The sequence below is a fragment of the Drosophila serrata genome, unplaced genomic scaffold (assembly GCF_035046125.1).
Source record: "Drosophila serrata isolate PLE 108 unplaced genomic scaffold, ASM3504612v1 contig_241, whole genome shotgun sequence".
NCBI classification, from domain to species: domain Eukaryota; kingdom Metazoa; phylum Arthropoda; class Insecta; order Diptera; family Drosophilidae; genus Drosophila; species Drosophila serrata.
This window is the reverse complement of record NW_028257139.1, coordinates 1,960,457-2,083,192: the sequence shown is the minus strand read 5'-3', so window position 1 is coordinate 2,083,192 and position 122,736 is coordinate 1,960,457. Positions and strand designations below refer to the sequence as shown.

At 39.3% G+C, this 122,736-nt stretch overlaps 9 protein-coding genes, 3 long non-coding RNA genes, 2 other non-coding genes and 1 pseudogene across 16 annotated transcripts; 7 read left to right on the top strand and 8 right to left on the bottom strand.

Moving 5' to 3' along the window:
* Positions 1 to 10,493: 10,493 nt before the first annotated feature.
* TRNAV-CAC (transfer RNA valine (anticodon CAC)) lies at positions 10,494 to 10,566 on the bottom strand. The gene has a single exon. It is a non-coding gene; the product is annotated as a tRNA-Val (tRNA).
* Positions 10,567 to 11,510: 944 nt separating this feature from the next.
* TRNAV-CAC (transfer RNA valine (anticodon CAC)) lies at positions 11,511 to 11,583 on the bottom strand. The gene has a single exon. It is a non-coding gene; the product is annotated as a tRNA-Val (tRNA).
* Positions 11,584 to 22,101: 10,518 nt separating this feature from the next.
* Positions 22,102 to 23,898, bottom strand: LOC110188675 (uncharacterized). The gene is made up of 2 exons (XM_020958473.2): positions 23,869 to 23,898; positions 22,102 to 22,851 (listed from the first exon to the last, which is right to left on the bottom strand). The coding sequence occupies exons 1-2, from the start codon at positions 23,881 to 23,883 to the stop codon at positions 22,177 to 22,179; spliced, it is 690 nt and encodes a 229-aa protein (XP_020814132.2). The 5' UTR covers positions 23,884 to 23,898; the 3' UTR covers positions 22,102 to 22,176.
* Positions 23,899 to 29,024: 5,126 nt separating this feature from the next.
* On the top strand, positions 29,025 to 30,391 carry LOC110188481 (uncharacterized). Its single transcript, XM_020958211.2, has 2 exons — positions 29,025 to 29,173; positions 29,227 to 30,391. The coding sequence occupies exons 1-2, from the start codon at positions 29,171 to 29,173 to the stop codon at positions 30,364 to 30,366; spliced, it is 1,143 nt and encodes a 380-aa protein (XP_020813870.2). The 5' UTR covers positions 29,025 to 29,170; the 3' UTR covers positions 30,367 to 30,391.
* Positions 30,392 to 42,037: 11,646 nt separating this feature from the next.
* On the bottom strand, positions 42,038 to 44,502 carry wa-cup (walker cup). Its single transcript, XM_020958195.2, has 8 exons — positions 44,088 to 44,502; positions 43,858 to 44,027; positions 43,632 to 43,775; positions 43,365 to 43,574; positions 43,129 to 43,305; positions 42,638 to 42,921; positions 42,433 to 42,578; positions 42,038 to 42,377 (listed from the first exon to the last, which is right to left on the bottom strand). Exons 1-8 carry the CDS (start codon positions 44,377 to 44,379, stop codon positions 42,121 to 42,123), a joined length of 1,680 nt encoding a protein of 559 aa, XP_020813854.2. The 5' UTR covers positions 44,380 to 44,502; the 3' UTR covers positions 42,038 to 42,120.
* Positions 44,503 to 51,742: 7,240 nt separating this feature from the next.
* On the bottom strand, positions 51,743 to 56,175 carry Ir84a (Ionotropic receptor 84a). Its single transcript, XM_086831853.1, has 5 exons — positions 54,676 to 56,175; positions 54,435 to 54,618; positions 54,240 to 54,370; positions 53,855 to 54,025; positions 51,743 to 53,804 (listed from the first exon to the last, which is right to left on the bottom strand). Exons 1-5 carry the CDS (start codon positions 55,182 to 55,184, stop codon positions 52,865 to 52,867), a joined length of 1,935 nt encoding a protein of 644 aa, XP_086687979.1. The 5' UTR covers positions 55,185 to 56,175; the 3' UTR covers positions 51,743 to 52,864.
* A 41,345-nt stretch (positions 56,176 to 97,520) lies between these two features.
* MstProx (toll like receptor MstProx) lies at positions 97,521 to 99,150 on the top strand. Its single transcript, XM_020958182.2, is given in 2 exon segments — positions 97,521 to 98,873; positions 98,875 to 99,150. Coding segments are annotated over 2 exon segments (1,629 nt in total).
* Positions 99,151 to 101,365: 2,215 nt separating this feature from the next.
* On the bottom strand, positions 101,366 to 102,214 carry LOC147643882 (uncharacterized). 3 transcript variants are annotated; one of them, XR_015271408.1, is made up of 3 exons: positions 101,994 to 102,214; positions 101,816 to 101,927; positions 101,366 to 101,761 (listed from the first exon to the last, which is right to left on the bottom strand). It is a non-coding gene; the product is annotated as an uncharacterized LOC147643882 (long non-coding RNA). The 3 variants fall into 3 exon arrangements; XR_015271409.1 differs by having other exon boundaries at positions 101,366 to 101,707; positions 101,994 to 102,211; XR_015271410.1 differs by having other exon boundaries at positions 101,366 to 101,671; positions 101,994 to 102,203.
* A 1,266-nt stretch (positions 102,215 to 103,480) lies between these two features.
* On the top strand, positions 103,481 to 103,810 carry LOC110188447 (protein Diedel pseudogene; annotated as a pseudogene).
* A 511-nt stretch (positions 103,811 to 104,321) lies between these two features.
* Positions 104,322 to 104,874, top strand: LOC110188312 (uncharacterized). Its single transcript, XR_002319912.2, has 2 exons — positions 104,322 to 104,462; positions 104,542 to 104,874. It is a non-coding gene; the product is annotated as an uncharacterized LOC110188312 (long non-coding RNA).
* Positions 104,875 to 105,271: 397 nt separating this feature from the next.
* Positions 105,272 to 105,886, top strand: LOC147643881 (uncharacterized). Its single transcript, XR_015271478.1, has 2 exons — positions 105,272 to 105,397; positions 105,453 to 105,886. It is a non-coding gene; the product is annotated as an uncharacterized LOC147643881 (long non-coding RNA).
* A 2,117-nt stretch (positions 105,887 to 108,003) lies between these two features.
* On the top strand, positions 108,004 to 108,783 carry LOC110188579 (uncharacterized). Its single transcript, XM_020958343.2, has one exon. It carries the CDS (start codon positions 108,143 to 108,145, stop codon positions 108,737 to 108,739), a length of 597 nt encoding a protein of 198 aa, XP_020814002.1. The 5' UTR covers positions 108,004 to 108,142; the 3' UTR covers positions 108,740 to 108,783.
* A 7,920-nt stretch (positions 108,784 to 116,703) lies between these two features.
* On the top strand, positions 116,704 to 117,389 carry LOC110188631 (uncharacterized). Its single transcript, XM_020958406.2, has 2 exons — positions 116,704 to 116,999; positions 117,058 to 117,389. Exons 1-2 carry the CDS (start codon positions 116,817 to 116,819, stop codon positions 117,319 to 117,321), a joined length of 447 nt encoding a protein of 148 aa, XP_020814065.2. The 5' UTR covers positions 116,704 to 116,816; the 3' UTR covers positions 117,322 to 117,389.
* A 1,056-nt stretch (positions 117,390 to 118,445) lies between these two features.
* Positions 118,446 to 119,734, bottom strand: nxf4 (nuclear export factor 4). Its single transcript, XM_020958349.2, has one exon. It carries the CDS (start codon positions 119,590 to 119,592, stop codon positions 118,573 to 118,575), a length of 1,020 nt encoding a protein of 339 aa, XP_020814008.2. The 5' UTR covers positions 119,593 to 119,734; the 3' UTR covers positions 118,446 to 118,572.
* Positions 119,735 to 120,618: 884 nt separating this feature from the next.
* On the bottom strand, positions 120,619 to 121,824 carry LOC110188583 (uncharacterized). Its single transcript, XM_020958348.2, has 2 exons — positions 121,583 to 121,824; positions 120,619 to 121,460 (listed from the first exon to the last, which is right to left on the bottom strand). Exons 1-2 carry the CDS (start codon positions 121,689 to 121,691, stop codon positions 120,631 to 120,633), a joined length of 939 nt encoding a protein of 312 aa, XP_020814007.2. The 5' UTR covers positions 121,692 to 121,824; the 3' UTR covers positions 120,619 to 120,630.
* Positions 121,825 to 122,736: the final 912 nt, after the last annotated feature.

Below are 122,736 nucleotides of genomic sequence, written 5' to 3'. Positions count from 1 at the left end.
ACATAAGTCGTCAAAATATTAGTTACATGTACTTAATAATTAATTAATTAAAGTTTTGGGTATGACTAACCATTGGGAATTTGTTCTAAATGCTTAAAAACTATATATATATTGTTTAATATATTTATTGCAAGTAAAGTTGAGGCTTAAACTTGATGAAACATCTTAGGGAGAATCCTTAAATAACCTGCTTAATAATATTTTAAACTTCTTTCAAGTTTCTCTACTTTATTCACTATTATTTTGTCACTGAACACAAGGACATTTATAGTATATGTTTGACAGGAAGTCGAGTCCTTGATGTGCAACACCACCAACAAGTGGAAAATGGGCGCAGGAAGCAGACAAAATTTTCCAAGGGAAAACTGCATTTCTCTCTTGATTTCTGGAATGCCAAATACAGAGCCACACAGAGATCTGATCAGATATGACAACTTGACAAATTGGAAAATTTGTCAAAGAAGTTATCGCGATCTTGCAGGACTTGAAGGATTTTGCTTCCAGTGAGTTTATTGACCCCAGGCTCAAGTCGAAGCCCAGGCTCATATTTCACACATGTCGTATTATGCATGAATTTAAAAACAATAACTGGGAAACGCACACACAGGATCTGCTCCTTCCTCTCCAAAAAGGAGAAGTAATAAATCAAGACGGGCGGGGGGAAGGAAAAACCCTTTTCAACGATTTCTATGCAAAAGTGCTGGCGCACAGGCAAAAGTAATTCATCAAAAATAATATAACAAGACAGCAAATGAGAAGCAAAGAAAAAAACGAGCATAAGAAATATATGAAATGGTTAAAATTGCACAAGGAAGCAACAAATTGGTGCCTTTTTACATTGCAAAATATGTTTTTGTGCGTCTTTGCAATCATTTTCTGCGAACTTGTAAGCCATCTGGGAAAATCACGCTCCAAGGCATCCTTCGTATAGGAGTTTGTAGGATTCCGAAATTAATATATAAGTAAGTAATACCCTGTTTTTGTTTCAGTTTTGAGTATGTGGATTTAAGTACTTGAAGGTCTTTAAATCATAAGGCTAATTGTTGAAGAAATCATTAAAAAAATGCTTTTAGTTTGTAAGAGGTTTTGAAGTCAGGAGATTAATTGCTGAAATAATCAAATAAAAATGCTAAATGGATCTAAAAGGTTAACAAATCATGATCTTAATTGTTGAAATAGTCATAGAATAAATATTATAAGATCTTAGCTGTTTTATTTATAGTTAATATTAGACTCTATGCTCTGTTATATTTTCCACAGTTTCTTTTCCTTCAAATTTAAATTTCAAAAGTATTAGTATTTATAAAATTCCCAGCAAACTTTTGCTTTAAATTAAATGATGTTCAAGTGTGACTACATTTGGTTATACTCACATCCCTTTTGACTTAAACTTGTGTCACTCTTTTTTTAGTTTTTCCTTTCGGAATGTGGCAAAAAAAAAACAAGAAGAAAAACCCCTACTGTAAGCAAATTTTCATTTTTTGGTATCCTTTGGCAGCTGGGTCAGCACTCGATTCGCAGTTCCTGCTGACATTCTCCTTGTTTACACCCCGGTCAAAATGTGTCAACAACATTGCTCTGCAATTAGGAAGGTTTCTGCTTCTCTGCTTTTTTTAAAGGGGTTTAACTTTAAGCGAAAAATAAAAGCAATTAATAGAGCTACACATGTTGAACATTCATCTACATAGGAGGATACCTACAACTGTTTTAGTTCGCTTTTTTTTGCTGCTGTATGTGTTTTATTAAGTTTTTAATTAATGTATGAGCAGTTTAAACTTGTAAAAGTCCTGTCATGATAAACTAAAACAATATTTCTCACTTGGGGGTTCCCCCCAACCGAGGACAGCTTCCATGTCCAACATTTTTTGGGGTCCTGCGGGGAGCCCCGGTAGTCGAATTTTCCCAAAAGGAAAGCATTTCAGAATAAATGAAGTTACGGCCAAAGGATGCTCGTATGTGTGTGTAAAGGGTTATCCCAAGTGTGTGTGTGCCATTAAAATATTTGCATCTCATTATTTTAGTTTTTTGTGGGCATATATACATACTACTTCGGCTTGAGCCACTTTAAAGCGTTTACTATTTTCTGTACATATTCCAAATATAATTCAAGATACTCTTTTCTTTTTTTTTTTGTGCAGATATTATGGTAATTGACCTTTGCCAATTTCTTACGCATGTGTTCCTAGCCTTTACACTGTCTTTTTTTGGGGGCTTTGGCTTTGGCTTTGGCTCCTTTTTGTGGCCAAAAAAATATAGAACTTTTGTTTCGTTTCATTTTTGTGTGCTCTGGCTCCTCTAGTATCTTATCAGGCAAATTGAATTTGTGGTCAGAACCCAATGAGTGTGCTAAACCATTTGGCAAACAGACATCAAGCAAACTCACACACTCCCGAATCTCTATGAATGCACTGGAAATAAATGAGTAACTAAATGTAATATCATTATAAATAGTAAGAAATATCATCAAAAATAAGGTTAAAATATTGCTATTAAAGCAATTTCTTTTATAAACTTAAGTGCAGATATGACCTTTAACATAAATAAATACTAAATATGTAATTTTATGTATAATATCACTGTTTTCTAAGGCAAATATTTATATTTAAGGAATTTTCGTTAATAAATTTAAAGTGCTGACATTCTCCTTTTTAGAAATAAATCCTAAATATATAATTTTATGTTAAATATCACTATTATCAAGCATAATGTTTATATATAAAGGAAGTTTCTTTTATAAATTTAAAGTGAATCATGCTTAGTTACATAAATATATTCTAAATATAGCATTTTATGTAAAATATAACGGATTTCTTAAGGATATATTTATTTTTAAAGGAAGTTTCTTTTGTAAATGTAAAGTGCAGACATTTTCTTTACATGTTTCTGTACATTTTCATTGCATATTTCCTAAATATATAATTTTATGTGAATTGTCACTTCTTTCTCAAGCAAATATTCATATTTAAAGGAAGTTTCTTTACTTAAATTTAAAGTGCAGACATTTTTCTAAATTTATAATTTTATACAGAATATCACTTCCTTTTTAAGCAAATATTCATATTTAAAGAAAGTTTTTATTATGAATTTTAAAATCAGAAATTTTCCTTTGCATAAATATATCATTATTATATAATTTTATAAAGAATATCACTTTTATTATATAACTTATTTCCCTCTGTATTCTGCTGTCTGTCGTTTTTCAAAAAGTCCTGCAATCTGCTTCGTTGGAGCTTGCCATATGTGTGTGTGTGTGTCTAATCCTTTATGCATTTGGTATCCCAGACGTAGACTGACCCCATTTGCAAAATTCTCAACGCCATCTATCAACACATACGCACACACACAGAGAGACAGGACACACACGCAGGACGACACAATGCACAGGACATTCACACGACATGGTCAAAAACTTTGCACAATTAAAGTTTAAGTGTTGCACAAACTTGTGTCATGCTTGTAGAGCCTTGAGGGGGGGAAGTGGTGTGAAAGTCGCAACGATGGATGCATAAATTTCATTTTGTTATTATAGACTTTTGCCAACGAATCCCAAAGATGTTCTGTAAGGGAGAGAAACTATATATATGGGATATCTTGGAACTCTCTATTTGTGGTATTTAATTGTACTTGGGAACAGGTAATGTTTCAGAAAATTGGGATATATCGGTATGAGATACTAAAAAAATGTAAAATTGTTTATATTTTTAAGAGCTGGATATATCATTTTAGTCAAAAGTTTGCAAATCGGTAAAAAAAAAGTCATTTCCCAACCCATAAATAAATATTTTATAAATATTTTTGATCAGCAACAAAACCCGCTTCGATCTAGCAAAGTTTGTCTTTTTATCTTTAATTAAGTTTTAAATCTGAGTATCTGAATGAAACTTTGCAGTAAGTTTTCTATATATTCTTCATAAAAACGATCAGAAATTAATAGAAAAAGTTATTTGGAAATGGTCATCTCCTCTATCGGCAAAACATCGCCGCCTTCCATTCTCGCAAAGCGACCTCTCCCGGTGATCGTTGGAATTCAGTTCCGTAAACTAAAGTTGTAAGAGTTAAAATGCATCGATCATTTCAATATTGATATTTAAAAACATTGCTATTACGCAATATATAGCCATTTTCATTCTAAAAACAAATAAGAAAACAATTTAAATATACCTTATATCCTTTCTTTTAATCTATCTGTTCATATTAAAAGTAAGACCACCAACGCCATCTACCTGTTGTTCTTATTGGTATTCAGTGGTGCCAACGATATATCGATACTCAACATATTAAGTCGATAGGCTAGCCAAATATACAAACATCGTTATATCGAATACTAATATCGATGCATTCACAGCTCTACCTCCTCGCCAGCGGCCATTAAGATGGACGGGGAAAACTTACAGAAAAATTAAAATATCTCCAAACAGGAGATTGCTGCGGCTGTAAAAAGTGAACCACAATGGAAAGCTAACGCGGGACAACCTGTGGCAGGTGCCAGAAGTGCGCGTAAACAGCGATCCTCCCCCACAGTGAAAAGTGCAAGTGAAGTGGTGGCAGCCTGGCCGCCGTCGTGTGTGTGTTCTTTTTTGTGCCAGCCAAGATCAGTGAGTTGTTGGCTAGTTATTTTTGTTGTTTTTTTGTATGTGCAAGTGCAATAAATGTAAAGGAAATGTGTGTATTAAATGTGTGCAATAACTTTGAACATGTAGATGTGGGTGTATTGTTTTCCAATCCGCAGCTGAGATCTCCAGCAATAACAAATCTATATGGGTGAGTGAGACAACAATATTTTCAGTTTTCTTTTATCCTTGACTTTCACTGCATTCGGGCGCGCGAATTTTTTTCTTCTCTGGGTTTGCGCGCTCGTTGAAAAGTGGAACCTGAGAGAGAGCGAGAAAGAGGGAGAGAGAGTGACTTTTAAGAGCGACGATCCACTCTCTCTTGTGGTTCTTAATATTGGCATTTGAAGAGTTGGAAAAGCTCGTTTGTTTACCTTTTTTCTCTCTTTGCTATTTGTAAAATCATGAAACTCTTATAAAATCATATACTTTAATACTAATTGTACTATATATATATTTATTTGTTTACATATTTAAATAACAAATAGAATTTCTTATTGCAATAAGGTGAGAAAGAGGGACTAAGGCCTTCAGAAACTTTTTTTTTTTAATATATTATTAATATATTATGATATTATTATATTAAAATTTAACATAAATGTAGGTATTTAATACAAATTTAAATAATGTTTTGAATTTGATCAAAATCTATTTTTTATACCATATATTCAAATGTTTTATATATCTCCTGAAACTGTTTATTTACTTTCTAATAAATTGGATTAATTCTTAAAGATCCAATTGCAAACTGCAAGAGTAGACAAATTTTGGTGTGCCGAAGTTAGCTTCTTTTCTTGATTTATTTTTTGAGCATTGCAAATATTCTCAGTATATTTTTCGGTCTCGGTTTTTAGGACTTATACTCTATATATCACAGTGTACATATCTTAAACTAAATCTAAAGCTTTCAAAGGACTTTATTTCTCCCATCACTGAACCTGTCCAAAAGTGTTTGCTCTCGGTGAGGGTGTGATGTAGATTTGAGGGACTAGAAATAACACCTTTTGGAAAGTTGCAAATGCAGTAACAAAGTGTAATTAAAAAGTTTGACTACGCTTGCAAAAATAATGGAATCGATTATGAGCCAGTTTTCCAGTTCCTGGCTACTCCGCTCCTTATTCCTGTGTCCTGTCTGGGCTGGGCTTTTTCCCTCCGTTTTTCCCCCACTTAATGGAATTAAAAAGGATATTTTTCGCCTTTCTGCTGCCAATTGCATTTCTGCAACGTTTCTCCACCCCAAAGTGCTCCGTGCTCCATTGTTTTCGTCTGTCAAATGCAGACACTTGGCTTTCGGTATTCATTGCTCGGGCAGGACTCGAGAGGACCGGGAAAAACTGTCGCAGAAACTGCCAATAAGGGCATTTTTATGCATCCATTTCATTCGCATTTCTCCAATCAGTTGAAAAAATTGCACAAGCTACTGAAAAAGCGAATGAAAACTTTGGGAAATGTTAATGCAATTACTTTTTCCTCCAAGAAAAAAAAGGAGTGCTTACTCATTAAATTCTGGTTTAACGACATTTCGGGTATAATTAGCTGAAAGTTCGTTTAATTACCGAGGATCATCCGATATTACTTAACCACTTTATGCAGACGATTAATTTGAATGCAAAGCACAGCGGGCCATTCATCTGTCGCTGTTAATTAAGCCCAACAAATGCCACATTTTTTTTAATACTAAAAGGTGCTTCTCCCCTTTATTGATTTAAGGTTAAACATATATATACATATATATTTAAATTTGCATAAACTGTTATTAATAAGGCAGATTAAGCCGCCAATGAATATGTAGCAAGGGATAGAGTTAAATGAGAAAATTTGTGCAGTTCGTCGTACTTCTTATACGAGTGTGTACCTGATATGCACCTTTTGCTGATGTTTTTATTTCCCACGCATTTTGTATGCCTTTTAATGTATTTTTAATCCGATATAATTAATACCATCCTCCCCGATGGGTTTTGTGCCTGTCGCTTATTAATTATATTATTGCGTGAAAAAATATTAACAAGTACCGCAAAGTCATAAATAAATCTACGAGAACATTGAATGTAAAATAATCTCCCCAAGCTCATAAATAATATATAACGAGGCGCTTCTTAAAATAAGAATGAATATAAATGTCACAATGCAGCATTAAACTGACCACAAATGGCTTTAAGTCGCTGCCACGGATAAACAAATGATGTGTGAAAAATTAATGATTAAGTTGGATGCAGTAAGTAAATTTTAGCATTTTCTCTGGCATATTAACCGAGAGAGGTATTTAAGATCAACCTATAAACTCAATTAAAATGGTAACTGCACCCGGTTATATATGATTAATTAACGGGTAAAAAACACCAATATTTATTGTAAATGAAAAAGAAAAAGATAAGCTTAATGGTTACAAAAATAAAATGAGCAGAAATCTGGCACCGTGTTGTTCACACATGGCTTTGGCTTTCATCGTCAATTTAAAAACAATTTCCCCTGTTTGTTTCATAGTTTTGTGAGCGTTTTAAATGTGTGATTGTCTGTGGATGAGCGTTCAGCCTCAACCAGACCTCACACCCATCCCACCTGTCTGTCCGTCTTTCTGTTGGTGTGTGCTGAGTGTGTGTGTAGGCTGTTTGTTGTGGTCAGCTGTGCTGAAAAGCTGGAAAATGAATCCTGAGGTTTCCTCGGTCATTTGAATGTTGTTCTTGTTGCCAGAGAGAAGTTGCTCATACGACCTGGTAAAGTCCATCTCTCTTCGTGCGAGTTTTCTTTTTTCCACCACCCTGTGTTTTTCCTGCCTGCCCTAATCCAAAGCAAACACCTGCGTCATAAACTTTAAGCCCGACAAAGTTTTTGGGGCAACAACCGAATTGGATTCATTGGAGCGTACTTACGGTTTTGCTGTGTGCGAAAAACGAAAACTTTTCGATTTGTCAAATGGTATTTAGGGATATCCATGGTTAGGTCTTAGCAAAATGTCCAAAAGTTTAAAGAGTTTATAAGTAGAGCAAGCTGTGTAATTTGATATATTTCTAATTAAAATTAAACAAATAATTCTTAAATTAAGCCAGGAAATACTATATATTATTCCCATATCCCATTTATTTAGTTTACAGGCTTCTCGGTTTATTTTCCTAATAAAATCATCAGTAATTACCTTGGAAAACCTATATTTTTTTATGAATTTACACTAAAACCAAGTCATATTTTTAGCTTAGTCCCCAAATTCCCTGTAGACTCTTAAAAATAATGACCAAAAAGTTTAAAGAACTTGTATAAACACACTGCACCATAAACGAAATATTTGGCATCATCATCTTTATCAAGTCGTTATTAGAGTTATTAACATTAATTTATTAAATCCCCCGTACATGGCCTGACATGACAGTCACAATTCAAATAGATATATATTTCGCCTCGGATAAACCGAATTTAATGTTCATTTCAGGAGGGGAATCTCGGTTACTCCGGAAAATCTCTCCGAGAGCAGGACATTTCTGTTGACACTCATTTTCGGTGGGGATGTCTCCATCTTTGCAGCTTAGTGACGGACAAATTCCGAGTCTTTTGGTCACGCTCTCCCCTCGTTTGGCAACATTTAGCTGGTTATTGTTTTAACATTTTGCCCCCGTTCCCTCCCTCCGTCTTATCTTATCGTTATTAACGTTCATTTTATTGTCATGCTGCTCGGTACTTTGGTTCTTTCACTCTCTCTCTCTGACAGTGGCCCAGCTTCTGTCTGCTAGTTGTGCTTCGCAGTCGGTTGTATATTTTAAGAGTCCCTTTTTATTGTGTCATTATTGTCATTTACTCTTGGGTCTCCCCTCGCTGATCCCCCCAGCCGGCATTATTTTGATTATTTGTGAGTTTACCACTAAATGTCTCGCTTTCAGTACATTATGTTTGAGTTCTGCTTTGATTTTCTGATGCCTGATGATGGCAAGCAGCGAGAAAAATGTTCTTATAGAATTAAAAAACACTATTTTATACTATATTTAAATATTTCCATCAATGGAATAGATTCTAGGGTTGTAAGAGATATATACAAGTTCTTAGGAAAAAATCTGTTGAAAAGTTGTGTATCAGATAATTATTTATGAAATTTTCTTCTCCTAGTGTAGCTGTTTCTTATTGTCTAATATCTTTGGTTTATTAATGTGATTAACATTACAGTCTCTTTTGATTTGAGTCCTCAACAGTCCGTTTATATTCCTGATTTTCTTGTCATTCATAAAATCCACTTTATATTTTCCTTTTTCCTTTACATATTTATTGACCCATAAATTTGGTTACTGGCTCATTCAGCAGCTAAGGGATGAATAAAACAGACCGCTCATAAATTGATTACAATATCAATTGCTGAACTTTTGACTTTTAATTAAAGGCTGGCTGGTGTTGTGTAAGCTGAGAAAAAATAAAAATATATGTATGAACGCTCTTACTTCTGCATATATGGGCAGCAAGTTGTTTCAGTTACCAATTTGGCGTAAAAATTCATACAAACACGAAGGGGGCCTTGGGAAAATGCATACATTTGCGCTATAAAGAATGTTTTTGGGTGGCGTTGGGGAAAAACTCTGCGAATTAAAAAATGCCAAAAAAATGAACGGGGTGAAATTATAAATCAATTTAACGTTGCCAAACGAGAAGCCGGACAAAAGTCCACAGTTTCGTGCCGCATAGTAAGTAAATGTGCGGTGGCGGTGGCAAAGTTTTCCATTTTCACATTTTTCCCATTCCGCTCTTGCTGTTCTTTACAAGCAGCGCCAGCGAAAATTGTATAAATTGCCAACTCAAACGGAAACGCAATGACACCGGACGCCATTGACCAACGCCGTCGACCCTTGGCCCGTGATCCTGTTTCCCGAATCTCTGGCCGGGAATACGGGATACGGGATACGGGCTGGGCTCTTTTGGGATTCCGGGGACGCATGCGCACGGGGCACGTCATCCGGCTTTTCAACGCTGCCACGGATGTACGCGCTTTAATCTGTAAACCGCAAGCGACGGCATCAGATACAGATACACGTCCTGGTCCTCGTACCCAGGGACTTTTGAAGCTACTGGTAGATACACAGAGAGAAATATCATGAAATAGGGATCGAAAAACAATCTTATAAGCAGAATAGAGGTAGTTTTCAAGGGTTCACCCATAAATACTCGCTAAATAAAGGGGTTACTTGATACATTTTTCTAATATTTCTATTAAAACAAAAGTCTACCCTCTATGTTCTCAGTGCATTGCATTTTAAGTCAAGCAGTTGAACAACTGTTTGTAATTGCAGCATCCCTGGCATTGTGGTAATGGCTCTTTGGGGTTGACTTGGGGTTGCCTGTCCGGCGGAATCTCTCACAGTTGAATGCTGCAAAAAAGCCCTTGTTACCGGATGTTGTGCAATAAAAATGCAAAGTGCGCAAAAGTTTTCTGTTCAGTCCAATAGCAGCCAGCTGATACAGTAAATAAATGTGAATTACTGTTTTATTTTTGGGGTGCACCGCGGTGGCATTACACACACAAGTGCCAACAGGGGACGGAGGGGGAGATGCTCAGAGAGCGGTTAAGAAAGCGAAATTACGCGGTATTCAAGTGGGGGGAGGTGGAGAGGAATTCGGTGGATTATGCAATCGCAATTGCAGTGATAAGAGCAGGGATTTAAATGTATAAATCTTCAGTAATCCTGACTTACTTTAATTCGTTATGCCTAAAAGTATGCTTTTAATTTTATTGAATTAAGTGCACTGCTTGTCAATTGCAAATGAACTGCTTTAAATTTGGAATTATTATTGGTCTGATAAATGTATATTTATTTATTTTAATTTGTGTAAAGCTTATTAAGTAAATTAGAATTTTATTCAAAGTAAAAAAAAAATCTAATTTAAATAAATGTATAAAAAAATGGATATGCTTGTTCCCGCCCGGGTTCGAACCGGGGACCTTGTGCGTGTGAAGCACACGTGATAACCGCTACACTACGGAAACACTTGAAATAAGTTCGTCCAATGTTTCTGGCCATTAGGGAAACAGTTTAAGGAATTCGAAGGATTAATTTTTAAATATAAACAGTCCATATAGCCCTATTATTTTCCATAAAAATAAAAAACTATTTTCCTAATGGATTGATATCAAATAATATAACATAATATTGTATAGAACGGATATTATTAATAACATTAATAATATAATAGTACTCCTATATGATTAACAATTTGGAAATCACAAGTATGCCAAGTACTTAATATAAACAAAACAGTATAAAGCTTAATAAAATCGTAAAAAAGAATATATATTATATTTTATATTATAAAAATATAAAATCTATCTTAGGAGCAATTTAAAACAGTGAGTAAATATTGTAAAAATATATCACTGATGATATTGATCAATATTTATTTTCGGGAACTCTTCAATCGAATCTAACGGATTCCCAGACTTGTTGTCACTTCTAAAGCCACTTTTAAATCTATAGCCGAGCGCAAATCTTAATTTTTCTACATTAAACTTGCACAAATAATAAACATAGTCAATAAATGATTATTGTTATCTCACTCCCACAATATGATAATGATTAACCTGATTCAAAACAATAAACATAATAAATGAATAAATACAAGAGAATGAAAACAATAATGAAGACATGTGAAGCATACTAATGTGTTTATTTAAGAATAATTGTGCATAAAGTTCACTATTTAATCTAATGACACACTTGCAATGAGAATAATTAAAAAAGAAGGATACTGTCGAATAAAAGGTGTAATGTTCAAGAGAAAGATAATTTCTAGATCAATTTCTTCTTTATATTTATACTTTCGAATTTGTTTAATTATCTGCAATTGCCTGTTAATGGCGATTAATTCTTCTTTTATATATTTCTTCTTAAATCTTAATGAAATAAATTAAAAATTGCAAAATAATTGTAGACTTGTTCCCGCCCGGGTTCGAACCGGGGACCTTGTGCGTGTGAAGCACACGTGATAACCGCTACACTACGGAAACAGTTGAAAAACTGCAACCAAATGTGTCAGCTCGATAAGCGGCAAAGGTTTTAGAAAGTAATCACGACAAACACTCAGATTAAAGCAACTCTTTGTGCTGCTCACAGTTCAATCGATTTTGCCAAAGTTATTTTTAAACCAGTTTCGATTGCGTATGAATAGAAATAGTTTGTCTGGTGGGTGTATCTGCCATTTCTGGTTATTTGAATGCTTTTTTTCCCCTTATATACTTTTCTCCCCTTGCGTTTAATGAGTTCACAAAGACCCCGCTCAGTTACACTTAAATATGGCATTTAATGACAAGCTATAATTAGGAGGGAAGCAGTGAATCCCTCCACGCGTATCGCTCTCATTATGAAGCTTAAGAACTTAACGATATGTGAAAATCACAAATTAAATTACTTATTTAAATGTGATTATGCGCATTATTTATGGGTAAAGTGTTGCCACTGCTGTGAAGGGGGGGTGGTTGCACGATAAATGCAGTGCCACAAAAACGTGTGTTGCATTTTAAAGGGACAATGCTTTGGAGCCATTTTGGAATGGAGATGGGAATGGGATTGGATGCTGGGGCCCATTACGTATACGCAGCGTATGACATTGAGCTAACGCTCTCGCTTATCGCTTGCACGTCGCAGCTGCTCGGGCGCATGGAATGGAGCCACGTTTGGCATAATGAGAGCCACCACCACCACCAACCAGCACCACCGCCACCAACCAGCACCACCACCACCACCACTTTTCCTGCTCTGCTGCAGCACTCCTCCACATCTCCACATCTTTCCCCATCCTTGGCTATCGCTGTTTCCGCCGTCCATTTCATCGCCCACTTCAACCCAATAAGCCAATGCCCAAGCAGGGCATTAGTGATGCTAGAAGGACGAAAAGGATCTTCAAGGATAGAGATGAGAATGATACTACTTGTATTACCTAAGTTCTGATTCTTGTCTTACAATATATCTATATTGGATATCTTTTAAAGCAATACCTTGTAAGGAAGGTTTATATATATCCTCATTTTTTTATATTTCTAAGCAAGGGTTTATATATTCTTTTTAGTATAAAGACAAGTACCTTGCTAATGCTTTAAGGTACAGGTACATTTACAGCTGTTCCAGGTATATATATTTTATCCATCACTGTGTAAGCTTAGTAAGCTGAAATCCGATGTACGATGGCGCGCAAAACGTCAAACGGCAAATAGCACCTTGCACCTGAAATGCATTAAATAAACATCATTATCGCTAAGACTAGAACAAGGCACACCTTCATCTACACCCACCCTACACACACACACACACACACACACACATTCTACTCCTACGGTGAACAATGCAAAACACACACTAACACACGCTGCACAGAACGCTGAGCATATTTGGCAAACAAAAGCATTTTGCGGTTGAGTTGTGCAAACACAGAGGGAAAACGTACGCATTTTGGCTTTTCACTTGTCGGATTCGGCGGAATCTCTGAGCTCTTGAGCATCGAGAACTGCCTGAAAATTCGCATGAAACCCTGAAAACCAGTCAAAGAACTTGGAACATTTTCATTTGGTTTTCCAAGAGATTTATAATAGGAAAGAAAAGAGAGCTTAGAAATTACAGAACTTGAATGTTTGATTGTTTTAAGTATGGCTTAAAATAATTTCAACAATTATTTGTTATATTTTTTTTTAGCAAGTGTGAAATGCAGGTGGCAAGTGTATGCGGTATTATTTGATCATTTCTATTTTCTGGCATTATTTTCGCCACTCTTTGCCCCCTGTTACAGACATCCCCCTCAGACCCTGTTTGGGCCCGAAAAAAAAGAAAATATCCACATCATGGCCATTTATCATTTTCGCCCTATTGAAGTTTTAGTCTCGCGACGGCGGCCACATAAAGCAGCGACAGGCAGCGGGAGGCTGGATCCTAGAGTCGCGTTGGTGGGCGTGCCACAGCCCTAAGCATGAAGATGAAGATGCCCGGCCAAGCCGGCGCAGAAACGGCCAAGACACAAAACAGCAGGGTTGCCAAAGGCAACACAAAAAAAAAAAAGAAGCAGGAACCAAAATGACAAAAAAAAAGAAGGAATACCAAAATCGTCGCACAAAAAGAGACGTGCAAGTAGTTCAAAAACTTTGGCCTAAAAGCAAACCGAAGGCAAGAAATATATATAGATATATATATATAAGGAATGGGATCCTTTTTGGGGGAGGAGGCGAGGCCAACATTGGCTGGCATTTTGGGGCGAGCGTATGACATTATTTATGGTTTGTTATTTGTGCAAAAAGTATGCAAGAAAATATGCTGCGACTCTTTCATAATTTTCCTTTTTTTTCTGGTCCTCCTCCTCGGGGCGAAACAAAAGTTTTTCGGCGGCCGACAAAGCTTTAAGTGTGAAATTAAAGCTGTTGGGGGACAGGGATATAGATGGCAGGACTCAAGCCTCTGGCAGGCATTAATTAAAATCATAAACGCAAATCGACAGGCGGGAAAATTTTTCATAATTTACTTCTCGCACCCGAATCACACGATACAAAAATGTGCATAAATTATAGGGACTCATTAAATATTTTTCGCATTAAATAGGAGAGGAGCTGATGGCCGATAGTCGATGCCTCGCCTCGCCTCGGCTTAATGACCATAAATCGAAATTAATGACAATGCCGAACGGTGGACAGAATTGGGTGGAGTGCCGCTGGACAGGATCCTGCGGCAATCATATCGTTTTATGCTCGACCACAAATGAAAGCACCTGCTGCTCCTGCTCCTCTATCAAAGATTCGGGCCGTAAAGTGCTGCCCACGTTAATGACACCTGCGAGACAATTTCAATAACCGATATGTGCCATTTTGGGTTTTGTGGATCGTCTGCTATCCTTGGCCACTGACGGATGTCCTTTGGCGTTACAGAGCTATCAATTACGTACTCTATATAGCTAGACCAACGGTATTTCTTACGTATTTATCCTTGATTTTGTGGGGAAAAACAAAAACCAAGAAAATTATTTAGTTTTAGACAAATTTTGAGCCATTAAATGTGCATTAAATTAGAGAAACATGTAAATATTGAACAAAAACTAGGGAAAGTAAATCAGGATCTTAGAAAATTTCACCTTTATAATAGATAAACATTTCTTTCTTAAATAAAATAAATTATTATTGTGACTTAAACAATATCAACTGATTTCAGATATCATGAAGTGAAAGTTCAAGTTATCTCAATAATTTTATATACATTTTACATTTTAAATCTGCTTTAAATTAATGGATAATGGGAAATATTTTAGAAAAACTAAAGAAAATAAATCACCAGCTAAAGCAAATGCCACTTTTAATATAAGAAAACATTTCGTTCTTAAGTACAAAATATTATTATTGTGACTTAAACAATATCCTCTGATTTCGTGCACTCATCCTCTCAGTGGGAGTCCAAGTTATGTTTGTGCTTAATCAAATCTGGGCCAAAAAAAACCAAATCTAGGTCATCATACGCAATTACGTGTCAAGATGAGATAAGTAGCGACTTCAAGTGCTCCCATATACCATATACCTTTGGCTTTTGCTGACCCAAAAAAGTGAACTTAACAAAAAAAATATAATTTCCATTAAAGTGTCTGCTGGTGGGGTGCTAAATTTTATAGCCGCTTATTTAAAAGTGCCTGAAATTATGCTAATATGTACACACAATGTTCTGCAGTCGATGTTATCGGCACAAACCACATCGGCGGACGGAAAAAGAAGTTTTCCTCCCCCTCAGAAATGAGGTGTCAAAACAAAGAAAATTCTTTAATTTTTCCCTCCATTTCTGTGCTGACTCGGCTGAATTTTGGTCCTTCTTGAACGACGATTTCACAGACTGTGGAGGCTCTTCTGCAGCTGTTTACTTTGTTAATGGTCTTTTTCAGCTAAGCTCCTCCAGGACACAAGGACCTCTGCTCACTCCCTCCATTGATTTCTGCTCATTTTTTGACCTCCAAGCACGTGGCATTGAAAAGCTTTGGTGTTTTGATTTAAGACAGCTCTGAGGCAGTTATTCTTTTTCGCTTTTGTATTTCACAGTCTGCGGAAAATAATTTATACAAAAGGTCCTGCTGGATTCCATTTGGCCTTATTTCGCTGAGTGGTCAAGGTGCGGTGGAAGTTGCTTTTTGTTGATTCTGTTAAATACTTTTTATTTTACTTTGGAATTGTAGTTAAGGTTTGCTTTGAAGTTCCAGCGTACTTTAATGGTGCGCAGTCAAGGTAAATGCAATTGAAAACGTACTTTTCATTCAATTGAGAGTTATATGCTTTCAAGAATTTAATTATATTATGATTCAGAAATTTCTTTGATATTTTAAGGGTTTATCACTATACCTTAATATATTATTTTAGTGAAACTAAGCTTTGAGATCAAAGTCCTTTCAGATATATTAGATATTTTATTATTACTAAGAAAATAATGCAAATATTGAATATAAAAATATATTTACATATTATATTTTATACTTTATATTCAAAATATTTGACTTTTCACTTACTTAACTTCATTTTCCCTGGACTTTAATAATCCTGTTTACCAAATTGTCCCGGAAACCATTTAATTTAATTGGCTCTCTGCAAAAGTTACCAAGTTTTAAACGAAAACTGAATTGGAATCAAAAGTAAAGGTCCTGGCATCAAATAAATTTCCATTTCCCTTCGGAACTTAACCAGGCGCAAGCTCCGTAAAGAAATTAATTTCCCACCCCGTGATGAAAAGTGGGGAGCCTGGAGGAGTTTTGCGTTTGCAAATCTCTTTAGGAAAATGCCCTAAGGCATTCGTGTGTAATTTTTTGTCATTGATTTGGTCCCGGCAACAGTTTGTCAGGCACTCACATTTGACCCAGGCACCCCCAGCCGACCTTCACCTCCACCGCACAGATGTCGACCCTTGACACAAAACAAGCAAACAGACACGGCAAGAGAGGAAAACTCGGCCCCAGCTTCTTTGGAAATTTATTACGTTTTCAAGTATTTTTCCGGTTTTGTTGCCCGGAAATTGCCGAAACGTGTGGCCGGCGTGCAAAATCCTTGAAATGTGCTAAAATAAATTATTAATAATTTCTATGAGATCCTCGGCAGACGGCAGACTTTGGGAATTTACACGGTTTGTCGTCGAATAAATGAATTATTTATTTTAATGTCAGTTCTTCCTGCTTGCTACCCAGCTCCGCCCTCGGGTCAATTGCCATATTCGTATCTCTATCTGTATTTTCGGTCCAGACTCAACTCATTTCTTTGGCCAGAGGACGTGCTGTGTTGCCTTTTGCCATTTTCATTTTCCTGTTTTTCCAGTGATAATCTATTTTGTCATTCGCCCTCAATTTGTTTGTCGACTGTGGCCTAACAAATTGTAATCAAAGTTTATGATTGACGGATGTTCAGTATTCATTATTCAAGCTCAACTTCATCTGGGTAAAAAGTCTTCAAGGAATAAAAAATTACTTGGTATTTTACCCTTGGAACTGGAAATAAAAATGGCAATTTTTTGAGAGAAAATCTTTTCCAAGTTGAGGTTGGAAATAAGAAAATTAGTAGAACCTTTCGTAAACGAGTTTCAAGAAGTATTTAGATTTATAAAATGCATTACCCAAGCTTATAGTCGACATTTTTAAATGTTTTTTAATATTGTAAATAATAATCTGGGGGTTAAACTGTTCCATAAATACTCATAAACAAACCTGTAGCATTTTTTTATTTTTATTTTGTGTAAAAAAGCAGACTTCTAAATCGGAAAGCCAAACTGAAGGACTCCTTTTAGCAGCAATAAATAAAAATAAATGAAATAAGAAAAACCTTGAAAGAGAAAAATGTAATTCAATGGACTTGCGGATTTTACTTTTCAATTAATGCCAGGAAAATTATGATTCAAAGGAAATGCCGGGCCATCGACGGGATGTGAGTCAAGGTTTTGCATTTCCATTTCAATCAATTTAGCGGCAAACTGAAGCCGGAATGAAGAGGGAAAGTACGAACCCGGGGCTGAATCAGTGGCACACCGGCAACTTGAACTGTCTGCCATTCATCACAGATCAAATATGAAATGAAATTTAATGATATTATATCAATATTCTCGCATTGTCTGTTTGCTTATATCCTGTTGCTGTTGTCAACGTCAATGACATGCAATTATTTTCACATTAAAACTCATTTCCGTTACTGTAACTGAAGCGAAACATTAACGGTTGAATGGAGCATCTATGGTTCTGTATACTAACATCAGGTTTGGTTGTTCTAAAGAGAATTTAAAAGAGAAAGCTATGCCAAAGGATATTTCAAGTTGGGATAAACCAAGTCAAAAAGTTGGTATTAATAAAAAAGGATAAATAAATAAATAATAATAAATAATAAATTGTTCGTCATGTTTGTTTTAGGTTCTTTTAAATTTAATTGTTTTGAAGAGGTATAACATATATCTAGAAATTTTAAAGTTTAATAGTTTTGTCTGGAAAATGGTTGAAACGTCAGTTCTGGCCCTGTAAGCCGACTAATGGCCTACAATGTTGGCCATGGTGACTCGACCATCAATACTCCAATCGCTCAGTTGTTTGGCACTGACCATTCGCCACTCTTATGTAAATTCGAGATACAGAATCCTCTCAGCTTACTCCTTCGTCCTCATTCCTCTGTTGGCACAGCATAATTAAGGGGATATATGTGGGCGGTCGTCTGGATGATAGCCCCATCATCCGCCATATCATACCGACAGGCTGTGGCCCCAGCTACACGGTCATATTAAAATTATTATTGTAGGCAGTGGGCAAATGAGAAAAGTTGGCGCAAAAATTACATTTAAAGCCGGATGGACGACTTTTGCAAAGGGGGCGAAGAGCTTTAATATTTACTATCAATTTAAAATTCGTGCAAACATTTACATCAGTATTGTGGCGGGAAGTTATTGTCCTTTCGGCCATCCACTTAAGGTCATTAATTCATTCGGCGACAGCTGCGAAAAGTGAAAATCGTCTTTCTGGGCTATGGGGAAATGAAATTAACATACTGCGCAGCAAGTAGGAAAATTTAATTAAAGTGGCATAAAAAATGAGTGTTAAAAGCGAGCTTCTGTAAGGGGGGTAAGAGGGGTCGCATTTCCATCAAGTGATATATAATATAAATATATGTTGCCATTTCATTTCAATCTTATTGACCATCCACTTACCAGAATAATGAGCAAAATATAAAATAATAATGTATACAAAATATATCTTTTAAAGTTAAATAAAAAATGTACAACTTAGAGAGAAAATGTTGCATAATATTGAGGCAAATTTTCTTCTTTGTGTGCAAAAGATCATTAGACTCGGACAACATTTTCATTTAGTCTCACTCTTTTTTATTACTATTGTTTTGTATGGTTTATTGTTTTGTCTAATGTGGCATAGTCTAGACACTTTTAATATATCTAAAAACTCGTCCAGGGGTTTTCGGGTAGGCCACTTCAGGCTGCGTGTTAAAGTTGAAAATACTTTTACAACGCTCATACGCAGCGTTGGCCACATAAATCTTTCACCCTTATGCCATACCCCTTATGTGTGAGTGTGCCTGTGTGTGTTTGTCTGTGCACATTAAAAGTTTGCCTAAGAGCTTATGGCACCATTTGTTAAAAGCGATTTTTAATGCACACACAGTGGGGGGTGAGAAGGCTCCAATGCCATGGCCAACATCTAATGGCTTTCCACGCATCCTCAAACTCTAAACTTTTTTAATGAGAACGGAGTAAACCAATACTCTATGCAGAGAAATATAAACTTTACATTTTTTCATGGGATTCGTAAGGTAAATATAACAAGTAAATGATAACTTTAAACAAAACTAAGTTGTAAGAATAAATGCAAAGATATGGAAAAGATATACGATTTTAAACGAATTTAAAAGAGGCTTTTCCATGCTTTTAAACCCTTTAAACTAATATAAGAAAAAACCCCTAATTTGTTTTATTGATGATAATATTAATTATAAATAGATTACCAAATCGAAGCCAATTAGAGTACTAAAACTTCGCTGGAAATACAATTTGAATCGCCTTTTGAGCATCGCTTAGTGTCATTTAAATTGTTGCTTTGCCTGGCAGCTCATGGCTTTTCCTCAGGGAGGAGCTCAGGGGGTTTTAGTAATTAGTTGAAGCGCATTAAACCGCTATGATTTTGTCACGGTCTGACATTGAAGGGGCTTCGGCTTAAGCTTCAGTTACGGCAGCATCAGTAGCATTATTATGCGAATCGGCTTACAAGTTTCCATGGCAAATGGAAACGTTTTATCAATTTTACACCAAATTGAGTAGAAAATATGTTTGCTGCTCTCTTATGATTATGAATATATTTTAATTGGAAACGTTTGCATCAGAATGCAAACATATCTGAAATGAAATCAAAACCCTGCATATATTTACTTTTAAATAATGTATAAATTCTTCACGTAATGCTGGAAAATGTAAGGATTTATTGTTACATTTTATTTGATTAAAGTACTGTTTGATGCTGTTTTTAAATTATTTTAGTTACTTGCAAAAAACGATTCAAGGAATGTATATAATTTGTGTGTCATTTGTGAAAAAGTTTCTGTGGCCATTTGCTTATCGGCAATCATTCAACATGGAAATCGTTTTGGACAAACCGAAAAAAAGATTTATCAATGGGCGATTGTAAACAATGGAATGGCGCTTGGCATTCCTACCGAAGTATGCATAAAGCATTTATCTGCATCATTTATAATAGCTTATTAAATTTATGTTAATGCCATTAATCAATGGAAATGTTTGCTTCACTTGTGCCAGAGGCCAGATAGCCATTTAAATCAGCTGTTGCATCAAGATCGCCAACGGAGTTTGCCGGCTGTATTCCCGCCGGCCAATGGCAGCGCATTAATGTCAATCAGCCGTGTAATTAACGCGGCCAAAACGGCCAGAAGCCGGTAGTAACAACAATGCCCGGTGCCGAGTGACAAACGGGAGACATAAATATGGCTAATCGGTGGGGCAATGATATGATTAGATCGAACGGGGAATGCACTTAGAGCTTGGTTATGTGGAATATGTTTATATTAAACTATAGATTACTGTAGAGTTTGACATCTTAAATCAAGCTAAATCAGACGCAGAATTCTTGGAAATTACAAAAAAGTCCAATGTGAAACAGAGCTTGTGATGAAAACCATGTATTTCTTTCTTATTTTTATACATTTAGTATCGCAAAAACCTCAATTGCTTTCTAAAAAACATATATTTGTTTACAAAGAGATATTTATATAATATTCATCTTTCTCTTCTATTATTCTTCCAGTGTAAGTTCTCGGTTGCAATGCGAATGCTACGAATTTCTGACAGGCCGAATGTCAGCGACATCATCATGGCCAAGTAATTAGCATTTAGCAGGTTGAGCAAATGTCAGGCGATGGGTTTCGAGCCTGATTCTGGTTCTAGTTTGAAATTGGCATTGAAATTGGCTTTGAAATTGGTGTCCGATTCGGGCTCGGTCGGGATTTTGGGTGCCATAATATGTATATTAGCCGGGGGGCTAAAATCAGCTGACAGGGCCTTTCAGTGTCAGCTTCTGCTGTTTCAGTTTCAGTTTCAGTTTCGGTGGCGCCAAGCTATTTGCTCCGCGTCGGCAATTAATTAAATGCTGTTAATGAATCTGAATTCCGCGTTTTGCGGCGAACACGAAGAAAATGGGTTTTGGTGCAGGTGAAGGGAAAGGTGGTTTATGGGGGTTTGCTAACTAAATTTCGCGGATTTGTGTGGGTAGGGGAGTCACCTGGGGTAACATTTTCCTGTTTGTGAATTAACTGTCAACTTGATAAGTTTACCTTGTCGAAGGTATTCTGGGAATATCTAAGCCCTAAGATAATTCTACATAAATGATGGATAAAAAGATAAACTTTTTGATATTAATAATTAGATATTCAAATAGTTTACAGATAATCCATGGAAACAACAATAAGCTTAACAAGTCCTTTACAATGGAAACTAACTAAGATTCTATTAGTTTTAGTTAATTTTACTACAATTCTAAATGCTATCCAAGTGTAGTTGTTCAAAGCATAAACTCCCTTGATTATGATGCTATCATAATCACCGTTTTTGTATTACTTCAAAATTTAATAATATTAATTTAACAATTACATATGTAAATGCTTCCTTCCATAATGCGAATTAGGAGAACCGTTTCCATAATACCAAAATATGATTAGTTTCTTACGTTCCTTGTTAAGTTATTTTGTTGTTTATCATTACCATATAGGAATTAAATCAAGAAACATATCTTTAAAATTATTTTTGCATATACACCAATGGTCATAAAAATGCTGATTTAAAGCAGATGGCCTGTTCTGTCCGAAGATGATCTGAAATGTTTACGCCTCTTTGATCCAAAATGCTCACTTTTGTGCATTCATAAATTATTTAAGATCCATCAACTCTGTTTTCTATAAAACTTTGTGTATATTTTTTTTGCTGTGATGCTTTAACAGTCGCTTATACATATACATAATACCGAATATTTTCCACTCATTATCTCAGTGTTATTGTCTTATTTATTTTATGTTTTGACTTGGCATTTGAATGCTTATCTTATCTAATTAAATGGATTCCTATAGTCGGATGTGATGCGGAAAGGGTGTGATCGTGGGCAGAGGACCGCGTCTTGGACGTGGGGTGCTAGTGAGGAAGTAGTTGGAGAAACGGGACTGGAAGCCGCTTCCGAGGACGGAGGCCTGGGTGGGCAGTACCGCTGGTGGTGCAGGATGTACCGAGTATGCCGGTTGAATGACTTTGACCGCTGGCCGGGAAGCAGCAGGCGAAGGGACCCTTATCACAGGCTTGGGAACAGTAGGCTGACTGATCCTGATCACGGGTTTGGGAGTGGGTGCTGGAGTGACCTTGACTACGGAACTTGGTTCGGTCTTTACCACCTGCTGGGTCTGCTCTTCCGCTGGCTTAGCATCATCCTCAAAGGGTGGGAGCAGATCCAGTGATAACAGTTGAATATCCTGTTTAGCAGCACTCGGTTTCACCTTATCCTCCTTGGCCGCCTGTGTGGGTTTTGTGTAATAAGGTTTCTTGGTGGGCTTCGTGGCCAGCGTTGTTGTGGTCGTTGATCTTGTTGTCCTTAAGGTTGTGGTAGTTGTTGAAGTAGTGCTCGTGGTACTGGATACATCCTCCAGTGGTGGCAACAAGTCATTGAACGGCAAATCAATATTTCCTGGCTTTATTTCCGAGACATCAGCTCCACAGAGAGCTATCAGCAATGCAGATGCAATAAGAAGCTGCAAGATTAAAGAATTAGAATATTTTAAAATCAATTTTAAGATGGGTTTATTTTAAAACAAAAGCATAACATATTCGATGGGACCTACAATAAGTACAGATACATTTTTAGAATCTCGCAAAAGGTGACTCTTTTAAACTATAATTAAACAAAAAATTAAGCTATTTAATCTACTTTGTAAACATTTGTGTGAAATTGACTCTATTTGTCTTGGTAAATGCCTTAAGCAACAATATATTTCTAACTAATTTCGACTCGGTTTTTCAATGTTATGACCCTATTGTTCCAATTTGGCCACAGCCACTTCAAATGTGTTTCAACTCGAAAATTTGGTTTAGTTTTGGCTCTGGAAGTGTGGGCGCTTGAAAGTTATTCCCATTCGATTTGAATTGGCCTTCGCAATGGCGAAAACCTTGCATTGTTTGGCACATGCTGGAACTGGATTGTTTTATGGCCGCCTCATCTCACATATTTTGTTCTAACGGACATGTTCCTTTCGCTCGTGGGAAAGGTCATTAGACCTTCTTTGGCCCTGATTAACATAGCGACTATAATGAAACTAATCGAGCTTAAAATTTATGCAAATTCCTCGCCTGAATGGAAAGAAATTATCCATCATCTTATGGTCATGGTTCGCAGATTCACACCTTCGATAATAAAGCAATTTATTTCACCAAAAATAAATATATGTAAAGCAGCTCAAGTCACAATACCCGTCTGGTTTTTGCATCTTTTTTTTTGTTTCGATTGTTTAATCAAATATTTAATTGGCAATATATTAAACATTTTTGTTCATCATCTAACGAATGATTCTATTATGCTAATTTCCGCTCAGAACCAATTGCATAATGTAATTTATGCATCAAACTGGAACTAAACTAATGATGCTTACGCAAATTGCTAATTAGAACAAATTTGCTGCATTCCTAACGTTTCGATTTCAGGAAAGACCAGCTCCAAAGCACAATTTCCATATCGATATGGAGCAATCAAATAAAACTCCCGATACACTTACGTATCGCAGTGACATTTCGGCAAGGAATCCTTTTATATTCTATATATTTCGATGAGATAATAGTGATGTCCCGAACCGAACACTTTGAAATTTTCGAACGAACTAAAAGCGTCGCTGAGCATGCGCAGCATTTTTATAGTCAATCGATGAAAAGCCATAGCGAGAAGTTGACTAACTTACACGAACTTTTGCTGCATAGTGTAAAGTTTAATAACCGGATTAGGACGGTTGGTTTTATATTTCAGTTTATTTTGGTTTCGTTTCGGCCGAAAGATGAGCACGAGAGTGGATTTTGCTCTCTGGCCAATTAAAGTGGCTTCTTCGGCATTTATTTTGAGTCTCAGACGAATGCAGTGAACAGCTGATCACCTGTCGGTGAACTCTAGGGTTCATGGTCACATCTCTTGACTAAAAAGATCTCGTTTCTGATTACCGGGAGTTTGTCACACACACCTACAAGTAGTTAATTTTATTTTCGGTAAAAAAAATCGACTGTAATGCTTAGCATTTTGTCAGCGGTTTGCATAAATTTTGATAAAGGACAAACCTGATTTTTTGGCACTTCCTCATGCTCGTAGGAGGGTGTATGCCAGTGCCCGTGTTCGGAGATTGATTTTATTTCCATTTCTTAATTGATTTTAATGGCATTCGCACAGCGTCAAACCAACCAACCTGTTTGTGTCTATCCGGTGGAACGCCCTCATTTGCATATAAATCGTGGGGGGATTCTCAAATGGAGTGAAAGCAAATTAGTGCCAATTACAAGTGCTTGATAGCAGATAGCAGCAGCAGATCGGCATCTTCGTCATCGAGGCCCAGAATTTGATAGGGGCCCTTCGTTGTCTGTTGGCTTTATTACCTCAATTTCGTCTGATACATCTTCAATTTATGCAAATTATGTGAGCGTTGATTCCTCACGCCGAGACTTTATATTTTATTTTGGTGTTCGTGCGAAGGCTCATAAATTATGAGCCGCATTAGTAGTGGCAACCGGATTTCACGAGCTTTGTTTTGTTTCTTGGTTTAACTTGGTGCCACGAGATTAATTGCTCAGCAGCCCATTGTTAAGATTCGTGTGGTATTTCTTGATAAGCGCTGGCAAATAGTTTAGAGACTCTGCAGCTCTGTTTGTCCGAGGCATTTGGCCTAAGTGGATACATTTTAAAGAGATGTTGATGAGATGTCATTAAACTGCCGCAGTGCGCTCGAGCGAGCGTTATTAAGATCGCAGGGTATTTAAATAGCAATCAATCAGATTTAGGTTAATTAGCTTCATTATTTAACAAGACTGGCAATAATGTAACATAATCAATCAAGCATTTAAGGAGTTTCTGCCAAGCTTAAATGGTTCTTATATTACGATATACACTTATCTTAATCTTAAGTGTTCATTTATAATGTAATAAAATGTTGGAATTAAATTATGTTCCAAGAATTAGCTAATTGGTAGTTGGTAAAAACCTATTTTGTATGTTTTTTAAGCTTAAACTAGTTTGTTAAAAAATCTGTTTTCCATAGGAAATTCAGTTTCCAGAACCAAGTGTAATTCCACACATTTTCCCAATAAGCTTTAAGGCTACTGAGATATAACAAAAGAAATTGTTCTCCCGTTTACCTTAATTATTGTATTGGTATTTTATTGAAAATTCACGTGCCTCAAATTCATCAAAAGCGAATTATTTATACCTTTTCCCTCCATCGACATCGACTGGGATTGTTTAAGTGTTTTCACTTAACCGCTCCATGGCCATGGCATATCCCTTCCAAATTCCTTTATTTTGCGGCACTGTTATTGTTTCGATTGTGCTCCATGACCGACTCCATTTCCCGGCTCCCATTCCTCCAACTCGGTTATTTATTCGTATGTATTTATTTATATTTATGTGGGAGTGGGCCTGCGATAAGGGAAATGCCGATTCCCGAACATGGAACTTCGTTTGCAGGACCTGCGTATTCAATTGTCTTTGTACTGCCTCATATATATATATATGTATATATACATATATGTACATATAAATCGAAAAATTCTGTTGTTTTTTCTGAGAGGAACGACGCGTGTCAATGCGTGACATAAACAATGTTTATGGTCAAAGGGACGACAGCAAGTAATACAATTTTAAAGCGAAAATAACATATGTGTCAATATATTTGCTTATAAAATTGATTTAAGTATATAGTATTAAATTCTGTTATGCCCTCCGAAGTGTAATAAACAAATCACAAGGCAAATGATGGGCGGCCCAAATCCAGTCGAGCCTTATTTTGTGGCTGGCATAATTAATGAACCAGTAAAGTTCTGTGTGACTTTCGGTAACTTTCAGTTAGATAAAGTTACTCTGTCAACAGTGGCCGGAGGCTTAGAACTGTCAGTACTTACTTGAGGGAAAGCAAGTTCAAGTTCAGTTAAAGTAGGGATCTTTAAACGTACTTAAAGTTTGATGTACAAAAGAATGGATGCTTTCAAGATTAATTTAAATATAAAACAATAAAATATTTGCTTTAAAAAGAGCTTTATAGATGTAATTTTTACTTGCTTAAATCCGACGTATACTGGAGTTCGTTTCACCCAAGGAGCTGGTCTTGGAGCACCTTTTTAGCCGTAGTCTCTACCTGTTTTTGGGTAGAACATGTACTGGCACTCCTGGCCCTGCTCGAGGTCCTTTCGCTTGCCAATCTGTTTGCTCTTACCGTTGGCATTGTTTTGCCTTCGAGCCCTCTCGGGCCTTCTGGACCGGCTTTGAGTTTGAGCTGGAACTTGATCTGAAGCTGGGGAACTTGAACTGAACTGGACGCCTTCTGTCCCAATGCCGTTTCGCCGTTTACAACTTCCTGGTCAGGCTTCTGGCCTTGCCTTTTTGTTTGTTTCCCTTTTTTTCGCTCTCGCTTTCGCTCCCTGTGCAGTGCATCCATTAATAGTGCACAACAGGGTATGATGTATTTCCGAAAGGAATGTAACATTCATTTCTAGTTAAGGGTTTGGGGAGAAACGAACTAAAACCATAACAGATCATCAGCTATAGATTTAAGTCTTCATTATTCATTGTACTTATATTATCCTGGGTACCTTTTAATTCTAATCCCAGAATTCTTTCCTTATTTTTCATTTTTCTCCTGCTAAGGCCTGGCCTTTATGGTTATCGTCCTTTCCTGGTTCCCAGCTTGTTGTTCTTCTTGGCCGTCAGTTTGTTTTCGGTTGTTGCCAAGCGGAGAGGAGCGTCTGAGGCCCCTGTAATTAGCACAAAAATGAAGAGGGATCGGGGAGGGGACAGAGAACAGAGAACAGAGAACAGAGAACTAAGGAAGGCCTAAGAGGCAGGATGCACCCAAAATGTTTGCAACTTGAAGTTCCCGCTGTGAGAATTCCGCAGTTGCTGTTGCAGTTGCATGATTTGCGGGCCCAAAAGTCAAACTCAAGGCACTCGCACAGTGCGCGCACTCGAAAGTCATAAAGTGCAAAAATTGTTACACTCAGGCAGAAATGAATTATGAAAGTTGTTGCCAACCTCCTCAGATTCTTTGCCTTATTTTGCTTACCCCTCTCCACTAGCATTTCCACTTCCACATCCATTTCCACTTCCACTTCCCTGTCGGGCTCAGCGAAAGTTAAGTTTTTGGAGAAAGTTCTGTTTATTTAATTCAATTTGAATGGAGGAACTTAAAAATATTGCTTGCCTGGGGGTAAACCAGCGGGAAGTCGTTGTCTTCTATTTTCATTTACAATTGCGCTGGCCAGCTTTTATTTTTATTCGATTTTAGTTCAGGCCAGTACCAAACTCTTTCCAAGTTGTGGAATCAGTTTAAAGAGATGTAAGGCTTCAAAGAGAATAGTTTTAGTCTTTTGTATGGAAAACTTTCAAGCCTAAGTAGGTAAATAAAAGTAATTTAAATGAAAGGAAATACGATTATTTCAATGCTATTATTATTATAATATTAATTTAATTAATTTAAAAACATTTCAAATGACTTTAAACCCAATTTCCGTTTCGTAATTAAAAATTCTTGACACTAATATGAATTTTAATTGATTTGATCCATTTTTTTGTATTTAAATTTCATTTTAAGAAGCTACTTTCAATGCTGCTTAAAATAACTTGATTTCCTTATTTTCGCAAGTTTTTTGTTTTAACGTCTAGGGCTTGGCTAATTGCCCGGAGAGCTAATTAAAATCAGACAGAAATTTTTGGCATAATCGAGACCGCAGCAGAGTAGCAACAACAACAACAACAACAACAACAACAATATCAACAACGTCAACCGAAGTAAAATATATTACGCAGTGCGCCTAAAAGCCGACACCGAAAACTTTGCCCTCGCCTGTGCAAATACAAACACACGTGAGAACTTGACAACTTTTCAGTTGCGGGGTTGCAGGAACTTTAATTAGAAAGTTTTGTCACACATGCACACAACACCTGCGGTCAAAATATTAGAAGCAATAATAACTACATGAAATTGCCTGACTAAACATGTAGATTTTCAATAAGTTCACCAACAATCAGTATTCGTAATAATCTAAATTCAACACCAAGCTAAATTTTATTCTTCTTAGACTGCTACTTAAATGACTAAGTATTCTCTGCTTTTTTTATGAAGAAACCAACATAATTTAGATAATTTAGAAACAGATACACTATTTTATTAACCTCATTTGTTTGCCAGGATGGCCTCAATGATCTGTTGCCAAAATTCGTCCTATACGACCAACCGGAGACTGCGTCGGAATCTAAGTCGCTACTCCGACTCTGAAACATTGTGAATTTTGAAAGAGACTTTGCGGCCACAGAGACAATCTAAACTTTTCAAATCAATTTTAATTACCATAAATATGTTTGCACTTTTCGCTCAGTGCAGACGGCAATGGTTTCAACCTGTTCTCGTTCGTCTGTCAGTCAAAAGGTGAAGAGGGCATGTGCGACATTTCCTCAGTGATGCTCCTGGGAGCCGAAGTTCTGGAACTTTGTATATGTATCATTTTGTATTTGAGAGTGGGTTCTGGTGTGGAAATTGCCTACATGGATTCGGTTTATTATGCGTTGGCAATTTGTTTCCACTGTCATAGCAACATGCAGGCAATTGGGACACAAATATTCCAAAATTAGCTTAAGGGAATACAAAAAAATAAGGGAAATGCGGTACGTTGTTTAACGATTAAAGTATTTTCGTGTGAACAATAATATCAAAGTAGTCCATGACTTTTCTGTACCCTGCTGTCAGTATTCCATATGAATGCTCCAAAACATTTCATTCCCAGTTCGAAATCTCTAAAGTAAACAAGTAGCTTTACAAAAATTACAACCCCAAAATGGTAAGTTGGAAATTATTTTTCCAATAACATTTTTACATACTTTTTACTCTTAGACATCATCCAACCCTTTGTTGGGGATAAGTAATGAAAACAAACGTTGTATGTCCTACGGTAATCCAACCTTTAAGATATACTATGGAGTAATGCGAAAAGCTGCAATCATTGCTTTTATCCAGCAAAAAAGATTGTTGAAAACAAAGATGATGGCTGAAAATGGAAAGAATAAAGAGTTACTTTACTTGAACGATGTGATCGAAAAAGAAAATTCTCAATATAAGGAAGATTTTTCTGATACCAATAAGGATAGTGCAGAAATTAAGACTATAGAATCTACAGAAGACAATTCAACTTTGACCCTACTTCAGGAAAATGTTCAACAGAACCAGGAGAGTAAAGCATTATCTAATGAGGTTGAGCAGCATGTACAGAAATCTAATCTACTTAGGGCTATACATACCTACGAACCTCCGGTGCTTCCCCGTATGGCTATTGTCCTTCCAAGACCCCGCAAATTTCCAATCATTGCCTTTACCACGAACAAAACAGGCTTTGAAAAAAGGATTATTGCTGAAAAAGTAAAAAAATATGAGTTGGACAATACAAATTCTCAATGTGGAAAAGAAATTTCTGATAGCTCTATGGATATTGGAGAAATTAAGGATATAGAGTTAACAGAAGAGAACTCAACTTCAAAGGACTTGTCCCCAGATCAAGAACCCAATTTGCAAAGGGCCATACATATCGATGAACCTCAGGTGCTTCCCCGCATGGCTATTGTCCTTCCAAAACCCCATCGAGGTCGCACCGTGTGGATCAATCCAATTGGCAACCAGTTTCCATCTCGTCAATTTGTGGCCTCGCTTCATATGCGCATGACAGCTCCCCCAAAGGATGTGATTTGGGGCCCAGAGCTCAATAAACAAATTCGGGCTCAGATAAAAAAGATAATTATTATAATGAAGGCTCTTCAAGATTTTAAAGACCTTTATGGTCCCCGTTACCTAGAACCTAAACGCACTAAAAAGCCCAAGTACAAGGCCTTTGATATACTTCTAATTTTCCTACTTATAATGATCATAATAGCCTTTTCCTATTACATTTGGACTTTATCATTGCCTGAGGAGATCCTTCTGACGCTATCAGGAATGTTTACTGCAGTACTTTCTTATATATATTTCTTGGTCATGAAATAAATCGAATATAAATACTAGTTACAAACTAAATGTTTTTCTCAAATAAAGGGTGTCCCTGTAAATAATTATTCATCTGATTAATTACTAAAAGATTGCGTTCCATCAAATTACAAACCTAGTTAGGGAGTGTATGGAACACCCACTTTACCCCATTGCCATGTGTGAGTTTTCCAGAGTTTTCATCCGCTGCACCTGCTGCAAAATTTGACCCCGTCGTATCACGTAGCTTTTCCGATTCCCAATACTCCGATGAGTTTATAGTTCTCTTTTCGTTTTCATTATTTAAGCCAGCTCCGAAAGGAGCCCAATTCGAGGCCAACTGGCCGCACCAAATCCCATCGACAATGTTGCGAAATTTCATTAGGATGAGCGCTCTGGGTTCGGAGCCCACTTAGTGGAAGAGTGTAGAGAGGGGGAAAAAGGTGGAAAATTGGTAGGGAAAACTACAAGGAGACCTACCGACCGGTGGCTGGGCTCGCAATTAATAGGCAAAATGTGTTACAATATTTTTGATGGCTTCTGTGCGGTCGTTCGTCGGGCTGTTTTATGGCTTGGCTTATGACTCTCAACTTAGCCTGAGTCAACGACTCCCGGCTGGGCCAGTGAGAACGTGCTGAATTTTAATTAGCCGCGCTTTAATGGCCTGCTATAATTTACTTGGGCAGCGGATGGTGGGGGGGGGGGGGGAGAGTACAGGAAACAGGGTCCCAAATAGTTAGAACTTTACAATAAACTTGAGAAAATCATCTACCGCAAGTTCTAAGGGTAATGGTCGAGTGTTATTATCTTCAAACCTCAGAAGGCAATCACTCACTACGGTTTCCTTTGCATTTCCGATTCAAATACATTTTACTTTCGAAGGGTATTCCCATGAGAAATTGTCCGGAAAACCGCAGAGGGCAGTCGAAAAATCATGACCCATGTGAGTTTCTTATAAATGTCACAACATAATGTCTCTCTTTCTGAAAGGAAAAGGGAGAGTTGGAAAAACCCCAAGCTGTATTACACGCATGAATCATCAGAATTATCAATCATACTCGAGTGGCAAACACGGATTGGGTGGCTTGGGAGTTTTGCTGCGGAAAATCCCCTTCCAATACTTGGCTTCGAGACCCGATCCGGGACACAGAAGTCGTGTTCGCATTAAGTGCTCCTCCATAAGTGGAAATCAACAAATATAATCTAAATAAGTGCTTGTTAAACAAATTTTTTTTTTGTGTCTCTTGGAAACAAAAGGGGGAAAAACGAAAAGAAAACTGCTTCAATGTTGACACTGTATGAATTTGTCTTTGCTCGGCTGTCAACTATAATGGATTCTTGGGTGCTTGTGGAGCATCATATTGAAAGTGAGACCAAAACTCAGGGAAACATCAGGAACAAATTGAATCAGAAATGTTAATGTCCGTATCACGTGGAGCAATCAGCGCAACTGACGAGTAATCAGCGCGCTGGGAAGTGAAATCGAAACCTGAAAATAAAGTGCTGAAAACGCTGAAACGTGCCAGCTGAGCACTTAGGCTTTAAACTTAATGCCCAACCGTACAGGCGGCCATGATGATGAGTTGGCAAAATAAAACAGGAAATGACCGACGACAGACGGATGGACACGCAGCGGCATGAATGAACGAATGAGTGGACCGGACGCAGGCAAGTGGCAAAAACTTTCATTGCTTTTTATTCGCTTATTTAACACAAATTTTTCGGTTCTTTTGCAAAGCGTTTTACGTGTCGGTATTCCTCTGTTTCTGTCTGGTGTGTGTATGTGTGTGTTTAGGAGGGGCGTCGGGAGAATTTGTACAAAATTTGCATTGTCATTTTGGAACAATTAGCAGAGAAGCCGGCAAAGCAGCCGCACAGGCAGCCAATTCACGTCATCCGTGGCGTATGAGCAATGTCGATGATATTCATTCATACTGCACCGCAAAATATAATGAAGCTGCTGTTCATTCTCGCCCTCAGTTGATGGAGAAGGGGAGGGTTTTGGGGGTCATGTTCATTCATTAGCTAGATAAACCGCTTTAATTACTGCTTTGGGACATTAGAAAAATATTATAGCAAAAGTGGAACACTAAAATATAGCATACTTATTTGGGAAATTAAAGAAAACTTATGCAGTTGGAAATTATATAGAGTTCTTGCTAAGTTTAACACTTGACAAGAAAGGATTTCTATAAAATCTCTTTAAAATTTACTATATTAACATTAAGTGATGAATTTAATATAATTTAATGCAAGACCACATTATTAATTCAATAGAAATACTCAAGGTGCTTAAGGACAGGCCTCAAACCTTAATCGATTTATCAAAATTTGCTTTAACTTAATAATTAAACAGATTAATGCTTCGCTAATGGAAGGGTTTAAATGAGAAGGGATGACTCGCACGATGCCGTGATTTATCTACTCGGAATAATGGATATTTACGGTCATCAAATGAAATACTTTTGATGATTTTTTTTTTGTAGCCACTATCATAAATTATTTCATTGTGGGACCTCATTTTGTCTGACCGTCGGTCGCAAAAAATAATGCGGAAAGGAGAGGAAAATGGTGAAAAGCTTACTGCCGGGGTAAAGTGTTGGCCAAACGGTTGCAATTTATACCAGAAATTCGACAATTTATTTCGCCAAAATTGATTTTCCCGCCTCGTCGGGTCATAGGGGGCGGGGGGTCGAGGGTCAAAGGGGGGCCGCAGTTCAATCGCGAATTTGCGATGCCGCACACGTAAAGCGTTCTAACAATTCAATCAGTTAGCGTTGGCAAGAAAAATCGTTAGCTGCAGAAATTGATAATATTTGAATGCAGCACATTGGAAAAAATTCGAACGAAAATCGGTAAAAATTTCCACTGCAATGGGAATGGAATGGCCGGCGACGAGTCTGATGGTCAGACAGAAATATATATATATATATATCGGACATAGCTCTCCGCCTTTTCCGACAAATCAACCAAAATCGGAGCCATGAGAGGAGCGGGTGCGGTGCAGGGAAAAGTGCAATGGCACGACTTCGACACAAGTCGAGCTGAAAATTTTTGTTGAAAAAAACTCTGGCTCCTTTTTATCGGTTACCTGGTCGAGGAAAAGTTTTTCCCCAACGGTTGGCAAAGTTTTAAATTTGAATTTGAACATGAATTTCTCATGTAATCAACGCCGAAGCGAAAGAAAATGTAACAACTTGCCCACACGAGCACTTCATTAATGTGAAAATGGTAACGGCAACGGGAAATGGCAAACACGAATGCCGGGGAAATGTGAATGGGAAATGGAAAACGGGAGACGGAACGGGGAGAAGGCAAATGGCAGGTCTCTGCAGGTGGAATCTCTCCAAGGATTGTTAATAAGCGAAGGTGCACTGGACACTGGACGCTGGACTTTCGACTTTGTAGACTTCAGTCTCTGGACTTTTGGCACGTGTTGGCCGTGATTTGTGACGATGCTGCGGACGTTTTATGGTTCGTTAGGAAGGGCTACGTCCTGCTCCTGCAAAGATCAATATGCCACCAAGCGAACTTGGTGTTGTTGACTTAAAAAATACTAGCATATGGCACAGAGCGAAGGGTACGCTTAATTGGTCATGACATGAAAGGTAATCATAAAAATAGGACAACAAATAATATACTTTTGAATAATTTTTTGATTTATATGTACATATATTCCGATATACAACTCACATCCTTCTAGGACAGTTAGTCAGTCATCGTTTCAAGTGTTAAATGGAAGTAGGATTCATTTCAATCTCTAGGCCTTTTGCTAAAATACAGGACAAAAGGCGTCAATTGCCTGGGACACGGGAGAATCCCTTCAAACACACATCTCCAATTGCATCACAAGGCTCAAAAAACTATGCAATTGCAGGCATTTTTATTCAAATTAAACACACAAAACAATCCAAAAACAAAAACAGTTTTAAGCTTTTTCATCGCTTTGTGTCAGGCCATTTGAAAACGGAAACCTTTGTCATTATGTACCTACAGCAGAAATGTCAAAAGCAAAAGACAACAAAAAACGTAAAAAGAATGCCGAAAAGGATGGTTTGCAGGGCGGTGGTGTGAGGAGGGGGGGAAATGTTTTATATTTTTGCAACAAAACTCACTAATTTTCTTTTATGTGGAGACAGCAACAGAAACAGAAATACGAGAGAGAGAGAGCGTTGCAAAAAAAGGCAGGAAAAATGCTAAAAGCGAAAAGGCAAAAATACAGTGTATGGGTGTGTATGGGTGTGGGTGTGCTAGTGTTTGTGGGTGTGTATCTGTGTGTGTGTGTGTGTAGTCTAGTGGAAAAGAAAAAGATGGCTGCACTGACACAAAATCAGTGAAAACAGAGGCAGCGCAGCAAGAACGGCAAACGGGAAACACAAACAAATGTCACTCAACAATTTTTATGAGTCTGACAAAAGTGAATTATACGAATGGACCCAGGACACCGCCGCCTCTTTTTCTAACGCAATTTATCTATGTTAAGCGACAACGGCGACCGGAGTCGGACTTGGGCCAGGAGTCGGAGAACCGTACCCGTAACCCTACTCCCAGTCCCGGAACCGTATTTGCAACCGGAGTCCAGTGCCAGTGATGCCACCAAACAGAAAGGGTCAAGTCGGTAAAAGTTATAAAGGTAATTTGAAAATAGGTGAAACAAATAGAAGATGCATAGAATAGTTCTATTTTTAAATGCATATTCTTAGTCAAAAGACATTTTAAACAATTTATTAATAACATAATATAGAAACATAAAAACATTTATTGTTCAAAACAATAAAATGTTCTGAAGCTTTATTAATTTCATAATAAAATGGGAAATAAAACTTGGCATTAATTATTTAATACACTAAAAGTGGAGTTAAATGGGATTAATCTTTGTCGCAGAACCTTTTTTATGTATTTGTAATTTGTTAATTTGTAAAAAAATTTAATCAAGAATTTTTTATTTAACAAAAGAAAGTACTCCTTTTAAGTCTTTTTTAATGAACAATAAGCATGGGGTATAAATTAGCTATTATCTTAGGTGAAAAAAACATGATACCTATTAAATTCAGCTAAAATTGTAGTAGTTTTTGAGTAAAAACTATGAATTGGCATAGCTAAGTTCATCTAATAAATAAACATATTAAATATTTTACTATTTAAATGCCGTTTCTCCCAGTTAAACCCCAAAATTCAAAGTAATATATACAATTTTCCCATCATTAGCTTGAAAAACTCTAAAAAGACAGCCCTATCATAGAGAATCCTTTCGAAAAGTGTTGAATTTCTGGTGCATTTTCTCGGCTTGTTTGTTGGCATTTAATTGCGATCTTTTTTCTGTTTTTTTTTTTTTTTTGTTCGGAGGCATCTGGGCAAATGAATTACAATACACAACTCCTTGGCCACAGATCCGAAGGCCTTGGCTCATAATTCTCACTTGTTGTTGCCGCCAAGAAAGGGGTTAACTCGTCCTGACCCATTGCGTGTGTGTGTGTGGGGTTGGCTTTTTATTTATGTTTTTAATTTCCTTTTGTTTCGATTGTGTTTCAGTTGGCTTGTCATATTTCTCAACTCCTTTGGCTTTGGCCAATTTCTTGCCAAGCTTTGTCAATGTCGAAATTTTTGGGTATGTCATTTTTTGTTTTATGGTTTAGTTTCCTTAAAGGCAATCCATGTTGGAGATTTTATTTTATTTGCTTACCATTTCATATCAACTGTAGACTGTAAATATATGTTATTGATTACCCGCTCTTAATTGCATGGATTTTATTTTTTATGCCACACATAAGACCATTGAGGCGGATTAATTTGAGAAATTGAAACCAATTTGTGTGACTATATTGGTATTTGTTTACAGACATTAAGGCTGCTACTATAATATATTCGTGTGTTTTTTGCCTGCTTTGATGTGTGCTGGTCTCGACGGTTATTAAATATAAATAAGCTTTTATTCGTTAGGGCTTTCCTACAGCTAAATGGCTTTTATTTTGGCCTGACACATGAGCAACGATAAATGCAAAAAAATCCTTAAATTTCGTTGGCAAATTAAACTTGCTAACAATGTAAGCACTCACAGTGAAACTGCATTGAAATAGTTGACAATTGTAGATGCACTGAATTGGAATATATGCGAAACACTAGTTCAGTCATTACGTCAACATGCGTAACATAATTCCCATTGGAAAGTTACCATTTCCGTTTGTTTTTTTACAAACAACACATAAAATATTAATAAAAGCGAACCCTGACATATGGCAGCCACGTGCTTCCCATATATCTTGATGTACACAATTTTTTAGTATCCCTTAGACTTGGCGTACACTAATGTGCCACGGCCATATTCGGAGACTGGAAACCTTTTAAGAGGCTCCCATTAAACTTGTCTTGGCTATGAAACAAAATGGCGCTAAGGACACCAGCCCAAACGTACACAAACACATACGTATATATATATATATATTTATATATGTACATATATATATATATTCAGGAATCCCGGAGCCGTCGGGTTATTGCTAATCAACTCACGTTTTCGCTGCTCGTTTCAAAATGTATTTTGTGACGCCATTTTGAACTGAACTCGAGTCGAACGTCTGGCCTTGCCGCCTTATCACCCGGGGCTTATCAAATCCATCGCGATACCAATGTCCCAGTGTCCCAGTATCCTTCCAGTCGAAGGTGGTGGAGGACACTATTACATTTCCGCCTAATAGTTGCTCGCTGTCAGGCGCTGATTAAAACGAAGTTGGCTCAAGTACATCCGTCAGTTGTTCTCAGTCAAGTCACGCATTTGGATTCAGCTCTTTTCGGGGGTTCCCCCCTTTTTCCATTCCAGGGTTTTTTTTTATTTTATTTTTACATTTAGTTGTGAGCCTTTGTCTCTGCAGTGCATTCAATGCTATCTGTCAGCGGCATGCGAATCCATTTGATTTACTTTTTCCTCTTAAAGAAATCAAACTTGAGAATGTCGACCGTAGGTCGTCACTTGGATATTTTCTGGGTGTGGGGGGTGGAGACCGGAGTGAGCTTTATTACTGCTGCACTGCCTGCGAAGGTTTTACGCTTTTGTTTCACGTCACAAAGGAGCGCCGCAGGATATAGACAGAGCACAGTGGGACACACTGAAAGGACTTTGAATAATAATGCTTTAAAAAATAATATGAGTAATATTATGGGACTTATAAATATAAATTAAAAACATGATCTCTACATTACATTTCTGAATTATTATAGTCTAGTAATATTATTTTTACTTTGGACTTTTGAAACATTTCGTCTAAAAGATATGTGCATTTGATTTCAATTCTATTCAGAGATTATATTTCTCATTTGGCCTGAGTACTGGCTCTTGATTTTTTCTTTTGCCGTCTGAGACTGTCTCCAAAGAAAATTCCGAAATACGAATATGACATCTTTGCTGTCAGGCGACTTTATTATCTAGACTCTGGCGAGTCGAGGCAAAACGGATCTGAAGTGAACTGAACTGGGCTGTCAGTTGCAGGCGATTCCCTCCGCTGACTCTGCCACAATCGAAGGCCTGACTTTGCATATACACAGTACTATATATAGTATATATATTTGGCTTAATCCTTGGAGAGCTGTCCACCTTTTTCGTGTCGAAAGTATGTGCAGGAGGGGGGGGCCAACTGAAATGCCACAATTACGATTTAAGATTGCCCGGCACAAATAATTCCATTTGGTCACGTGTCATAAATACAGTTGGCAGTGGTTTTTCCAGCACGTTTTCCCGGCAACTTTCCTTGCACATATGCCATGCCATTTTCGGGGGCGGCGAATCTAATTTTCCGCAGATTTCACCATGGACTTTTGTGCCCAGACAATGACCTCGTCCTGACCGCAGATACTGCAGACCGAAGACCAGAGAGCGGAGTGCATCGGGCGGTTGGCTTACTTATCCTTGTCGCTCGGCTGGACACGGGATTGGCCCCATTGCTACCTCGCCCGAATCTAATTTGCATGTCCCTCCACCTCGGCTCAAGGACTCCCCGATGACTTGGCCAGAATCGAATGGCCTGTCGGTGCCGGGACTCGTTTTGTGCCAGCCTCCCTAACCCAAATGACGTCCCTGTCTTCGATGCATTAACCCACAAAGTGTAGATACAGATGCAGCTGCAGCTTTAGCCATAAAATTGGCCCAGCCAGGCGGATTTAAGTGCCCGTCGGTTGACAGATTGAGCCAGTTTCGGTCAAATCGAGAGGCTGTCGAAATTGGAGTCGATTGCCAGGGCGAGAGTTTCCACCGCAATCTTGTAAATTGGCCGCAGTGAGGTGCTTGGCAAGGTTTAAAGTTAAATATCCCAAAATACTTGATATCTTCTATGTAAATTTTTGGTTAATTGATTGCTTGCAATTTGCCAATCGAAAGAAGATACGTAAAACATTTAATCCACTTATTACATGCTAAATATTATTGCTTCATTTTAAACGTTTTCGTGGTGGCATTTATCATTGCCAGCAGATCCTCTCTCACGCTTTTAGCCAGCCATAAATCTTACCGACGGCATTGTCCTGCTGCTACTGCCTTTTGCTTTTGCGTTGCAGCCTTTGAAATGCCAGTTCAAGTTGCCCCATAAGTGGCTTAAATGTTGAATTTCAAATACAATGCGAAAGGGTTTAAGGGGGGATGAGGGCGGACAGGGGGAAAAAAAGGAGAAAACTAAAACAGGACACATGGCCATGCCGGATGAGGGCAGGACGAGCTGTTCGCATTGTGCCGAGTGCCAAGTTATGGGCCTGGCCTCCTCGCATCGCCATCGCCATCGCCGTGTGCCATGAATGTCCTTATAAATTGTCTGCAATGTTAAATGTTGCATGTGTCTACCCCCTAGACAGCCCTACTACCACACAGGAAAAAAATCATAGGATATATGAATTAAATCAAAGTTTTAACTTATCGATATTACAGCCTTACTATGTCTTCGAGATCTTGAAAGTTAAGATATGATTTTGTACTGTCTCTCAAGACTTATTTAAGTCTCTTCGATGACTGATTTGTTAGCTTTTACCGATTATAAAATCATATATTTAACATTTAAATTGTTAATATTTTTGTGGTAAAGTATTATGTACTAAAGTTATTTCAGTGCTTCTACCAATTTCTAGTTCTTGCTCGTGTGGGTTGGTTGCCTTTGACTTTGGCTGCAGTTTTGCCTGCAGCTCAGGAATTTATGGCCCTGCCTCTGGCACACCACTATGTGTGTGTGTGGGTGTGTGTGCTGGTGTGTTGTTGTGCCTGGCTGTAAGCTGGTGTGCCGGTGTGTGGGCCACTAATCAGCACACGTTTTAGTTCTGCCGTTGCAGGAAGTGGAAGTTGAAATTGTTAAAAGCAATAAAGCTAATAAGTGATGTGGCAAATGTGCGGCCTCGCTTTGGTTTCTCTGCCTTTTGCAAGTGAGACTGTGCCTAGGTGTGTGTGTGTGTGAGAAAAGCAGGGCATTTCCCAGTTCCCATTTTCTATTTTCCATTCCCATTTCCCACCCTCACTTCCCCTTCGTGAATGAGTGGAGCTGGCACTCGCCATTCTGTTCACGTGTCCATCGCTAGTTTTCGAGTCCGTTTCCACTGCCAGCACGGGAAATCAGCAATTAGTGGCAGACCCAACGCCCCAAGCACAAGGACCCGGTTAAGAGCGATTACCGGGGTGTAATAGTGGTCACAATAATAGGTCTTTTACACCATTAAAGATTTTATAGAATCAACAGGGCGTATACGTAATTTTATAACAATTTATTTATTTCTAGTAAGTTAAATAAGTTTTTTAATGCTTTTATTCAATTCTTAACCAATCATATTTTATAGAAAATTAATAGAAAAGCCTGCTATTACTTTGTCCTCCTTTGTGCATGTGTGTTTGGGTGGCTGTACGCTTCAGTATGTGTGTGTGTTCGTAGCGGGCACGCATTTCCGTCAGCGCCAACTACTTCCGGCCGCTCAGTGCACTTTGACTTGGCTCCTGCCAGGACACTTGGATACTTGGAAGTCAGGACCAGGAGCCAGACCAGAGGCAATGCCTGTGCCAGGACCAGAGCCAGACGCCTTCCCTCGATGTTTGCCCAGCTTTTGAGCCACCCCGCCCGCCCGTTCTGGGCTGTGTAATTTTATGACTAATTAGTCAGCTAGTACGTCAAGTTGGTAACTACATAAACAGCGAAACGACGACTCCGTTTAGCCAAAGTCTATGGCCGATCGTTGGGCGTGGCCATTTATTTGCCTTGCTGCGCTTTTAATTGCTTGCAAGCAATTTCTTTAGCCTTTTTATGGCATGTCTCGGCTGGCATTACAGCAACAGCAGGAGCAGCATCTCTACGGAAGCAACATCTAGGAGCATGGAGTTGCAACTCCAACACAGCCCCCGGTGTGTCTACAAAGTTGAGTTGCAGTTTTAGTTGGCTCTGGCTGTGTTTTGTTTTATTTTCCCTTGCTTTTCATTGTTGCCCGCTTTTTTGCATTCTTTGTTCTTGTTTGGCTTTGTGTAATTTTGCATCATAAAACACACAGAGGGAGAGAGAGAGCACAATGCACAGACCACGGAAGACATGAAGCCGTCTTTCAGCAGCCTCTTTGTGGTCGCTTAAAGATGACTTTAAATCGGGTAATGAAGCTCTGGGCACCAATATCCAACTTACTAGTTTTATAGTTAGGAACATCAAAGAGAGTGACTTGAACCTCATGTTGTAAAATAATATTTAGCAGCTAAGATGAGATATAAGTAAGAGTAATCCTCACTGGAAGTTATTAATCCAAGAAACAGGAAAGTACAAGTACGCAAGGCACTGTGAAATATTGTCAAATTAACAACTGACCAAAGGACGACAAATTATTTCCGCTTTCCAAATGAGGCACTTCCGTGGCAGGACCACACCCATAACTTCCCCAAAAGTCAGAGGAAAGTTGTGCCAGGACATTGGCGTGTTGAATTTAAAAATTCGCGCCACATACACGAAAAAACTTGAGTACGGGGCCAAAAAAGAAAAATAAAAAATTTAAATGACAAGCAACTAATGGGAATTGCCAACAATTTTGCAGGGGAAGAAGAGAAGGATGACGGCAGGTGGCGCAGAAGTTTGCCACCTCTGGCCAACCTTTGCATCGAAAATCAGCTAACAACACAACAAATGGCTTCATTTATTTGCGTCTTTTGTGCGATGTTGCACGGAACTTCCGGCTACCAGGTGGAAGGTGGAAAGACAAGGACGCGGAAAAGTAAAAGCAGCTAAAGAAATTCTACCAAGTGGCGGGGTAGAGGGCCAGATCCTTCCTTCCCAGCTTAGATCCCGGCTTCTTGCCCCCCTCCAAATCTGTAAGTGTGCAAAGTTTACACTGAAAAGGTTGCCGCCTCCGCGAGCAACAACGAGGAGCGTAAAGAAACATAAACTATTTATATATATATATAGAAGCAAGTTGCAGCTGCACTTTGCAGTGATTGAATGGCCAACACCGACAGCCGTTAATGTGCTTGGGGTTTTTCATTGAGATAAACTTTTTGGTTGGCCGGAAAGACCGCAGGAAAGTCGCACTTTAAAGTTTTCGCTTTCGGCAAACGGAACTTTAGCCACCAGAGAAACCAAGGGGATTCCTTGGACTCTGAAAAGCATAAATAAATAAGGAAATACAATTAGAAGATTTGGAATAATTGCAGCCCGCTTAAAATTAATTATATGCTGCTTCATAAACATAACTTTATGCTGAATTGGTTTTGATAAAATGTTTATTGTTTTCAAGAACACTTTTTCCATTGCATACCCTCGCAATTTGGTTGCGATCTGTATTCAGCTAAGCTATACTAGGTTTGTGTCTCTTCGAACTCCAGTCATTGTTTATTAACCTTTTTAGATCCATCTCCTCCAAATTGACTCTCATGCAAACGTCTATGAATAGGCACAGGTCCAGATTCTTCATTTTCTTGGCCAACTTAAAGGCTTCGGTTAGGGTATTTTTTTCGCGTTCGATCTTGCCCAGAATTGCATGTGATTTACAGATGATCATCAGACTCAGGAAGCTCCACACATCACTATTACACTTTGTAGCCTCTGTGGGGGAGTTTTTTAAGGGTTTCAATTGTATTTTTTCGGAACTTTAACTCACCCTCCAGAGCCCTGCGTGCCATGGAGCAGGCTGCATCGAACGAATGGTAATCGAGGTGCGCCTGAGCCAGTTCATGCAACAAATAAGCGCGTTCAAGGGGATACTCAGCGAATCGCATTCGATTCTCCATACGAGCTACTTGTTTCCTATAGCAAAAATGAAGTTTATTAAATATTAATATATTTTTCTACACTTTTTTACTCACATAAATTTCTCTGCTTTGGGATCTGCTGTATTGGTTCGCGGTAGATTAATCCTATTCGGTCGCTTCGTATCCTTATTATTCTTATTTGGCAACCCGAAAAGGGTTAAAAGACGTTGTCTTCCCTGCAGAACCGTCACATTGCTGGGAATTTTGTATTCATTAATGCGGGCTAAACCCAGGTAGTTATAGACCTCATTAGTGAATTCAAATCTCCATGGCATTATGCGGTGTGTTTTGGTAGTGACATAGTCACCCATGACTCCTTCAATGAACGATGTCAGTTTCTAAAAAGGAAATTTATTTTATAATCGATTCCAAAGAAGTCTCTCTATAAAGATTTATTACTTAAATCAATCTAAAATACATTGTCATAGTCGTATTATTGGGCATTTCTTTAAATTTCAGGACTTTATGAATTATATAATAACTTCAAGGGGTGTTTAACTTATTCTTTTTACATTTCTTAAAGTTGTAGAATAACAAAAACTTACATTAAGTTCACCAGCTCGTATGAGCAGTCGAATGGTGCGCAGGATCTTGTAAACATTTCTTCTCGTTTGGTTCTGTATTCGGTATAAATTATCATCCTTTTGCTTGTTGTAGAGTGTCTCACTAGTAAACTTTTGCTGATGTTGAGCGTACATAGGACACCGAGTGTGCAGCATTTTCTGGTAATAAAATAATAACAAGAATTATACACAAGCAACCGGATATTAGCAGCTCAAACCGTCAAAGTTCGCGCTGACTTGTAGTTGAATTCCAACAATTTCTTCAAATGCATGGATGATTCTTTGCAGTGTTTTGGATGCACATTGGAATCACTTCGTAGATTCCTCAGAAATTCCACATCCACCCAGGCTCTGTTCAGATATGTTGCGTTATAAATCTTGAAATACCGGTCGCGTCGGGCTTTCTCCAGTGGAGATAGGTATTTTTCCTAGGATTCAAAATTAAATGTGATATAGTTTTGGTATCTAACTCAATGTATAATAACCTCTTTCTCCATTACGCTGACCACATCGCAGGGATCCTTGAGATCCTTGGGCTGATTGGCCAGTTTATCCATCATGCTATTGACCAGCCGCTGAACTGGTATTGCAGTCTCGTCAGATAAAACGTCATGGAAGTTCTCATCTACCTGGAAATGAAGGATATAATTATATAGAAGGTTTTTAGTAAGTTAGTAATTTTTTAAGCCTTTTTGGACTCATTTAACTTACCACATTTAGACGATTGACAACGGGCACTGCATTAATTGAGCTAAAGCGCCTCAGATGGCCATGCAGATTTATTTTGGTGTCTTCCAAACGACTCGACTCGTAAAGGGCATCACTGACCTCCAAACTGGTGTGGAGACTGACAACCGGTGGCTGTTGCTTCATCAGCAGAGCTGTAAGTGGAAAGAAGACTTGGATGATCTCCGACGAGTCCTACCAACACCCGATCTCACTTTCTGCCTTGGTGCAATCCTTTACGGCCTCTGGAGCCAGACCCATTGTCCGCTTCAGTTGGCTTCGGCGCATCAAAGCCCTCGCATCGAAGGGATTAAGATCCAAGGAGTTGTCCACATAGCCGAGCGCGCTTGCGAACCTACGCTGGCGGGATAGATACAGACCCCAGTCGGAATGGATGCTGGCCTGGTGAACTGCAGACCAAGGATTTATCTCCCAAGGTCGCAGATGCGGCTTCACTGCCGGCCCTGGTGCCTGGAGGCTTTCGGATACGCTTAAACGATTGGACATGGCTTGTTTTTCTAAGATATCAGAGATCGCAATCAAACAACAAACAAAGTAGAAACAGTGGGTATAAAAAAACAGGTTGTGTTGTGTAACGAAGTTAGTTTTTTATTTTATAAGTGACGTTTAAGGTACAAACTTGAAACACATAAACCTAAGGATCGAGAGATTTTATTTCCGCTGAAACCTGTAATCTAAGAACTAAATGTTGTGCAAACAAAGACTACCTCAAAGATATTATTCATCGAGCAAATTCCTAGATTCTAAAAATTCCCAACTCTGGCTTATGGCTTTTGGTGCTCGGTGAAACATAATCAGCGTCTTACGAGATACATTACCACAAGCCGAGCCTCACAGCGAGCTGAGAAAAATGTTTTCCCAACTTTTAGCCCAACTTTGTGGCACTAGTGGGGTTTCCCCGGGATGGACGGTAGTAGCAAAGTTGCCCTAGCCAGGGCTCTTATCCAATTAAGTCATAACTCAATATGTGCTGAGAGATATGCACTTGGCCATTACTTAGGCAAAAGGCAAAAATTTGCTCTAATAACTTTTGAGTTTGCGCTTTCTTCCGTCTTCTTTTGCCGACGCTTGCCAGGAAGATAATTTTCACACCAGCGCCATGTAATTTGTCCTTCTGGGGCAAAGTTTGGTTTTTTTTTTTTGGCCAGCAATTTTTAGTTTATGCAGAGCAACAGCTTCCCATCTCCGCACCTTCAGTCTCTGAGCTGCTGCTCCATTTTTCCAGCTTCCCTTTTATGGCACCAGCGAGACGCTGCCACAACTCATTTGGCATTGACCAGGATTGGACGTTGCCGCAGTCCTCCGTGACTGTGTCTACGGGCAGGGCTACTGGGATGCATCCAGCAGAATCCAGTATCCAGTATCCAGTCTCCGAGTCCAGCCACCCGGCTGTGCTCCATCCACATCCGTAGCCCACATCCATCTGCCGTTGAGAGCGAGCGCGCATAAATTATTCATTTGTAATGTGCAGCATCTCTAGTCCTTAGTCCTGTACAGAGAGAAAAGTCTGGATAAACATTCTACATTTCCATTGATTTTTGAGAAGAACAATCTAGTCTCTTCATACCTAATTTAGAATTAATTAGAGGCAAAGAACTTTTCTTAAACTACTCTATTCAATACTTTGATTTTATTTACAAAATATGCTTATGATATCCAGTTCCTTAAAGTCTTTTCCCTCTGTGCAGTCTCAGTGCCAGGATCTGGAGTCTGAGAGTCTTGGGCCAAAGTTCTGTGTGCACTTTTGGCACAGGATATGACACTGACACTCAGCGCCGGCGCTCGTCCTGCGTCAACAACTTCCTTGGCTGCTGCTGGCGTTTACTTTGGTTTGTAATTTCCTACTGGAGCTAGGGCCGTGGGTAAAAGAAAAACAGCAAGAAATGGCATGAAAACCCCAAGAAGTGCACGGGAACATGACGATTGCAGCTGGACCTCCCTTCCTACCCAGCTCGTCCTTTTCTGGTTTACCGCTCTCCACCGGGGAAACTGCTCCTGCTGCTCCTGCAGCTTCTGCGGCAATTGCAAACTTTAAAGTTTGCTCTCCTTTTTGTGTGTTTGCGTCAAAAGTTTCATTTGTGAATTGAAAAATTATTTCTAGTTGCATACATGCAGAGTGTGTCATTTGCAGGAGGGTCGCCCAGGACCTCTGAACTCTGGCAGCGAGGCGAGCAGCAGCCAAGCTCATTGACAAAATAGAAAGTTGTTGACTCGGTTTCCTTTCCAGTTTTCCGAGCATAAGTTTTTTTTATTTTTTTTTTTAGCCGGCAACGCTTTTAATTACACGCACACATCCCGGGCCCGCTTAAATTTTAATACAAGGTCTGGTGGCCTGATCTCCTCCTCAAACCGTAAACAGTGGTGAAGCCCCACACGGAGTGACATTAATTAATTAAAAAACTTAATGGGGTGAGGTCTAAGGCTCTAGCTAAAGCTAAAAGAAATGAATAGGTGGCTCCGGCATGCAATGTGCTAACACCTGGCTTAAGTCGTGTCACCCTGGCAAAAGTTAATTGCCCCAGAAAAAAATCTAGAGTAACGTAATCTAATAATAAGGAATTATGCAAGTTTTTAAATAACATTATTCTGAATGCAATTACGGCTTTAAATTGAAGCTAACTGGGCACGTAGTTTAGCAACTTTAGGAAGCTAAAATTGTGCACACTTTTGGTTGAAATTAAGTAAATTAAGACGAGTATGGCACACAACGAGCAGGAAATGTATAATAAATATACGTAAAAATTCTTCTAACTCAAACTTATTTTAATAGAAATATGTAACATAATGCTTCTGTTAAAGGTACAGCTAATATATAATAATTAAGATTAATGTTTGTTCAGCTAATTAATCTTTACTTTATTTCTATAATATATTTTTCATCCTTGTATTTAATGTCTGGGATTTTATGTTTATTCAGGTTTGTTTTTATAAAAACAAAATAAGGTGTTCGTTCCAATATATATTTTCAACAAACATACTTCATACATACTTCATTTCAAGTTTACTGAAATATTTTTTGTTATTTTGCTCTAATATTTCTTTTATTAGCTACATGTTAATATTAACTAAGCTCCCTGCCCTTCTCAATCTTCGCTTTATTAAAGTAAACCGCTCAAAATTAGCACCGATTCTGAACATATTTTTAATTCAGGCAGTAGTTTGATTTGAAACGACTTTGTTGACTCCGCTTGACCACAAATTTGTCAACAGGCATGGCAACCGCACACACATACACCGAAATCATGGCCGAAAGCCGCAGACACGCACGTGCCACGCTAAACCGGAAACGGAAACACGCCATGTGAGTGCCAGCGAGAGCGAGTGTGTGTTTGTGTGGCGTTGTTTATTGACATTTGCACAGTCTTTGGCAATTATTTAGTTACAGCTTGTTTATTTGTGTCGACGTAAAACGGATGCAAAACTTTACTGCTTTTGAATGTTTTTAGGAAACAAAACAGCAAAAAAAAATCAGAAACTGTGGGCTACGAATTAGTTTGTGACCCCAAAGCATACAGCGTTCCAACGGATGCACAAGCGAATCAAATAGATAGAAACGGATGCTTGGTGACAGCTAATAAAATTCTTAAATTAGCTTAATTAAAATATATATATATGTTATAGTAATTATCTGTTGCGCACACCAGTGGTGTCATCTGATTGTGGGAAGCCCAATTAGGAGGGAAAGCTACTTATTTTTCACTCACTTTGGATGGACAAACATTAGCACTGACAAGTTTTAATAATATTATAAATTATTCCACAAAATATATGTATTATACACATAATAAAATATAAAATGTGCAGTGCTTAAAGTCCTTGTTCCATAATGAACACTTCAAATATTTAAACAATCTAATTGTACTTAATTTTTTCAAGTGGGCTGTCAAATCAGAGAATCTCTCTCTCTTAACTCATAACCATGGCAGTGCTCGCCTGCATGTGACAGGACACTGCCTAATTAAAATGGCAAATCGTCGGCCACAAACAAGGACTTTGGCAACACTCGTTGGATGTTGGCAACAAAAACAAAAGCAATAGAAGCAGGAGCAGCGGTACAAGCAAATTGAGATGCAAATTTATGCACCGTCTGGTTAAAAAAAAAAAAAGAAAACAACCGGAAAATGACCGAAAAACCCAAACCCTCTCATCGAACCCCAAAAACGAACCATTCAAATTATGCGAATCTGCACACTCAAACTCGTACCACATTTAGTGGCAGATACATTCGCACATCTGCGTTACTTTACACTGGCATCCATGATGAATTTGACTGCATTGCCTGCTGGCCAGTTTCGAAAATAAATTTAAATTTGATTAACGATTTCTGGGGCCAACTTTGGGCTGCGGACTTGTCGCCCCAGACGAAAATTGATTGGTGGTTGGCTTGATTCTCACCAAAAAACAACTTTTACGGTGGCAAAACTTTATGCGGTAATTAATTTTCATATGCTTTAGCGGGTCAATACTGCAGTTGGATAGCCATTCATTAAATTGGCAGTAATTTTGCATTCAAATGACCTTTAGAAAACCATCATTAAATTTGTCTTTCTTCTTGTTAAATACAGTAACAGTTTTTGCGGACTCCCATGTCCATGTGTGTCTCTGTAGTGCAATGTAATAGCACTGTGTGTGGTCTCTGACAGGATCCGCGAGAACATCCCACTCAAAGGGACTTGTATGCCCACTGGCCAAAGGACCATTGAAGTCCTGTCGGTCTGTCGGTCTGGCGGCGATGGCCGTGTACTCGTCGAGGGTCCTGCATGATGGCGCGCATCTCTCCTTCCTGTTTATGGCTGACCGACACTTGTCATACTCCGTGGCATGTAAAAATGGATGACCCTGGATGGCTCCACAGCGACTCGCAGTGGAGCATTGCATTTTTAAAGAGAGAAAGAGAGAGCTCGTCGCCAGGCGGTACATAAATTCGGCTGCAAAGTGTCATGTACCCGCACATAGATCAGTGTCCTGTGTCCCCTGTCCGGCATGTGGGTTCAAGATACCAATGCGGTGGACTAGGCTTCTGGCTTCTAAAAGAGTCATTTTGCGGTTTGGCAATTAAGTCAATGTTAACGATGCCGACACCGAGACTCCCACGCAGACACGAGCACAGATTCAGGTCCAGATAGACTCACAGATACAGATACAAAACAGTCGGACGAGACACATTCGTTTTCGGTGGCGCAAAAATACGTAGGCAGCAATAATTAATAAAATACACAATAAATTACTCATACGCCAGCGGCAGCCCGCAAGTAAAAAGAGAGAGGAAAAGCGAATCTATTTGTGTGTGAGTTTTTCTTTTTATTTTGCCAAAGGCTGGCAATGATGGAGCATGTGGGAGCCGCAGGACTTGCCAACAATTTATGTTGAATTTTCAACCTCTGGGTATTTGTTAGCATACCAGGTTATTCATGGCCAGACACTAACATGAGTAATCAAGCAGGGGAAAGTATGTGAAACCAGATTGCTATGTCTCAGCTAAGTTAAAAAAAAGGGAAAAATTTAATTAAAGAGGTGTATTTTGTAGTAATATGTTAGTTATTTCATCAATCATTTTGTGTATACACGAGGAAATTATAACGGCTTCACTTTACATATCAAGACTTTACCTACAAATGAAGCACTTTAATTTTCCTCAGTGCATTAAAGAGAGATGCTTGTGGAAAAAAACATTAAGGAAGCATCTCAGAAATCACAGGACAAAGTGAAGCCGGCGGAGACTGGAATAAAAACGGCACAGATTGCATGAGAGACGAGGAAATACGACAACAGAGAGCACGGGCAAAGGCAACAAGAACTATAATTTCCTAAAGGACTTAATTATTTTATAATAAGCACATGGCGCCGGGATGCTGCGGGAACGGAGAGGGGGGGCTTTAGCCCGACTAAAGTCGGCAAAGGACGAAAGGATGCCGCGCAAATGCAGCGCAAAAGTTGCAAAAGTTTTTCTCCACTCGACAATCGGTCAAAACCAGTGGAACGAGGTGAATCGCCAGAGGGGCAACGTAAAATCTCGACCATAAATAGTGAAAATATTACAAATTCTTGTTTTCTTTCTTCGAGCTACGCCAGAAACCCCCAAGCTTTGGTTTTATTTACTTTTTTTTGTTGTTTGTAATAATGAATTTATGGTTGGATGAATTTAAGCAATTAATATTGATTTGCAAGAGTTGTTGCGGTTCTTTGGCCAGCATTCGGTTACGGTTCTTAGCCAGGTTCAAGATGTGGCCAAGCAAGCGTAAATCGAAAGAATAAATATGTACTAAGAGGAGCTCTGGAGTAAACAGAAAACGCAGAAGGGAAAACCCCAAGGAATAGAGAGTTTCCCCTCAGGCATAATCTTCCATTTAAATACTTTCCTCGCCTTCCTATTAGCTGCACATTAATGTTGACTTTGTCTTATTTAATTAGCACTTGAGTCGAATCTCGATTAAAGCCTCATTTGCATAAACTTCAATCTCTCGCCGCTGAGGCGACGAAATTTCCATTTCAGGGCACTCTTGCCATAACATTAAGCCTGCATAAATTCGAATTACGCATACGCCTAGTGTGCCGGCGCCCTGGGCCTGCGGCAAACACGGACAAACATTTAAACACTTCAAAAACAATATAAATTCATTCAGAGCACGGCCAACCATATCCCCACTATAACCATAAGCAATAAAACACACAGACCACCACGCAGACATCGGATAGGCCAGGCCAACAACAATGCCGCCAACAATGCATAAATAAAGACCAATGCCAAACAATTGATACTTTGGACAAGGGAACAGAGAGAGAGCGAAATGCTACCATTGAACAATTTGTACGAATTTATATGTAACCAAAAGAGCAGCGCACAACTAAACATTGAAACAAACATGCCCAAATGTCCTGGGAGTTAGCCAGGATAGTCCCCTGGCCAGTGCAGACACCTAAAAAGAGGCAGGCAATTTGGCTCAAAAAAAGTCTCAATTAAATGAAAATAATTAGCTAGTTTCTTGTATTTAATTTAAATGAATTCACTTGTTAAATATACCAATGATTAAGTATTATTTAGATAGAGATTCTTTGAGCGTATATGAATTTAATTAATTATGTCGTATGCTCTAAATATTTATGTTAAATTAAGTTAGTTTTCGTTATGTTGTACAATTTTTTAAGAGATTATTAACACCAATTACTGTAACATAAATAGAAATAGTTGGAAATATATGTATATTTTTGATTATATAAACAAATTCAATGTATATTTCTCTCGTAAAGGACAAAACTTGTCAACACTACTCTGACATTATTCGCAGCTATATCTCCAGTTTCCTTTCCTGTTCCTTTTCCCCAGCCAAACCCCAACAAATTCATTTGAATTGCAAAACAAACACGAGAACAGACCGAACATTGACGACATTGGGGCTACTATATAGCAGTTGGTCGGGAGTCCGGCTAAAAGGAGCTTAATCATGTTGTAAATTTGCATAATTTGACGTGAGTGTGTGTGTGAGTGTAGACTCAGGAGGGACATCCAATGGCCCAGAGAATATAGCCAAATATATAATGCACCTTACTCGTAATGGCTCCAAATTCTTGCCGACACGCAAATAGTTATTTCATAATAAAAAATAGCCTAGAAATTACGTTATTTGTCTAGGCTTAAATTTGAATTTAATTTAGGTGGCTCTGGTGGGAATGGTAGACTTGTGTTTTCGCCTATTAAAGCTGAAATATTAAACTTTATTATAGATATAATTTACAAATAAAGTAAATAGTGAAATAATTTACATTTAAGTGTTTGCTGAGAGCAATTTGTGTTGTTAGGAAAGATAGATGAATTAAAATATTAATAAATACCAACGACCAATCAATATTTTAAGAGTTTTCTTATAAAATTTTTGTGGTTAAAATCACAAACATTTACCACAAAAACGTATCAATTTATTTCAATCAAAGTTTATTTATACCTTTTAATCGTCTTATTATTCGTATAAATATCAAAATTAAACTTAAATTTTGTGTCAGAAAATAATCCATAAATCATGACGCTTTCATACGCTTAAATGTGAATTTAATTGCGGTAATTAGCACTGCTCGTGGCAGCTTTGGCTCTCCCCGAATGTCACTTCTTATAAACAAGAGTTTTAAACGCAGTTGGATTTGCAACTTTTTCCGCACTCGTGCGGAATGCCATCGTGCCGTCTCATTGCACAATTCCATTCTAAACTGTCATATAAATGTGATTATATTGACCCCCTCGAGAGAACCCACCACACTTTGTGACAGCTTAATTGAAGGATATGCGTGACCACAGTCCGAGTTTAGAATAAACGTGGCCTTTTTCTATAGAGTTTTGTTCAGGACACGGATCACGCTCCAATTGCCTTAAATGTGATTACACAATTGGTTAGGTTATTAAGAGTAATTTCTTATTTAAAGAACAAAGAGGTAAATGATTATCTCAATGCAACTTCTTTGATATTTGTTCTCCTTTCATTCTTAACAACTTTGATTTTAAACTCCCCCAAAAACCCTTAAAGTTGTCACTACGCATCGCCTAAAAACGTTGACCAAAGTTCTTTCCTTTTGCTAACTGAATTGTTCTCCGCGAAACTAACAGCTTCTTGCCCCTTAAAAGCTTGTCAGTTAATAGAAAACAAGTGACACCGCCTCCAGCCAGCTTCATAATTAAGTCCAAATGAACAGGACACCCAATGCAGGCAGCTTGGTCTGACCCCGGCCAAAGAGGGTACGAGTCCAGGACCAGGGCAAGGACCAGGACTAGGACCCGGAGCAGAACCAGTTGAGTACATGCAAGTGTTTGCAGTTTAATGGAATTTTTAATTTCGGCCCCGCGACGATGCTTCTGAGCTGGGGAATAGCTGACATTATTACAAATTTTTTACTATTATTAAAAATGCAGAAAACATTAAAAGCGACACAAAATTTGTAGCCAAAAGTCGTGGCAGGGGCAGCTGAGCTGGGGCAGGATGATTACTTAAGTGGACATGGCTCGCAACCTCCTTCGGAGGTCCGGCATATAGTGCACAAGAAGTTCCAGCAGAAAGACCATGGCACTGGCCATTATGGCTAGAACCAGGGTGAAAAGTGCCGGGGCAAAGTGCTCCAGATCCACATCTGCCTTGGAAGCCTTATATAGGCTGCAGCCTGGCCGTCGCACTATCCACTTCTTGTCATTGTAACCCATAAGTCCGGTGGCCTGAAGATGGAGCAATGCATGGGCAATGTGCTCCCTCCATGGCGAACCCTTGGGCATCACTGATCCCGTGGTGTATTTCGGATTAAACTTAATCTCCTGAAGCTCACAGAACTCTCCCTCGTCCATGTGGAGGTCCATTAGCAGCCTGTATATGCGATCGATGGCGGTGTGAAAGGCAAATCGTCCTTGGATAATCCTATCAGCGCCCTGCTGAAGCGTCAGGATGTTGTGCTCGCAAATTCTCTCGGCAAAAACCGTTTTTACGAGCTGGTTACTAGTATTCGTGAATATAGCAAAGTTGTAGGAAATGTTCTCCATGCCAATGACCAAATTGCTATCGTACAGATCCTGCAGACTGAGTATACTCCTTGGACTCTCCGAGAGCAAAGAGCCCACAATAAAGGCTCCGTAAAACTGCATCAACATGAAGCTGAAAATTCCAGTAAAACTGATCAGTATTCTAGTGGAAAATAGTTTAAAAAGCTCAGTAGTAGGTCCCTGCTGAAGGTACGTCTCAAGCATGCTAAACCAGACAAAGGACAGGCGGCTTTCCACCTGGGACCTCTGCAGCCTCCTCTCCAGCCGCACATGTAGCAAGAGGAGTAGAGTACTGCCTGTGACCAGGGCAAGGACACACCACCACACCTGGTTGCTTAGGGGCTCGAAGAATATATTCCGGATGTGGCTGTGTCGCGGATGCCGGAAAATGAAGTGAAGGCTGTGGGTTGAAAATCAGTCAGCGACTCGATTCTAGTGGGATTAGCTTACTCCTGGGTGTGCAACACAGCCGAGTACTGGATGTACGGTTGCCTGTCCAGCACAAAGCGCATGGGGGACACGGCAAAGTCAGCGGTGCCACTCAACACCTCACCCATCACTCCGCTCCAGCTGCCATTCTCCTGCAGTTCGCCCCACTTGTCCGTGAAACTGATGGCCAGGCTGCACAGAGAAAAAAAATGGGTGACTTAAAATGTACTTCAAATAGATTCAGGTAAAAATGGGGGTTAAGGAACTACTCATTTTCTTGATGAATTTATCAAAAGTATTTTATTTTGAATTGTGTAAAGTGGATGGTTAATACGTTTAATACTTTTTTGTAAGTGCAAAAACAGCCTCATTAACGGCTACCTTGTTGCTTTTATCACAGACCCACCTGAGATTGTACATGCTCTCCACAAGCCTGAACAACTGATAGTTCTTACGCTGCATTGGGTCCCGTTCCTGTAGGTGAAATTCGTCAGCCAGGTAGGCCATGTCATCGAATCCAGGAGGCTTCTCTGTCAACTGGAACACATGAGGTGACTGTTGAGTGAAAGTTGAGAGTTCCCTTTTCATGTTTACTTACCACCGTGCTGCCGTGCAAGGTGATTTGTCCATAGTTTCGTCGACGAATCACCCAGGTTTTCTTATAATTATCCAAAAGCTGGTAGCCTTCTGAGACAGTCCATTGACCCTTTTTTTCAATTATCAGGGGGGTCGGTACTCGGGAGCTGATGCGGTAAACATCGTAAAGCAACCAGGAAGTGCTGACACTACAATATGCATTTTAATTTTTGAAAATATTCCGCAATATTGCATATACAACTCACTTATCCTGAGGCCGCAGGACCACCGTGATGTCCGCATCAATTCCCATGCTGTAGCCACTGAAGTGCTCCTCAATCAGCCGCTCGTCTGGCTGGGATTCGGTGTTGGAGCCAAGAAGAAACCACGCCAGCGAATTGTTAAAGAACCCTGCCTCAGAGGCAGCCCGAAGGACATGTTGCCTCACAAGGATGTGCCTGAAATTCAACACCAGGACCGCTGTGCGCGGCGACCCATAGAACATGAGGTCCTCGAAATTCTCTGAAATTCCTGGCCGGTAAAATTGCACGCGATAGTTGGACAACAATTTCTGGTGGCATTCAACTTGCCAGTCGCCATCGGCATCGCCGTTGCGGACGACCAGGACCTGGCTCAAGTGCTGCGAGCGCAAAAAGTCCTCGAAGGCGGCCAGCTCAAGGAAATTGGTATTTATGCTTTCAATTTGCGGCACGCATAAAAATGCTGTTAAAATTATAAAAAGCCAAGAAATAACTTTCACTTGCAACTTAATCATTTTATATGGCCACTTTCACACCGTCTCTCTCAGCGCTTCGGCTTGTGTTTGCTTTTGTGCTGAGCTCTTGGGGTTTTTATAGGGTTCCATTCCTACCATCACCCCACTGTGTGTGCATAATTTATACACATTTATCATATCGGTATATCCTGGACTCACGCAAATTGTTCGCTTGACAAGAAAATTATCGCCAGGATGCATAAATATGTGTGTTTACGTTGAATGAAGGGAATGTCACTATTGTGCAGCTGTGACTCCAATTAAATGTAAATTATTTTCAGGAAACGCACTGTATGCAGGAAACGAAAACTGAAAGGGTATTGTGTAGTATGAAATTGCATTAACCAACCAATTTATTGTCATTTAATTAAATCGTTCTTTTAACTATTTATATATGTACATAATATCGCTATGACGATATATGTCCGCAAACTGTTCACCGCATCGATCAAAAATTGTTTAACGTCTTCTCCTTCGACTTCTTTTGGTATACCTAGGATAAAGTAAGCTATCCTTTTGCCGGCATATACCAGGAAATCCAATAACTAGACGCAACATTAAGCAGGACAAAGCTGGTGGCATTAGCGTGACATTATCCAACTGCAGCCAAGAAGCTGCGAGAAACGGCAGGAACGTGTGTTAGTATCCACGAAAAACGGAGCCAAGGTCCTTGGCGTGTGTCCCCCCTGTGAGTGTGTGTGTGTGTGAGCGCCCCGGAAAATGTTGCGAAACTCGAAAGCAAATCCTGCAGCTTGCAACTTAATTTCATGGCACGCGGCATGCAACTCGCTGGCAACTTCATTCGGGCAATTTGCCCCACGACAGCTTGCCACGTGCCAGAGGAGGAGGAGGAGGAGGCTGGAGATGATGGGATGGTCGGGTCGAATCGGTGGCCAGATAGAGTCCTGCAAGGACTTTAAGACTGCACCGAAATTAAAAGGAATTACATTCAATTTGTTGACTCTTTTTTTTTGTTGCGGATGCGCAGCTTTCCCCCTTTTTGTTTTGTCTCATCTCCTTAGCTGACTTTCGCCGGTAATGACACAAAACATTTTGTGCAAGGCCACATGCAAATGAGCAGCAGAAAACTGAAACAGCAGCGACAGGAGCAAGGCCATTTAAATGTATTCATTGTGTGAGCAGGGGAAATTCGCTGGAATTTTATCGCAAGATTTTCCATCGAAAACGCGAGTTGCCTGCTAAAAGATTCTTGAGAACCAAGGCACATCACACATGTGGGAAAGCACCGAGAAAGGTGATAAAAATAAAAATGCGCATACGCCGTGTTGGCATTCAAAGAAAAGGTCGCTAACAACCATTTACAGACGTTTAAAAATCGGGTTTTTTTCAGTTTTAAACTAATATGTAGATTTTACATTTATTTCCACTTATTTTGATATATATTTTGCATTTAAAGATATTATTTTATCATATTTAAATGAAGTTTTAAGCTTTGCTGAAGCCTTAGCTTAATATTTCTTCTACTTAATTTATTGTTTATAATGCTTCTCTTTAAATTCTAAGCATGTACTCTGGGCTCTTTCACTAATTGCATGCCCGGACACAGCACAAAATAAGAAACGAAACATTTTAATTAATTTCGCTGCCAAAACAGAGGATATTATTATTATTATTATTATTAAATAAGATTCTCGTCAAAAAAATTACAATTTTTGTTCGCTCTCCGCTTTATTTTCTTGATAATTATTTTTACGTTTTTAACTGCGGGGGATTTTAATTGTAGGTAAGTACGCTGGCAACCGACAAAACTTGTCCATGGGCCAAAATAAAGGCAGGCAACGAAAAAGGAAACGGAAAATCCCTTGGAGCCATGGAACAAGTCTTGGAATAAATCCCTCGAAATGACGACAACAATATGCGACTTTTACTTTTCAGTCCAGGACTCGGTAAGAATATTGAATTTAATTTACTTTAATTATACGCATTCTTCAACTTTTATATTGTATATATATACTATGTAAATTTTGAAACTAGTTTTTGAACAGTAAGTTCCTTTGAAACAAGTCAATGTAGAAAATGCAGCTTCTCATTAGAGTTGTATTAAACTCACAAGTAGATATAATTATTTCATTAACTGTAATACTTTCAATGCCGACAATTCCTACTCCAATTATTGCTGGCTAAAACTTTGGTCCATTCCTAGTTTCCACTCTTAATGCTGGCGCAAACCTTTATTTGCCAAAGGCATTGGGGCGAAAATTCTCCGTACAGCTGGGACTGGGCCGCATAAAGTCAACTCATTATGAAATTACTGCTAAAAACTAAGCTCCCCGAATGGGAAAGAAAAGCGACGATGGAAATGACTGGCAAGTGGAGAAGAAAGCCGGCGAGGAAAACAAATTAAATTTAATCGATTTGTGAAAAGCTGCCAGACAACAACAAAGGCAAGAGGAGTGGCGACTCCAGATGGGTTGCATGGTAAATTAAGTGTGGGCGTGTCCATACTGCAGACTCCAGACTCCGGAGATGAAGCTCTTGGGCCACTTGTCGACTCTAAGCGCATTCTAAACAAATTAAAATTCAATTAAAAAGATGAAATGCCATTTCAAAGCTTAGAATGGGGCTGTCTGCCAACAGCCATTGCGATGCAAAAATTTCCTGCCTGAGTGAATTGGCCGAGTTTCTGTACTCTAACCCTTGGCCAAAAGAAAACTCGTCACATTCAATTCATTTAGCGGCAACACGTTATCGCAGTCGGCCATCATTACTGTCGCTCACAGCCATCCTCCATGGTAACACGGTGAAAAAAACAAGTTAAGTTCTGACACTAATGCTTTGAGTTGTGGTAATAGTCCAATCTAAACTAGGTTGTTTATTAAAACTTATAGTCTATCTTATACCAACTTCTTTCTTTTTTATCTGGTAAATACTTTTGTTTTCTGTGTATAATAATACCCGCTGCAGTTGAGGCTGGTGTGGAGGAGAATCATTAACGACTCGCCGCTCGTCACTCGAGTGGGACTTGAGCATCATTTCCAATTACTGGGCCCCCAATGCAGACGGCTTAGCGGCTGTCTTTTGGGCGATGGCAAAGAATTTCCGTTGATGATTTTTGGTTGTACCAGCATCTGTCCTCTGCCGGTCACGGTCATCCTTGTGGCAGCTCTCATTATGGCCAGTGCCGTGCCCTTTGGCGGTTTTAGCCGCCAACTTCCATTTGGCCGCCTGTCCTCTGTTGGCTGCATTAAAATCGGCGTCCTCTCCAGTTTGCGCCATTACAGATTCCCCTTGTCGGCTCGCCCTTTTGCAAAAGTCCTTTTTGTGGGGTCCTAGGATTCGGTTCGATTTGGCTTAATGGCCGGCAGCATGTTGTCACTGGTGGTGCCGTAATGAATTGGCTGTGCTCAAATCATTTGGCTTAAAAATCCCGCAATTATTCTGTGAATTTACATTTGATTTTCTTTAAAAAATATGAATTAAATCCAGCAAACATCGTCTTCTTTACGCACTGTATTCATCCATCGTTTCGGAGCCAATTCCTTTTCCAAATTGATTGGCAATCAAGAGGAGAAATACACCACTCAATGGTCCTCTCGAGGCATCGATCTGGAAATCATCTTTGCTCCAATTAAAGCCAGGTCTCCGGGTCACTTGACGCAATTAAAGGGCTTGACAATCGCCGCAAGTAAAGAAGTCCTGCCACGCCCTTCTTCATCCAAACCTGGCAATAAAAGGAGCTTAATTTAAAATTTAAACCCTTTTTGCTGGAGGCAGCGACCGCAACGTTTCCTGTCCCAGTCCCGAGTCCCCGGTCTCGGGTTCCCCAATCCCCGCATTGCTGGATTTCTGGGTGCAGTGATGAAAAAAATATATTTTTTTTGTGCCCTTCCGGCGGCGGACGTCGAGCGGAGAACGATCAAGGACCAAGCAGGACGACAGCAGGGCAAATAATTTTTACAAATTATACGCTCACATGCCAACTGCGAAAGGAAAGACAAACAGAAGACCGGCAGGCGAAAAAAGAATTATATAGAATGCGAGTTGGGGGTTGGGTTTGGGGGTAGAAATCGGACGATATCCTCTGAGGAAAGGCAATAACAAGTCGGTCCGATGATTGGGTCCGCTGCCGGCCTCCGACTCGATTGACTGCACCAATAATAACTTCAAACAATGGTTGGCCGTCCAAGTAGTTGGCCCATTCCTCTCCGATTTTCCACCATTTTTTTATCCGGCTCCACGGTCGACCATGTTTGTTTAATTTTTGCCACCGCCACTGCGTCTTGATTTGCTTTATTTTTATACACTCTTCAAAGGGTAATATGATTGTGTAAGGCGTCTTGCAGAGAAGTTAAGAGAAAGATATATCTAATGAGTTACTAAATTTACTTAAATATAGATAGAGAATACTCATTAATTTGGTTTTAACACAAAACTAACTAAATAATGTTTTTTGGGTAGTATAAGATGACTTTTTGGGGTTTTCTAAACTAGTTAATCAACCTACAACTTTATCTTAAAAGGGTAAAGAGTATTTAAATCTTCGATCCTTACGCGTGACTATTTATTCTCTTCCCGCTTTCATTCCTCCTTGCCTTGATGCCTCCGATGCCTCCATTGCAATTGTTCCAATCGTCCGCCAACTGCTCGTTTCCGCTTTTGTTTTTCGCTCGGGCTTTTCTTCTACTTGGGCAGCAAACAGGCTTCAAATTGAACGGAAGCTGGCCACGAGTTATGCCCCGCTAGTTGGCCCCATCGTACCAATACCCGGCAAGGCTCACTTCCTCCCACCACCCACCACCCAGCACCCAACGCTCATCTCCTGTCCAAGGCCGAGTCGGAGGCATTGTTCCATATCGTGACTCCTTCGGCTATCCCAGCATCTTTTGTTGTTTTCCCTGGCGGGGAGAAGGGGAGTGGTACGTGGGAGGTGGCTGAGCTCCGGTGCCGCCCTTTTGTCGCTGCGCTTCCGCTAACCTTTTTTTTCCTCGATTTTTTTTCTTTTCGTATTTTGCTCTCTTTTTTTCCGGCCCAATTTTCCTGCTGCGCTGCTCCTTTGGTTTGATTTGCGCCGATTTCTTTTCATCCGAGTGTGTCCTTTAAAGCCCGATCCGTGCTCTGCCTTTTCCATCAATTTGATTTTGTTAGTTTCCATTTCATTGAATTCTCACATATCCGCATCCGCATTCGCATCCAGCTAGTTGGCAAAATTGTGCCATTAGTTGTCGTTGTCCTTGCTTTCCCTTTTCTTGTTAATATTTTACACGCTAAATAAAAAAAGGAATTTTAAGAACCTAGATCATAGAACCTAGAGAACCTAGACAACCTAGAGAACTTAGAGAACCTAGAGAACTTAGAGAACTTAGAGAACTTAAAGAACTTAGAGAACTTAGAGAACCTAGAGAACTTGGAGAACTTAAAGAACCTAGAGAACTTAGAGAACTTAGAAAACCTAGAGAACCTAGAGAACTTAGAGAACCTAGAGAACGTAGAAAACCTTGAGAACCTAGAGATCTTAGAGAACCTAGAGAACTTAGAGAACTTAGAGAACCTAGAGAACCTAGAGAACCTAGAAAACCTAGAAAACCTAGAGAACCTAGAGGAGAACCTAGAGAACCTAGAGAACCTAGAGAACATTACCTAGAACCCACAACTTAGAACTTATAAAGCAAATAATAATGATCCTTAAACTCCCATTACATTCTCTTTCCAATTTTAAATAAAACAAACTCTCAAAGGATATTAACTTTATCCTTATTCTTTCAAGTTATTGTTTCTTCCCTTTTCCATTATATATTTTCCTCAGTGTATTCTATTCTAATCTATTGCTTTTGCGGCCTTTTTTGTTGCTGCATTGTCTGCCGCGTTGTCGTGTTATCCTGCTGCCAACAACAAAAGGGTTTCGGCCATAAAATAACCAATTTGCATAGTTTAGTTAGTTGGACGCTTCCGCCTGTGACACTTTTCCCAGCGACATAGCCGTTGGAGCCAGGGGGCGTGGCACGTAACCCTAAGGGAGGATCGGCCTATCCCCGGCATATCCTTTTTGCCGGGCCATAATTGATGACTGTTGGTAACGAACAACAACAGGAAGCGGCAAAGCACTGACGAATTTTAAATTGGCTCTTTTTTTTCTCGTGTATGGATAGATTCCGAATGGAAGTTAATGGAAAAGTTGGCGATAAAAATTGATTGCATATTTCTGTTCTAGAGTTTTTCGTCAGCATGAGTATTTGTATTTTAACCGGCTTAAATTAAGTACTTGATTAAGTTAACTAAAGGTTCAAAATCAATTTGGACTTAATTATATATTTATAGATGTATTAATATTTTCTGTCAATGTACAGTAAAGACTTTAAATAAATAAGCTAGCAGAAAGTGTTGTTTAATTTATAAAAAGAATTATGTAGAAATATAGTCAAATATTATTAAGTTTTGTTTTCAGTAGGAGAAATTAACCCAATAAAAGGAATTTCCTTTCAGTTTCGTTTTAAAGAGGCAAAAGTTACACCCAATAAATGGAATTTCCTTTCAATTTCCCTTTAAATAGGCAACACTGCTTCCAAAAAAAATACCTTTAAAGTGCTCTCTTATTCAAATCAATTTCATTTTAATGCACTTAATTTTATACAATTGTGAACTCGATTTAGTGAATGACGAAGTACAAAAAACTGACACTTAATCATAATTTTTTTTTTTTTACCAAAATGAATTTTGATGAGTTACCATATCAATAAATAATTAAATCATTTATTTATTTTCAGATTAATTGTAGTGTAGCCAGGCGGGTGAGCGAATTCCAATGTCCAACTATAGTTGAATGATGCAGCAGGAATGCCGCTGTTTTTCATTGCATTTTTTTTTCGTAAAGGGAACCTCCCGGGCAATTCTGGAATTCACTCGCAAAGGAAAACACTTGAAAACTGTTTGGGCGTGACCTGCGGCAGCTGCCAAAGCCGCCCCGCTTGCAGACCATTCAATTTCCCCGCCCCCCTGAGGTCACCGCCTGCCAACAATTTTCATAATCATTTAACGGTTTCGCGGCTGGAAAATGGGGGCATTTGCCGGGGGGCCGAGAGCTTCATGGCCACTCTCGATGGCCATTAAGTTTATCGAAGAACGCTTGAAGCGGGTGCACTTGAAATAGCCCGATAGCCCCAACCCCAACGCACACTGGCCAATAAAATCAATGGGAAATTGGCATTTAAAATTGGGAAATCTGTGCTTTTTATATATTTTTATATAACATTTCCTTTTGGAATTTTTGGTTAGAAATAAAATGAGCTAATCTGTGAATATAAGCTTGAATCAATTTAGGGTTTTGAGATCTTTAAGATTTTTCCAAGTGTACACCACTTCACCCGCACTGCCGCCACCTTTGCCCTTTTTTCCTTTTTTTGGGGGAAGCTCAAAAACCGCACACTCGACTCAACAAGGTGGCAACTTCCACCTGCTCCTGGCCTAATGCCGCTTGGAGACAGGGCTACTTGGCCACTTGGGATTCAGTCGACCAGGAAACGCGGAAATGGCACAGAGCACGGAGAACGAAGAACGTTGAACGGAGCACGGAGCACCATGGAGCATCATCTTACCGTCTTGGCCCGGCCAGAAGTTTGAAGAAGTTTAAGGCACTCGAGACACTTTGGCAACTTTCTGGCCGGGTGCAAAAGCAGGCGGCCCCGAGGGTTTATCAAACTAACGACCTTTGTTGATGAGTGGCCGCCGTTGCGACCCCCATTGATTTTTCCGATAGGACAGGTCGCTGACAGGCGACGGGAAAATGCATCTGCATAATTGGCAATGAGTTATGCGGAATCAATGGATCGCCCTGCGGTCTGACACATTAGACACTGAAGCTGTTCGGGCTGCTAAGCCGGGCAAATAAATGGAATGAAACTGCACTTAGCGTCAGTAGATTTGACAGCTTCGAAGGTCGCGGGAGCGGGTAAGCTGTTTAAAACGCTTAAAATGCTTTTCCCGCCGCGTTACACAACGAAATCAGCAGCTCCCGGTCTCCTGGTTTTTCTCGTGCTCTCGTGCTCTCAGCTTTCCCGTTCTCTCTTCAGCTCTCTCTTGCTTTTTATAACAAATTGGATTTGGGAAAAATCGCTCACCTTTCATTTCACCTGGATTAATGGCATCGAGGCGAGCGATGAGTTTTCGGCGCACAGAATTCCAGAGAGATGCGACGACGACTAAGTGTTGGGTTCGAGCTTGTTACACCTGCCAAAAATATAACAAATTGAAAGCTCACTTTAGTGTTTTAAAATATATCTTGTATTTGTATTGATTTAAGCAACATTTCTCGCAGTGTTGCGTTACCTTTTAAATTTTTTGTTAGCCAAATGGACTCTCTGGGATTTTGCACGCTGATTGGGCGAGCTGCCAGCTTGGACACCTGTAATACGATGAATAAATTAAGTGGTTAAGTTAAAGTAATTGAAAAGCGATTAAGTTGGAAACACTCATTCCGTGTTGATGGGTGCCACGCGAGATTGGATTTCACTGTCTGAGCTGCAGGTATTTTTAGAGCCCCCTCAAAGTCCAGAGACACAAACCGCACTAAGCTCTTGTCTATCTTTAGACAGCTGAGTGGAGACAGGCAGGCATTCAAAAGACGTTTATAATAGAACGCTTCCTTCCTCGAATTCAATAACATAATTGCTGCCATTTTCGTGGGCTGCATTATGGTCCATCATTTCCATCACATCTTCAGCACATATCTGATTACTCTCAGCACAATGGCCAATATTCTCGCTGAATATCTTCCGCATTTGGTATATCAGTGCAGTCCTTGCTAATGGTCTATATATATACATATATATAAACCAGACCCTCAGCTTCGTCATTGTTGTCGCCATTATTTGCATATTCTGAGCAAAGTTTACTCTTCTTCGTACAGACAAGCCCACTGCAAGTGAGTGTCTCGTCTAGAACAAGGATAAAGAAAAGGACAACTGGAAGAAAAAAGGAAACACACTGAAATCTTTAAAATGCAATGCATTAAAATATCTCCAGATAACCTTAAATATATTCTTTAAACCTTAACAATATTCGTTCCATCAAATGGTAATATAATAATAATAAATCTAACCATAACCATTATTTTCTCTCCGTGAAAAAAAATCACAGAAAAGAGAAAAAATGGGCTAACAAATTTGCGGCCTATTTTGGGGGGGGGGGCAGCACTTGCCACATCACACTCCCCTTTTCCCTATGAGTTTCCTTCGAGTTTTCATTTCAAAAGGAGGCAACAATAAACTTTGGTTAACTCTTTATACCTTCTTTCTTTCTTTTCGTTTTGGCCACCCCGAAGTGAAGTGAAATAGAAAAACGCATAAATAAGCAACACAGAAACCGAAATTTGCCAATAAAGCGAGAGAAAAAGTTTTATAACGAAATCGCTTGAGTTGCCATTTAATTTTTACATATTTCTGCTCAATTGTTGCATAATCAAGGCATTAAAAGAAACGCTTACACCAATTTGAGCCACCCTTCTTCAATCGGCTTCCTGCCCACTTTCCCCACGAATGCCTCCCCGAATTGGCAACATCAAAGTCTGGCATAAATATCAACCCTTTCGCCCCGGTTTTGTTTGTGTATTCAGTTTTGCGTTACAGGTGATTGCATTTGCCTTTTCCGTTTGTTTCCTCCGCACTGTTTGTTTAGGTAACAATATATTGGCCAAGAAAGAGGGGGAAAAGTTAGTGGTTTTCTTGGAAATCGTCGTGGTTGGGGGTAAGAAAAGTCAGTGCGGAGTTTTCAGCGGATTTCAATGACAAATATTTGTTGAAAATATGAAAATTTAATGGTTTACGTGATGAATTTTTATAGGAAATTCCGATCTGATTAAAGTCTAAATGGAATTAGTTGTTAGACAACAGAAATATAATATTGTGTTCTATTAAATCCTGAGCTATTACAAATAATTTATGAAATAATACTACAATTATATATTACAGTTTATAGATACTGCTTTCCCTAATATAATTTCATTGTTTAGCTATTATTAATGTACTTAAAATAATCAATCTCCCCTTTGTGTGAGTCCTTTACCTAAGCTCTTGCTGAGGTAGCTGCAATGTAAACCATACATCACCCTGGCTTACTCCATTTTCCGTGCAGATTGCTTGGACCAGAGAAGCAATCGAAATTAAACCCACAACGTAAAGTAAATAAATTTAACAAAATGGAATGCTGAAATTATTTCCCCAGGTCGTTCAGGCACTCACACACACTCACACACACACACACACACATGCTCACAGAACGATAAATTGCTAGTGCAATGTTAGCAATTGCTGTTAGCCATTACGTATCCGCCGTGTTGCACCAAAAAACAAGTAGTAGCAGAAGCAGCATCAGGAGCATCGGAAAAAGTACACTTGATTGATGAAAAACCTTTGCGAAATGTCAATCCAACATAATTGAGTCATGTGCTACCGCTGCCTCTCTCTCTCTCTCTCTTGGAAAATAAAACAGAAACTGAAACTGAAGTCCATTGGCAAAGGGAAAATTGTGAAAAGTGGCAGCTGCAAATAAAAAGTGGCAGACTGAAATGCGTATGCGGGATCGGGTGATGTGGCAGTAGCAATAGTATCAATGCACTCCGAGTGCTCACTGTACCTGGCCAAAAGCATCATTACCAGCTCCATACGTCGCGACCGCCGCAGCTTAAAGTCACTCAGGTGCGGTGGCCAAGGCGAAATGCACATTACCCATTACACATCGCACATGGCAGGACCAGCAACAAATAGTGCCATCAGTGATGCGCCAGTGACTCACGACCTTGTCTTCAGCTGAGTTCAGGATGCAACATAAACTCAAAGCATCCTTGTAGCCTTAACAATATAATATATTCCAATAAATGGAGAGTCGAAGCGAAACAGAACGAGTCAAAGTACTAAGATAAACTCTTGAATACTTTATTCCACATAGATCCAAGTACATTTTCCCTTCCTAAATCGTGCCTAGTCACGCTGTCAGATCCAACCTGTAATGGCAAGAAAATTAATGCCGGGAAGTAAATGCTGCTGACTACGGTCCCTCGATGGCGACCAGGACGATATAGTTGACGATGATGATGGCAGGGCGATGGAACCAATGAAGGAAATCCAGGTGAGCACAGCCCCATCGAAGCACCTGCAATAGACCGCAGAACAAGTGGCAGCCAAAGTCGTTTCGAGTAAGTGTGACAAAATATAAATCTTTCCCTTTCAGGGTGAGGTGTATATATATATAGATATATAAATATATATATATGTTAGAGTAACCCGAACACATAAGCTGCAGTTGGTCAGGCACGCTCGTTAAACTGGACAGCCCCAGTGCTGTTGCTGTTGCTGATGTTGCTGCTGGAGTTCCTAGTGCTGCTGCTCCTGTAGCCGAAGGACCAAACATCCTTTCCACCGCATCAGCTGCAGCTGTTTACGACCTACGCCAAGAGAGTTCAACCGGAGGGCTCTCATTTGTGGCTGATGGTGGGGATGTTTTTGGGGCATGGCACTTGTTACGATTCAACAAAAAATTCACCAGTTTTATGGGATACAAATGGTAGAAAAGAAATGTAGGTAGAGGGGAAATATTACTCCAGTTTTCGAAAACAAAGGCGCGGATATTATAAACATACTATCAAAAGAATCTTTATAAAGTTTTAATAAATTATGTTTAATTAAATAAAAGAATAATTCTTGGGAAAAATAAAAGTATAATAAGTTGTAGCATTTATTTTCTACTGTAAGACTTATATTTGGAACTCTACCTGTGACTATATTTTGCTGTTTTATCTTTGCTTTTTAATCTGCCTTTTCCATATTTTCTTCCTAAAAAGAATATATATTCCTATAAACCCCAATCAATAACATTCATAGAACGATTAAAATTTGATGCCAAAAAGTATAAATATATACAAAAATCAAATAACCACTATTTCTCCTTCCAAGTCAATAGAACTCGAAGCCCATCCCGACAGAGAAAATCCCATTATTCTCCAATGTTCTCGTTTTTTTCTCACCTTTATGCGCATGCTCCACTTCTCTCTCGTGAATGCCAAAACCGAACCACCTGAAGTAATTGGAGAAAATGTCGCTTTAGCTCTAAAAATTTTCAAGTCTCTCTAGATATTTGCCAGAGAAGTCGCCTCCCATGAAAGTAAAAACAAACCTGGCAAACAAAATCAGGCAAAAGGACTTTGATGCTGCGTAAAATTCACTGGCACACACATGTGCTGCTGACTTGGCTAAGACTCCACACATAGTGCATATAGAGTTGGCCCACAAATACTCGGCAGGCGACAGGCGGGCCGGGAAATGGAAAAACGCAGAGCAATCCCTCTAAGGATTTGGCCGCACTGTTTGCTCCGCGCACTCTCGAAAACTTAGGTGCACCTTAAGAGGGGATCCCCCGAACTTTGACAATCTAAGCAGTTTACTGTGTCAATATGTTACATTCGCTGCTCGTCCCGCAGCCGAACTCCGCATAACTTATGCATGCAAATTTCCCCAAAACCCCACACAGAACCCAAAAAAGGTGCAGGACAAAGGCAACATAGAATCGCAGCAAATGCGGTTATTGCAGCGATTATTTTAATGGCTCTTCTTGGGTTTGTTTGATGCCACAGAGAACTTAACGTACTTGCCGCCATTCATGAGATTCTCTTGTTTCTCGGGCGGATGCCAATGCAGATGTATTTAACACCTGCAAAGTTTCACCTCCCCCTGCCCCACCTCGAAAGTCATTCGCAGTGCCTCAGAGTCTACAAAAAGAGTCATTTGTTAGCCTGTTCCGGGAGTGCAAGTCGGCTTCATTGGGCATAACGATTTGAAATTCAAATTTTTAAGCTGCCGCAAAATCGAAAAGTTTGCCAAGTCCCCATCTAAGTGCTCGATGCGATGCGAAAGTTTTTGAGCTAAAGTTTCGATGGCAAAATACTTTACGCCATGCAATTGATATATTATCAGTGCTGAAGATGAAACAAGGCAAAAACAAAGATTGACATTGTTGCATTATTTGCTGCAGTTCAAAAGTGAATATATAAAAAAAATTGAGTAGGATTAAATTTATTAAAAATCTGTATGAAGTTTAAGCAAACAAATCAGCAACATTAATAATTTACTGCTTTTAGAAAGAGTTCTTCAAATAGGAAATAATTATACTTTTCCACAAAATTAAGCATTGCCGAACTTGGAAATCTTTGGGACATAATTCACACACAAACTTTGCCGCAATTGCTTTTCTTTTTATAATTTCCTTTCTTTTTATATATTTTTTAATATACACTAAATATGGCAACAATGTGGGAGGCGATAGGAGCACCTCCTGCTCCACCTCTGCCTGCGGTTCCACCTCACCCACAAGTCTGAGTCTGAGTTTTGCTTATATTTTATTTGTGGCTAAAAATTGCATTCATGAATAATTCAGTGAAGTGAAAAATTTGGGGTTTTCTTCGTTGCTCCCTTCTCCCAATGCTTTTCGAAAAATGAATGCTGCCAGCAAAAGAATTTGTTTTTTATTTCGTGTGCAGCCACTTCCGGTGGAAAGGAGCGACTTTCCACTACTCCTCCTTCCCGGCGCGTTTCGTAATGTGTGCGGGTTATCAACATTTTGGTTTAATATTTAATGTAAATGACAGACGGACCACACAATGAAGCCTTGGACTGGGACTCGGGTCCTGGGAAAACCTCATCTCCCCTTTAAAGTTACACTTAGTTTGCATAACATCCGAAATGGAGTTCCCAATACCTCGCCATGTAAATGAGTCGCCGCGAAAAGGAGACATTTTATGCAGATCGAAAGTCCCAGGGGGTACGGGTTCTCGGAATATTTCTACGTCGCGATTTATGTTTCTGTTTTTGGCTCCTGCTCCTCGACTGTGGCAAATAAACTACCAACTATTCTATAAATTAAAATTGTAAAAATATTTTTTTTTTTTTTTTTTTTTTTTTGGACGTTGATGCACTAAGTTCAGTACATTCAAGTGGCCCGTATGACACCAGGCACGTGCCTGTTAGGGTTAGGTGTTAGTAGGCGCGATGGAAAATATAGGACAGAATACGAGGAAAATTGAACTACCGGCGTGCTGCCAGATTGTTAGCTTGCATGCTTACTAAGTGTGTTAGTATTAAAGATTTTAATTTAGGAAGGGTATCTACGTTAGAGATTAGTGTGTACAAAATTCATTATAATTTGCACATAGCACTCTAAAAGGTTCATGCAGTTCAAAGGAGGTTTCTACAGTGGCGCAACACTAATGGGATATAGGATCTAGTAGTTCTACATGGTACATGGAAATTAAGCTGACTCAACAAGTCAGTTATTTTTCAACAAGTCAGCACTTTCCACATCACCATGTATAAGGTTAAAAATAAAGGTTATCCCTAGCATCGTTCTACGATTGGCTAAGGACGGCAAGTTTATTAATAGGAGTCTACTAGAGTAGGAAGGTAATCTTTGGTTTGCATCCCAATTTAAACCGCGTAGAGCGAAAAGTAAAAAGTTCTTTTGAACCGACTCAATGCGTTTACTATGGACGCCGTACTGAGGGCTCCAAACGCAGCATCCATATTCTAGGATAGGACGAACTAAGGAAGTATATAAGGATTTAGTAACATAGGGGTCATTGAATTCCTTCGACCACCGTTTAATAAATCCAAGCACACCCCTGGCTCTATTCACCATAGACGAAATATGATCAATAAAGTCAAGTTTAGGGTCCAAGCGGACGCCCAAATCGTCAACAGAATTAATTCTTTCCAAAGAGCAGCAGTTCAGCGTGTAAGTAGCAAGCTTAGGAACGACACGTGAGAATGTTCATTAGCTTGCATTTCGAGTCATTTAAGTTTAATAAGTTTACACGGCACCAAGTTTGAAAATTATTAAGATCTGTTTGTAAATCCGACTGGCAGGCAACGTCATTGTATTGCACGCAAAGCTTGACGTCATCCGCGTACATAAGTACTCTGGAGTTAGTCAAGACTTTGGGCAGGTCATTTATAAATAATGTAAACAATAAGGGTCCCAAATGGCTTCCTTGCGGGACGCCAGATGTAACCCTTAGAACATTGGATAAATTATTCTTAAAGAGGACCTTTTGCGTCCTGCCATTCAAATAACTTGAGATCCAATTAAGAAGATCACTTGGAAAACCCATTGAATCGAGTTTTCTAACGAGGAGAGAATGGTTAACAGAGTCAAAAGCTTTACTGAAATCAGTATAGATTACATCTGTCTGACAATTATTATGGAAGCCCTTTATAATATAGGAAGAGAGCTCCAAAAGATTTGTTGTTGTTGATCTTCGCTTAATAAAACCATGTTGACATGGAGAAATAACCGATCTACAAAGGTGCTGTAAATGAGGGGTGATAATATTTTCAAATAATTTTGGGATGGCCGACAACTTAGAGATTCCTCTATAATTGCTGGCATCCAATTTGCTACCTTTTTTGTGGAGAGGAATAATAAACGATTCCTTCCAAATAATGGGAAAGTGGGAGGTTTATAAGGACAAGGTAAACAATTTCAGAAGGGGATAGCACAGGGCGTCGGCGCAATACCTGAGCACACAGCCTGGAATTCCGTCGGGACCTGCACCTAATCTCATTAAATATACCACTGTACTTGTACTTGGAAAAAATAACAACAGAGATATGAACAGCGAGAGCGAGAGAGCGGGAGAGCGGGAGAGCGGGAGAGCGAATGAGATTAGATTAGATAAGAAGTGCAGCGGCACAGCTAAAGCGAGAGAGTGAGAGAGCGTGGGAGATAGATAGATAAAACGTTTAGCTGTTGCGACGGCGCAAACAAAAGCTAGACGAAGAAGGCACAAAAAGGAATGCAAAATATGCAAAAGCTAACACTAGCAGCACAACTAAATTGGAAAATAAAGCCAATTATGTACACAAAATAGTATAGCTGCATGCACACGCGAAGTGAACGGGAAGTTATAAACACAAATTAGAAAATTTAAGTTAACCCCGGTGGTTAGAATCAATCTTTAATACAAAACGAGAGCGCAAGAAAAAAACACGTCCGTTCACTTGGAAAGATGAAAGTTTAGTTTTTTCAAGCGAACTTTGTGACATTTTGCATTGCAATAACTATCTCAGGTCTGTGAAGTTTGTTATATATTTTTATTTATTTTAGAGAGTGCATAAATATTTGGGCAATCCATTAGTTTTACCGAAGGTAAAGGCTGTGCACTAAAAAATGTATATTTTTATATTGTTGGAAATCTATTTAGAATCAAGCTATCTAAGATATATGAAGAGAATTTTCTTCCTGGTTATCAATCTTCAAACCTATATTATTACCATTTATTAATCTTGATGATTGCCTAAAAATTGGTTTAATTTTAATGAAATTATCATATTTTAACAATTAATCTTAAACTTCGGGGACCGCATAAATATCAAATTTTATTGAAATATCCATCAAATCTTTATCATATTCTTCTATAACATGATTTGGTCTTGGAGTAAAATTAATTTCAACCCAAAACTATTGAGCTGTGATATCAAGCTCCAGCTACCTCACAAGCGTAGAGCATCTAAATAATTAATTGTATATGAAAGCAAATACCCATCTTCAATATATATGGAGCCTATGTAAATTTCATGAAATACAAAATCAATAAACTAAAGTGAACCATAATGAAATTATCAACTATTGGGGACATAGCCGCGTTGCCATTTACTCGCGGTTCAGCCCACACCCCTGGGCAGCCAGTAACCACCCATTTCGCCACCTACTTTGCCAGCCTGTCAACGGGGACTCCTTTCAGCCTGTAGGCTCAACATTGAGCATACTTTGTGCCTTAAAAATATGTAAAATATTTTAACCGAAAACCTTTTCAAAAGATTGCAGAGCGGGCGGGCGGCGGCGGTGTTGGTGTGCGCATACTTGGCGTATGCGTAATGATATTAAGCTTTCCAAACTCGCATGTATGTGTGTGTGAGAGAGAGTCAGAGTGAAAGCATTGATTTTATCCCGGGGAAAACTCGAAGAAAATCCACAAAGGAAGCCCTGAAAGTTTCCCGCTTGAAGGAGCAAGACGCTATTTAAGGTTAATTTATATGACGCCTATATAAAATGCAAGGACTAGACATCTAATAAGCTCAGGGGATAATATCACTTACCACCTTATTTTTAACCTTTTACAATAAAAAATACTTTTTTATTAAAATGTGAAGGTATATTCAATATTCCAATATCAATATTGCAAGTACAACCAATTATCCTGCTTTACTTTAATTAATTGCTTTAGTAGCTGTGGCAAATTATAATTTAATTCCCCTCCTGTTTAAATTTCTATCGCTATATGTTCCTGTTTTTGCCGTCACAGATTCTATGACCCTTTCCCCTTCCCTCAATCCGAATTTATGGCTTTAATCTTTGGGCTGCGAATTATATTCGCACTTTTTTCGCCCCTCTATTTATACGGAGTAGGCTTTATGGCTCAAGGACGTGGCGCTTCAAGGACTGAATTTGGATTTGTGTTTTCATTATGAGACCGAAGGAGGTCTGCTACCGAAAGTGGGCGGCAAACTAGGCTACATTCCTTTTAGCCGAAAACGGAATGGGTCAATACACACAGGCAGCAACCGAAACAGAATAAAAACACAGCAAATAAATCAAATTAAATGAAATGAAATAGTTGAGGATTTGGGGGGCGCTGACAATGGAATTCAGTTGCCAAGTTCTCTTAATTTTCCTTTCTTTCGTTTTTACTCAATGTTCTTCTATTGAAGAAAACGTGAGTATGAAATATGTCCTTGGGTTTTTGGTCACAATGTTCATTAATTTTCAGGAGGGCCTTTTGTTATATCATAGAACCATTATATTTAATTCTTACTGAGGGACCTTTTAGATATATTATTAATTTGAGAAAAATATTCTATTTACTAATATTATATTCCCATTGTAATCTCAAGGATCTTTGAATTTATTGTCAAAATTTGGTAGCTTATATTGAACATTTTAGCCAGAAAACTCGGTGTAGCTGGGGTGGCCTGAGATGTACAGGTGCTGTTCTGAATTTCAGGGTCGAGATACTTTCGTGTGTTCGAGATCCTGTCATATAGTCCTTGTTTGCATTATTTCCTTGTTCTTTCCGTTCTTCTTTCCTCTCCCTCTTGACGCCGAAAGACACCCTCCCTGGGATTTGGCAGTTTCTGTACGGCGCTCCAGCATTTTGCTGACGGGGTTTTTAAAATTTTTTTTTGTAAATTTATTTCAATATTACATATCTGTCGATATTGCATGGCATCCATCACCGTCGCTTAATAGACCTCATTAGGTCTAAATGTGATTGATATATTATAGTTTTTCAGAACAACACCTGTGCTAATGCAGCACAATCATGATGGTGTATTTAACACGATGTCGTGCAGCGTCCTTCACCGACAGTTAAGCCCTAAATTGTGTCATGAGGTTGCAGGGAATGCACCGCCAGACCAAACATGGCCACGTGGCCCACTTCGAGTGCAATTCTCCGGCAATCGCCCCGGCAATTCATATCCTGGTCCTACACAAACATAAAACACAAACCGAATGGCAATCGGGACTACCACACATATCCTGCCTGCCTGCCATCACAGTCGCATTTCCCCGCCGGGCAGAAGACACAGCGCAAAACACACACGAGAATATTAAGCAAAATGTCAATTTGGAGGGTACATTTTTTTTGTGGGCCTCAAGGACCTGTCAAAAAATGGGGGAAAATCAAATCAAATTGCACACTTAAGCTGCAATTGCAGCGACATCGAGAGAAATCACAGTCCGCTGCCAGGCCCTGTCCAATCGAAATGGAAATAGTTTTGGCTCTCGCCAGCCTAAGGACTCCGGTCCTAGGTGACCTCTTAGCCTGTTACCTTCCACGGTGCCGGAAAAGGTGACTCCGGCGAAGGCCGAGGCAAGACGAAAAAGGAAATGAAATCAAGCAAATTGAATGCGATGAGTTGGACGTGGGAATACGTGCCAACCGTTGTCATAACAGCCGTGACGATAAAAAACACTCGAGATCATCAGTAATTGCTGCCGACAAACTCGCATCAACCCAGAGTTCTCTCATTCCCTGTCCCATTTCCTCTCTAGCCGTGGAACATGCTCCTCCGCCGGCGAATCCTTGTACGAATCCAAATCCATAACAAGCCGCCAACAATGCGTGCCAAAGCCAAAGCGAAGATTTCAAGACATCATCCGACAGACATCCGCCTCCCGGGCACACAAGAAGAAATAATGTTTCTCCCAAAAAAATTGGTAATTAATAGGAAATGTTTTTACATTCAAAACACGATTACATTTACTTTATTTCGTACTTTAAATTGTGTATTTCCTGGAAACTAGAAATATATATTTTAAGTAGAAGAAAAGTCTGAGCCAAGGAGTCTCTTTAGCTTTCTTCTTTCTTTTTTTTTTTGCTGTGGACTCTTCAAGGCAAAGTTGCTGCGACATGTCACCGCGAGGCCTCCTGGACAAATGGTCTCCCATTCCCCGCTTCGATCCATTCCCACTCGCAGACCCATTCCCGGCGGACGCAGCAGCGGCTCTGCCCCCGACAATTGACATTTGGCCACCCAGAGCTGTCCCCGTCTATTTGTGTGGGTGGATTGGAAATGGTTGGGTGTTGAGTGTTGGATGTTGGGGTGTTGGGTGTGTAGAGGGGGGTGTGTTGGAGCCTGACTGGATGCTTTGGTGGTAGGTTGGTTGGCTTGTTGTCGCGTTTCGGCCGCTTCCGATGCCGTTGCCACCTGCTCTTGTCCATCGCCATTCATCAACATCAGCGCTGAAATTAGAAATGTTTTGCGTTTGGCTTCCGGCGGGTCTCGGCCGCAATTCCACGGTCGCCTCCGCTGCCTGGGGGACTCGGGACTCGGAGCTTTGGAGCAACCAGGCTGGGCATCATCGACGACGACATAGTTTCATGCCATTTTGGGCAGCTTTTGGCGATTGGACTGGCGCTAATGTCGCGTTGTTGCCGCTTTCTGATTTGTTTACCTTTTCAATTGAATTTGTGTCCCGAACGTCGTCCCATTTCAATTACACTTGACAGCAAAATGGAAACTTGCAAGGTAACGTGAGGGAAATGTGTTAGAGAAAGTTATTTTAAAATTAAAATAATATTTCCTTGTGAGCTAGGTGTTTTTATAATCATTAAAATTGCTTAGAACTATAATAAAAATCAATTTCAAATTCGAATTTTAAACTAAACCTCTATAGAATCACTTCTGAAGTAGCACTTTATGTCCATTTCCCACTCTGGTTGTCTGGTGTACACTGTGTATCCTGCGAGAGGTATTGCCACGACCTGAGAACGTGCGAAAAATTCAGCAATAGATAACAACAAGCCATTAGCTGGAGTGGGCACACTCCCCCTCGGGCTACCCCTTTATGGCTCTCGCAAATGAGAAAGGCGTTCCCGGGCTATTTATGGTTTAAAGAGTTTAATGCCAAACTCAAACTCTAACCAAAATCAGAGCAGAGACGTGATTTTCTCGCTGGCCACACAACAAAATATATATCAATGGCAATACAAACGTGCCATCTGCAGAATGAGTGGCAACAGAATTTACTGCGATTTCTCTATTAGGCCAAGTGAGTGGTATTTTCTTGGCTACTTGGCCAATCGACTGACTGGCTCGATGCTGACGATTACGGCTGATTTTTACGACAATTTGTCTGGATGTGGCTGCATCGTAATGGGGACATTCCACTGCCGCCGGGGTCAAGGACTCGGCTTCCCTTGGGAAAACGCAAAGAAAGGAAAATCGAGTAAGATCACACTCTCAAGGACACAATTGAAATGGCTTTAAACTTTACCCAGAAGCTACGCGAAATAAAGCAACGAATATTTCAATAAATAAGTCGCTTTTTCTTTGTGAGCTATATCGAAAGGTGGGCGGAACCTTGTGCTATCGGCGATCGGGTGCCAGCATATGGCAATAAATAGCGGAAGTAACGTTGTGTGAGCTATGCCCCAATTTATGGCCATGCCCATAAAAGCCTTGAGATTTTTATGTGCAGCCAGCAAGGTGATTGGGTTGGAGCAAAAGCCCCAAAGGATCAGACTCCTTCGAATGTCTGCGGGTCTAGTAAAGTTTCGTATTTTCCATCTCAACGAGTGTTGTATAGTCAGCATTTTGGCGAAATTCGCAACTGGTGCTTTAACCATTATGTGAGAGTATTACATTAAATAAATTAAAAATATTTGTACAGATTTTTCTATGACACATTTATAATAAACAATCCCTTTTCTTATAATCCTTGTAATATACTTGAAATATGAATTGTTTAAATCTGAATTAGGCAAAGCAAACAGCTGCAAAATGTTTCAAAATCTCCAATCCATCCATCGTTTAACTAACATAAAGGTTAAGTTCGGGCATTAACATAAGCTCTGACTTCCTCATCAATCAATGGGGGATCCATTTAAGGACCAAGTACTCTGGTGTAGAAAGTGTGCCAGGCACATACTGTATAAATATACTGCAACGAATCAAAGCGGCTAAATTGAGGCCCATTTAAGCCGAACAATTCCGCAGGCTGGCAAACATACACAAAAGCCTGCTCAATGACTGACCAGGTCGGCAACAGAAAAGGGCCAAGCGGCAAAATCAGGTGAATGAGCACTTTAAGTCTTTGTTTCGCCAAATCGAAATCAGCAAACAAAAGCCGGCTGACAGGCCTGAAAGCGTACCTGAAAAGCGGCGGCTATGGTAGCGGTACCAAACAAAACCAAAAACAATAACCTTTAGCTGGCTGCCGTTTTAATAGGATTACAACAACACCAACTATTCCGAGGCAGCAATTGGCCAGGACAACAACAACAACAAAACAAAAAGCGCATTGCGAAAAGTTAGTGAAACGGAAGCTAACCGCCGCTGCGGTGACTTCATCCCTTTTACCAACAATTGTTGTTGTTGTTGTTGTTGTTGCAGTCCTGTTACCTGTTAGCCAATTGTCCTGCCAACTGCTCCGGCAGTCGCTCCACTGACTGTCAGTCCAGTTTAGCCGCTTGTTTTGGGTTTTGTCATTTCCATAGTCAACTGTCGATGGGGGACACAAAACTGTCACCGAATTGGCCCTTCTTTTTTTAGGGGAAGGAGATTCGAAAGAATTTCGAGAGGATCGATAATAAGTTAGTATAAAAATCAGTATTACTTTGTATTGTTATACGTTCTTAAAATTCTTGTAAAAAAGATCAAATTAATCGGAGTTTCTTATGAAAATTCAAACAGGGTAGAGTTGTTTTTTACTTGACTCTATACATTTTGGTCCTTCGATCCGGATTGAGCGTAAAATTGTTTGGTTGCAACAATTCTGTATAAAACCATTTTAAACAATTTTTTTCTTAATATAAACTTGTTCTTAGAAAAGCTTTTACTTGAGTTCTTTACCGTTAGGACACAAACTCTCTAATCCACCCTCGTCTAAGTGAAATTTTCAATCTAAATGGAGGCAATTGGTCAACAACTTGGCCCAGTTGTACTCCATCCAGCTGGCCTTCCTCTTGCTGCTTCGCTTTTGTTCGCCTGCGAATTTGAATGCTCCACGGAAACGGATGTGTTGATTGTTAGCTTTCGGGAGGAGTTAGCCAGCAGGATGACGTCCTTGCTTTGTTGACACAACAGCGCTACTGTTAACTGGGAAGCTGGGAAACCTAGGAGATGCACCGCAAAAATTAGGGTAACAGAGTTATTACTAATAATTAATAATAATCTTAAAACATAACATTTATTGCTCAACACTTTTTAAATGAATAGGATGTTAATAATACTCTTGAACTTAAAATATATATGTTACTACTCTACTTTTGTTTTCTGTGTGAAAACCACCAGTCACAGAGCACTGAACACTGGACACTGGGCAATTGACTGGTCAAGTTGTCATCCACAGCTGATGACGACGATAATGAGCTGAAGCCTGATCATGGTTTACTGACACGTAATGACAGCTAAACTTTCAACACTCGACAGTTACGATTGCCTGAACAAAGATGGGTCCACGAGACAGGAGACGGGCCATCGTCGAGTCCTTAATCGGCCGGGATGGTATCCATTAAAATCGTTGTTTTGACCAAGAGGAGATTGTAGCAGTGATGATCACGCTAGGAGCACTACATTTCTTTCAGGAAAATAATGTTTTTAAGATTTGGGGACTTGAAATACTTTCTTTTAATCTTACGTACTTTAAAGATCATTTTCTTCGAGTTGTTTACCAATACCTGAAACTTAAAACTTGAATTAATCTGTGTTAGCCTTTAAGACGTGTTCGATTTTTGCCAGAATCTAGCCGAGTGAACAGAACTTGTTGAATATTGGAGGCTGGTTGGCCAGTAGGAGCAGTAAATGGCTCGTGCAGGTCGGCTTTTGTCAGTCGTAACTGTAAATGCGTGACTTTTGGCCATTTAATGATGTTTCAACGTCATTGTGCACAAATAAACAATCATCATCATCCGCACCGCGACGGGCACAAGGATGAGGAGGGGGAGCTAAGGGCGAGGCTTCGTCCTGGCTCATTTGATGACATGGCCTTTCAATGGCGCTGGTTATTAATGCGCCTGCTTACTCCCCTCGGCCAACAATAACGCATTTAAAACAACAATAACACAATGAGCCAGTAATAGCCATCAACCATCCTCAAATCCCGGCAACATTCAAGGACTAACGAGGCCGATTAGGCGGCGGAATTTTCGCCAAATGTACGAGGGTGGGATTGTCAGTTCAGGCTAATCATCTTTATGGCTTTATAAGTACAGTCCTATGGATGGAAAGATAAGCTAAAATGAGTAGTTATATACTCAAAAGTTTTTATTATAATTAGGTAATATTTAATCATTAATACTTGGGCTCTATCATTATATTCCCACTATATATCTTTCATTTTTCAAGTTTTTTAAGCTTCCTTGAATTCTTAAGAGCTTGAAAATGCTTGGCTGGCTTAAAAAATTATATGAAATAATTCGCTTTATTAAAGATTTCACTTGTTTTTTAATTAAAATAAAATAAGGACAAAAAAATGTCCTGCTGACATGTTCATGGCACAAAGGTTTTCCTTTTCCGTGTGCACGTTGCGTGATTTATGCTTTATTTTTGCTAGTAATTCATATTAATAAATAAAATATGCAGCTTCCGGCAAAAGGTTTATAAATCCAGCGACACGGATATCCACGGGACAAGTTTATTGCATTGACAGCACCGCCTGACCGGACTTCTGCAATCGACTTTCTGATCGGCAGCTCTCGGCCCGGATTCCGCACTTAATAAATACCCGTACTCTGGCCCAAACCTAAAGGTGCACGCTTCACTAAGCGCTCGAAAATAGACCCGAAAGGGTGGGGTCGTGGATTCGGCCAAGTCCATTGACTTGGCCCTGGCAAGTCCCAGGACCAGGCTTACGGCAGCTGGGATTCTTATTTAAAGTTTTGCTGGCCAGTCATGTGTACGGAGGCGAATTGAAGGAGCAGCCGCGAGCAGTCAGTACAGCAAAGTGGTAATGGTAATGGCAATGGAGGTCCTGCAGGAAAAGGAAGTGTAGGTGGATGTGGTGATGCCAGTGGGGACTGGAGCTGCTTTTCGCTGCATTTCGTGTCAGGGCAAAGCGAGAGCATTTTATTTCTTAATTTTGTTTTCGTCTAATACTAATTCGATTTCGTTGTAAGCAGAAAAAGCAGCATCTACACTGCACAGCAAAATAAAACTATGCCAAAAATGAGGCTCCAACAGATCTTCTTTGTATGGCAAAAACTTTAAGGGAGGACGTTTCTTCTAAAGAAATTTCTGGGGAGTTCTCCCTGAGTGCTCTGATTTCTATTCAATGTAATGAGCAAAGAAAAACGATTACTTGAAATGCGAATTTTTAAATAAATTTAATTAAAGATACGTAACAAGACAAACACTCTTACAAATTCAATTCTTATAGAAGCCATTTCTACTTTATATTTATACAATACAACTAGTAACTATTGTTATATTTATGAGTGCATTTAGTGTATAGTATGATCCGAATTTCTTGCCATGTATCACCTCGCTTATTGACCCGCAACCCAATTGGCTCTCATTCTTTGTATTTTTTGTTATTTTATGTTGTTACTTTCGTTCCGTCTGCTTTTTAGTTTCGTGTATTGCCAATTTGCATTGGCTTGACCATTAGGACGGGGTTTTCATCGGCAGCCGTAAGTTGGTGTTCTTTATTGTTGGTCCTTTGGTCACTCAGTCAGTCAGTCCCTCACTTGGTCCGTCAGGGAGTCATCTAGTCAGCTAGTCAACTAGTCATTTCCCCAACCGATTGCTGTGTGTGCATCGTGGTCGTTATTAGCCCGCCCGTGTCAGCCAGTTTGTCGTACATAATGAAAGACATGGTTTTCGTGTACTGTTCCCAAACCCCCCTTTTGGTCCATCACCACCCATTCGTCCTTGTGCTGCTGGGGAGGAGCTCTGTGCTTTTGCTTGTGTTTGTGTCCGTGTCCCCATGTCATTTGAATTTGTGCTCTTTGTTGTGGATGGCTGGCATCGCATACAAATACGTAATTGAAAAATGCACATATCTCCGAGATGCTTATTGACTTTTATTGGACAGTCACGAGGAGGGGTGTGTGTTGGAATGCTTAGCATAAGTCACTTTTCGCATGGTCGATGGAGTCAATTGCATGGAAATTAAATGCATGACTCTACCCGGAAGCCAACTGTGATGTGAAAGAGAGTGCCACAATTTAAGAAATCACTTAAAGGGGACTCTCTGCAAAAATTCGACATTTCGACAAATGCTTGATGTGACTCTCGGATTCGGTATTTTCAGCTGCTGCTGAAAGGAAATCCGTAAATTCAATTCCTGCACCACAGGACATGTGCGTGTCTCGAGCGAAGCTGTTTGAAAATGTGAATTATTATTGCCATTGCGTAAATAACAATCATTCCTATCCGGCTGACTGGACTGGAGGGTCAGTCTCTAGGTATTTTTTAATAAAAATTCTATACCCCCACAGGGCAAAATGCAGCAGAGCCGGCAAAACGATTATTACCACGACAAATGCTCTCTACAAATGCGGACAAAGTCTCGCCCCGAAGCTGATGTGAACTGGATGGCAAAAAACTTTTGGCCTCCAACTTTTAATTATAAATAATTTTCAACATTTTAAATATGTCGCTGGCACGCAAATCTGTGCGGCAAATGTTAGAAATGTCCATCCAGTGGGGCAAAAAATATGAAAATGCAGAATGGATGAAAATGTGGAGAGCAGAAATCGAGAAATCGGTCTATGCACTCATGTGCAACATAATAGGAGTAACTTTATAAGGAAAGTTTCAAAAAAACGATTAACCTAGTTATAAATAATGTGAGGAAGTGCATTTTAAATTAATTTAAAAAAATATACATGATATAATATTTTAAAATATTAGAAATATAAAAGTTGTGATGATTTGTTCTTCATTTTCATAGAAGTAGTTATTCGATGATTGCTGTAGTTATTAAATAAGGAGATTGTCTTGGTATATCACTCCCCTTTCCTAATATTTCTTACACAGCTGTATAAACTCATATATATATTTATACATATATATAAAAATATATATATTCCTTTTTGGCAACGTCTGCCAAATGCAGTTTTTTATGGCTTCGAAACTGCTTGAAATAATTCTTTTTCCATTTTTCCCCTTTTTTTATGCCCGGGTCACAGTCATGTGAGAGCTGCGACTCCGACTCTGAATCCGACTCCAAGGCCCGATCCAAACCCAAATCCAACTGCGGTTAAAAGTGCGGAAATACATTGAAATGACAATAAAACCAAAAGTTGCCTGTGCGCTCTTACTTCGTTTTTTGTGCTGGCTCAATTTTAAAGTTTATGGCCTGACGGCAAGCATGTGCAGCAACAACGACGGCCGAATGTTGGCCAAATGTTTATTTTATTTCATATTTATTTGCACTATTTTTTTTTCTTTTGCTTTTAAACGTGCTGCTAATAGCAGTTTGTACTGATTCTGGCTCTGAGGATTCTTTTTTTTGGCAGTCGCCATTCAAAGGGTAAAAGTTTAACTGAGCAAAACTAGCTGTTGAAATTTCAGTGATATGTTAACAAAACAAACAAAAGCATGCTATTTTATTGGAAATATTTTAATTGTTTTGACAATATTTAATTTGCCACTTAAAGAATGTATTAATTGCGTCAGATAATTAAAGACTGCGTTAATTGATATATAATTTCTTTTGAGTTGACTAGCATTTGTGAAAATTTGTGTTTGTCTTTTGTTTATCCCTTTATTATCCAGTTACATTGTAAACCAGAAATGAATAGAACTTATGTATGCGTGAGATGTTAAATTATGAATCGATAAAGTATGTGTTGCATAGCTCCCTTAAGGGATTTAATAATAACCAATATTTGTGACATATTCTGTCAATTTGCAGCATTAAGTTTTGTGTAGTGAAGCTGGCAGTCAGCTATTGATCAGAGTTAATCATACGAATTTTCATCAACTGTCACACGAATCCAGTTCAAATCATAAATCTTAAGCCCCTCTCTGGAGGAAGGGTTTGGGCTCCCATCCTTTGACCCGGATCTGACAATGTTCTGTTTACCGGAGTGTCCTGTGTTAACCACAACGAGTTACCCCTTAACAACAACTGAATCAGGTAGTATTTCAGTATCCTGCCTGGTTGGCCACAATGCAAACATGACTTTGCAATTAAGTTATTGTCGGACAGAAGGAGCCGCCTGGCCTGGGAGTCCTTAGAGCTCTGGAGCTCGTCTCCTTTCCTTTTGAGGCTGGCCGGAAAAGTGTTGCAACCCAGTAAAAAAAAAGAGAAGAAGCTCTCGTTTGATTTATGACCACTTGCATTGGCTGCAGCAGGACTTTAAATCATAGACCAGCTCCTTGGCCAGTTATTTAACCTCAAATTGTTACTTACGCATTTAGTAACAGGCACTGCCCCCTGGAGTTTATGGGGCAAGAAAGTGAAATTCAAATTGAATTGAATTGCTATGCAAATTTTTGGCCTCTAGTTATTCTGCATTCTGGCCTAATTTAAGTTGGAATACATACCTTCTGTATATCTGGATATGACTTTTAATTAAGGCAACCAGCTGGTGATTGACACTCCCCAAAAATATGCGTTTGTTGATACGATTTAATTGGCGAGCGGCTTTTATATTTCTCCCTCTCCCTCCGCCGTGGATCAATTTGGAAAATGTTTCATCTCCGTGGGTGGGCTGACCACAAAAAACTGAATTCTAGATTGGCCATTGCAATGACAGCGCAAAATTCAAAATGCAAATTGTTGGTGCCGTCAAAAGCGCATCTCCAGTGCATCTGATTTATTTTCGCCATTCAACCAATTTAAAATATCCAGTTACTATCCAGTAATATTACACAACAAAAGGCAAATAAATCGTTTTATATTTCATTAAAATTTAATACAATTTTATTTTCATTTTAGTTTATCGCGCGTCGTCTCTCGTCGCGTAGTTTTCAATATTGGAGCCTAGTTTAATTTATTTGACATTTTGTATATATTTTTTTGTGTATGTTGGCGCTCTGGCAGCTCCAATAGAACACACGGCGAGCAAACAAAGCAAAGGAAAAACATTTGCAATAAAAAAAAGGAAAAATAATAAAAGAACACAATACCGTAACTAGCTCTCGTAGTTCCGCATTTCATATCGAACGGGAGACAAACATTTGCATTACGTATACGCGACGTTGCACAGACATCTGAATGCTCCGCCGTGTGCCATAGCCCTCTGCATTTGATATATTAAACTTTTGAACTATAACTCAGCATTTATTGTGAATATTTGATTGTTTTTATTGCCAACGAAATCAAAAATTGAGCAAACTTGTTAGCGAGAAAATGGAATAAAGCAATTTTCATCTGGAATTGCAACGCTTTTGTTTCGAAAAAAAGGATACTGAATATTGAGAAAGAAAAATCTCACGACTGATTCCATTGTCGGATTCATTGGTATGGGTCCAATTACACATTTATTTACACCTGCGAAAAGTAAATGTGGGTTAAACACTACGCACATGTCGACCCCCTCGACACCAATGAAGTGTTGGAGAAAAAATATATGAAAATACCGAGTGGAAATTATAGCGGGGAAAACATGGGGTGGAAAATGTTGCTTCAATAGGATTGTATTAGTTAGGGATGTTAGTTATATTTATAGTTTTAACTGAATATTTAACAAGTTTATAGTCGAAACAAATAGGAATATAATGAACACAAGTGTTCAAATTTATTGTATATGTATATATTTAGCCAAGAAACATGTTGAATAAACAACAAATAAATCTCTCATTCTTATTCTCTTTCTCATCGATAGTTTATCGATCTTTCTTTTCGATTAATAACCATTCCTGGCATCAGGTGTACAAATTTATTGTAAGCTTATTTTATAAAAAACATTAACATCTAACTAGGAGAATAAATAACCCTTTTTGATTAAAAAGAAATAATAAAATTAATAATATATATTATAAAATTAAAATATATTTATTTCTTATTACAAGAAACTATTTCTTTCTTACCGATAGTTCCCCATCGCATGTTTCTGTTTCGATTAATAACCTTCCCTGGCATCAGGTGGATCAGACACAGGGGAGAACCTGGGCCACCAATTGGAAATACATTTGTCAATAACCACACACGCAAAGTACTACAGGAATGGGGGAGTGATGTAGGTGGAAAGGAGTAAAGGATATCTCAAACCCCTTAGCTTAACCCTGGGCAGATGCGTGGTTATGCGGTGGAAATGGGCGTGTTAAGTTATCGGACGCCTGTTTTGCGGACTCCGACAACTTGTAAGTGCGGTTGGCAAATGGAATGGAGAGGCTGTAGTGTAGTGTGAGGACCCATTGTCACACCTGCGGCAGGAATCTATTATATTTCAATAATGCCGCTATACTATCGCATAAATAAACAACCGCAGCCGACCAAACACACACATGGCAGCAACATAAATCTGTTTGTTCATTTCCATTACCAGGGAACATCATCTCCAACTGTATCGGTTTTTCCTCTTTTCTCTTTTTTTTATTCAACTAAAAATATGGCAATGCCGATAATGGTTATATAAAGCCAATAAACTCCACTGAATTCTCGTGTGAAATGCATAGAAAAATTCTATGCTATTGCAATTGAAATTCATTCATCGCTGTCGGCGGGATTTTTTTTGGCAAAATTTAATTGATTTATTTATTCATATTGATCCAACTTTAAAAATTTACCAAAGCAATTTAAATGGACATATCTGAAATTCGATTGACAGTTTTTGCTGTTTTGGTTGTTTGCCCAACTGAGATAAATTGTACGCCTGAGCAGGCAATGCCTGTCATCATCATCATCATCATCATTATTATGGCTGCCTTGGCCCTCGGTGCGTATACAATATTTTGTTTACTTACGTGCCAGTCTGCGTCCAAAAAGTCATGGTTGACTTCCAATTTGCCAAAGTTTTATTCCATAAGAAAAACTTAAAGGCGTCTTCGTATTGAGTTACCATTTGTCATTCGATTTGCTGGCTAAGGAGTTGTCGAAAATATTCAAAGTCGCTACTGAGTCTAAGCCAAAAACGAATAGACCGTAAAGAAATGATTGGCATTGGGGAAAAATTAACAGCAACATAAATATCATTCTGGAAAACAAATAGTCGTTAAATTGTATATCGTTTTATATTTGGCAACATCATATTTGGGGAGTTGAGGGATTACATGAAAATAGAAAGGAGTATTTTTATGGACTTAATACTCTACATTTGAATATAAAGTTTATAAAGAAGTACTGGGCTTAATTTTAAGATTATATCTGATAAAGAAATAGACTTAACAAAATATTTTCTCATATTTAAAAATTGTTTTTCATATATTTCTTTAATCTAGTAGGGCATCTCATTTGCCAACCCTTTTTGTATGAGAAAACCCTTTGTTTTTATAGCCAAACTCTCCACCATGTCACGTAGGCCGCTCAGGAACTATGGATCTGTGTCCTTTGCATCTGGAGTGCCCTCGTGCATCAATTGGCCAAGTCGAGAAGTCCTTATATGTCCCGCTGGTGGGCCTTGCATGTGGCACGCCCCGGGTTGAGTTATTACTTAGGAGTCCTTTCCGGCACTGTCTGCGTTTAGCGCGAAATACTTGTTATTGTTTATCGCGAAAGTAACAGAACATTATAGCTTTTTATATCATTTACGTTTTACGTCATGCTTGGCGAGTGGGTGGGTGATGGTGTGGACTTCTTCTTTCGGCTTCTGGGTAGTTTATGACTGATGGGCCTGACATACGATACTTTCCGCCACTGACCAAGTTCTCCTTGGGCCGCTTGCCTGCCATGCCACTTTTTTTGCATCATTACTGCCACACGCACCCGAGAATTTGTCGTCGTGTTTCTGGCCTTTGCTTTATGCCTTATGTCATATTTTTTGGCATGGCTTTTTAATTCATGCGACTGGCGTTGATGTCGTGGCACGTAAATGTTTTTAATGTCGAATAAAATTATCGTTTCAGATAAAGCTTTTCGGCAAAAACAAAGCACCCGCCATACTGGATACTTTGGTTCCGGAAATGGGGCAACTTTATGACAAGTGTTGATTGCATATGCTCCCACGTATACCCCAAAGCTCTCACATAACATTTCCTGTGAAATAAGTCTATAGGTTTTACGAAATCATAGATAACGTAAGGATGTTTCAGGACCTCATAAATTTCCAGACTTTAAATTTGTTTTAAAAACAGGCTTAAAGGACATACACTACTTAACGATGATAAATAAATCCCTCCGAATCGCAATTGAACAGGATCTCACCGCTCGACAGAAGATCAGACGGACAAGAGTAAGCCATAGCTGTCCCAAATCCCAGGTGGAAACCCAATCAAAGCGACTTTAATGCAAATTCCCTGCCATTTTCCCCGTTCCATTCGATTCCGTTGACACACGAAAATAAAGAAACAGAAACACAGGCGAAAAATACAACCCGATAGGATATAAAGAAACAAGGATATAGAAACAGGGACGAGCCGGCAGTGCGATTTGTGCTCATTTGTCAATGCATCCTGCCACTCGCTCCACGTCAGTCCACATAACGTATACGCCCCTTTGGCCATGCCGAATGCATTTCATTGCAACAGCCACGAATGCTGTTGTTTTTTCTTCTTTTGCGAAGGGAAACCCCGCAAAACACAAAACACAGAACAATCGTATTGTCATCTCTCTTCAGTCCCCCCATCCATTTGTGCATCAAACACTTTTGCTCTGAGCCCACTTTTGCTGTTGGGATTTTAATTTATAATTCAGCACTCGAATGTCATCAAAGAGTTTCATCAATATGCACTCCAAATCAACTCGACGACGACATAAACCGATTAAGCTATTCGCCAATTGAGGTATTCCTTGTATGGAAAACATTTAGGTTTTAGTAGGGTTTCAGTGGAGAAACTATGTTTTGGTTAAATAAACCTTGCTTTTGGTTGAATATTGAATTAGAAGTTGTACGTAAGAAGATTAATTGATTGATTATAAAGGGAAAGAATAGTCAATGGTTATCAATGTTTACCCTAGACTCTTACACAAATATAATAAAATGATTTTAATAGAATTTAAACATTTTAAATTCCAGCTTAACTTCCGTAATAATCACATTAATAATCAGTCACATAATGCTTATAGTGTCACTGGAGCAACAAAAAAAATACATTGTATTTTATTATTTACCTCATTAATTTCCCTTTGAATCCATTAAGCTAAACGCAAAGTAAAAAAACAAAATTGAACTGGGAAAGCGTGCATTTGGCAAATTGTCTGAGATTTTGACAAAGGACTGGCAAATTTCCGTGGCACACATTTATTTAATTCTCGTTGTTTTTTTGTTTTTTTTTTTGTTGTGTGCGGGAAAAGTTGAAACTCGAACTCGCAAACTTTTTGCTGGCATCCTTATTTTTTTATTTTTTTCGTATATTTTCACTCCTCCGCTCCTGCGATGACCAACACACACGCATTACGCATACGCCGCGTCAGCCTAATTGACAAGGGTTGAATATGCGGCGGCAGCACAACTTTTTTGCTGAAATATGTCAAATGTCATGCTTAAAACGGGACAAAAGTTTTTCCTAGTTTTCGGTTTAACCCTTTCCGTGACCCCCCCCCCCCCCCTCCCTTCCCCTTCAAGTGTCCTGTACGTTGACTTGAAACTTATTCGGATGCGGTCGTTCTCCCTGCCGCATTAAAATAAGTCTGTGGCACAGATCTTGACCCCGCAGTTCACCTGTCTGCGCGGCATTAAGGGTCTCTTCCGGTCTGGCTAACCGTGTTTTTCCCGCACTAATGACAAATATGCCACCATGAGTTACGGTCGTGCAATGAAAATTTATCAAAATCCAACTCAAGGAAAAAGAAAAAATGCTGCGAGTCGTACACGCAATTTGAGCAACTTGCAGGAAACCAGAGGTAAACAATATTTTTCAGTTCATTGAACGGAATAAGCTTGTTTCCGATAAGGAAGGGCACAAAAAAAAAGGAACATGGCTAACACATAAACACGACTCCCCGTGCCAGAGTGCTTTTCTGTGTGTATATGTGTGTGTGTGACTGCGTGAGTGTCCTGGCCCACACAGACATTGTTGTTCTTGTCTGGCTGTCTATTGGCCTGTCTTACATTGCGTTCTGTGTTTGCCTCGACCATCGTGAACATGCCACAACAACTGGCAAAGGCAGCACAGCAGAGCGAGCACACAGTGTACACTATTCGCCGAGCTAAGGATTTCTTCTTCAAGCCAATAAGTAGCCAACAGGCCAGGCCAGGATGTGGATAGTAGAAATGGGAAATGTGGGGGAAATTAAAGCTTTTTGATATCGAATTCTAGTTTGCAGTCTCGCAGAACAAAGTGAAAAGCATTTGTAGTTTGTACTATGTATTTTGATCCGGTCTTTGTAATTTTATCTGGCTTCCAGTTTAAGTTTAACTGGCAGTTGTCAGGAAACAAAGATTCGGAGGCCTCTTTAACTTAAAGTTTCTAAGTAAATGATGCAAATTTTAAAATGTTCCATATAATATTAAATATAATGTATAAAACTAGCTCTCTGTATCGATATATTACCTGTTTAAATTCAAAGAAAACCAATTTCTTAGGAATCCAACGTGCTAAAACCATAATTTCCCGCAGCTGATATTAAATCTCAGCGCGTTATGCAATCTGCGAACTAACGCTTTAGTAACCGAGGAAACAAATCAGGTTTGCGCACACCTGTGTTTTTCTTTCCTTTCCCCCGTTTTCCCTTCCGTTTTTCCTTTTTCGTCTCTATTTCCAACTTGAGCTCCTCAAATAAGCAAATCACGTGCTTTTTGTCAGCTCAACTAAAGCAAAAACCCCCAAAAAACACGCACACTCGACAACTGAAATTAATGTGTGTTTGTAAATTGTGCAAATTATAGAGCAAAATAAAGGCACAGTGTAAAACATTATATTTAAAAGTGGGAGAATCCTTTTCTTAAAAATAAAATCATTAAAATAACGTTTAAAGATGTGTTGTCCCTTAGCTAATTACAATTTAAGTAATTTTCCGTTCTTGTTTACACTTAAATTTCTAATATTTTTAAACCACTGTTTTATATAGATTTATTTTTGGGAAAATGTCATGGTTTAAGCTAGCAATCCGTATGGCATTTGAACGCTCTCATGTAATAACTGAGTGCGACAACCGCTGCGGATACTTAACGTGAACAGATGATGCTACATGTGTTAGATTCGCGACACCCTCTTCCGCAGGGGTGTTGAAAATAACTGATACGACACACACGTTGTGGGACTTGCAAATTTATCTGTTTAATAATAGTCAAGCAGGAGCAGCAGTTTGCCATTTTAAGTTCCTTTTTTCCTATTTTCTTTTTTTTTTTTTGAGGTTCCGGGAGGACTCGTCCAACTTCCAAATGTCCAGCAGAGTAAGCAACATTTGAAATTCGACGAGAAGCCTACAAAAAAGACAGAGAGGGGAAGGAGATGATGGCTCAAAGTTGAGCCGGGGGAACGGAAATGTTGCGTTGCACATGTGACAAGTTTTTCTGAGGGTGGTGATGTTGTCGTCGTCGAAAAGCGGCAAAAACAGTTTGCAGTTCGCCTGGTTTGAGTTTAGTTCAGTTGAGTTTCCAGTTAAGGTGAACTGCCATTTTACAGTTTGTATATCAAACTGGCACACAAGAGGGGCTTTGCAGGGGGGGACAAGGGACCCCAGGACTCGGTACCCGGACATCTAACAAAAAATTGCATTGCATACAACGCGGGGTCACGGCTTCAAATCGTCGCCGTCACACAAAACCAGGCAAAACTTTTTTTTGTGACCACATACACAGGACAATTTATTGTAATATGAGTGAAGAATAAATCCTTTAAGTCTTGTGTGAACGGGTTTTATATAATGTAATATAAAAGGCTTTCTTTGAATGCTTAACCATGACTTTTTTAAGGATATCCTTTAGCTTAAGATTGCTCTGATATGAGTTACTTTTTTCCAGTGTATGCGTATGCGTTTCTTTCCCATTTTTTTTTCGGTCAGCGTCAAGGCAACTTCCAAAATGCATTTCACTGCGGCTTTCATTTTCGTGCTTGTTGGACACGCCCACAATGCCGCACTGGGCCCAGCCCCTCACCCCAAGGAATTCCCACCAACGCCTTTTTCTGCCACAGCATCGCGCTCTGGTTATAAATTTAAGCCCTGTGTGGTTTTAATTTTTCTTTTTTTTCGGCTGGCCTCTCTGTTTGTTCTTACAACGCCCCCAATGGAATCTTGAGCTGCTGCTGCAGCTGCCCGTTCAATTCCCACATGTACTCACTTGTGTCGCTCCTGGGTCAAACGTGTGCCCTCGGTTCAGTTGGGGTTTAGACGGTTAAGTGCTGGCTAAATTGTTTCATTCTTTTCTTGCTTACCTTTGGCCGAGTTCTCCTCGTTTCCCCTTGTTTCGAAAACCCAATGGCATTCCCTTTTGTATCTTTTGTTCAGAGCCATCCGTCCTACGTGCGTGTCTAAGGTTAAATTGCACATGTTGCCATGCGTTTTTGCTGCTGCCACTGATGGTTTTGTACTTTTCGGTTTAACCTCAATGTGTTAAGCTATCGGTTTTTCTTTTTTTAGCAGGCTTCTCTCGTCTTGTCCAGTCTATTGATTCCAAAAGGTGGCAAGACAGTGGGTGTAATTGGCAAATGATGTAGTTGCACTAGCACAAAAAAACTCAGGTTTTACTGAATGAATAAGGGAATAGATCAAAGAGAAGTTCAAACTTAAAGGCTTTAAATTCACTAGGAAAATATATTAGAACATATAACTATTTATTTTTTAACTTGTGAGTTTGATTTGTCTTCCTCGTTCTCCCAAAATTGAGTTTTTAAAGTTTGCTACTGAAAACCAATGGAAAACTGAAAGTCAATTAAACCTATGTAGAACAAAGAAAGCATCGTTTCGATGTGTGGTACAAACACAATAACCTCATACGCATAACGTATACGCAGCGTTGACAATAGATCGCCGCTTTTGCCCGCGGACTCATTTGAACAATACACGGCGGAAAATCTCCAACTGCGACGCGATATTGCTGCACCTAAATATAAAGGGGAAGGCTGGATGTTGATGAAGCAGCCAAGGGCTGTGCAAACGCAACTCATAACCGAAGCATTGTGGATTTAAGCTCAACGGAATAATACCCCCTCACGCACCGCGAGTGCGAGTCTTTGAGTGCGTTTCTAGTTCTGCAATTGCAATTGGAATCGCAGCTGCCAGTCGATGTGTCCATAGATAACAGGTAGTCTGCTGGCGGGGATTTTGCCAACGGACTGGCAGTTTTTCAGAAAAATTATTTCCATTTTTCATCGTTCGCATACGTTGCGTATACGCAGCGGGGCACCAAGCTATAGAGAGAGCGGATGTCGCCACACCTTTCAAAAGCCCTTCGCCAGAGATATCGAATATGAAAGAGGTTATCGAAAGGACCTGCAAAGGATGTAAATCTGGAAATGGTCCCCTCATTCCAGATACATTTTCATATCCTTGCAGGGTATTACAATTTTAACAAGAAGTTTGCAACGCAGTAAAGGAATCATAAACGTTCGGAAAATTAGCTTAGAAAATAGCTTCGTCCTTCTTCACCTTTCTCTGCCTCTCTTTATATCTCTATCTCTACATATCTCACTCTCTTTTTATTTATCTCTCTCTCACTCTCTCTCTCTCTCTCTGGCTGTCTTTTACTCTGTCTCTCTTAGTGTATCTCAGGAGATATCTCCTTTTCTCTATCTCTGAATTTGTCAACTTTAGAGGTATCTCTTTCTCTTCTGCTCTCACTTTCTCTGTTCTCTTTACTCGGAAATTATAAATAAAGGACTTCCTTCGCTCTGACCTCATTCTGTTCGCGGCCTCTCCAGTGTTTACATCTATAATTAAAGTGAAAGTGACATTGTCCAATTCGACCCCAAAAATATCACATAGTTATGATCGCTTTTACATTCATAATCATGATCCTGCAAGTGTATACAAACTTCGGTTTCTCGACGTTAGCTTCCCTTCTGGTTTAAGTTCCCTTTCCTTTCCCTTTGAACCTGTCAATAATTTTAATTAGCTTTTCCACTTTCCAAAGCAGACACACACCCTGGCAACATTTACGTTTTGACAAATTAATTTCCGCTTCTTTCTAATTATTTTTTCAGTTGGTTGATTTGCTTTTTATTGTAATTGTACGTGAATCGGAAAGTGATCCACATTTAAGTTGTATTAAAAAGCAAAGAGGTCACTTGGCAATAAGGGTCTGATTGGACTGACTTCAAGCGTAAGGAATAGGAAACGGGAAGTTGTTCGTTAAAGTCATTCCTGTGTCTGTGACATCCTAGGAAGAAAGATATGAGGAGCAAAGTAATCCAATATTTTTTTCGTTAAAGAAATGAAAGTATTTATGATCTGTGTTAAGAGACAATCGTGGATTCACATACAGATTTTATACTTCCTTCTCAGACGAGGCTTTAATGGATAAGTGAGGCAAGTTACACCGTCAAGGTTTTAAAAACCATCACTGTCATCGTCATTATATCGCCCTGTTCATCAGGCAGAAAGTAACAAGTAAATCTGTGAAATTAAAACGAGATGTCAACCAAAATGCGAACAACCAGACGATCGGACTGAAAGAGGCTCGTTTTGCGTTTGTTTTTCAGTGGTTGGTTTTTAGGGGTTGCCGCAGCCACCGCAAGCCTCGTCCCCATCCGTCGGCTCTTCATTTGTGTGCATGAAATATAAATACGTAACACATCATGTGGATGCTACCGACTCCTGTGAAATGTCTGAGATTCATCCCCAGCGAGTGTGTGTGTGCTTGAGTGTGGCAGGTGTGTACATTGTATTGACGCCGGGAAAACCCCAAAACATATGGCTGATGATGATGATGGGAAAGGGTTAATTATTTTATGTGGTTGTGTTAATTTGATTAATGCAATTCGGGAATACTTTTGTTAATGTATACATCAACAAAAAGCCACTGTACATCATATGTCATCGTACATCCGCCAGTATGTACTCTCATTAACATTGACAGCCTAAATACATACGTGCTTCCAAGGCATTTTTCCTCGATTTTTCACGGCACGTTGCCAGATCTACTGCGGCAATTTTGAGCTCATTAAAAATTTTCAACTGAAATATTCCGCCGGAAGCCATGTGTGTGTGTGTGTGTTTCGTTCACCCCCAACGAAGCACGGCTGTCCTTATTTGTTGGCACACACATTGTCTTTCGGAAGTTGAGCACCATTTGGTTTTGTTTGATAAAAAAAAATACAGACACATATACCCAGCATAGGCTAAAAGTCGCTACATTTAAAACCCTCCCTTCGTTTTAGATTAATTTACAGGAATAAATACTTTTAGCAGGCACTGTGTGCCACCGCATTTGCCGGCATGTTTCGTATTTTAGTTTTCCACATTTACTGAAATTAAACTACAGAATCGCACACGGATATATTTAATTAGATGACATACCCCTATTATGTTTTATTCAGGGCTGTGTGGGGGTGCACAGACCGCCGTAGATTTTGTTGCAACGTGATTTGTGTTCGAGTCACATCCGTGCAGGTGAAAATTAAGCTGCCGCATTTAAATGTGCATGCTAGGCAAACCCAAGGGTTCATTGACTAAGTCGGGATGAACGTGGGTTATATACTGTATCTCTTTGAATATTAGGTATTTTTCCTTTCAATTATTACTACTTTCGGGAAAAGTCTTTAAGTTGGGATTAGCTTATGCTTGTTATAACTCACAGAACCTGGTAAACCTGAAGCATTAACTTCTCAATTATAGTAGATAATACTTACATCACTTGCTAATAGAAAGGTGAAGTAATATTGTCATTAGAGCAGTTAAATCCCACCTCAAACTAAAGTTAGTCGCTGTTGTTATAATAACCTAAAAAAAACCTATTCTTAGAACAAGATTTTTTTCTCAACTGGCCTGCTGCTTAATCCTTAAAAACTCCCAGAAAACCAATCAGTTTAGAAAGTGCCAACTTTTGCTGGTACTGCAATTTAAATAATGCATCAAATGAATTAAGTTGCCTGCCAAATGAAGACGACAGCACTTTCCGGGTCCCTGGCATTGAAGGTAAATGGAGCAAATCCTTCAGCAGCTGCAATAAAAATAGAATCAAGTTAACAAAGGAGTGAAATGAAGCGCAGACAAAAGCCAACCCACTAAGATGGCGACTGATTGTGAGTTTTATGTCACAAAAAAAGTGAACAAAGACCGGGGAATGGCAATAGTTCTTAGAAATATTTTTATAGAAAAGTAAGCGGACCGAACTGTTGAGCGGCACGTTAGTTCGTTTCCCCAAAATGAAATCAAACCGGGGACATGGTTATGGGGGAGGTGATTGTGTCTGTGTATATGTCATTGATATATGGTTCGATCCGTCGATACAGGAAACACGCAGACACACAGGATGGCAATAAAAGCGGTAATGATGCGGCACGCTGGCGCACAGTCACATGAGCCGCCGGATATGAGTCTGTGCTTAAGAGTTGGTAGCCTTTAAAAAGTTGTTGACCATTCTTAATCGAAATTTTTAAATTTATAAACATGCCAGAAAAGTATAAAACTTTAAGAAACAAAAATAAATATTAATTTTATGCTATTGAAAGTAAAATGAAATCATTAATTCTAGGTATATTTATAAAAAAAAACTATATAATAATAATTATGTATTATTTTGCTTCATCTTATAGCGTTTAAGTGGTCTTATTTTTATACCTCTGGGAGCCATTTACATTATTTGTTACCCCCTGAAGAATTTGAAATTTTTTCATTGCCAGTTAGTGCTGATGGTTTGTCTTTAAAATTAGCAGATTTGGCATTTTTTTTTACATTAATAACAAATGTCAATTTTAAAGAATGGACTCATAATTCCAAATATTAATTAAGTAAAATGATATAAAATACATTTACATCTGAAATAATTATCAGAATAAATGTTTTTTTTTAAGAGAGAAAATAAATTCTTAATGTGTTCTTTGTATTAAATCGACAGCACTGACTTGAAAAACATATCTGAAGGGAACAATTTTTATATACTCATGATTTTTAGGACGTTTATATGGTATCCAAAAACAAAGTTGGGGAAGTTTTACACTAACCCCTTTTTTTAATAAATTTGGTTTGAAAACAGAAGTATACTTTGTAAGCGGAAATATTAAGCTGCTTCTAAAAGTCAGTATTAATAGGAATTGCTCAATAAAATTTTTTTGTCTAATATTACTTTTCTTTATACATATATATTTTGTTTTATCATTTAAGTTTCACTTGACATTTCTATGTGAGAAGTGTAAAAGTGTTGAAATTAATAATTTCTTTAGTATAAATTGAAGTTCAGGGACTCATTAAATTCTTAATTGCTTTTAAAAACCTAAGCCTTGAGTTAATTTGACCAGATTTTAGCAAACAAATGTGTTCAGTTTCAATCAAAAAGTCGGCAAGATTGCATGTTGAGATGGAATCTATTTGGCTTAAATTTTATATAATTTTGGTTTCAATTAATTCAAGTTTGAGTGCAAAACTATTGGAAAACATTGCAGAGAACTATTGTGAAGCATATTGTGGCGGCACTTGTAATGATGAAAAATCAAATAAAACCTGCGATGATGAGGATAGAAATTTTATAGTTACCAACGAATATCAATTGAAATTTATTGATGGCGAATTGGAAATTCAATGGAATTATCCACATGTTAAAGGTTGCAATATTACCCCAATTACGCAGGAGAAAAACAAAAAATTGAAAGTATTAATAGTAACTGAACGTATTCGTGACTGCCGAGGAGCTGACTATCTTCGTCAACTTGGGGTGGAAACAGTGAATCGCTTCGAATTACACGAGGATGTATTCAGAGCATTCGAAAGAAGAGTCCATTATATGGACTGGACCACAATCCTTGACTTTTAATTTCCTAGGCCCTGTGCTGTTTCATAAAATACGGAATTATATGGAAGTATCCATGAACAATCTACGGGAAATTATTATAAATGGTGATAACTTGACTGGGAGCAAAGCCGATGAGATTGATGAGGAAATTTTTAGGGAGAAACCCCAATTGAAAAGTATTGCATTTGGTGGATTTAATGTTTATAATTTAAAAGAGGAAGTTTTTTTCCCGCTCGTCAGTCTAGAAAAGTTGGAATTATCCAACGTTATAATTGAAAATTTTTCATTGATAAGGTTGGTATGAATCTTATATAAATTTCAACTTCTATAAGAATTTCTTTTTTAGTTTAAACCCACTTCAAAAAAGTCTTCAACAATTGGTTTTGAACATTCCCCAAGAGGTGGACTTGAAGCACTTTAAGACTTTTTCCCAACTTAAATTGATAAAAGTCAGAAACTATATTCCTTACGATAACTTGACAGCCTTGCTGTGCACTCCAACTGAATGTAAATTTGATAGAGGGATTAATGGCATAGCGTGTCCTGATGTATGCGATTGTCGATATAATTACGGATTTATGGAGTTGGAAATGAATTGCTCTAGCAGAGGTCTTACACAGATTCCTCCTCTACCGATTCCCATTATCGGAGACTCAAAACTAATATTTGAAAACAATAGTCTGTCAAAGTTGCCCGATAGCTCTTTGATGGGATATAGTAATTTGAGAGGACTGAACGTGGCCGGAAACCTATTAAGCAATTTGAGTATAAGGCACCTACCAAATAAATTAAATTATCTAGATATTAGGTTTAACAATGTGAAGCAAATGAAGTCAGATGTCATCGAATATATTCGAAATGTTAGCATCTTCAAACAGACTGGCAATCAATGGCTGGTTTATTGCAACGATGATCCCTTGTTAAATCTTTTTCGAAATCTTAAGAAATCAATGCGAATGAAAGCCAATAAACTGCGGCCGATACTAATACATTTATCACCACAATCCCCTGAGGGATTCCTCAAGTATCTGGGCCAGCATTTCCTAAGACTGGGATCAACCAGGCGAGGATATTTTATGATAAACGAGGATAAGCTAGTGCGGAGTATGCTTCAAAAGGTAGAGGATTTGGACAAACAAATGTATATCCGTGAGTCTATGGAGTGGTTGCATCGGAGTTTACCTTCTGTTAATGAGGAATACGAATCATTTTACCACTATCATATGGGTGGTGTCTGTCCCTACAAATGTGAATGCTGCCAGTACCACAATGAAACAAATATCAAAGTGGACTGCAAAAATAGATTCATGATTAATTTTCCAGACATAAATCCTCATCAGAAATTAAAGAACATTACTGCGTACCTTGAACTGCATTTAGCAAACAATAATATATCAAAAATTACCATTGAAATGCTTCCCAAAAAAATCAGTTACTTGGATTTGAGTAACAATAATTTACAGACTCTTGATGATAGGGTAATGGAATTCCTCCGAAAGTTCAAGGACTCTGCCCAAATTAAACTCTCAGGAAATCCTTGGAAATGTCAATGTAACTACCGCTCCCTTCTCTCCTTTCTGAGGGATCAAGATCCAAAGGAATACACTCTTATACTGAATCGTTGCAATATTTCCCAAAGCGATTGCCCAGATTCCTGCGTCTGCTGCTTAGATGAGTCCACATGGCCCTCGTTCATAGTCCATTGCGCTGGCGAAGGACTTATAAATGTTCCAAAGATATCCCGTAAAGTAGGCTATCTGGACTTAAGGAACAACAATATAAGCGAACTCAATCCAACGGAGGATATTTTGCTTGCAAACAGATCGCAGGCTTCTCCACTGAAACTTTTTATGAGTGGAAACCCCTGGTCCTGCACTTGTCGGGATGTGGAGTATCTCAATGCGTTGAAATCCATCTCGTCCCGAATTGCAGACTTCACCGAGATGACCTGTTCGAGTGGCGAAAAACTGCTTTCGATTGAGCAGGAGGACATCTGTCCCTCTGGACTTCCCTACTACCTAGCTCTGGCCGCCACCTTGACCTCCTTGCTGGTGATTACCAATTTTTTGGTATGTTTTCGGCAGCCGCTGCTAATCTGGCTCTATGAGCATGACCTCTTCCTGAGTCTGGCCGCCCGCATGGAGCTCGACCAAGACAAGAGGTACGACGCCTTTCTGGCCTTCACCCACAAGGATGAGGATCTGGTAGGGGAATTTGTGGAGCATTTGGAGAAGGGCAGGCCGTCCTTTCGGCTCTGTTTCTATCTACGCGATTGGCTGGCCGGCGAATGCATTCCCGACTGCATCAGCACGCTCCGTTCGCGACTCGCGTCGCATCATCATCCTGATGACGGCCAACTTCCTCAAGTCCACCTGGGGTCGTCTAGAGTTCCGGCTCGCCCTACACGCCACCTCCCAGGACCGTTGCAAGCGTTTAATTGTCGTCGTCTATCCGGATGTTGAGAGCTTCGATGACTTGGACAGTGAGCTGCGATCCTACATGGTGTTCAACACCTACTTGGAGCGAAGCCAGCCAAACTTCTGGAACAAGTTGATCTACTCGATGCCCCACGTGAAGATCCATTAGTCTGAGGGTGTAGATTTTTGTTAACCTTTTATTTTTCATCCTGAAGACTACAAATTGGTGAAACTTTTGGATTGAATTTATTAAAATATAAACATGTAACATTAACTTTCTCAAAGAAAGTAATATTCAGGTCACCTTCCTGTAAAATGTGGTTGCTATTTTTATAATCAAAATGAAATAGATAACTCTAGACGCGAAAGCGTAGGAAAATATCTATTCAGAAAACTTTTCAACACATTTTCGTATTTGAAATATGCATTTTTAAGAAAAAACTTGTCGAAGTGCTATGTCTTCTGATCTCACACACCTAACAAAAGAATAAATAGGAATTTAAAGCAAATATTTGTGGGCATTCACAAGCTATTTATGCATTTTTTGTTTTAAAAAAAAATGAAATATTCGCTAGATAACATCAATGGTGGCACCATCAAAAATCGATGTTTTTACAAATTTAAAAATCATCGAAGCTTTGATGCTTCCTTCCATCACTACCATTATCGATATTCCTTGACAGCTTGTTACTGCCACTCCTAACAATTGTCATTGAAAGTCATTGAAAGTAAACAAAAAAAGTAAAAAAAATGTCTCAAGAACCATCAGATGCGTATTTCTCTGAACCTGAGGCCGTTTTAAACAAACAACCCAATGAGGAAGGATCCTCTGATGGCGTCAAGATGGGCAAATCCACCAAGCGCAAAAGAAGCTCAGATCCGAAAAGTTATTCCAAAAGTAAGAACGGAACCGGACACTGGCGTAAGCGACGTGTTGACGATATGGAGCAGTGTGCCAAGCGAATGAAGTGCTTATCCCTGCAGACCGAGAGCAGCCCAAAGAAGAGGGAATTCAATCCCTTCGATATCGATGACGGCTATGAAGGAGACTGCGAGATCTGACTAAGCATCTTCAATAAATGAGTTCAACGCTGCAATAAATATTGTTTTTATTGGACCTAACGTCCTGGGGTACTAGGTACTCTAGGTCATCAAGAATCAAGAATAGATCAATAGCGATAAGGTGACACTGTAGACTCGGGAAAGATCCTACAATTTTACCAACAAAATTCAAAAGAAAAAAACCTCTTTTCAAATATTGCGTTATTTGATGTTTTTAATTTTTATTGTTCCGATTCTTCTGGCATGAAATATATAATATATATATAGATATATATATTAAAAATAATTTTAATGAACCCATCGATATTCTTCAACACCACAAACATTTGATGTTCCAGTTTGACATGGTGGTTTCAAGAGTCCAAATGCTTTCCAATTCAGCAGCAAGAATAGCCGCAATAGCAGCCTCTGCAGGGTCCGCAGGGTCCACACGGTCCACAAGGTCCACACGGTCCACAGCCGCCGCAAGGACCACAGCCACCACATGGGCCGCAGCCTCCGCAGCAGTCCTGGGGAAAAGGAGTCAACAATTAGTAGACCCCCCCCCCAGATATTTTAATCTTTGCACTTACATTCACCAAGACGTAATTAGCATTCACGTACATATACATGATTTTTTTGTTTTTTTTTTTTGCGTTTGCTTGCCGACCGAAAACTAAAGGAAACTTGAAACCACCGGAAATTTTTTTTAGGTGAGAACTGAGGAAAGGTGAGAACGAAATGACGAAAGCCCAACGAATCGTTCGAAACTACAGCTGACAGCTGCTGTTCGGATTTTCAATGCTGACTTGATGGAAAAAAACTCAGATCAATAGAGCTTTACCAAAAGGGAAAACGGAACTGGACAAAGGCGTAAGCAATGTGCTTATGGTGTTGATGGAATGAAAATGTGTTCCAAGCCTATAAAGTGCATGTCCTTTCATATCCCTGTATCTCCCTTAAACGCCCAAAGAGGAAGAATGGATTCCGTATTACTATTAGAATGCACACCGTATGCAAAATCTGAGGGTCTTCGGAAGATTCCTAATCACTCTGCCTATAAATATATATAAAGAAAACATTTAAAAAAATATATTGTAGTATTCTTCCAACGCAGGTGTACCAGTATCCGATTAAATAAATAGTCACATCCGTTTAGGAATAGTATAGGTGATGTTTATTCTTAGTAATACATAAGAACAAAAAAAATTCGTCTCGACCTATATAGGGGAATACTAGCAAATTAGTGTGGCCAAAATCAGTGTTCTTAGATGCCTAAAACGGAGCTCCCAGATTGGAACTTTGGGCAGAGGTCCCTGATTTGAACCAATAAATATTTCAAATGTGGTTTTTATATTTTTATTATTCCAATAATTGTGAAATATATTTTACATATATGTATTTGATTAAAGTGAAGTAAATGGAACTTCTTCAACACCACACACATTTAGATCTTCCAATTTCATATGGTGGTTTCAAGAGTCCAAAAGCATTCCAATTCGGCAGCAGGATCTGCAGGATCAACAACCCTCCTCAGTAACCACAAGGACCACTTACACCCTGGGGTATATTTCCACCTTGCTGTCCATTTCCACCTTGCTGTCCATATCCACCTTGCTGTCCATTTCCACCTTGCTGTCCATATCCACCTTGCTGACCATTTCCACCTTGCTGTCCATATCCACTTTGCTGACCATTTCCACCTTGCTGACCATTTCCACCTTGCTGTCCATATCCACTTTGAGGCCCATTTCCACCTTGGCGTGCATTCCCAGCTTGCTGTCCATTTCCGCCTTGCGGTCCATTTCCGCTTTGCGCTCCGTTTCCACCTTGCGATCCATTTCCACCTTGCGGTGCAGGACCGCCACCGCTAGATGGACCACCACAGATCGAGCAGCAAGGGTCCTGGTAAAAAGGAAGTGTTCACATTTAGTAGCCCGCCCCCCAGATTAGTAAGATCCTTGCACTTACGTTTGTTAAGATGTAATCTGGATTTGTGTACAAATACATGATAAAATTCTTGAACGCTGCGTGCCGATCGAAAACTAAAGAAAACTTGAAACCACCGGAAAATTTAGTTGCGAAATTTAGGGGACAAAAGTTGAGAAGTGACGAAAGGTGAGAACGAACTGATGAAAGCCTAATGAAAAGTTAACCTATTAATGACAATCGTTATTCCGAATTTACTCAGCCAACTAGATTTCTGAAAAAGAAATAAGTTTTTCGTTTAAGAAACTCAAAATCTTTTAATCAAGTTAGCTGTGGCCAATGGGGTAGCTTGTCATAAGCATACCCATGTGGAAGCCTGGGCTTTTCATCATTCCTGTGTAACATCTCGGCCTGAAAACATCTAAATTTCTTTGTCCTCTTGTATTATTTCCTTGTTCGGTTCAAAGTATGTAAATGCTGATATTAAGTGAAAATTTTAAAAGTTTATACATAATTTTGGTATTTTTAGAAGCTATAGAATCATGTGTTGTGGACCTCTTGGATTCTGTGGACCTTGCAGTCCCTGTGGCGGACCTTGTGGTCCTTGTGGACCATGTGGGCCCTGTGGACCCTGCTGCGGCGGCTGTGTGCCATGTGGGCCTTGTGGGCCTTGTGGTCCTTGTGGCCCTTGTGGGCCTTGTTGCGGACCTTGTGGACCCTGTGGACCTTGCTGCGGCGGCTGCTGGTGTTAGTTAACAACAGTTTCAGGACACGGACCATGATTCATTTAACACCTGTTACGGCATAACCGGAAATAATAATCTTGGGACTTAAAAAAAAATATATTTGTTTTCTTTTGGGAATTCGAGTTGATCTAGATATGTCCGTTTGTCCGTCCGCGTATGTCTGCGAAACGGATGATAATACCAAATAGGTACCATAGAAACGGAGATACAGATTAAATTTAAAACTGTTAATTTAATAGGTGTTAAGAATTTTATCGAATTTATTCATTTTGAAAATATGAAAGGATATATAATATTCGGCTTTTCGAACCCAACTTTATTGCTTGGAACGCAAGTGAAGGTGTAATATCCGACCCTATAAATCATTATTATTGATCAGCCGAATCGATCTAGCCATGTTCAAAGTTTTCAAATTTTATAAGAGGTTACATTGTTAAAATTGTCAAAAATTCATAGGCAATTTTTAGTTACATTACTTTTGTAAATTGCAAGGGCTTCCCGAAGCTAGCACCTATTACCCTTCTTGTAATTGTTATGCTTTACAAATATTATAAACTTTATTATTCTTTTTATTTTTATTATAATGATCAATAAAACTTGAGTGTATTTACCCAGTTATAAGGCCGCTCTCTTTTAGATTAGTGGAATTTCTTCTGCTGACTCTTATCAAGCTCTTATAAAGCTCTTTGCATTATCTACCCTTATCTAAGGTTTCAAAAATCGTATAAGAAGGGAAACTTTCCGTCTTAATGAGTCAGTTTTCTCCAGACTTGTATTATTACCATGCAAATCGCTGCTCTAGTTTTCACAGCCTTTGTGCTGGCCCTAATTGGAGGCGTTAATTCCGAATGCTGTAGAACCAAGGTGGATCTTTTGTACAAAATCTCAAATGGTGGATGCGGTGACGTTGGAGGACATAGATCCGGAGAGTTTTGCAAAGTCAAAATCTGCGCAAACGGCGATGCCTTGGTGGGCACTTGGTGCGGAAAGGGAACCTGCAACTGGTTCGGATGCGCCTGCAAAAATGGATGTGTGAGTGGCAACTGGACTCAGGATTTCTTGGCCAAAAATAGACGATACAATATCCAGATTTTGGATGCCAAATGGCGGTAGATTAAAGTTAATCTAAATCGATGCTTTTAAAACCGCCAACCATTGTAAAAATGCATATAATTTGTGTTTCTTCAACGATAAACAAACATTATTGTTTATAAATATTAAAACCTTGGTTCTAAATTGTCCAAATCTCTTATTTTTCATTAAAATAATTGGTAATCAGCATGTGTTTTTTTTGTGTTTAAAAAGGAATTCACCGAAACTGATCTAAAGACGGAAAGTTTCCCCTTGCGTTTTAAAGTGTATTTACCTAATAAATATGGGTTTCTTGGAATGTCTTCTTCGTCATCTTTATTACTCTTTATCTAATGTTTTATCTTAAAAACAATTAACATAAAATGAAGCTTATATTCGTGGGCTGAGTCAGCTTTCTCCAGACAATAAACTATGCGAATCGCTAGTAAACGCTATCGTTTATGACGATCTTAGCACCTTCAAACCTAAAGATTATATAGAAACATATAACTATATTTAAAATGTACAATTTTAAGGTCTAAATCCCAATCAAGTCTGCCTTGAAAATATTTCTTCCCATGTCAAACTCAATGTACTACAAAGGCCTCTGAATATTTTCATTCTCTTTCGGAGATCTGTCCAGTAAACATCTAAATTTGTTGTTTTGTCTCGATTTGTTATTTGTCCGGTTCAAGTAAGTAAAAAAATAAAAATGTGACGAATTTTTTTCTTAACAAAATACAAATACAAAAAAATAATTGATTTTTTTTTAGTCATCTACAAATTCGTCATGTGCTGTGGACCTTGTGGAGTGTGCTGCGGACCCTGCGGTCGTTGCTGTGGTCCTTGCACACCATGCTGCGTACCCTACTGTGCCCCCTGCTGCACTCCATGCTGCTCGCCCTGCTGTACACCTTTCTGCAGTCCTTGCTGCAGTCCCTGCTGTGGCGGCTGCTGGTGCTAAAGGGAGCCGTAACTTGCAACCAAGCCTCCCCCTCCCATAACCATGTCCATTCCACTCAAGCCATGACTGTTCCAACACCTGGATAGACTTGACCGCAAATAATGATTCAAGATAGTGCAACAATAAAAAAAATTAAACCATAGGTAGCTTATATTTCTTTAGGGGGAAGATATTAATGGGGAGAAATTGTTGGATCTAGTTACAGGACGAGACAGATGGTGTGCTTCAATTTTGTGGAAGCATACTTGAAGATCGTTCCTTTTTTATAGTGCGGATTTGGTATGGAAGAATACCACTCGACTGACATTTCTAAGATATGATTTGAATATATTGCGGCCCACAAAGTCCGGTGAAATCTTTTTGAACATTCAATGCAAATTGTATTTTAGAAATTTGCCAACGTTCCGACTGTATAAAAATGTCTAAAAATATCTCAAAATATTCCTAATAGCTGGTTGAAAATTTAAAGTGCTAAGTCTTAAGCGTTTTTAAATACTTTTCAGTGATATGGTTTATAATAACATTTATAATATTTATACCTAGAAGGCTGAGAACTTGAATTCGTATCTTCTCAGGCCCATTCGTAATGAAAAAAATCATTACTCAACCTTTTTCCGGCCCGATAACATCTAAATTTATACTCTAGTCATAGGCTTAATTTAAACGTAAGACAATTTAATTAATAGCCATGGGGAATTAGAAATATGGGATTATTTATAGATCAATCATGTGCTATGTAAAGGGTGGACCTTGTTGTGGACCTTATTGTGGACCTTGCTGTAGTCCTTGCTGTCATCCTAGCTGTGGACCCTGCGATCCTTGCTACGGATCTTGCTGTGGACCCTGCTATGGACCGTGCTGCGTACCTTGTTGTGCTCCATGTGGGCCATGCTCTGAACCTATGGAAAAACGCAATGGTCTTCAGCAAAACAGTGATCTCTCTAAGTGTTCTGAGCCACGCTCTGATTCCTCTAAATCTGCTGGGTCATCTTCTAAGCCAGCCTCAGGAAAATCTTCTGGAGGGTCCGGTGGAGGTAGTGAAAAACGCAATGGCCTCCAGGATTGCCCTTATTAACCAGCCTTTCGATCAACACAGCCTAAAACTAGAGTAACAAAAACTAATAAATAAAAGGGCCGGGAATTGAGTAAAAAAATATTGATCTTCGTTTTATTTTTAGTGCAATCTAAACTGCATAAGAATACTCAGAAGATCGGCAAAGAGTAATTACATATTTTATAGCATTAAGATGCATTATTTTTCAATAAAGAAAATATCTACTAAGTTTTACACGGCTTAGATTCAACTCTCCAGCTGATAAATAATATATATAATTTATAATATTATAGTATATCATATTATATTGGCTGTGAAAATGTATCAAGCTAGCTTTGCATCAAATGTAACTGCTCATAGTTCTCTTTTAACGAAAACAAGTCACTTTTCATCTGCATTCCGTACTGAACACATCAAAATTCTCTACTAGTCTAGAGCCTTTTCTTTTCTTCCTTTTTGGTTCAGTGTAGGTATAAAAAAATACTATAAATTAAATATTTTATTAAAAGATTTCTTTAGAACTTTACGGATATGGGCTGTACACCTGGCTGCGGATCTTGTGGACCCTGCTGCGGTCCTTGCGGTCCCTGCTGTGGACCCTGTGGGCCTTGTGGTCCTTGTGGGCCTTGTGGTCCTTGTGGCCCTTGTGGTCCTTGTGGTCCGTGTGGGCCTTGCGGACCCTCTTGTGGACCATGTGGAGGATGTGGACCCACTCGACCCAGCTGTGGACCCACGGAAAAACGCAACGGCCTTCAAAAATGCACTCCTTATGGCCCCGCTTCTGGAGGCTTTTGTTGTTAATTTCCATTTCAAAGACTTAATGTGTAGATAACATCCATCACCCATTGAACCATACAATTCCACCGAAGGAAGATTTGCTAAAGGATTACTAGATTTGAGATTTGGTCAATAATAAAATGAGCGGATCGTAAAGAAAGTTTAATTTTTATTTATTAACTAATTAAACTATAGAAAGGTGAAAAGTCTTATAGAAAGCAAAACACCAGGTATATCATTTTATTAGTTTCACAATAATTACCTCGACAGCTTCTGTGCAGGTATTTTTAATATAATGAATAAAGTTTGATAATTAAATCTCCGCAATACAAAAGTAGTTCATCAAAGTGCTTATTTAATTGCATAATTTTATGGAAAATATAGCTTTGTTTTAGTAAACTATGTTTGTCCTTCGGATGACAATATACGTTGTATCATACACTGAAAATTACAATACATTATAGTTTTTGACAACCAGTAGAGAAACGCATAAGGAAAGTCATTGTTTTCTACCGTGCACACTTATGTTGTTATTCACTTGCCGGGCTAATGGGCAAATGGCAAAGGATTCCAGAAAAACAGAAAAGTCCAGGGGAAATGCCAAGCCAACAAGGACAATGGACCAGGTTAAGTCCGCAGCTTGTGGCTAGCAATAAGCTTACTCACACACATGGCTGGGCCAAAGGGCCATTGCCATGGGGATACACTACAGGCAATACGTAGTTGGAGACGTAGCATTTAATTTATGCCAACATGCTCGAGGTAATTGAGGCAATGGCAATGGCAATGCAACTACACAATAAAAGTAGTCCTGGCTGCGCAGCATTTAAATTAGCCAACTAGGGGATTTTAATTAGTGTCAAGTGCTTCGAAATAAATGATGGTGCAGAACCAACCAGAGGAGGAGGAGTGGGCCCCTCTGGCTGTGGCCAATCAAAGCTGATTGCTAGAAACGTTACTCATACGCCCCGTGTGGCAGAGGAAAGTCAATTATTAATGGCAGCCCGGCTCGAGTGCAGACTGCTGACATCTCAATTCAAGCTGGAAATCAGGCAGGCAAATTGTTTATTGTGCGCAAGCAATAGAATGCCGGCGAGAATGTCTGGGGAACTGATTTTCATCATTCATTTTGCCAGTCGACTTTTCCGCTTTCCACGCTGAATTATGAGGGCGCCGCCTGCACGTGTGTGTTTGTGTGTGAGAGCTCTCGATGACGCAGTTCGGGGAATTCTAGGAACGAAGGGGTAAAAAGAGCGGCAGAAGCATTCGAGTCGGATGGCATGCAAATGGATACACATCCTTCCTGCAATTCGAGTACCGACAAACGGAATGAATGCAGGCTATATTAACTCATAAGAATCTCAATAAAACCAAGTAATTCAAGAATGCGCATATGCTGCAAGTGTTAATTTAAGTATCTTGGGAGTTTTAAGTTATATAAACTTCTCAAAAATCCCCATTTCCGAAATGTGTGTCAGTCCCAGTCGGCTTTTGGTGGGAAGTCGCATCTGGACCTTTCCAAAATTACTCGTTTTTTTGGCGTTTCAAGGACCACCCAACCCTATCTCGACCGCCAGCCATGTCTGTGGCCAACGGCGGCAGAGATGGATCCCGGGCAAGGACTTGGAGCAGCCGCAGTTCCTCCTCGGTGGCAGAGACCATGCAGATCGGTGATGGACCGCAAGTACGGCGCCAGCGTCCGAGTCGCCCGAATCCACCCTACCGGGTCAGTAACCGGTTAATAGCGGCCGTGGAGCAGCGTCTCCGGACCAGTTCACTCCGCCGTGCCGCCCTGTTGCGCAAGCTGAGGCTCCAGCGGAGCCTGGAATTCTACAGCGGGCTGAGAAGCAGTCAGACAGGTCCTGCGGCTGTGTTCGGTTACCATCATGCCATCGCCGTTGACCAGCCGGTCTTTGGCAACTGGTATGGCATGGGATTGCTGCCCAGTCATGATGCCGATGAGGAGGATCCTGGTAGCCACCACTGGGAGGCAGCTCAGCTGCATTTCCAGCAGTATCTGGGACAGAGGCCACCCATCCACCAGCCAAACAGGTCCTTCTTGCTCAGTCTGGATCGAAGTCACCTAAAGCTGGTCGCCGACCTGCTTTACGAATGGGGTCTTAAGGAGGTCCTGCGACTGGGCCTTAACGAGGTATTCTGTTTGTTCCACCCTTAACCCTTTGCGGATCGAAAAATAAAATTATAAGTCGTTTCCATGGATTCCATCTTGATGAAAGTCAGCTCCCCAACGAGAACTTCATGCATATGCAGGGCGTTGCTATCATCTGACCCAGTGGGGAAAAGCTCTTCCAAAGAGGCACTGGCACTGCCGCGGGTTACTTTCCTTGTCCAAGATCTTCTGTGGCACTATTCGCCGTTGTTGTGCATTTATGGAAATCGCATGCCGTTGTGTATGCACCAGCACAATGTGTTTGGGCGTAAGTGCTTCGGTGGGGAAGCTGCGTGGCCACAACAATGAGGAACTTGTAACCGAAAACCGAATTTAAGATGCACTTTTATTTTTAGGACTTAAAGGAATTTATGTACAAATAGAAAATATGTTTTATTGGACATGCATCAAGACGAGACCGTATAGCAGAAGAAAAGTTCAGCAGTTTGCTTCAAACAGTCTGTTGTGCTTCCTGCTTCCTTCGTTTATCCGGCTCGAAGGACCTATCTATATTTGAAAGGATACTTACTAAAAGGGTTACTAAGGTGGTAGAATACATATCCCACAAAGAACCCAGTTAAAAGAATATGATTTTTATCATTTTACATAATAGTTTATGTAGTTCTTTAAAAATATGAAGCAGGTTTTATGTCTGGACTATCATAGAGAGGAAAATTTTCATAATGAAGAGCATTCCAAATTCGTGGTTCGCCTGTCCTCTGAGACTCGCATATGCCGCAAGTTTTACACAACGCTGCCGAAATAACAAGCGATGAACAGGGCGCCCAACACGCGTGCATCTGGATTCCGTACATACACACACCACCCACCCGCACACACACACACACCACCCAAAACACGCATACACCACACACACCCACACACAAAAACACATGCACAGAAGACGCGCTGCTACGTTCATTTTGCGCCTTATCTGCGGTCGCAAGTGTTGCGCCATCGCAGCCCGAGTGCCTGAAATTATGCTAATTTCTGGGTTTTTATGCAGCCAACATGGAGCAGCAGGAGCAGAAGCAGAAATCTGCATCCCCATGGCCGAATCTCCGCCTGCTCCGCGGTCTCCTCCAGCTGCTGCATGTGTTGGTTGTCGGTCGGGCGTTGGTTGTTCCTTGTTGGCTCTTGCTGCTCCGGCTGTGCATTTTGTGGCATAAGCACTGAGAGAAATAATATAACCAAGAAAATGTGGAAGGTGTTTCTAAAGTACAATATCAAGAAAATTGTATAGATCACACTTATCTTAAAAATAGGTAAATTCTTATTTCCAAGCAAAGAAATAATTTTGCTTTCAAATTAATCAGAGATTCTTAACATTTTTATTCAGAGTGCCAAAGCCTTGGCGATGAATTCTAGGTTGAAAAAGGGGGGTTGGGTTGCCCTGCTGATAACGCAGCATTAATAACACCCTCATGGCCGCCTCGCTTTTACTTGATGATTGAAAATCCAGCAAACTGCTCCCGCGCCCCAAAGTATGCACCACTCATTTACTTATCAGGCCCGGGAGCTGCTAGCTATAGCCCCAGCGAAGCAAAGTCCACACGAGAATTTGTGGCACATTTGGGAGCTAAGCAGCGGGCAAAAAGCATTACAGAAAAAAGGAGTCAAGCAGCAGCTGCTGCTGCTTCTTCCATTTCCATTGCCATTGCCATTGCCTCTGGTCTCTAGTCTCCGGTCTCTTGTTGTGGCCAGTGTTAACATAAAACTTGTCCAGCGATAAACCCTGAGTCCGCCCAGGACATTGTCCAGCCGAACATTTGTTAGCCAGCCCTTGGCTCCTGCTCATGGGATGGCTTTCTGGACACTGTTCCGACTGCATATTCAGCCTATTTTCTGGTTCCATTTCGTCCTGGTCGAAGGGGTTTTGAACATTTGAAAATTTTAGATTGGCTTTGGCTCTCTGCACGAATCTGGCACTTAGTACTGCCCGTATTTCCAGCATTTTGTAAGAGTATTTGGTGGGTGAATAGGCGCCATATACTTAAGAAAAGAGCATCAAAAGGGTAAGAATTTTCCCGAGGATATCCTAGATGCCTCCTATAATTTTCTTAAGAGCTGAAGTTACTAAAAAGTTTATAATATTCTGATGTAAATATCTTTCTGGTGACTGTGTAATAAGTATTTCATTGTGCCCTGTTTTCTATTCATTGTCTTAGGTAGTTTAATATTAGAATGTTTCGCTCTTTCGACACCAACAAACAAAAAATATAGAGTTGAAGCTAAACACGTATCTGCTCTTCAATCCCTCACTCAAAGCTCACGAAAATATAATGAATTACTTATCCAATGTCAGGTAATATATTCATTATTATATGCTCTTCAGTCTCAGCACAAAACTTGGCTTTCCACGAAATCAAAATAATTCTTCAGAGAACAAAAAAAAAGGACTTTATCAGCCTTATCACCACCCACCAGGGCAACGGGTTAATGAATTCCAGTCGTAATTATCCGGCCAAGGGGAGTGATTACCCCAAAGAGACCCGGCTCCGAGCGAAATGTTATAACCACCAGCCAAGGGACCCTTTTAATTATTGTTTATAACAGGCGGATGCAACTTTATCTTGTTTATTTTATGCATATTTTTTCCGGCTTTCTCGCCCAACATTTAAATATTCGAACTGCGGTAAAGTTTCGATTGTGTTTGCAGTTTTTCCGCTGAATATTTATCCAATTGATATTGCCCGGCAATTGGTCTTTGTTTTTCTCTTCTTTTTTCATGAATTTTTTTTTAAGGTCCATTTCGATTGTATATTTAATTGAATGATTCCTTTTTGCCCCTTGAACCCAATTAAGTCAATTGTTAAGTTAAAACTTAGAAGAAGAACTTGACTCTAAAGACAATCTTAACATTCCGAAATTATTGCAAAGTCAAGGCTTTATTTATAGAGTGATTTGTTTGTATAAACTCTTTGGTAAATCACCCGTAGAGACACAAGTATATCGAATCGTTAAATTTCAGTTGGATTTTGTTTCAACAGCATCGTTTCAATGCCTAAAGTTGGTAACCTTTGAGGGTTAGCCGACTGCCTTTGGCCGATTTCAATGCGTCAACGTCTGTGTCTGCTTCGCTTGTCATGCATTTTACGCATGAGAAAGTATTTTCAGTTAACAAGTGCGAGGGTGGCAAAAAAAATGTATCCCCAATGCAGGAGTGCACGAGGAGATTCCCATAAAAATAAATCGAAATGGAACGAAGGGAGACGGAGCTGGAGCCCGGTGCCCGGAGAGGGAGTGTCGGGATAACAAACGGCGATGCTCCTTGCCAACGGAACGGGTTTGTTTATGGCGCGATATGAATGACACGTGACTGGGAGACACCAGACAAGCGGCAGGAGCAGGAGCAGGAGCAGGAGCAGCAGCAGCCTCGCCAGACGCTCACAAAAATTATGAAATTTAGCGCAAGCCACAGGAGCTGGAGGTTGCTGGAGGGAGAAAAAAAAGGCTCACACTGGTCTCACGCACACTGCGGCATATCCAGCTATGTGACAGCTCTGCCATATCGCACCTGCTGCACCCATACTCATACACACACTCACACACACTCAAACCCGACAGGTGTAGAAGCTGGTAAGCAAAAACCGACGGCCAATGCGCTTAGCACTTTCATTTCGTTTGCTGCAAATTGCTTAACCACAATGCATATGTATGCATAACGCTGACTCTCACATGGCCAAATACACAGGGAGAAATAAAGGTCAACTTGACTTGAGTGTAATGGGAAATAATTGTTAATTTTTGGTTGGAAAGTATTCCTTTTCTTATGGTATATAAAAACCATTTAATATGGAATCTGCAAGAGCTTCTTTGAAAACAACTAAAGCTTGTTTATAAATTTATAAAAACTTATGATAACTATTATAAGTATGTATTAATTATGTTGTCTTAAGTATATCTTAAATATGTATACATAAAATAAGTTGAAAGTATTTATATTTCCATATTTATTAAATTAAAATAACAACTAACCTTTACCTTTACTTAAAAGTTATAAGTTCTTAAAATCTTAGTAAACTTCAAAACCAAAGATCAAGATCAAGACCAAAATCATTTCCATTTCTTACAAGAAAATTACATATAAACTATCCTTAGAACTTAAGAAATCTTAGAAGATATTCTCTACAATTTTAAATACCTATTAAATTAATCAATTAATATAAAAACCATTCAAAAATCTTCGGAAATTCTTTCGGTGTAAGGACATATATGATGGCATTAGTAACGTGAGCCCAATGTGGTTTTTTCCTTGGGCGACTGTTGCAAGGTGTCGCTGGCAGCTGCTCGGCTCAATCTAGCTGCTAACGGTTTAACGCTTTGCTGCCCTTTTTCCAAGGATTTCCCCCAACTCGCAACGAGGTGTAGCTTTAGGCACTCATTTGCGGTTGCCAGGCAGACAGACAGACAGAGAGATGGGAATCGTTTTTGCACAAGAATAACAACAACCAAACAATGTTTTGGCAAAAAAAAATTAAAATTAAATTCCGTGTAATTAATTAAAGCTTCTTCTCCTGGTTGAGAGCTTCAAAGGCCGCTCCCACTTCCATCAAATAATTGGTTTTGATTTATTCACAGACCCATTTCTATTTTAAACATAAAATGTTATTTATTTCCTTTTCGTCCTTCCTGAAAAGTAGGCAACAATTCGTGATGAAATCCCCGTTATAAGCTCAGATGTGTGTGTGTGTGTGTGTGTGCATGTGTGGGTGTTCTTAATACGCATTACCGTAGGTGTCTATAGGCTGATTATGACAGTGTTTGCATTTTCCCATCCCGGATCCTTTATGCTGAAAATGTGTAAAGGAAATGAAAACACACACTCGATTTTCTTACCGAGAGCTTAAAGCTGAACGAATCGACGAGTCCTAAGCCCAATAGATATTTGAATTGAATAGTCCTTGCAAAGAAAAGAGAATTCTCTACGAATAAATTCCCAATCAATTTTTTTGTATAAGAACCCTCAGCCTATCTCCTTGAAGTGAAAACTTGAAATTTTTTGGTATTTAAAGATGCTGCATTTTATTTATTTCACTTTATTTTCCACTTTACCTAACAGCCATAATAAGTGCACAACAAATTCTTGGCAATCAATTACAAAAGTTGCTACCGAGTTTAGTTCCTTGAAACTTCTTGCTTCTTGTTTGTCGACTTTTGCACCGTTTAATAGCCACGCTTGACTAATCGTTATAATCGCTCTTGATTATTATTTGGCCAGTTGGTGACTAATCTCGTCATTAGTTTTATGGCTCTATGATTTGAGGTCAAAACTAATCTCTTGTGTGTGCAAAAATAAAGATTTTGGTTTAGATAAAAATTTAAATTTAACTTTTGATGCACATTCCTGCATTTATTTTAATGGTTTTTTGAGGAAAATAAATGTTTGGGAAGATTTTTTAATTACTATTATAAATTATTTTTCTGGAATATGCAATATATTGTATATGAAGAAGTCTCTAGTTTGCAGTTAGTCTTCTATATACTCTCACTAGTATATAAGTCGAAACGGGCCGGATTGAAGGTCTATGTACATACATATATACAAAGCTTTCATAGGAAACATTAGAAACATTTTTTGAATAAAAATTGAAAAAGGTTTTTAACATATTTTCATCTAATTTGTGATGTATTTAGTATTTAATAGTTTTGGTTTTATTTTTATTAAAATCGAACAACTATATCATATAACTGCTATAGAAACAATCGTTAAATGTACATACATATGTATATCTCTTTGTGCATCTCTACAGACCTCTTTCTCTCTCTCTCTCTCTCTCTCTCTCTCTCTCTCTGTCTCTCTCTTTTGTACACCTCTAGAGACCTCTTTTTGTCTATCTCTTTCTGCCTACCTCTAGAGAAATCTCTTTCTCTTCCGTACTCTCGCTCTCACTTTCTCTCTTCTTCTCTTTACTCGCAGACTATAAATAGAGACGCTGCAGTTGCACCGACCTCATTCTGTTCGCGGCCTGCCAAGTGTTCACATCTATAGTGATGGTCCTAGTGATAAAGATTGCCCTTCGACCTCAGATATAACACCTGAGCTATGCATTTATTTAAATCTAAAGTAATATTGCATTTTGTAATAATATCTGAATTTAAATTATTGCAACTTTGTCTTAGTTATGATTGATTTCAATTTGAACCCATGTTCCCATACCTTAGCTTCTTAAAGTTAACTTCCTTTATTATTTAAATATAAAATTACTAATTTATTTGTATATAAAGTATTTACTATCAATTTCACATCCGTCTGTTAGTTACACATAAGGTAATTGTTAGATGAGATAGTCCTCCTTTGGTTAACGGAAGCGAACCTGTCAAATGCAATGCGACTTGAACTCCACGCAACCACAGGCACTCCCACAATGGATACACTCAGCATCCTAAAGCATTTCACCACCCACCACCCACCTCCCATCAACCACAATGCCACACGCACGCAGGCCACTCGCACTTCCTGTTTTTTGTTTCCGTGGGCCACAAAGTCAAACGTCGAATATTAAACAACATTTGGCTGTCAGAGTGGCGGTGGATCGAAGCCGCAGTGCCGAAGTCCTGGCCAATAGATGGGTTTTTGCCCCACCCAGTTTACATGTTACGTGGCCAACCTCCTGGCGATTTCTCATTCATTGGGAAAGTGGGGAAAACACAGGGAAAATATGTCAAATGCCAAATGCCATTCTTTAGCCTGAAATATTAAGATGGCCACGATCTGTCCGTGGAGCAAGTGTCAATTTGATTAATTGAGCAACATGCTGCTCCCGCTGGTTTTCGCCTAAGATACTGTTATCCCTGGGAAGAAAGGAAAACTTTTTACGTAGTGTCCTTGGCGAGGAATTCAATAAAAGCATTGCATAATTTAGCCCCGCGCGCTCTCTCTCTCTCTTTGGGACAACTTTGTTTCACCCTTTTTTTCGGGGTTGGCTAAGGCGGAAATGAATTTTTCCGCTTGACCCAAATGCGCTAACATGTATAAATCCAATGTTTGTTTAAGCTTTAAGTTTGGGATTACTATTTTTTTGCATGTATCTCAATTGAACTTGAGAGGCAAAGTGATGAGATAATTTATGCTGAAAGTGTTAAGTGGTCGATGAAATGTGAAGTGGGCCAAAGTACACAAAGTCGGAAAAGGGTGTGAGTGACTGTGGAAAGTTTATCCATGGAATGAGTTTTACAAAATAGCATTTCACGAGTCCTGTGTTTGTGCCATCTTTAAATCATACGTTTTTCCCTCCCCTTGGTTGCCGCTCATCTGGCTTGTTCCACAACTGATATATTGTCATTCATATGTTGTGTCAGCAATTTGTTAGCTTTATGGCTACTGCCACGCCCCCAGCTGTCGGCCCCAAAAAGAACACAGGGCGGGGAGGGGCGGTGTGATCGGGAAAAAAGTAATAGGAGCGGAAAAGGGAAAACCCAAAACTTGCGTACATAATTTGTATTTATGCACTCGACCCTCTGCATTCTGTCATTTCCTGATTTCATCGTTTTTATGTGGCATTGTTTCGCAAAAAAATGAAGGAAATTGTATAATGAATACATGCACAGATTCAGAAAAAATACATATTTAAAGAGAGTTTACTATAGTTTTAATTCAATTAATTTATGAATAGTTAAAGCTCCTACTTCTTTATTGATTATTTTATTTTATAAAGCTAAAAGTTCTTATAATTATTTAATATATGCAGTTTTGTAGGTAACCTCCTTTCACATTTTTCCTTTTATATTTATTATCAATCGATTGATTACAAATTTGAATATCCAAGTCACTCCATCAGCTTTAAACTTTGAAAGTTTTTATCGTTTATGTAAACGCATGTTTGTGTCATTTTGCAGTTTATTACCTTGATTACAGTTCAACTTGTGTAACTTGTAAAGCGAAGCAGCAAAGGTTACTAAAAAAGTTATTTTTTCTGCAGTCCCTCCCCGTAAAGTTTTTTACAACTCAGGCAAACTATAAATTTGATCATAAGTTGTCAGATTAGTCAGATGTTGCAGCAACCAAAGCAAACGAAATCAAACATTTCAGAGATAGCTCTCTAGTCAACTTTGAATCTAGCTTTATATTTGTAAATTCAAAATGGGAGATCCTCGTAATCGTATCTTAAAGGATCTAATAAACTCGTTCCACTATCATGAACAATTCAAAAAGTTTCATTTGCAATGCCTTGATTCTGAGAAAAGAGGATTGCGGCAAAGTATGGAAAACTGGGAAACGACCCACAGAACTTTCGAACGCCTGGGAAATGTGCAAGACTTACATGTAAGCATATTCAAGGTAAGTTAAAAAATATTACATTACTAAATCCTTTTATTTCTAGGCCTTATGGAACGAACATCAGCGAAAGCAAAAGAAAATTCAGTCAACAATTCAGACATTTTTGGATTTAAACCAGGACCTCAAAGGCAGTAGATACTATTTGGAGGCAACTAAAATTATTGAAGAGCAGAAGGACTTAAAGTGCTCAAATACTGAGGAAATGAAGGATCAACCTGAAGCTAACCCGAACGTAGAAGGTTCCGAAAAGGAAGTACAGGAGATAGATCCTGTGAATGCTGATCAGAACATCACCAAAACTGAGTAGAATTCTTTATATACGGACTACGAAGTATTATTAGCAGATCATTAATATATATAAAATTAATGCTAAAACTATAGTACTTGAACTCCATATATTCTTCAATAAGACTGAAACTTGCCCTCTTGGTAATATCCAACGGGGTTGACCTGAAAAAGGTAAGCGGCCAAACCGCAGGGTAAAGTAATTTCTACTTAGCCCCAAACTAACTACGACCAGCATGGAAAAGTGTTGGAAAAAAAGGAGGGGCGAGGAAAACTTTGGTACGCCTTAGAAATTAAAATAAAGTGCCAAGAAAGTGAAAAGCGAGTGGCTCATGCCCTAGAAGCAGCAGCATCTTGAAGTTCTGGCCAAAGCCAAAGCCCGGCCAACTTCCGTTTTGGGCCAACATCGTACCGCAGCAACCACTTCTTGTTGCCATTACATTTTCCATTCTTATTTTTTTGCCTTTACCCTTGCACGGTTAAAAATGGATTTATTTAAAATCGATCTAAGTTTATTACATCTTAGTAGCTTTCAAGTCAGCAACAAAGAGTATTTTTTTAGAATTTAGAAAATGGGATTAAAGCAATATTAATCGGTAAAGATTATGCTTCAAGGCGAAGTGATCAAACACTGAGAATCTTTACCAATTAAAGAAAATCCATATATATTTCTTAAGTTCGATTTGGATTATAAATATGTAACAATATAACAATATTTCTATTATTTTCTCTGTACGCCTACCAACTGCAGCGAGTGCGTAGGCGTTGAGTCCACGTCTCTTTTAATAATTTGTAACTCATTTTCCACTCGGAAAACAAAATAACGACAACAACCAACTGTAGTAGGTAGCGGCGACAGTGGCGAGCATTTCACCTTTTGAGCTCTTATGCTTCGGCCATGGGCAAAGCCTAGCACAAAGTGAAAAGTGAAAAGTTAAGAGTAAAAAGTAAAAAGTTCCATGCCAAAAAGTCGCTCAAAAAAATGAAGAGGAAACTTTTCTTGGTTTTAAGTAAGGACATTACATTTGGGTTAACAGGCAAACTACGCAATTGAAGTGGTCCAAGAAACAGTAGCTCAAGAAGTGTGTAAGGACCAAAATCTTCGGACAGGACCAAACACTCCCTTCAAAGCTGATAGAGAAACTCTTTCAAAAAGAAGCAAACAATTTTATTTTCATGTAATATCTTTTAAGGACTGATAACTAGTCTCCAAAAATTATAATTTTAACTGTTAGTTGCAGAACAAAAACAATACAAAAAAATGTAAAAAAAACTAGTTCCTTACAAATGCTTCAGGGAAAATGAATCCCAGGCCAAGCATTTCCAGAAAGTTGTCAAGGCTCTGGGCGTAGTTACAACCATTAACCGCAAGCAACTTCCAGCTCCAGGCCCATTTCAGTCCAGTCAATTGGCACATATTTTTTATCAAAACGGGATCACAATGATTTCGCAAATCTATGCCAGGTGGCACCGAAACTCCGTTGATCTTCCGCAGGCTCCGCCACATATACAGGACATCGATTTCATAGCCAGGCGGCAGAAAATTCTGCTTCAAATTCAATTCGACAAGCGGAAGGAGCTGCAAAGATTGCAGCAAAGACAGGCTATTCAGATCATTGTACTCCAGAGAGATTGAACGCAATCGTGGCAGACGGCTCTCCACCTGACAGAATGGCTGAAGAGAGGTCAGGTGATTTCGGTCTAAACATAAGTGCTCCAGTTCCGGCATCTCCTTCTCCACGATCTGGAGCACCGAGGTCATGCAGTGGGAATTGGCCAGGGCAAAGAACATTTCCTCCAAGATTCCGTCATTGTGAAATGATGTCAGGTCCAAGCTTTGCCGCTTGTCATCATATCTGGCCAGAATAGCCTCCTTTAGTGCCTTCTTATGAGCCTCATCGTACTGGAAAACGGGCATCCGATGGTTGACACCCAGCCAAAGGCGATTATTAATTCTATCGAGCTTAAAAAGAGCGCTCGCCACGGCATATGAATTGACGTAGAAAGTGAAGAGAGCTCCGGCGTCTTCTGCGGCATCGAATTCCCCGCCAGAGTGCAGGTAATGGGGCTCCAGCTTCAGTGGTTTTATCCTTTGACGGATGCGTCGCAGGACACGGTTAACACCCACATGATCCTTGCTAAAGACCAAGACGCGATACCATCCATGTATACTCACTGGCAGACTGGTGACACGTCCCACAGGACCAGATTCCACCAGATCCACGACCCTCGGCGTGGAGTGACATAAAGGACCTTGAATGCCTTTGCCACGCGGTGTACTCAGCGCAGTCATTTAAACTAATTATTACGAAACTTGAAAAGAATTACGGTGGTAGTTACTAGAGAAAGTTGGTTAAAAAAATGTAAAAAATTTTCCTGACTATACAATAACCTAACTGTTAGCTGGGCTAAAGTAATACTAATGGCCAAATAAAAATACTGATACAAAAACAAAAGTTTAATCACGGGTAAACTGATCACACTGTAAATTTATTCATATAATAGTATTTGTTTCTCAATTTTCGTATGCAAATTCGAACATTTCTTGTTTATTATTGAAGTTCAGCATAAAATCCAAACCAGACAATCCAACCCAATAACAAAGACTACAATAATAAATTATATATTTAAAAAACTTTACAAATAACAAGATGAACTACATATTTATAAATGTTTGAAGTTCTATTCTAGCTTTCAATTAGGTAATTAGAAGAATTAGAATTAATCGAACGACTAAAAAGTTTAAATAGGTAAAATACACCACGTGGTGATAACAATTTTATTATATAGGGGGCGCTTTAGGCAATTGTCTTTTTGCATCGTTTCAACATTGCAACCAAGGAGGTGCGTTTGGTTTATACATGTGTAACAAACTGTTATTCGTATGTATTTGACACAAGTTGTTTTAGCGACACCTATATGTAGCTGGGAGTAAGCAGGTAACTGCTTCTTTACCCGGTAGAGGTCACTTAAATTACAAAAACAAAACGTACACACAGCAAAATTTTAGTTTTATTTTAAATTCATATATTGTATTCATTAATTCGAAAATGAAAAAAGAATGGTAGCTTCTGGAAAATGCTAGAAAACAAATTTTTGCGGGCTTAGCTAGATCTATTTGGCAATTAATGCTGGTTAATAAAATATATGGTTTTTGGGGGCGAAAATCACTCATTAATTTCTTTTCCTCCTGACCAAAAATTTAATACCCTGTAAGGAAAAATAAATTTATTTTAAAAGAATACTTTTATTAGAGGCTCATAGGTAAAAGTTATTTAAAAATAAACTAATCTTTGAATCTTTAAGAGTTATTTGTAAATGAAAGTCTGACTTAGAAAATGAAATATTTCATGCTGTATAAGACCACAAGCATACCCAGCACACCCTGAGAAATAGAGAGTGTTGGAGCGGATGATCGCTTTCCGTGATACTTTTTAACAGTGTGCGTTGATTGCACAATGACATGGTGCGGCTGTGCTGGAGCAGGATGTGGAATGGGATTGGTTTGGACTGCAGGCACGACCGGAGCAGGAGCGGGCACAGGAACTGCCGGTGGAGTAACAGGCGTGTGAAGAGGAGCTGTTGGCACTATAAATCCTGGAGCAGGGGCAGGAACAGGTACAACTGGGGTAGCTGCAGGAGCAGGAACAGGAGCAGGAGCGGGAGCAGGAGCGGGAGCAGCAGCAGGAAGAGGAACAGGAGCAGGAACAGGCGCTGGAGGACCTGCTGCTGGAACTTGAATCACTGGATAAGGCTGTGGCATCACAGGCACGTGACCAGAGCTAGGGGAAAGTTGAGGAGCTGGCTGGTTGGTCTGCTGCAAAGTGGGACAAATCAGGTTCTCGGTCTCCGTATAGGTCTTGGGATTATCCGGATTGGGTTGACGTATAATTTGCTTATAGCAACCATTGGCATCGGGTGGACCTGTTTCAACGACAGTCGCCCGTTTGGGATCTGGCTGCACGGGCACAGCCAAGGCAATGGGAGCTGGTGCCGGAGGAGCTGGAGGAACTACGGGAACGCCTCCAGCATAATAGTGGTGAACATGGGATACGGGAGCAACAGGAGCAGCAGCGGGAGCTGGAGCGGGAGCCTGATTAGACTTGGCCGCCATATGACCCAAGACACCTCCAGCTACCACTCCGCCCAAGAGGCCAACACCTACAGAGGAATACAGAGAGAAAAGCAAGAGTTTGGGATTTTAATTAAAGAAAATTGAAACTTTAACATATTTTCATATAGAATATAATTAAGTTTATATAATTTTTAATTATTTCACATACCAAAAGCCCTTTTCCGACCTCGTCCAGGACGAGCTTGACTAAATGGCACTAGACTTAACCCGAGCAGAGCCACCAGGACTAAAACCTTTACCAGATTTCGCTTCGACATAATAATGTTATTAGATCACAGTCTCTTCACTCAACTCGAAATATATATTTGGTTAAATCGGCGTTCAGAATCGAAATGATCGAGCTCCTGACTCACTTGTTCGCAACGACCAGAATGTTTTGTCGACTTTTCAAATATTTACACAGTTGCGTTGAGAAATTTAACGAAATTCGTAGTTCACCGCATGTTTATGGTTCGCTTTAATTTCAATTTTAGCGGCACATGAAACGCTCATTAACACGCTAAGGTCTTATACCATGACGCGAGGTTTTGTTATGTATTTAGAAACACGGATCAATTTTATAAGAGAATCTATATTGTGGATGAAAACATTATATACCAAATTGTTATAAGTCTAAGAACCATTTTACTCTAGATTTTTCTAGCTAGCAGACGTATCTGAAAGGTGTTTCGGTTTTTAATTATTGTAAAATAATTAAATATAACTCGATTTCGGTATGGTTAAATATTCTATATACAGAAATGTATTTTAAAAAGTGTTATATACTCTTGATATGCGTGTTCCACTGACCACTTTGTTGCAAATTTCACCTCAAAAGAATGGCTGTCTTCTCGAAGCTATAAACAAAGCCGATGTGAAAGGAACAGACATAATGGCAGATTCAAAAGTGTTGTTATTAGTTCGGCTTAAGGTTGTGTGATTTAAGCCCCGACAACAACAACAAAAAAAAAAATACAAAATGGGTTCGATAAAAAAGAGTAAACGTTAATTGTTTAATGAGTGCCAGTCGTCCCTCTGCCGCCCTTTTGAATTCCATTTCGTCAAACTGATGGCCGAAATTTTTGGTAGTTTCGGGCGACAGGACCGGGGAGCAGCAGCTGGCTGAAACATGGTGGTTAAGTCCTGCACATGGCACGTGAGGCTCTATTTAATTTTCATCATTTTCAGACCTGGAGGACACGCAAGCCGGTTCGTGTTAACACTGAAGCTGCAAAGGTCTCGATATTCAGCCCGGCAATTCCAGCAGCTTCCGTAGCTATTGATTAAATCGGCTTAAAGCCTTGACTAATGATGACAGAAGAT

What these genes read in the sequence shown, in the direction of transcription:
- wa-cup (XM_020958195.2), bottom strand. Translation starts at nt 44,379, where the DNA reads ATGTCCAATCGTTTAAGCGTATCCGAAAGCCTCCAGGCACCAGGGCCG. An exon ending in TCAGCGTAATGGAGAAAGAG is followed by an intron (nt 43,575 to 43,631) that starts GTTATTATACAT and finishes TTTGAATCCTAG; the next exon opens with GAAAAATACCTATCTCCACT. An exon ending in TACGAGCTGGTGAACTTAAT is followed by an intron (nt 42,922 to 43,128) that starts GTAAGTTTTTGT and finishes TTTCCTTTTTAG; the next exon opens with AAACTGACATCGTTCATTGA.
- Ir84a (XM_086831853.1), bottom strand. Translation starts at nt 55,184, where the DNA reads ATGATTAAGTTGCAAGTGAAAGTTATTTCTTGGCTTTTTATAATTTTA. An exon ending in GTCCTGCGGCCTCAGGATAA is followed by an intron (nt 54,619 to 54,675) that starts GTGAGTTGTATA and finishes TGCATATTGTAG; the next exon opens with TGTCAGCACTTCCTGGTTGC. An exon ending in GAGAGCATGTACAATCTCAG is followed by an intron (nt 54,026 to 54,239) that starts GTGGGTCTGTGA and finishes TTCTCTGTGCAG; the next exon opens with CCTGGCCATCAGTTTCACGG.
- LOC110188579 (XM_020958343.2), top strand. Translation starts at nt 108,143, where the DNA reads ATGTCTGTGGCCAACGGCGGCAGAGATGGATCCCGGGCAAGGACTTGG.
- LOC110188631 (XM_020958406.2), top strand. Translation starts at nt 116,817, where the DNA reads ATGGGAGATCCTCGTAATCGTATCTTAAAGGATCTAATAAACTCGTTC. An exon ending in GAAATGTGCAAGACTTACAT is followed by an intron (nt 117,000 to 117,057) that starts GTAAGCATATTC and finishes TTTTATTTCTAG; the next exon opens with GCCTTATGGAACGAACATCA.
- nxf4 (XM_020958349.2), bottom strand. Translation starts at nt 119,592, where the DNA reads ATGACTGCGCTGAGTACACCGCGTGGCAAAGGCATTCAAGGTCCTTTA.
- LOC110188583 (XM_020958348.2), bottom strand. Translation starts at nt 121,691, where the DNA reads ATGTCGAAGCGAAATCTGGTAAAGGTTTTAGTCCTGGTGGCTCTGCTC. An exon ending in AGGTCGGAAAAGGGCTTTTG is followed by an intron (nt 121,461 to 121,582) that starts GTATGTGAAATA and finishes ATTCCTCTGTAG; the next exon opens with GTGTTGGCCTCTTGGGCGGA.